Source organism: Erythrolamprus reginae, chromosome 6 (genome assembly GCF_031021105.1).
Source record: "Erythrolamprus reginae isolate rEryReg1 chromosome 6, rEryReg1.hap1, whole genome shotgun sequence".
Taxonomy (NCBI): Eukaryota; Metazoa; Chordata; class Lepidosauria; order Squamata; family Dipsadidae; genus Erythrolamprus; species Erythrolamprus reginae.
The window spans coordinates 51,731,211-51,875,389 of NC_091955.1; the positions used below are offsets into that span (position 1 = coordinate 51,731,211).

A 144,179-nucleotide genomic window follows, 5' to 3' on the forward strand; every position below is an offset into this window, starting at 1 on the left:
GAATACTTCTCTTCTGCATGGATGTGTCTTTGAAATTGCATCACGAAGCACACGCTGACCGGGATCAACCCTCGCCCGAAATTTGGACGGGTTGATTGGCGTGCGGGATTTTTGTTCTTTTTTTGTGTGTGGAAATACCCTGTTAGTGACTCCTGATTTTTATTAGATGAATCCCTGCTTGAATAGGAAAACCCCCCCCGAAAAATCAATGTTCAAAAAACCCTTTGCGGTGGCTCAGAAGACAAAAAGGAGGGTCCCAGCCAGGGTTTCTTCCGACCCCTTTCCTCATTTCCCTGGCCCGAATATTATTCATTTTCATTAAATTCCTAGGAAAAGCAAAATACAGGAAACAGAATATAAAGGTCTGTGACCGGCCGGGGGGGGGGGGGCAAATGGGGATGGCAGTCTAATGTGCGCGGAAACGGTCCTCGGAGTGAAAAAGAGGCCCTGAGTAAGCATTACTACTAGGAGTAAAGGGTTATTCTGCAAAAGGGTTTCAAAAGTGCCAGGAGTCGTATATCTACCTCAAGGCCTGTCCATTCACCGGGGTAGGGATTCTTTGTTGGTTATTGGTTGGAAGTAGTGTAGGGTCTCCTGCCCAAGCAGGGGGTTGGAAGACCTCCAATAATAATAGTAATAATAATATAATAATAACAACAACAACAACAACAATTTATTACATTTGTATGCCGCTGCTCTCCAAGGACTCAGAGTGGCTCACAACAAGCAATACATCTACAAATCCAATATTAAAAAAACAATTTAAAAAACCCCTTATAAAAACAATCATACAATCCGGACAAACCATACAGAAATCATAGCAGCTAAGGGTATGTCAGTTTCCCCATGCCTGGCGACATAGGTGTGTTTTCAGGACTTTGCGAAAGGCAAGGAGGGTGGGAGCAGTCCTACTCTCCAGGGGGAGTTGATTCCATATTCTCTACTTTATCATTGGATTATAGAGAGAAAAATTAAGTCTCTAAAATCCTGTTTTGAGGGATTTTGACTCATAGGTTTTAGCTTGGTTGCTGATTGAACTACTTTTTTTACTTTTTAATTTATTTAATTTTATTTAATTTATTGTAAATATTAGATTGCTTTTATTTACCCACTTTGAAATAAATATTGTTTACCCTCTTTAAAATAAATATTCTAAAACATTTAATCTACTGATGTCTCATTTAATGTAATTTTATTGGTTTCCATTTTTATAAGTTACCAGTAACCACTGCATTTTCTAACCTCGGCTTATACTCGGGTCAATAAGTTTTCCCAGTTTTTGTGCCAAAAAATTGTGCCTCGGCTTATACTCGGGTCGGCTTATACTCGAGTATATACGGTATTTTAAAAAGTAGTTTTTAAAGTAGATTTTATTCATTCTTTCTTTTTACAGGACTGGCTTCACAATTCAATTAGAAGTTTGACTCATTTTAAAATCTGATACTGAACCATACTATGGACAAGACAGTGTGCTTTTTAATTGTTACCCAGTATGTATTTCAGGTAAGAATAGATATCTTATGGGGTTTGGTATTCTTTTTAGGAACATACACACAAAGCATATAGCATGACTCGATAAAATCTTTTATTGCCACTTTGTCACTTAAATGTTTATTTGGACAAGTTGAAATTAGGGGTAAGAATATACTTGCTTGATCTTCATATATTTAACTGAACTCTAGATATACGCTTCTTTTCGCTTAATTCACATCTTTTTCTAGTAGTGGCAGGGCTGGTTTAGGATTGGGGATTTATGTAATCTCCATTTGCACCAGAGGCGGAATAAGAACACGGACACCAAGAGCTGGATTTAAAATGGGTCACTTTATTAAAGTTAAATGAACGTTAAATGATTATGATTAGGACCTGCAGGGGTCATAAAATATTTTGGGTGGGGCGGAAATAATTCATGAATAACCTTCTTGGGCAACTTATGGGCATAGCTCCTTGCTGAACAAGGTGAAGGTACCACGCCTTCACCTGGATCCTGGCCACGCCCATGCATGTGGGAGGGCTCACCGTCCCCTCCCCTTCCGGTTATTGGGATAGGTGAGTCCCAAGGGCAGCCCCTCTCCAATCGCCCAGTCCGGTCGACACCATGAGCTCCTGGCGAGGGGCTGTCCATCATCTTAAAAGATGCCCAAAGGAGAACACGCAGTTGCTAGCCCCGCCCAATTTCCGCCCCTAACCTGCCAACCCCAGTGACCAAAGGGAAGCCAATTATCAAATTAGGACTAAATGTGCTACACCCCCTAACCAGGCCAATCCTCACTCCCCAGTGTGGAATAGGCGAAAAAATGGTCGCAGCTAAAACGCCGAGACCGCAAAAAAATTCCTATTCGGCCCCTGTGGGCGACCCCTTCAAGGCACACTGTAAGATAGGGAGGGCGAGTGGGTGTCCGCTTCTTCATGAGCCGGGGGCGAAGGAAGAACGGCTGTGGCATAGCCCTATTTATAGGGCTCACCCAGCACGCCCCCGGCAACAACGGGCAGAGCCAGCGCGCACAGCCTAGCAATAGCGATCTCGCAGTCCCCTGTGAGATCACGCCCTATCTCTGGGCTCGCCAAGCACGCCACCCAGCAACAAGGGGCAGAGCAAGCGCAGGCAGCCCGGCAACAGCGATCTCGCAGTCCCCTGCGAGATCGCAAACGCCAATCAGGTGTTTACATTGCCGTGTTCCTCCTGGCCCCGGGGCAATTTTCGCCAGATGCTAAATGCAGCCAACTAGCATTTCTCATAAATGCTTTGAGTACTAAAACACCATCTCACATTTCTTGATCCTTCAATCAAGGATGATATCATGAGATGCTGGAAAGCAATGTTCTCAAGATATTCTGCCATCTGTAATGAATATTAATATCTAGAAATTCAGGTTTTTAAAATCCAAACCAGACAATAAAGACTACAATTTAATGATCTCCTCCATGATATGAACTAAGTCATATTCTGAGCCAAATAAAATGTTAAATTTGATGTTATTGCTAAATGATATGTAGAATTATACATAGTAACAATATCGGAATGGTTTAATATTCATTTTCTGAAATATTTCCACCTGACATTTATTTTACTAAAGATAACCAGCAACCTGAAGTGTGATAAGGTGAAGAACCCTTCTAAAGCTGTTTCTTTGGAGTGGTCAAAATTTCCAGAATATCAATATCCAGATTTTTATATAATAACATATCACATTCCAGATGACTTTGATCAAAAAGTAAATCAAACTCTTTATTGTTGCACATTTTTAGTGGTGCTGTTGTTTTCTTTGATAGAAAATTTGTTAAAATATTGTGCAGAATGCTTACAATTTATAAATATTGTACATTTATTACCATTTAAAAATATCGATAGTATCAACATTAATAATACTGTATTGATAAGTAATATGGGCAATAGGCATCAAATCATCAAACAGTTTGGTTAATAGTAAACAATGGCACATATAAACAGGTGTTTTTTCATGATTACATTTCATGAACTATGAAAAAGCTAATGCTTTGTTGTTTTGTTGTTATTTCTCTGTTAGTTATTTCTTGATATATTTTTTTTAAGCAATCACAATTGCAAAGTAAAGCAATTGAAATATCTTTGTAGAGTGGACTCTGCCTGGCTCATTATGACTATGGATTGTTATTGTAGATATTATATATGTAGTTAGAAATCTTGATAAAAATACAGAGGCCCTAATTTATCCAAAAAAAGAGAGCTATAAGTACTGAAAAGCAAATCATATTTTGTTCAAAAAATTGCTGTTTTCAGCGTTACGTATAATAATACTGTATTAAAATCTGTTTAAATTATAGAATATGAAAAGTGTTTCTGCAATTCAAGTAAGAGTACAGAAAGTTACAGTTCTGCTTGAAGAAGGGAAGAAATATGATGTGATGATCCAATCAGTAAAAAGTGAAAAAGTTCTATATTCAAAATCATTTAAAATATGTAAGTAGGACAACAGATACAAGTAGTCAACATGCAATAGTTCATTTAGTAACCATTCAAAGTTACAAAAGCACTGAATTTTTTTTTTGTTATGACAGGGTTTCACACTTATGACCATTGTGGCATCCCTATGATCCCATGATTGAAATTCTGATGCTTGACAACTGCTTCATATTTATGACAGTTGCAGTGTCCTGTTATTGTTATTGTTATTAATATTATTATGTCAATACAACACAGCAAATGAGATCACTATGCTGGATTTAATATTTCATCATCAGTCGGGCGCTTCCCAAGCACCTAGGACTGCGTGATGTAGCGGCGAATTATGTGTGCCGATCCCAGTAAAGCGGCCTTTTGCAATTGACAGATGGTAATTTTGTCAATTCCGATGGTTTTCAAATGTCCACTGAGATCCTTTGGCACTGCACCCAGCATATCAAGTACCACTGGGATCACTTTCACTGGCTTATGCCAGAGTCGTTGCAGCTCGATTTTTGGACCTTCGTATTTCACTAATTTCTCTAGCTGCTTCTCCTCAATTCTTCTGTCTCCTGGGATTGCAATGTCGATGGCCCATACTTTCTTTTTCTCCACAATCAGGATGTCTGATGTGTTATATTTCAAAATTTGGTCAGTCTGAAGTCGAAAGTCCCATAGTAGTTTTGCTTGCTCATTTTCGACTTTTTTGGGCTTATGATCCCACCAGTTCTTTGCCACTGGTAGATGGTAGTTCCGGCACAAGTTCCAGTGGATCATCTATGCCACAGCATTGTGTCTATGCTTGTAGTCAGTCTGTGTGATCTTTTTGCAGCAGTTGAGTATATGATCGATTGTTTCATCTGTTTCTTTACAGAGTTCAACCTTCTGTCTTCTTTCTGAGTGTTCCACTTGTAAGCCATGACCAGGTCTTTTCTTTATCCACTTTGCCTCCAATCTTCTCCAAGAACTGGCCATGCACTGCTTTTTTCCGCCAACTGTCCATACGACATTGAGTTACAGTTTTTCTGTACTGGTCCTTAGTTTTCTTCACCTTGAGAAGCTTCCTATTGTTGATCTCCATCAACGCTGACTCTTTGCTCTCCTTCACACAGTCAGCTAATACATGCTTCTCTTCTTCCACTGTCTGCTTCACTTGCAAAAGTCCTCTGCCGCCTATTTTCCTGGGTAAATACAGCCTGTCAACGTCACTGTGGGGGTGTAGTGCCTGATGGATCGTCATAAAATTTTCTGGTTTTCCTGTCCAAGTTGTCCAGTTCACTATGCCAGCTGTGTATCTAATGACAGGTATGGCACAAGTATTTATAGCCTTGATAGTGTTGCCACCATTCAATTTGCTCTTCAAAATTTTTCTGGTCCTCTGGATGTGCTCTTTGCTGATCACAGTTTTCACATGACCATGCTTGATATTATCCAGTTGCAAGATGCCCAAGTATCTATAGGCTTCTGGCTGGTGCCACTTGATGGTTTGACCATTTGGCATTTCAATGCCCTCACTTTCAGAGATTTCCCCCTTTTTCAGTGCCACTGTGGCACATTTATCCAGGCCAAATTCCATGCTGATATCCTTGCTGATTATTCGCGCAATGTTGATTAGTGACTGTATCTCAGTTTCTGATTTTCCATACAACTTCAGGTCATCTATATACAGCAGGTGTGAAATTTTTGGTGAATTCCTAGCATTTGAGTAGCCTAATCACTGTTGTATTGTCTGCAAACATCAATAGTTTAACAGATGGATTGTTTGAGATGCACTCATTGGTATATAGGCAGAAAAGTGGTGAAAATACCCAGCCTTATGGGGCCCCTGTGCTAATTGTACAGATATCTGATGTGATTTTGCCTAGCTTCACCTGCTGCTTATTGTCTGTTAGGAAACTGGTGATCCACTTACAAGTGTGTTCAGATACCACTAGCTGATTTAGTTTAGTTAAAAGAATGTCTGGTATGATAGTATTGAATGCTACAAAGAAGACCCTAGCGTAGGTTTTTGGAGATTCAAGACGTTGTAGGATCTAGTGCAGAGCTATATTAACAGCATCATCTATAGATCTATTTGTTTGGTATGAAAATGCTTTTCAAGTGGGACATCACTAGCCTTTCAAAGGTTTTCATAACTACAGATGTTATAATGTCATATTCTGAACTGGACCAATCTAAATTAGATTGGAGCTGATCTGTATATAATTGATATACACTATCCTCCTTTGTACATTTTATTTTTCAGAATTGATCATTGTCATAATGTTCAATAAAATACAGTAATCCCCTTTAGCTGTATAAAAGTGTTTTGCATACATTGTTATTTGGAGCAAAGAATTAAACATGCTTGCATTTTTGAAAATGAGCTTTTCACTTTCTCAACTTTAGTAGATTGTTTTACATACTGTATAAAATACAAACACACACATAAATACAGTTGTGCTGAACTGAAACAATTTTCAGTTTATTTATTTACCTCCTTTTTATTTTGTCAATGTCCATAGTGTCCATTTAAGAGTTTGATTAAAAATAATTTATCTTAATGTAAATAATCTAATATATAATTTGATTTTCTCTATTCTTATTATAGATGCAATTCCAGAAAGTAGTATCAAAATTCGTGTGACAAGTACAAGTGTGTTGTTTAATTGGAATACATTGGATCATGATTTTTCCATAGGAATTTTTCATAAAAATATTTCTTATATATTTAAAAATGAACGATTTTATGAATGGACTGATTTGAGACCTGCAACATTGCACATATTTTCTTTTCAAATTAGGCAAAGTAACTTAGAATTTATTAATATATATCAGACATTGGAATTTGAAATTGAAACAGGTCAGTATTATAATTAATGCTTTATTGTCACTTCTCTATGAATATCAATATAGTTCTGCATTTAACTATGACCATTGTCTAGTTCAAAACATGTAAGGTTTATTTTTGTTTTTTTAAAAAGTTATTTTAAAGAAATATAGAGAATAAATATAACTAGTGAATATAATAGTGAAAAGTTCCCAATTCATTGCATAATTAAAACCCTTTGCTAAATGTGCATTTCCAGATGTAAATTTGTATTGAAATAGGAGGCAGGTTTTGTGCTATTTAGTGAGAACAACAATATATAACGTTACCGAATTATGAATTATAATAAAAATATACTACTTATTTCAGTTTGCTTCAATTAAAGAAGTTATACATAAATAGTATTTAAATTTTCCTGAAATTATTTTTGGAACAATGGTGATATATGCATTATCTTTCTGAAATCTGAACTCTGATAGCTTATTTACTGAAAGATTTGATTGTTTCAAAAATGACAGAATTACACTTTAAAACGTTTAAAAATATATGAAAAAAACCATATACAGACACAATTTTTACATTAATTATTTATATATATAGCATCATCTGTGGACTAAATATAGGAAATAACATGTGAATTCAGCATTGGTTATTACCTAGCAAGCAATGCAGTCATTTTGTACAAACCTGTAGGAAATAATACAAATATCTGGTGTTCATGTTGCTTTTATGAATTTAATGGATGAAAAAAAATTATTTCATTCCTATTTTTATCTTATTTGAAATATGAAAGGGTTTTGTTATCATTCATACAAACTTACTGGAAAAATCATGGAATTAAATATTCCTTATTAGGCTTCTGTTCAGATGGTTGGACAGCTTTCAAACAGAGTTGCTATAAAGTTAATACAGACAGCAAACCTTGGAATATGGCACAACATCAGTGTGGATTGTTTTCCCCTGGGGCGCATCTTGTTGATATTAGAAGCAAAGAAGAATATGCCTTTATAACTTCTTATCTTCAGTCATTCAACCAGCTAAACCTGGTATGGACAGGACTTAATGATATCAAGGTCAGTATATTAATTCTTATTAAACTGTAGATCTGACTTGATTCTTTGTCTTCCTGCTACAGATTTTGAATAATAATACACACACATACATACACATCTTAATTTTCAGTAATACTGTATGATTATAAAATATATAATTTAGACAGATGTGGATAATTTTAACAAAATAATGATTAATTTAAATTAAATTTTACTTAAATGTATGAAGAAAATAATTTAGTAATTTCAGAAAACAGTCATCTTGTTTCTTTTAGGAAGAAGGACATCTCGCATGGCCTGATGACTCCCCATATCTTGGAGAATCTGAATTTTCTTCTCTGTCACTGATACCAGAAAATGAAACGGATTGTTATGCTTTTCAGAGAAATCCATTTATTCCAGATTATCTCTTCATAGGATTTTTCTGCTATATCTCTTTGCCATATATTTGTAAATATGAATGTAATTATTTTTTCAAGTTTAGAGTTTTTAATTAAAAAAAATATTCTTTAAAGTAAAACAAAATTGCTTATTGAGGATTGGCATTTTTAATTTAAAATTTGGTCTTTTTTGCAGTATCTTCAGTTCCTGAAAACTTCACATTTAAAATACAAGATGTCAGTACAAATGAAGCAACCTTTTTGTGGAACAATTTGAATGGTTGGCTGGATTCAAATTTTCAGCTTAACATTAAGTACTATTCTGAACACTCAGAACAGTATTCCAAATTTTTTACTCTAAATTTAACAAACACAAAAATTTTCAATCTGGACCCAGGTTACTCTTACAAATTTTTATTGTCAGCCCAGAGCCCTGAAGGAGCACAAATTAGTTTGCATCCTGTTATGATAGTAGAGACAAGTAAGTTACAAATTGTGTTGTGTGTCGTTGTTCAATATATATGCTCCTTTAAAACAAAAACTTGCTTTGTGTTTAATATCCTCTGAATAGACAATCAGATTCAAATTCTGATATGGCTCAGAATATATAGAATTAATTTTAATCTCTGATGCACTATAACAATATTTATTTATTTATTTATTTATTTATTTATTTAATTTTTATGCCGCCCTTCTCCTTAGACTCAGGGCGGCTTACAACATGTTAGCAATAGCACTTTTTTAACAGAGCTAGGCTATTGCCCCCACAATCCGGGTCCTCATTTTACCCACCCCGGAAGGATGGAAGGCTGAGTCAACCTTGAGCCGGTGATGAGATTTGAACCGCTGACCTTCAGATCTACAAGTCAGCTTCAGTGGCCTGCAGTACAGCACTCTACCTGCTGTGCCACCCCGGCTCATTATATATATATATATATATATAGTAAGTATTGTCATAAAAATGGCAATATAGTGGAGAAAATTATTTTTTGATTTGGTGAAATAGTGTTTTCAAATCATATATTTAATGAAGCATTTACTATGTACAGTAGCAGCTGTACTAAAGATACTTAGCTTACCATCTCAAAGCATAAGATTTGAACCCAATTCCTCCAGCTTCATCTCACGAATTTGGTCAACCAACCTGGTTCTTTTACATTTTTGTTGTAAAGTTAATGTTAAACTATAGCTTGCTCAATCAAAACTGAATTGTCTATAGATGATTCTCCTCCTTACTTAAGTCTCCTACGAAGTCTACTTCATCTTAAGTCTCCTACAAATAAGCTAACTTTTCAGAAATGAAAACTCTTTTTTTTTAATCTATCTATCTATCTATCTATCTATCTATCTATCTATCTATCTATCTATCTATCTATCTATCTATCTATCTATCTATTGGATTTGTATGCCGCCCCTCTCCGGAGACTCGGGGCGGCTAACAGCAACAATAAAGCAGTGTACAATAGTAGTCTGATGTTAGAAACAATTTAAAAATCCTTTAATATAAAAAACCAAACATACATACATACATACATACCATGCATAGAATTGTAAAGGCCTAGGGGGAAGAGGGTCTCAATTCCCCCATGCCTGACGGCAGAGGTGGGTTTTAAGCAGCTTACAAAAGGCAAGGAGGGTGGGGGCAATTCTAATCTTTGGGGGGAGTTGGTTCCAGAGGGCCGGGGCCGCCACAGAGAAGGCTCTTCCCCTGGGTCCCGCCAAGCGACATTCTTTAGTTGACGGGACCCGGAGAAGATCCACTCTGTGGGACCTAACTGGTCGCTGGGATTCGTGCAGCAGAAGGCGGTCCCTGAGATAGTCTGGTCCGGTGCCATGAAGGGCTTTATAGGTCATAACCAACACTTTGAATTGTGATCGGAAACTGATCGGCAACCAATGCAGACTGCGGAGTGTTGGTGTAACATGGGCATATTTGGGAAAGCCCATGATTGCTCTCGCAGCTGCATTCTGCACGATCTGAAGTTTCCGAACATTTTTCAAAGGTTTATTGCTATTCTGAGACTGATATTTTGTGGGGGGAAATGTTGGGAAAGTAAATGAATGAAATGCCTGGAAGCTGTAGAAGTGTTATTTCAGGATCTTATCACCTAGGAATATGTTTTGTTATTTTTGCTCCATCTATCCACCAGAAGATTTGATGTCATTCCAATAGTGAAGCTAATGCAATAATGTCAATGTTTCATGAGATCAGTACACCCTAAAATCAATCTTCTTTTTGACTGATGTTTTATTATTTTTATTTGTTTATTAATCATATATATTTTTAATATATAGTCTCTCATCTTCCCAAAAGTGACTCTGGGTAAAATGCAACCAATATATGGCAGATAAAAAATGACTGAACTGGCAATGAGTGTAGGTATTTTTGAGTGTACATATCTTTGAGTGTATATAATGCACCAATATCCAGGCAGGTTTGGCATTCCCATATAAAAGAAAGAGGCTATGAAAGCCAGTTTGGTTTCCTTCACAGACAATAGCAATCAAAAATGTCAGTCAGGGTCCAGAGACTGGATGGGAAAAGGTTATCCTGCAGCAGACCTATGCTAAACAGATCAGAACCCATCATCCCCACTCTGTAACTGAGGAACTTAGATTTATTTTAATTTAAGATTTGAGTCAGAATACTATTGCTGTTTCTTCTTCAAAATACTCTTTTCTACTTTCTAAAATGAATCATTTTATTTATTTATTCTTATTTGTTTGTTTTTTCAAGTACGTATTGGTGGTATACACAGATATTATAATATTTATATACATATACTAGTAAAAGAGAACCATTAGGTCAGGGGACGGAAGGCACTCTGGTTCACTTATGCACACCCCTTACTGACCTCTTAGGAATCAGGAGAGGTCAACAGTGGATAGTCTAAGGGTAAAGCCTTGGGGGTTAGATGATGATACTACAGAGTCTGGTAGTGAATTCCATGCATCAACTACTTGGTTACTAAAGTCGTATTTCCTGCAGTCGAGTTTAGAGCAGTTTAGTTTAAGTTTATATCTGTTGTGTGCTCATGTGTTGTTGTGGTTGAAGCTCAAGTAGTCATTGACAGGAAGGAGGTTGTTTCAGATGATTTTATGGGTTATGCTTAAGTCGTGTTTAAGGTAACGTAGTTCTAAGCTTTCTAAACCTAGGATTGTAAGTCTAGTTGCATAGGGTATTCTGTTGTGAGTGGAGGAGTGAAAGACTCTTCTAGTAAAGTATCTCTGGACATTTTCTAGAGTGGTTATGTCCAAAATGCGGTGTGGGTTCCAGACAGATGAGCTATATTCAAGATTTGGTCTGGCAAAAGTTTTTTTATGCTCTGGTTAGTAGTGTGAAATTACTGGAGCAGAAGCTACATAGGATTAGGTTAACAACTCTTGAAGCCTTCTTGGTGATGTTGTTGCAATGGGCTTTGGCACTTTGGTCATCGCCATTATTACAGCCAGAGAATAGAGTTTGCCAGTCAAGAATTGAGAGATCGGCTTCTATGAGTTCATAGTTGGGTTTTTAAAAATTGTACTTGGGTGTTGCATTTTTAGGGTGAATATTGGAGAGGCGTAGGTTGAGGCTGAAATTAATCATGCTGTGGTCACTGTTGGAAAGTGGTTCTTTTATTTGTAGTCCATAAATTGCGTATTTGCTGTTGCAGAATATGAGGTCTAGGCAGCTGTTGAGTCTAGTATTTTTTGTTACTAGTTGGTCGAGTCCCAGATTGGTAACAGCATTTTATAGGGTAGTGTGGATGGGTTCCGTAGTGCATTCGTTTAGGGTCCAGTTAATGTGGGGTAGGTTGAGGGACTTTCAGAAATAGAGGAAGGCTTCAAATACAAAACCAACTCCAAATTAGTTGAAAGCAGTTTATATAAACAAATATCTGCTTGTACAATTCACTTCTACTTAATTTTCTGCCTCTGCTTTTTATTATTGCATCTTTTTATTATTTGCTTATTTGTCCCATTGATTTTACTCTCACCTTAGAATTGTTTTTTCAATTTCCAATCATTAGGGCCATTACATCTGCACAATGTAAAGGCAACAAGAGTGACATCATCAGAGATATTTTTACAGTGGGATTCTCCAGCAAGTTCATTTAATGCAAGTTTCCATCATTACCTAGTGAACATTTTTGATAGTAAGACAATGAAGTGGAAAACTTTTTCATTTGGAAAAACTAACACTTCTGCTGTAATCAGAAATGTCAAATCATATAATCAATATTGGACATACATTCAAAGTGTTGCTGAAAAGGGAACTCCCAGCTGCTATGAGGATCCTATAGAAATAATAACAGGTAAAGTTAATTATTGGTACCCCTGATAATAATGCCTTGAATGCTAAGTGCTGCCTGGTAGATATAAAATGTCCATATCTCCTTTCATATAAGCTATTATTATCAAATTGTATTCTTGTTTTAATTTTCAAATAAGCACAGGAGCTTTTGTGTAGCAGAGCAGTGTTCTTATCAAGAAACCAAACTTCTGAGTAAATTTAGAAAACATTATTTCTTTTTTAGAAGACTAAATATACTTTTCGATCGGATTAAAACTTGATTTGCTAAAAACACCCTCAAGTGTATTTTATAAAATGTAACAATAACAATTTTCTTTTTAAATCTTAAAAACAAGGAATCTGTTTCAAAATACTTTGTGCATGATTAAACCACTATGTGTCCTCTTCATGGCTGTATCATTCACAACTGAGAAACCAATTTTTTAAAATAGTGTTATGACAAAAAAATAAATTTTAATGTCCCAGATACAAAGGGAAATATTTTTGTTGCTTAGGTATGATGTCACCTACTGATCTGTTAATCCATCCAGAGGATGTAGGCGAGGACCATGTGATTATATCTTGGAAACTCCCAGAAGAGGGCCAGGAATCCTATATTCAAGTAAAACCAACTGCATTCAAGGATAAAAGCATGATGTTTTTAGTAAACAACACAGAGAAATTTAAAATTGAACCATTAATTCCTGGACTGACTTATGATATAGGAATGGCTACAGTAATATCTGGAAATAAGAGTGATTTGACTACCATTCAGTGTACTCTTAGTAAGATGTTTTATGGCTGATTAATATACATTTTAAACTTATTGTTCAGATTTAAACACAATATTGCTCAGGTTATTATTAAGAACTAAAACTATAGCATCTGTTATAAAATAAACACATGAAACAAAAAAATCTTATAATTTTAAAGAATATTGTCAAGAGTGATAAAGATTGTAATATTTAGAGATCTAAATTTATATTTAGATAATGGAATCAGAATTAATATTAAAGGGAACCAGGATTTAATAAGCTTTTTAATGTATTGCTTTGTCACTAGAATACAATAAAATTTTGTAGAGTAGAATATAAATGTAATTTTCTGTCAATCCTATTTTAATTTTCTATGTCATATGTAACATGAAAGACAGTATCCTTTATTAGAAAAAAACCCTGTGTGCTATTTATTATTATAATTGGCAGTTATTTGTAAATAATACTTGATTATGTTTCTGTTTATTGCCATTCTAGAACCCAAACCAGTACAGATGGTTATTCCCTATGAAATCCATAGTACTTTCGTGATTTTATTTATTAAAATACCAGCTGTGGGGATAATTGATGGCATTCACATCATAAGTAAAGAAGGGCCAAATGCAACATTTACTCTATTGAATGATGGGAAAGTAACTATAAAAAACCTGACTCCAGGAACAGAATATGATTTTTTGGTTTTTACATCTAGCAGACATATGTTAAGTTCTGTACATCACATGCAAGCTATAAGAACATGTAAGTTATTTTAATTTAGAGATGATTAAATTTAATATACTTAGATAACAGTAGATGTATATTTTGTGCAACCTCATATAATCATATAATTTTTGCAAAAAGTAAATAAAATATGTACATATTTTATAAGTGCATAAGTCATAAGGGGCGTGCATAAGTGCACCGCATATCTAATGTCCCTGTCCTAATGTTTCTCTATTATTAGTACCAATATCATATATATTAACATTGTTATATCTTTGTATACTATCAATATGTACTTGAATAATCAATCAGTCAATCAATCAATCAATCAATCAATCAATCAATCAATAGGTATCATGTTTACATCTGTTTTTGTGAGTTGCTGAACAACAAAATTTACTTCTTCAAGATCAGAAGATTAAAATCCAAATCAAGTACCATACAGATATAGGCAAATCTATTTTTCTTTCCTCAAATTGTTTATTTATTCAGTTCTGCCTTCTTCTGAGAATTTTTTCTTATTTTCTTATTTTTTCCAAAACATTTGCCCCCAAATCTTTAAATATATTCATTTATATATAATTTTCCCCAACATGCACATTTTTGCAAGCATTCTATATTGTATTTGCATACATTATTTTCACTAGCATGCATTAGTGCACATTTCATTCAAAACAATAAAATATATTCATTTCAATTCTAAAGTTTTTATTTATTTGTTTGTTTGTTTGTTTATTCAATTTTTATGCCGCCCTTCTTTTTAGACTCAGGACGGCTTACAACATGTTAGCAATAGCACTTTTTAACAGAGCCAACATATTGCCCCCACAATCCGGGTCCTCATTTTACCCACCTCGGGAGGATGGAAGGCTGAGTCAAAGTTATCACCAAATTAGGAAACTGTATATTTCAAAGTATCTTAAGTTTAACTTTAGGTATTGATTTCTCTGCAAAACATAACGTAATGGGGAATTATTGGATCCTACCATTCATTCAAGACACTTTTTGGTGTATTTGATGAGTATTTTTCATATTGCTTCTTATAGGTCTTGCAGTTCCACTAAATATATATGAAGGCAAAATCACTAATACTTCAATACAGATTATTTGGGATCAGGCAGAAGGAAACTTTCAGCAATATGAAGTCACATGTACAAACTGTGCAGATACTTATAGGGTATGTTGCCAAATAAATTCTTAAAAAAGTAATATTTGAATATTTTACTCTTATATTGCTTTTCTTGTTCATGTTTAGTCCAAGTGACAATATATGGAAGCATCTATATGGTAAAGCAAAGACAAGTCAAGCTTCATGAATCCTGTAGGAATGCACACAGAACTTCATAGGTAGCTGTTAACTATGTTGTACTTTTATATATAAACTACCAAGTGATTACTATATGGAAAATCCTGAAAAAAGGGTGCATGATCCTAGCCACTAATCACAAAAATGCCAATATCAGGAGAGTGAGACAGGCAGCAAATACATTTAATAAATACAATCAATAATGCATGTTTATTTATTTTGAGCTACAGGTCCAAAAGGTGACACAAGAAGTGGCAGAATTTTCCAACTTGATTCCTGGTTTGTCATATAACTTTATGGTTAAAACAGAAAAAGAAGGATACAAGGATAGCCCTCCTGTGAACATACAAGTAGAAACAGGTATAACAATATAACTTTTCTGTTAGTTGTAACTTTTATGATTGTTTCAAGCATAACAAAGATCATATACAGAAACTGTTCTTCTCTATCACATTGTAGAATGCTTACTCTTGAGAAAATAATACCTGCTGTATCAGTTCTAAGCCTAGCTATATAGTGGTCTATCTCATACACCAGATGCATCTAGGAAGTTCACTAACAAAGCAATTTTCCCAGGGGTGAAGTCTACTTACCTTCCCTACTGGTTTTATGCTTTGTGTCATATTCACTCTTTCACCATCTGCGCATGCACAAAATGCTTTATACATGTGCAGACATTAAAATAAGGAAAATGGTGATGTCCAGGTGGATGGGCGGAGCCTTTCATGGTTACTACGTACTACCAGTTCTCCAAACCATCAGTGGCCGCCACTACTGGTACTTCCAAACTGGGCTGAACTGGTAGCATTTTCCCCTGAACCTTCCTCTTCTACCATTGTGGCTTTCAGATAGTTAGAAAATCTTTAGTTATAAGCTTCTATTTTAACATATATATTTTAACACTTTCTCATTATACATCACTTACTTGTATACTAAGGTATAAATCCAACGACCTTTTTCTGCCTTTTCATCTTGTGAATTTTTATATTTATAATAAATTACTCTTAATTACAAGGAGCAACATGTATTATTATAAACTTCAAAGGAAGTGTATTGATTACAATAATTTCAATGCATATCTACTGTAAATCCTATTGAATTCAATAGGGAATATTTCTAGATAGGTATTTATTGGATTACTAATCTAAGGTTTTCATTCAACCTTACATTATTGGTTTCTAGCATTTCCCATGTCGGGAGAGTATCCCCAATTTCAAACAATTCCAGAGGGATGTTTAAGCTTCTAAAGCATATTTGTCAGATGTCAGGGAAAGTCCACAATCCAGAAGGAAAAATTTCTGGAGGTAAAAGTCCAGTGTGCTGGTAATGCCTATTTTACCGATGGACAAATTGTTGAAAAAATCCCAATTTATTTTTCTCAGAATAGGAAAAAAGAATATGGTCTTTCTTAACTAACTTAGTGCATAAAAATATGTACCGTATTTTCTGGCGTATAAGATGACTTTTTAACCCCTGAAAATCTTTTCCAAAGTGGGGGGTCGTCTTATACGCCGGATACTGATTCCACAGTATACGCCGGATACTGATCACAGTATACGCCGGATACTGATCACACAGGCTGTAGAATGTGTGATCAGTATCCCATTACTACTGGCGTGGATAAGAAGGACTCCTCGGCCGGCGGAAGAAGCGCGGCGGCGGCGGCAGGCTCCGGAGGGAGCTCGGGCGGTGGCGAGAAGACGGGATTCCGGGTGCCGAGCACCACCTGCCCGCCGTTCCAGTGCCTCGGCCTGCTCGCCCGGCCTCTTGCCCGGCGGGGAGAGCAAAGGCGGCGGCGGGAGTAGCGGAGGCGAGGCGGAGAAGAAAGAAGCGGCGGATAGCTGGCGAGGCACCGGCTAGAGGGCTGGACCCCGCCGCTTTGCCGCCACTCCCGCCGCCAGCTTTGCTGGGGTTGAGCGCCACGCCCGGCGGCAGGAACTGCGGGGGGTAGCTGGCGTAACGAGCCCTTGCCGCAGCTATCCGCCGCTTCTTTCTTCTCCGCCTCGCCTCCGCTACTCCCGCCGCCGCCTTTGCCTCTTGCCCGGCAGGGAGAGCAAAGGTGGCGGCGGGAGTAGCGGAGGCGAGACGGAGAAGAAAAAAGCGGCGGATAGCTGCGGCAAGGGCTCGTTAGCCGGAGCGTACGCCGGCTACCCCCCGCAGTTCCTGCCGCCGGACGTGGCACTCGACCCCAGCAAAGCCGGCGGCGGGAGTGGCGGCAAAGCGGTGGGGTCCAGCCCTCTAGCCGGTGCCTCACCAGCTATCTGCCGCTTCTTTCTTCTCCGCCTCGCCTCCGCTACTCCCGCCGCCGCCTTTGCTCTCCCCGCCGGGCAAGAGGCCGGGCGAGCAGGCCGAGGCGCTGGAACGGCGGGCAGAAGAGGGGTAGTCTTATACGACGAGTATATCTCAAATTCTATATTTTAACTGGAAAAGTTAGGGGGTCATCTTATACACCCAGTCGTCTTATACGCCGGAAAATACGGTAAGTATTTTCTTAAATTTAGTACATGAATTAATATGCTGATAGAAACAGGGCCTTTTTATTTCAGGTAGAAAGGAACCCATACTGGTTACTGTGTCAATACTATACAAGCAATTTCTAATTCATCTCCATGCAATACATGAAATTTCTCTCAGTGTGGATATCAATGTTTTGGGAAGCTTCCACATGACTGATAGTGAGAGGCACTATAAAGATTGAGTCACTTAGATAGTGAGATGGGCATTGCCTACATTTGATAAACAAATATGGAAGAATTATCTCTCAAAACCTGTACTATAGATAGAGTACATTAAACTATGAAAAAACATACCACAGTTCAGAAGAATTAGTTTGAACTTTAGCAATTATTCATCTATCAAAGAGTCATTTCAATAACTAATATAGAAATAACCAAGAAATAAATACAGTTAAACTCACAAAAATTGACAACTGGGTTATACCATAAAAAGAACTATAGAAATATTAGATAGGCTGAGCTAACACCACAATTAATATAGACACTATCTAAGGCATTAATAACATTTGTGTTTCTTAAATGGAAATTTGTTCATTTAAATACATTTATATAGCCGGTCATCTTATATTGAACTCGATTTTAATCACATTTTAAAAAATGATTTATAAGTTTATATGAGCTGATCATTTTCACTCTTACATTTCATTAATAGAGCCCAGCTCAGTTAAATATATGAATTTGAGTAAAGATTCTGGATCAATAACTGTTACCTGGCCACCAGCATTTGGTATAGTTGATGGATATATTACTACTTTGGTTGGCAAAAACTGTAGCAAGGAAGAAAGATTATTATCAGATAAAAGGTACCTTTTGAAGACAATATAACTGTGGCTGAGCCAATACACTTTACTACTGTTTATCCTCTTCTTTTTCTTTCTACCTTTTCCAACATTTGAAAATGTTGTACTATATTGGAATTGGGTATAGGTGCACTCTATTGACAGATATGTAAATGTGCATATTTTCTAAGTACCATCTAAGAATTTTTTTTGTATGGCCCTCAGTGTATGCATAATCACTGGAACTACAGCTGGTTTATGCCATAATCATTCAATTTTGATTTTCATAATCTGATACTTTGGGATCTTCTCCAATTCTTTATCTTCTATTCTACTATCACCTGGTATTGCCACCTTGATTATTTCACTTTCATCAGTTTAAATCTGAGGTCTTATGGGCCAAGACTTTATCAGTGTGTATTCAGAAATTCCACAATATTTTAATCCAATTTTTTAGTACTGGTACAGGTAAATTCAAGTAAATTCTATCGACAGCATTCCTCTGGTCCACTAATGTTGTCACTGTCAAAAAATGCAATAAGATTAGTCTGGCATGATCTGGTTTTGACAAACCCATTTTGGCTTTTGGTTATTACTTTGTTTGCTTCTAGGTGTTCATTGATTCGTTGCTTGATCATCTTTTCCTGAATTTTCCCTGGTATTGAGGTCAGGCTGATAGGTCTGTAATTTCCTGGATTGATTTTTTTCCCTTTTTTGAAGATGGGAATTACATCAGCTCTTTTCCAGTCCTCTGGCAGTTCCCCGGTCCTCCAGGATCTTTGTAAGATATAGTTCAATGGTTCTGAGACCTTGTCTGCCAGTTCCTTCGGAACTTTGGAGTGTAATCCATGTAGTCCTGGCGATTTGAACTCATCTAGGGTAGACAGGTGTTTCTACCCCATTTTAACTTGTGTTCCTGATATGTTTTTTGTGATGTCATTTTTGATACGTTGGACTGTTTTTTTCCCCTTTGAGTAAAGAAAAATGCAAAAGAGTTAAGTAGCTCTGCTTTCTCCTTGTTGCTTGTCACCTTCTTGCCACTTTCTCCCTGCAATGGACCAATTGTTTCCCTCACTTTTTTCTTTGATTGCTTTAGTTTGAGTAACTTGCTTTGAGAAGTTAAAATCAAACTTTCAGTTACTTTTTCTAATGTTCCATTTGTCAGGTTTTATCTTTATCCACTTTCCCATCTATCTTTTGTAGAAATTAACCATCTTATACTTTTCCTTGCCAGAATTATTTTCAGGCTTTTATTACATTATTTCAAGTTTTCAAGTTTTGTTTCCTTCACATTCAGTAAGTTTCAATTTTTAAGTATATCAATGCTTGTTCTTGGCTGCCTTTTATGTAATATAAAGCATGCTCCTCTTCTTCGATAGTCTGTTTGATTTATAGTAAACTTCTGGCTACATTTCTGCAAGGCAGAAATAATCTATCAATATCAATATCATTACAGTGATATTAATTTTTTTGTATGGCCCTCAGTGTATGCATAATCACTGGAACTACAGCTGGTTTATGCCATAATCATTCAATTTTGATTTTCATGGTGAATAGCCATTAGCTTTTTTGTTTTTTTGACTCAAATTGTGCAGTTCAGGTTTTGTTCCATTAATTATTTCAGCTGTGTATTGTATTTTTAATTTGTCCCTGTTTGATGTCATCCAACTTTAAAATGCTTCATCCTTATATTAATAATAATTTTATTTTCCTTAATTGTAGAAAGCTCAGATTTGATGGCCTTTCCTCAGGAACAGAATATTTTGTTCAAATTGTGACCACTAATAAGTTGAAGAACAGTTTTCCTACTTTTATGAGAGTTACAACTGGTAAGTTAATTACATGCCTTATAAATACAAATCTTAGACTATGTTTTACAGAGCTGCTTGAGTGCATAGTCACATTGTAAAATCCATATACAGTATGAATCTCAACCCCAGATACTCCTTGCTTATACAAATAATCTAGTCACAACTATTTTATTTTGTTCCACTCATTATTTTGTCAAAAATAATATAGTGATTCTAATCAAGGTATCTATTTAACCAAAACAAAAGTTACTCTTATTTCAGAGCAGAGTTAGTGACTGCAAAGCAATTACTGTATAAATGAAGAGGCATGTAGCTTTCCATTCATGCTAATCATTAATTTGCACTGCTTGAACAATTGATTATGGGCTATCAACATATTTAATAATGTTTTGATCTTATATTATTACTTTAAAAAATTTGAGCCAGTCTGGTATTTCTTAGTACACTGTATCCCCAAACAGAATTCCAGTGCTCTTTATGTTTGATATTAAGGATTGAATAGACAACATTTTTATATTGTTGCCTTTTTGATGTTCTCTGATATTGTTTCTTTTCTGGCAGATGTTTAACTACCAAGCTAGGTAAGATCATCAGTGCATAGAAGAATGGAGTTTGCTAGCTGTTTATATGTGGTAGCTTTTCTTACTAGCTTTGATTGGAGGATTGTTTTGTTTTATTGTATTTCATTTTGAGTGGATTGTTTCTTCCTTGGTTGTTCTTTTTTGTCTGATTTTTGTTCCTTCTTGTCTGGGTATTGATTAACAGATGTGTGATGAAATTGAATTATATCTTGATCTAAGATGTCTCCAGCTAGCCAACTGATTATGCGACTGAATCAGTATGTTGTGAAATTTAGGGATTTTCTTCATGCTTTCTGCCTGCGAGATGATGTTTATGGATGTGTTCTCTTAATATTCTCTTGGTTGTATTTTGTTCTTTTTTAGTTCTTGTGATACACACTATAAATGACTCCTGTGTCTTTGGTTTGTGTAAGATTCTTTGGATAGTTTTGTTATCATGATGCCTAGGAGTTATAGTAATCTGTTGCTAAGTTCAAAGATATTTTTGAGATATAATAATAATAATAGTAATAATAATAATAATAATAATTTATTAGATTTGTATGCCACCTCTTTCTGGAGACTGGTATAGTTACTGTTTTCATGGATATCAATCTCATTTGGAGTATTTTTATTTCGTTGATATCTATTTAATTTTATTTCAGACCCAGATCCACCTTTAGCTTTACATGCTTTGGGAATAGAAGAGAATACAGTTCACTTATTTTGGGAACTGCCTAATGGAGGTTTTGATCATTTTGAGGTAAAAAAAAATAGAATGGAAAGAAATTATGATTGATTTATCATTACAGATTTGCTTTTTCAGTAATACATGCTGAAAGCAACACCATGTATTGCACAGTTCAGTAAAATAGAATATAGACAGTTGTTCCTAAGTGGGACATAGGAAAAATTGTGAATGGAGAATATTTTAAAAAGCCTTTATTAAAGAAACATTTCTTCAAATTTAATGATTTTATTTATAAAACCACACAACTATATTTAAAAGGATTGTAGGATTTTTAATGGTTTTGTTCAATTGACTTAGCTAAACTTGAAAAATACTCATTATAAATTTATTTTGTTGTTCATCTTAGAATAATTCAGAAACAAATATGTGTAATGTATCTGCATATGTATGTATTTTTTGCCAATGTAATGTTTTTAAATGGTATTCTGAAAGGATGTTTTAATAGTTTATTGAAAGAAACCACCATTTAATATTAATCCTAGTGATGTCATATTATTGCATGACATACCGCAGAGCAAGAAACCATGCAAGAGAGTGCTTCTTCTGAATAAATTAGATTAAATATAAAATATTAATGAACAAAGCTTTGAAATTGTGGTTGCTTAGCAAAGTTCAGGTGTACAAATAGGATCGTGTAGCCAATCATTTAAAATTAATCATTTCCACTCATCCAATTTTCATTACAAGCTCAGACACAGATTGTGTAAAGATATTTTTTTTGGCTCATCTAGTTTGTTTTTAATAATTTTGGATTTAGGTAATGCTAACCAAATGTAAATAACATGAATACTACATTGTATTTATAACAGATTCTTATACCACAACAACATAGATTTCTGTAGCAATCTCTAGATTTTGGGGTTGGGTTTTTTTCATTTTGGTCAATCTTTGTTTCTGAGACAATCATTCTGGAGTATACTTTACAGTCCCCTGTCTCATATAACATCTTCTTTGTAAAATTAGTTCTGCTACACATGGACTTTTCCTCTTTTTACCTGTCGAGTTAAAACCAGTGATGGATTGAAAATTTCATCTCAGTAATCAATGCCTCCTTAAAAGGAAAGATACTAAAGTTGGTCTGTCCACTTCAGAGGACTACTGTCCTTTTTCTAATTTTGTTTTGAAGAAGGGTATTGAAAAAGTGGTAAATGACAATTACTAAAGCTCCATAGAACATTCAACTAGATCTGTGGAAACTGGATTCAGACCTAGACATAGGACAGAAATTGCACTGGTTGTTCTCATGAATGAGAAAATTTCAATGGATAAAAAAAATTTCATTGCTAGGCAATAGCCATGCATCAGTAAAGTGTTCCTAGATTTCTACTACAGGTATCATGTTTAATATCTTTATGAAACAAATGGAAAAGTTATTTCATTGCTTTGGGGTGCTGGAAACATACAGATAATACTCCCATTATGCAGCTTTACTCAGGTCCAGTGGAAGACGTGGTTGAAAACATGGATAAAGTTATGATCAGGTGTTTCATCAGTGTCAAATTCTGGATGGAAATAAACAAACTAAGATTCTATTCATTCCATACAGAGTGAATAGGGGATTCAGGAAATAACTGATTCCAAAGCAATTTCATTTTTTATTTACTTTATTTTATTACATTTATATGCCACCCATTTGTTCGCACACTCAGGGCAACAATAAAATAAGATACAAAAGTTAAAATACCATAATAAAAAAAAATCATCCATCAATCATTCAACAGTCATTCAACAGTTAGGCAAGAAGCAAGGAGTTGGTGCTCAACGGTCCTCCCAGGCAAAGCCATATTTTGAGGCCTTTTGGAAGGCCAGGAGGGTGAGGCGGTGTGAATTTCCAGGGGAAGCTGGTTCCAGAGTGTCAGAGCCACCACAGAGAAGGTCGTCCCCCATGGTCTTGCCAGCCAGCATTGCTTGGATGATGGGACCCAGATGAGACTGACTCTGCGATCTGATCGATCTTTGGGATGTGTGAGGCGGAAGATGGTCGCATAAGTAATCTGGTCATAAGCCATGTAGGATTTTATAGGTAATGACCAACACCTTGAATTGTGCTCGGAGATCAACAGGAAGCCAATGCAGCTTGCAGAGTGTTGGAGTTGCATAGGCGTATCTAGGAACACACAGGACAGCTTGCGTGGCTGTGTTCTGGACCAACTGAAATCTCTGAACCCTCTTCAAGGGTAGCCCCATGTAGAGCTTATTGTAGTAATCAATCCTCAAGGTGATGAGGGCATGGGTGTATGTGAGTAAAGACATTCTGTCCAAATAGAGCAGCAGCTGGCACACAAGAGGGACTTGAGCAAAAGCCCCCCTAGCCACAGCTGAGAGATATTGCTCTAGCTTCAGCTGTGGATCTAGGAAGACTCCCAAGTTGCGGGCCTGCTGTGAGGGAAAAAGACTTTCCCCTCCCAGAATAATGGACAGACAGGTGGAACAGTCCTTTGGAGTAGAACCCATAGCCACTCAGTCTTGTCAGGATTGAGCTTGAGTCTGTTGACACCCATCCAGACCCTCACAGCCTCCCGAGACTGGCACATCACTTCCACTGCTTCACTGAATTGACACGGGGTGGAGATGTACAGCTGAGTATTATCAGCATACTGTGTGAAACTCACCTAGTGCCATTTGTTTGATCTTACCCATGTAGATGTTTCATGTAGATGTTAAACAGTAGGGGGGAGAGAACTGACTCCACAAAGGAAGGGTCTAGGAGTTGACTTCTGTCCTCCCACCAACACCAACTGCGACCAACCAGAGAGGTAGGAGGCGAACCATCATAACATGGTGCCTCCAACCACTGTGGAGGAGGCATCAGTTATCAGGAAATAACTGATTTTAAAGCAATTTCATCATTTGTTTGTTTGTTTGTTTACATTTATATGCTGTCCATCTTCTCGCGGACTCAGGGTGTGTGAATAGGTGATTCAGGAAATAACTGATTCCAAACAGTAGTCAGTTCCAGTATGGATAATTGTGCTCAACTCCGCGACTGGCATTTGCGCATGTGTCTGAGCAAGAGTTTGCTTTTGCACATGTACAAGAAGCAAAATCTCATGGGGGACGCATGTGCATGCGCAGAAGCAAAAAAAAAATCACCAAAATCTTGCACACATGCAAGATTCACGAGATTTTGCTTTCTGCACATGCTCAAAAGCAAACTCTTGCTCTGACATGCGCATGCCAGAAATGCGGAGCTGTGTGCAATTATCTGTACCGGTAGGAACCCACTACTGATTCCACAGCATTTTTTATAGTTACAGAGAGAATGCAAAATGTATTTACGAGGCAGATAGTTTGCATAACTAAAAACAATTGTATAGACCTTAAAAATCCAAATATTCCAAATATAGAATAGATCAAAACAACAACAAAAATGAACACCAGAACAAAAGTTAATTTTAAAAAGAAAAAAAAATTAAAATGTATGTCTTACTATGAGCCACAGAGGATTTATTATTACAGACTGTTATTTTCCCACACTATAAGCTGTACATACATTGAAAGTTGGAATAATGTTTGTATAGTCTATATGAAAACGCTCATGAAACATTGAAATAGAGAAAATAATTCTTGCATTTTGATGTTTGATAATCTTAGCTTTTACACAAGGTACTAAATTCAGGTTAATAAACATACTATTGTATAACTAAATTTACAGTTTCATTGACTTAATGTACAATCTATCAAATAAGTGTCAAACTTATTTTTTTTGCCCTTGCGGGGCCAAGGTGAGCATAAACTGCTTGGGCTGGATTTGGCCTGCGGGCCGCGTGTTTGACATGCATGATCTAGCAGCATAGTTTTAAACTGCCTAGTGTAGCCCCACAGTGAATAGGGAGCAAATTCATGTAGCAAATAAGACAGAACCTACTTGTTTCCATAATACATCTTGTAGGAATGGGCTTTGGAATAGAAGTCTATGCTCCTAAAATAGCATTGGAACTTAGACTTATATACCACTTCATAGTGCTTTACTAAGTGGTTTGTAGAGTCAGCATATTGTCCCCAACTATCCAGCTTCTCATTTTACCAACCTTGGAAGGATGGAAGACTGAGTCAACCTTGAGCAGGAGAGGATCGAACTTCTCGCAGTGCAGTGTTAGCCTGCAGCTCGGCATTCTAACCACTGTGCCACCACAGTTCTCTATACTGCTAGAAAAGACAGAAATATAAGATTGGATACACTTATGATAAGTAATGTATCATTGATTCCTACTGCATAGGTATAAAATAGATTTTATTTTTTAAGAAAATAAGAAAGCACAATGCAGATATACTTAGGCCTTGGTTACTTTTACCATCTTGAGATTAAAAAGCCATAGGAAAGTGAATTTATCTAAATAATTTATCTCTGTAAATTTTTAAAATAAAAAACAAAAATATTGCATATTTTACTGGGATATATAATGGGAAAAGTTGATCATCAGTTGATAAGTAGTGAGGCCAGCATATAAAGCAAAAGCAAGATTGCAGAATCATTGTTTTGTAGTAATTGCCCACTGCTTAATGGATTGAGTAATGCCAGTATAGATATATTTTCTAATTCATCTTGTTTGGCAAGAAAATTACTATAGAATTTATTCTTTGTAGTAATTTCTGAACTTTTACATGAATATTAGCTTACGTACATTCAAAGTTTTGGTTCCATAGTACATTTTCTATGCTGTGCTATCTTGATGACTTTAAAATTGCATTTAAATATTATTAGAATATGATGTGAAAGCGTGTTTTTTCCCCTAGCTTTCCTATTGTTTGATAACTGGCAACAAAACTCTTCAAACAGCAATAATGCCTGATAACAGGGCTGTAGTGAAAAATCTCATGCCTGGAGCTGAATACATTTTTCAAGTAAAGACAATAAGAGGACAAGCTGTCAGCATCCCTGCAAAGATAAAAATTATTACAAGTAATTGTTTTATACATTATTTTAATTTTATGTTAACAAATTATTTCTGTTTTACATTAACTGTTATTAGTTTTATGCTGGTCTGTGACTGACCACACACACACACACACACACACACACAAAATACACTGGGGTCCCCAAACTTGGCAACTTTAAGACTTGCAGACTTCAATTGCCAGAACTGTCTGGCTAGCTATGCCAAGTTTGAAGACCTCTGCTATACACACCCACACCCAAAATAAATAAATAAATAAAAATAAACACAGAGACATAATTTTATAGATATATATGACTGCATTTCATATATAATACTTCAATTATAGACGGGCATAAAATACATACCACTACTGGTAGTAATTCCAAAACAGAAATACAATGATTTTACTAGAATTTACTTTAATTTATAATTTTACCAGAATTAAAATAGTTTAGCTAAAAAGGGGCTACATTCCTGAACCATATTATTTTACAGACTTGACCAAATTATGATTAAGCCCACTATACTATGTGTATGTATGTACAAATTCCACTTACCATGTTAGAAACTGCAATCCCAAACCATATGAATTTTAGGCATTTTGTTATGTTGGACTTGTGGGGACTGCAAAGTATCTTCTTAGGACTGCATATAACATGGTTGGACTTGCTGCTTCAAATTACTTGAAGAATGGCATAATTCCCAAAAATAAGGGCTGGAAAGAGGTCAACATAGTGTGCCTTTGTCTGTACTGGCTAATGTAACCACACAACATCCAGAAATAATGCAAACATAAAATACATAATTTTGATCATACATACTAAATCAAGATCACACATACTAAACCAAAGGTAAGGTAAGTTTTTTTCCCCCTCTACACACAACACACACACACACACACACACACACACACACACACACACATGGTAGTACCTGGAGTGCAAAAACTATATTTTGCTAAATTGCTAAATCTTATTTGCAGATAGGAAATTAAGAGTGACTTCAAATAGTGACCAATCATTTTGTCCAATGAGATTTTTAAACAGGAATTTTTAAACAGATATTTTAAAACAGAAATAGGAATTTTATCAGCCTTCTATATTCATTGCATTGGAATTGTCATCTGTCAATAATTAACTATTATCAGATTGAATATGAAAGAGTTAATTCTTGTAGCAACATTAAACTTTTGTAAGAAAGTTTCTATATGTTTTACTCAAGAGAAATGTATTCAATATTCAGTTGCTTTTCCACATATATTGTCTCTCTTTTTTCAAATTTTGTTCAGAACCCATGAAGATATGTGGTCTCACCTTAACACTGAGAAATACAACTTCTGCTAAATTAACATGGAATCCAAGTGGGACTGACTTCAGCCATTACAAAGCATCTATATCAAACAAGACATTCACAAAGGAATATGCTATTTTATGTTCCGAGACTCATCACACCATTGCAAATCTGACTCCTGGTAGCATTTATAACTTCACTTTGCAGAGAGTAAAAGGCAGTGTTGAAAGTGCAATTTCCTTTATACAATTTGTGACAGGTTTGTGAATTTGTATGTTGTGAATTGTTGACAAATATGTTACTAGAATCAGTTTCAAAACATCTTACACTAGGGTTTTGTGAAAAAGTATAAATTGTTTTATCATTTGATGGAATAAGAAAATAGACAACTATCTTGGAAATGGTGCAAATCAGGGATGGGTTCCTCCTTTGGGCTGGATCGCCTGAACTGGTTCAGCAACTAGTTGGTTATTATTATTATTATTATTATTATTATTATTATTATTAATAATTAGATTTGTATGCCGCCCCTCTCTGGAGACTCGGAGCGGCTCACAACAACAGAACAGTACAAATCCAATGGTTAAAACAATTTTAAACCCTTAATATAAAAAACAATCATGCATCTCATACAAACCATAACGTCCAGGGGAATCAATTTCCCCATGCCTGGTGGCAGAGGTGGGTTTTAAGGAGTTTGTGAAAGGCAAGGAGGGTGGGGGCAATCCTAATCTCCAGGGGGAGTTGATTCCAAAGGGTCAGGGCCGCCACAGAGAAGGCTCTTCCCCTGGGTCCCGCCAGACAACATTGTTTTGTCGATGGGACCCGGAGAAGGCCAACTCTGTGGGACCTAACCGGTCGCTGGTATTCGTGTGATGTTACGATGGCATCACAGATCTTGTTCGGTTGTGCTGGTCTGTGGATGCCACCATCTTTTCTCTTTTTTTTAAATTTTTTTTCTGAATTTTTTCCTGTTTGGAAGTTTTTTCCTCTGTTGCTGCTTGAAAAGGACCCTCCCGCACATCCCTGGGTTTATACTTACCTTTATTCCTTCACCCGAAGCACAGCTGATCAGGTCCTCAGCTGTGTTTCAAGCTGATTATAGTTACTGAGCATGCATAGAATTAGAATTGCATGAAGGGATGCGTGCACACAAGCAGAGTGAGCGGATGTGTGTGAAATGTTGCAATGCAAATCAGTGGCAAAGGTAAGTGGAACCCACTTACAAATGCTAAAAAAGATTGTTTGGCAAATAATGTAATGCTGTATTTTCTTGCAAAAAATAGCAATAACATTTAGACTTACATACCACTTTACAGTGCTTATTCAGCCCTCTCTAGGTGGTTTACAAGAGTCAGCATATTGCCCCCAACAATTTGGGTCTTCATATTACCCACCTTGGAAGGATGGAAGGATGAGTCAACCTTGAGTCCGTGAAATTTGAACTGCCAACTGCAGCTAGCAATCAGCTGAAGTAGTCTGCAATACTGCACTCTAACCACTGCATCACCACAGCTCATAATACAATTGAAAAATTGTAATTAGACAAACTAAAAGTGAAGCACATTTTAAGAATAAGATTATACAAGTACAAGAAGAGATAACTGAAATTCAAAATCATCCATGATTTGTTTTCCATTGACCAGGTTCTAATCTTGATTTAAGAATGAGTACGGTGAATATTTTCTACTGTAACAGTTATTCTAATGCAAAATGATACATTTTGATAATAAAAACAGGGATTAAATTATTTATAATATTTATTTAATATATTACATTTATGAATAGATAATGGAAATTTAAGAGAATTGGTTTGGCATAGTGGTTAAGCATCAGACTAGTGGAAGATCGTGAGTTCTAATCTGGTTATGGTAAAAGTATGATACGTGTGTCACAGGTTAATCTGCGATGTCATTTTTGATTGCATACTAGTAGTCATGTTTTTGCTCAATTTTCTGAGGCTGCAGAGGTTGCATGGGAATGTGGTGTGCTCTTATACAGGTTAACCTGGAGTTTTTGTAAGTGACATGAGGAGGCCGAGCTTTTACTCTGCCTCTAGAGCAGGGGGTCAAACTCACGTCATCATGTAATGTATCGTTACTTTTCCCCCCTTCACTAAACTGGGGATGGGCATGGTTAGTGCATAATGCATCTGGCCTGCGGGCCGCAAGTTTGACAGCCCTGCTCTAGAGTATCTGCCACATTGCAAAAGTCTGGAACCTAATCTTGCACAATTTTCAGAGGGGCCACAGGCCATGCAAAAGTATTTCTCTCTTACACAACTTTCAGAAGGTCTGTGGTTGGGTCATACAAGAGCATTCATATTCTTATGCACTTCATGAAGGGAGAGATAATATGCCAGGAGAGTCAGGTTAGACATCCAAAAGATTTGCTCTAATACCACCTTGGGCACAATGTAGTTGGATGATTTCTTCTTGATGACCACTCCCTGTAACTTCAGTGAATTGTCTAAACAATTGCCTAGAGTCAAGACTAACGTAAAGGCAAATTAAAAAAAAGTTGGGATTTAAACATCTTAATAGCATATAAGTTATGCACACATAGTTGATGCATGCGAAGATCTATGTACTAGAGCTAATTTATTTAGAACTTAATGTTTTGGTAATAATCTTTCTTAATGCAAAGATCAATGTATAATTTTTTTTAAGAGCCTGAAAAGCCACAGAAACTGACAGTTTTCAATGTGTCCTCACATTCCTTTTCTTTGCACTGGAGGCTGCCAAATGGATATGTAGAACAGTTTCATGTGCAGCTTGCACCTCCTCATGGCTTTGTTTCTCTCCAAGATATGGGAAATGGAGAGTATCAGGTATGTTTATAGTATTGTACTTTAAATTTGTTTATAAACTGCGCAATCAGCAAAATTGGAATAGCATGACATTCTATCTTGTGGCTTTTAAGCTGGGTTGGGAATGTGAAAGTACATGTACCAAAATTATGAGAGCAGATTTCAACATCTATTCTTTGTTGCCTTAACAACAGTGATGATACTTTTACAAAGTCTACCTCAGACCTGTAGCTAGTCATTTAAGTGTTCATGAATATTTTAACAAAGGCAAGGCTGAGCTATTGAGTAATACAAGTTCATTAATTGTGTGCTTGCCAGGGAGATCTAGACTTAAATCATTAATGCAGGCAACATTTTTCTCATAAGCCATCAGAAAGTTTTAAGAGCACCGTTTGATTGCAGTATTTGAATATCTGTTTATAAATGCATATATACATACAAACCATGATTTTTCAAGTTTTATTGCTTCTGTTTTTTATTGGAGCTACAAAGGCACAGGTATTTCATATGAATATTGTGTTGATTGATGTAGATTATATTTCAGTGGATAGTATATTTCCTTAGGTCATCTCAGGATACATCAGTTGATATGAACAGTTTAATTAATTTTGTTACTTAAAACTGCAGAATCCTAAAATAAACAGGGTCATTGAAATGAAATATTAACTGAAGGATCCTACTGCTTTTAAGACATTTTTGAATAGATAGCTTATACCTAATGTTAGGAATTCTAGTGATGTGAATATATCATTGATTTTTTCAATACTTTATTTGCTTTTGTTTATAATGAGAGATGCAATTCTAAATCCTATTTTCACATTCTAGGCTGAAATTTCTAATACCACTCCTGGGACAATATATAATGTGACTGTTTCTTCGGTTTCCTCTTCAGTGTATAGTTTGCCTGTCAGCAGAGCAGTGACAACTAATGTAACTAGTGAGTTTACAGCAAAATTGCATTTGAATGTTTTATCAAAATGACTCAAAAATATGTATCTAATTTTCTGTTTTGCAAATTGAAATTGTTCACAGTACTTGTTCCAAAGTAATTGGAAAAAGATTTATTTTAAAGAAGTAATTCTAGAGTTGCATAGTTGAAGAGAAAATTACCCTTTGAAAAAATATCATGATTTAAAACACACTTGCCAAAATATGAGTATTCAAAAATGTCTTGGCAAACTCTTCCATACAATTTTAGGTAGAGCACCTTACTGCATACAGATGCTTTAATGATGAGCTTATAAAAGAAAACTGGCATCAGAAGCTATTTGTCTGTGAATATTATAGCATTCCATTAAAATTCTTGCAGAAAGAATGTACTTGATGTTCCAAAAGGCGATTCATTATCTATCATGAAGTTTAAAAAGCCAACTTCATATTTGTTGCTCTTTCATGCTTAAAAACTGACAAACTCTATTCTTCTTCTCCAGTAGCTAAAAAATATCTAGGTTTAATGTAAAAATGTGTAATTTATACAGATCCAGGACCTCCTGTTTTCCTTGCTGGGGAAAAGGTTGGATCTGCGGGCATTCTCCTTTCATGGAATACTCCACATTTCCCAAATGGGAGAATTATATCCTACATAGTTAAATATAAAGAGGTTTGTCCGTGGTTGCAAAATATTTACACCCAAGTTACAACAAAACCAGATAGTTTGGAAGTTCTACTAACCAACCTTAACCCTGGAACAACTTATGAAATTCAGGTAAATTTATATTTTACTATTTATAAAATATAATTTAAAATGAAGTATTTTACTTTTTGAAATTTCCAAGTATCAAAGTGTGTGCGCGCGTGCACGTGTGTGTGTGTGTGTGTATGCCACATATTTGAATTATAATTAATGTAAATCTGCAGACACATAATTTCACCTTTGTTTCACTTCAGTTGTGCTCTCTAGTGGAAGGCTTTGCCTTTAATCATTTAATACAGTGAGAAAGTATGTTAATTTCCAGAACTGGTAGAGTTCTTATGTATTTTAATAAGCTCTCCCTTCCCTTCCCTATTTTTGTCCCAGTGCATTTTATTTGATAATAATAATAAATTTCTTATATTTTTGAGGAAAATCACACTTATTCATTTTTTATATAATGTAAAAGTTTAAAAGGACAAGAATACAAGCTTTTCTGAACGTTTCAGGTACAAGTAGCCAGCTCGTAAAAGTTCAATAAGTTGTTCAAGACAAAGATAAAGATTAGTTTGAGAAGAATCTCATTATAAAGACAATTTCAGGATAGTTCTGGTGATATTTCAATATATTCATATTGCAATTCTGCATCAAACATTTCTATGTATAAAATATACTAAATCAGTTGTATTTAAGTGTAATTTGTTGAATACATCATAACTATTGAATATATAATAACTGTTCAAGCAATATCTCAAACTGAGCAATTCCCAAAAATGGCAATGTTTGGATCCAGTGGTACCTTTACCCCACACATTTTAATTTCATTGAGGAAAAAAAGGAATCATTTATACCAGGCATATCATTTAATGAAGATCATGTGGAAAACATTCAAATGACTTCCTTCTTCTGTTTTTATTGGGTACTTTTTCCTCACAGGAACACAAATTTAGTAGTTTGCATTAATATTGTTTCACTTAAAATGCAATCTTAGTTCTCACCGATTTGTCTTTTTGCAGGTTGCTGCTGAAAATAGTGCTGGCATTGGAATATTTAGTGAGCCATTTCTCTTTCAAACTGCAGAAAGTGGTAACTTGGTTTATAACATCTCTTAATCATCTTGTCAGGCTACATAATATGCTTGGATCTGAAGGGCCAAACTGTGCTGAATCACATATTATTATGAGAACATTATTTTTGTTTTAAAATTAAATGTTAAAATTTAAATGTGTATTACATATATAATATATGGCTAGAAACCTGTGTTACATAAATTCAGTCAAATACACTTAAAAGTCAAATACATTTAAGGTCAATTCTTTTCATTTATACACTACATTATTTATATAAATAATAATATTTTAATAATACAATGCTAAATTTATCTTCAGATTCTTATTTTGTAAAGTTAGATTTGTTGACATTTCAATACGACAGATTCACAGAAAGAAATTTCCTGAAGAAATTGCATAAAATTTGGACAATTTAACAGCTGATTTTGAAACCTCCCACAAATATTTTATTCATATTTAAGCAAATATATCCAAATGTATTCCATTGCTTAAATTCAAATAGTTATATATAGTCAATACTTTCCTTTGATATCTTTTTAATTCTAATTCTGAAATATATAATTATTACATATTACATAGTTTTTTATAGGTAAACCTTTTGCAGAACTTGAAAATCTTGTTCTGTCCAGGGACTAAGGAAATCTGTCATTTATATTTGGCATATTTGGTGTATGAGCTCACTTTGCTCTGTGATGTTTTTCTGTGATACAGCAGTAGTAACAGAATACTATTTTTAATAGTGTCTATTTAAAATGAGTAAAATACATTCTTTCTTTCTGTCTTTTTTATTTTGCTGCTCCTTTCCAAGCACCTGGTAAAGTGGTAAATCTCACAGTTGAAGCTTTCAACCACTCAGCTGTAAATCTGATTTGGTTCTTGCCACAACAGCCAAATGGGAAAATAACTAGTTTCAAAATTAGTGTAAAGCATGCAAGAAGTGGAATAATAGTGAAAGATGTCTCTGTTAAAGTAGAAGACCTTTTGTCTGGCAGGTTACCAGAATGCAATGTGAGTATGTAGTTATAAATAAAAATAAAAGTTGTTTCTTCAGGACTGTCCATATTTCAGTTCAAAATTCATAGTAAAAAAATCAGAGCAATAGTTGCATAAGGGCAAAATGTGAGAGATCTAAGAGCAAAACTGATAGGAAATCTCTAAAGCTTGAATTGAAGAATAAAAGAACTTGCTTGAATTTTGATTCTTTTCTTGTAAGTCAGTTCAAAGATACAAATAAATGAAAATATGGTCATCATAGTTATCAATTAATATTGATTGCATTTGCTAGAGTTAATAAAATTATAGCATTAAGCTATAAAGTCTGATTGAGATTCCAGATTATCCGGAATGCAGCATTTCTTTAAATTTGAATTTTCCTCGTAATAAAAGTGTACAATTTCCCTGAATTTTTATACATCAATAGCAAAATCTTATGCTCATCAAATTTAGGTGGTCAAATATGAAAACAAAGGCATTTTAATTTGTCACATATGAATACCACTCTTGAAGGTGCATGTCTTGTTCTGCTTAATTTAAAAAAAAATTAATTTTCCATTTTTCCAATTTACCTAACAATAAACATTTTTAACAGTATTGTGTCATATGTCTCTTGCAGTTATTTACATTTATTTCTATACATTTTTGTTTCTCTGTTCTAACCAATTCACAGCACATTCTAATATCTTATGCATAATCATATCATTGGCTGGTACATTTTCAGGTTTTCAGCACTGAGCATAAATAATTTGTGCTTCTGTTATTATGTGTAAAATGATATATATAAAATGAATATACTGTTCTGTTTAACTTTAAAGCATTCTATAGAAAAATGTAGTCCCTAAATAATAATAATAATAATAATAATAATAATAATAATAATAACGAAGTCTTCTACATACTGACATACTGTATTTTGGTTCTCATAAGCATGTGCAATTTCAAATAGTAAATTAATATATAGATGAAGTACTTTGATAGACATTTAGATAAAACATATTTTTAAACTAATCAGATAAAAATGGTGTGCATTGACCAATTGTTTAGCATTATCAAGTTAAGTTTTTCCTGAAGTTTTTGTATTCTAAAATTTTGAAACAATTAAAAGTTCAAAACAATAAAAGCACCCACAACAATAATTGTTTTTATTTCAATGTTTGTCTTTACAGGATAACAGCGAATCATTTTTATGGAGTACTACCACTCCTTCAACTACATCTAGTAAAACCACTATGTTTACCTCAAGTACAATTGCTCCCAAGGCAATGAGTTCAGTCTGGAATGAACCTGTCAGTTTTGTCGTGACTAATCTTAGGCCATACACAACTTACCTTTTTGAAGTTTCAGCAGTAACCACTGAAGCAGGTTATATTGACAGTGCAATTGTCAGGACACCAGAATCAGGTATATATTCTTCAGGTAACAAAATTAAGAAAGGAGATCAATATGGACAGCATTTGCAATTGGCAAAACGTAAATAAATATCTTTCAGAATATATTGTAGGACAATGTATCTTTCACAAATATATTTTTGGGTATGGTGCTTTCTGTCCTTATATAAGGAATGGATCAAGTTTTGTTCTTCTGTTATCCCTGGGATTTAAGAGAATAAAGGGCATGTCCTACAGAGAAATGCTACAAGGAAAATTGTGGTTGGTTGAGTGTAGGTATTTGCATTTTATTTAATCATATAAGGCACATATAGTGAGTCATCTGAAACACATTGAAATACAAAACCTTTTTTGCAATATAAATTTAATTATATCGAAGTTTTTTAATCTGCATGATATACATATAGACCAGTGATGGTGAACCTTTTTTCCCTTGGGTGACGAAAATGTGTGTGCACACACTATCATGCCTATGCAAGTGCCCACACCCATAATTCAATGCCTGGGAAGGGCGAAAATTGCCTCCCCTGGCCCACCCCGGAGGCCTTCTGGAAGCTAGAAACAGACTGTTTCCCTACTTCTGGTGGGCCCAGTAGGCCTCTCTATTATAATAATAATAATAATAATAATAATAATAATAATAATAATAGATTTGTATGCCGGCCCTCTCCAAGGACTCGGAGTGGCTCGCAACAACAATACACCATGTACAAATCTAATGTTAAAAAACAATTTAAAACCTTTATTATAAACCTAACAGACCAGACATAAAATCATAGTAGCTATGGGTATATCAGTTTCCCCATGCCTGGCGACATAGGTGGGTCTTCAGGAGCTTTTGAAAGGCAAGGAGGGTGGGCGCAGTCCTAATCTCTGGGGAGAGTTGATTCCAGAGGGCCTGGGCTGCCACAAAGAAGGCTCTTCCCCTGGGTCGCGCCAGATGGCATTGTTTAGACGATGGGACCTGGAGAAGGCCAACTCTGTGGGACCTAATCGGTCACTGGAATTCGTGCGGCAGAAGGCGGTCTCGAAGATATTATGGTCTGATGCCATGTAGGGCTTTATAGGTCATAACTTTGAATTGTGACCGGAAACTGATCGGCAGCCAGTGCAAGCCAGGAGTGTTGATGAGACATGGGCATGTAGGGCCGCAACTGGTGCACCAGGCAAACCTGAGCAAACACCCTTCTCGCTACAGCTGAAAGATGGTGCTCTAATGTTAGCTGTGGATCGAGGAGGATGCCCAAGTTGCGGACCCTCTTTGAGGGGGTCAGTAAACCCCCCAGGGTAATGGATGGACAGATGGAGTTGTCATTGGGAGGCAAAACCCACAGCCACTCTGTCTTGTCAGGGTTGAGTTTGAGCCTGTTGACACCCATCCAGACTCCAACAGCCTCCAGGCACTGGCACATCACTTCCATTGCTTCACTGACTGGACATGGGGTGGAGATGTAAAGCTGGGTATCATCAGCATACTGATGATACCTCACCCCATGCCCTTGGATGATCTCACCCAGCGGCTTCATGTAGATATTAAATAGCAGGGAGGAGAGGACCGACCCCTGAGGCACCCCACAAGGGAGAGACCTAGAGGTCGACCTCTGACCCCCCACTAACACCGACCGACCGGCGGAGGAGAACCACTGAAGGACAGTGCCTCCCATTCCCAACCCCTCTAGCTGGCACAGAAGGATACCATGGTCGATGGTATTGAAAGCCGCTGAGTGGTCAAGAAGCACCAGGACAGAGGATAAACCCCTGTCCCGGGCCCGCCAGAGATTATCCATCAGTGCAACCAAAGCAGTTTCTGTGCTGTAGCCAGGCCTGAACCCTGACTGTTGAGGGCCTAGATAATCGGCTTCTTCCAAGGACTGCTGGAGCGACACCACCTTCTCAACAACCTTCCCCACAAAGGGAAGGTTGGAGACTGGATGATAGTTGTTGAGTACGGCTGGGTCCAGGGAAGGCTTTTTGAGGAGGGGGCACACGAGTGCCTCCTTGTAGGGAGCCGGGAAGGACACTCCCCCCCCCCTCAGAGAAGCGTTGACAATCTCCTGGACCCAGCTCCGTGTCACCTCTCTACTGGACGAAACCAGCCAAGAGGGACACGGATCCAGCAAACAGGTGGCGGAACTCACAGCTCTAATGGCCTTGTCTACTTCATCAGGTGTCACCAGGTCAAACTCCTCCCAGGCAGATGGACAAAGACTTCCCTCTGGATCCCTGCCCTCCCCCATCCCACAGGAGGCCCTCCAGAAGCCAAAAATGCCCTCTCAGAGCCTCCGTGTGAGCCAAAAATCAGCTGGCCAGTGTGCACATGCATGCTGGAGCTGAGCTAGGGCAACAACTCATGTGCCGGCAGATATGGTTCCGGGTGCCATCTATGACACCCGTGGCATAGGTTCGCCATCACTTGAGTAGATGTCTTATCTCCTTCTGAGTCTTTACAGGCAATTTCTCAAGCCCATACGTGCAAGGGAAGGGGACATGTGAAATACAGATTAGTATTTGAAATTATCAATGTCCCAAACAGTAAACTAATTAATCAAAGAGAGTTATAGCAGAATATTTTTCCATGCTGCTCATTATATTTTGATTTCAATGGATAAACAATGGAGAGAAAGGTAATCTGTAATGAGAAAAAGTAGTCTGTGTAAAAGAGTATTCTGCCTTAATTTCAGATCCAATTTCAAATCCAATCTGATTAAGATTTGAACTGAGGTACACTTCCCTAATCTCCACTGTATTTTCAGTTGATATTATCCATATTTTCAGAAAAATCCATTTCTTTAGAACAGATGGAAAGATATGTTTCTAAAAGACACATTTTCCTTTAGTTCAGGGGTGACAAACTGGCAGCCACGGGCCAGATACCTCTCGCACAGGCCAAGCCCACCCTGGTTCCGCAAAGGCAAAACCCCCCATCATGATACGTAACCTGACACGATTGAGTTTGACACCCGTGCTCTAGTTTAAGCTTAATATTGGCTTAGTTTCCATAATTGAAGAAAGAAATAATGAAATCCTTCCATCTATTCAAGTCAAAATGTTTAGTAACCCAATCACAAATAAAAATACAGCAACTATATGTTAAATAAGTGAGTGTTCCCCATTTTTATATCCAGCTACTTCACTAAAGATAGCATTGGACGTGCAAAATAGGTAAGATGTATTTCATGATAGAACTGCTGGACTTAATTCTCCATTCCAAGGATAACTGTTTATAACAATACAGTTTATAACAATATAGTTGATGCCACTTATATTTTGCAAGATTTATAAAGAATGATAAATAATCTTTAGAAAGCAGAGATCAGACTTTGCATGGACAAGATTTATTACTATCCATTAACAGCTGTTCGCATTTTGGCAGCTAGTAGAATACAAAATATTTGTCCTTTTTATGACCACCAGTGCCTTTGAATAATGTCATGTTTGACCTAATCTTCATTACAGTTCGAGCAGCTGAAGCATTTTGTCAGCTGTGTAGAAATAGCACTAGGTTAGGGATATCACTAACAAAGTTAAATGTTGAAGGAAATATTCAAGGCAGTTTAAATACATAACCAAGATTATTTTTAGAAAGTGATGTCTAAAGTTTGGCTTTCAGGGTTGGGTGTTTTTTTTTTGAGGCTTCTAATAATACATTTTATACTTAAACATATATTGGCCATTAAAAATAGGAGTATAGTATAATTTTGTCTGCCTTATTTCAACGGTGCCTAAAATCTGGCTTGAAGACTTAAAGCTCATCTATTTGAGAAAAAATGATACTATTATCAATGAAACATAGGCATGCATAAAAATTATGGACAACTCTACACAAGCTTTTTATTTAGAATGAAATAAAATTGTATAACCAAATATTAAACATATTTGATTGGTTTTTTAAAAAAATGTTTTTTTAAAAAAATCATGATGTGCTATCAAGTCATTTTTGACTCTTAGTGACCACATCAATAATTTTTTCTCTAAGAAAAATAATAATGTATCAATTTATATGCCATCCAACTCCCAGTGTCTCAGGTTTTAATAAAATAAAAAATACAGTGTAACAGTTAGAATGACATGAATCCAAGAATGGGCACCTTGGGCAAATGGAAGAAGATTGATCCAGCCCATTGTCTTTTACTGCCACAGTAAAGTGTTTTGCAAAATAATAAAAATTAAAAATAAACAGTCTCTTTTTCATACCCATAAAACCTCAGAAATTGCTTTCTTTATATCAACTCCTTAACTAGATAAATAAAAATCTGCCATTCTATATGTTGGCATATTAGGAATGCTCATTTTAGTTTGATTCCATGTGTATTATATCTCTTGATGTGGATTGGCCACTGCATTTGCTGGTAATTTTACTAATAAATTTGCCGGTAAGTTTTAAAAACAATTACAGTAGTGTAAAGAAACTTGGAGGGCACAATTCAGATTTTATGAAACAAACACTCAAATATGTGTGAGCTTTTTTTTTTTTTTAAATTTAGTTCCAGAAAATCCTCCGCAGAATCTTGTCACGGGAAATGTTACAGGAAAATCTTTCTCAATTTCATGGGAGCCTCCAAACATTGTTACTGGAAAGTTTACTTACAAAGTGGAACTATATGGGCAAACTGGTAAATCAGTTAATTTGATTTTGTATTATTGTGTTCACATGTTTCATAATCTACCCTGTTTAGTCATTAATTGATTCATAAAACTATTAGAACTATACAGTTGTAACATTTATTTATATGCTATCATACTATTTCCTTTTGGGATAACTGTTATCTAGAACTCTGACTAAGAAATAATGAGCAAAGATAGAAAAGCAAACATACCTACATTTACTTTATGTCTTCAGATCTTTCTAGCCTTTTATGTATTTATTTGTTTGTTTATTTATTTATTTGTCAAACATGTATAGGATAGTAATAGTATTATAAAGATTAAAGTTTTTGGGGTTTGGGAAAGAAACCATAGAGTCAGGTAGTGCATTCCAGACATTGATCACTCTATTCCTGAAGTCGTATTTTCTGCAATTGAGTTTGGAGAGGTTTACATTTAGTTTGAATCTATTATGTGCTTGTGTATTGCTGCAGTTGAAGGTGAAGCAGTCATTAACAAGAAGGATATTTTGGTTTATGATTTTACGAACTTACATTTAGATTAGATCGGAGGCGACGTAATTGTAAATTGTCTAATCCCAGTGTATTTCAAGTTTAGTGGAATAAGGTATTTTGTTGCAAGTGGAAGAGTGAAGGACTCTCCTTATGAAATATTTCTGGACTCTCTAAATTGTATTAATGTTTGACATGCAGTGCGGGTTCCAGACAGGTGAGCTGTATTCCAGAATTAGTCTAACCAATGTTTTGTAAGCTCTGGTTAGCAGTGTAATATTTCCAGTGAAGAAGCTATGGGACATTAGATTAACAACTCATAGTAGGTTCTAGCACTTAGGTCGTTGGATATGAGGACTCCAAGGTCTTTGACAGAGTGAGAGTCATCTATAAATTCATTTCCTCCAAATTTATATTTTGTATTCTGATTCTTTTTGCCAATGTGTAAGACAGAGCATTTGTTGGTTGAGATTTGAAGTTGCCGATTGTTTGACCGTTCTGTTACATGATTAGTTTTTACGTGGAGTATGATGAATTAGTTTATGATTGATTCCATTACTTTGCAGGTGACATTTTTATGTCCACCATATTGTTTGTTCTTTAAACTTATGTGGTTTTTCAGGATTTTATTAACTCCACCCAACCATTATTTTCTGCATTTTCATTTCTCCTTCCTTCCTTCCTTCCTTCCTTCCTTCCTTCCTTCCTTCCTTCCTTCCTTCCTTCCTTCCTCCCTCCCTCCCTCCCTCCGTCCCTCCCTCCCTCCCTTCCTTCTTAACTTCCTTGTTCATTTTTAACCAATAGTTTAAGGCAGAGCTGTCAAACTCCCAGCCCATTGGACAGATGCATCACATACTGGTCACACCCATGCCTAGTTTAGCAAAGGGGAGGGAGAAAAGTCTGGATATGTCCCATGAAGCCGCCATGATAATGTGAGTTTGACACCCCTGGTTTAAGTTAACAAAAATGGCTCCCTCAAAAATTTAACTTTTCTGGTTACATGTGATCCTCAAGCCTAGCCACATAACCAGGTCTGATGGGCCTTTTGGAATATCAAAAGTTAAAGAAGGCGAGAAAAGGCAATCCCTCAAACCGTCTGGTCCGATGGCATTGTGTTAACCTTACAGGCCATGTTAATCAACAGATGAGTCATAAGTATATGCTACCCATTATTATTTCGATCAATCAGTGTGCTTACCTAATTTTTTTAGTAAGGTAGAGAAACAGTAAATTTACCATGTAATGTATTTTATTTAATATATGCAACAATGAATAACTAAAAGCATAGTACTGATCTATTTTGCCAGTAAAGCAAAATTTCAGCTCAAACCCAGATTTACCCTAAACTTTCTTACTGTAGTCAGTGCTTGGTCAGATCTTTAATCTAATAATTAATCTGCAAGCCAACATAGTATTGTCAATCAAATTATAAGTAGAGGTACCATGTATGTTTGTGTGTATATATATAGAGAACTTAATTCATTCCATGACCAGGTTATTAAGTAGAAAAGTTTGTAAGAAGAAGCAATTTTCCCCATAGGAATCAATGTAAAACCAAATAATGTGTGTGATTGGGGAATCACAGGGAGAGTGGAGGCCCTGTTTCCTCCCAGGAGATTCCTAGAGAAGTCCCACAGAGGCTTCTGCCTGCCTTTCCAGTTACAGTTTCAGAGGCTCGGGTTTGTAAGTGGAAAATGGTTCTTGAGAAGAGGCAAAAAAATCTTGAACACCCGGTTTTTATCTAGAAAAGATGTAATAACATTTAATTGAATATTAAATACCTGGAAGTATAGACATTTTCTACAGCCTGGATTAAACTAATATGATACACCTGTTCTGTTATTGTCTTTTAATTTTTTACCAAGTGTCATAAAAATATTCATTAATATGAAATCGACATACCTGATCACTTTATAATACTTGCTTGTTTCAATTTTCTTTAACATAATCAGAAACAAAATTCTTTTAAAATAATTTCAAAGAGCTTAACTGTCTGGTGTTTTGTTTTAAATGATTATTTCAGTTCGTATTTTGGATAACAACACAAAAGATCTCAAATTTACATTTAATAATCTGATACCATTTACATTATATGATGTGTTTGTTGCTGCTGAAACAAGTGCTGGAGTGGGCCCAAAATCTAATATAACAGTTTTCACACCTGCAGGAGGTAAGCTGTATATATATAACATAAATAATTGTAATAAATTGTACAGTGGTCCCTCGACTTGCGCGTTCTCGATTAGCGCGAAACGCTGCAACGCGGTTTTTCAAAAAATATTATTTAAAAAAATAAAATATTAAAAAATTATTATTTTTTAATTCTGTTCCCTGAATGGAGACCGCCGGCCGCTCAATCGGGCCGGCAGGGAACAGAATGGAGCGTTCCGCGGCGGGGCTGGTAGGAGGGGAGCCGAGGATGGAACCGAGCCCAGCCCCGTGGCATTCGCCTTCCTCCCGCCTGCAGCCGAGTGATTGTGGGCTCCTTCGCAACCTCAGAGAGCTTCCTGGTTTTCGTGAGCTTTCATGCCCAGGAAGCTCTCCGAGGTTGCGAAGGAGCCCAGGATCACTCGGCTGCGGGTGGCAGGAAAGCGAATGTCACGGGGCTGGGCTCGGCTCCCCCAGCCCCGCCGCGGAAGGCTCCATTCTGTTCCCTGAATGGAGACCGCCGGCCGCTCAATCGGGCCGGCAGGGAACAGAATGGAGCCTTCCGCGGCGGGGCTGGGGGAGCCGAGCCCAGCCCCGTGACATTCGCTTTCCTGCCACCCGCAGCCGAGTGATCGTGGGCTCCTTCGCAACCTCAGAGAGCTTCCTGGTTTTCGTGAGCTTTCATGCCCAGGAAGCTCTCCGAGGTTGCGAAGGTTACATCTTCTGCTGCCAGCCAGGCCATGCTGGCGGCAGCGGAACAATCGCTGGCTGTCAACTTTTCTTTTTAAAACTGGGCAGGAGCTGACTTGCCTCCCCAGTGCTAAAAAGAAAAGTTGACAGCCAGCGCTGCGAAACCGCCGAAACCGGAAGGGGCGAGGTGGGGGAGAACGGGAGGCTCAGCATTCCGTCAGCCGCAGCGCTGGCTGTCAACTTTTCTTTTTAAAACTGGGCAGGAGCTGACTTGCCTCCCCAGTGCTAAAAAGAAAAGTTGACAGCCAGCGCTGCGACTGACGGAATGCTGAGCCTCCCGTTCTCCCCCACCTCGCCCCTTCCGGTTTCGGCGTTCGGCAACGGAGTCCGGCGCTGGGGCCATGCGGGGCCGCTCATCCAGGGGGGCGTGGACTGGCAAGCGGCAAGCGATCTGGCGGGAAGACCAAGGGAAGGTTCCTTCAGCCGCCCAACACCTGATCCGCTCCGCAGCGCGGCAGCAGCGAGGAGCCGAAGATGGGGTTTCCCCTTTGCCTTTACCCCATCTTCGGCTCCTCGCTGCTTCCGCCCTGCGGAGCAGATCAGCTGTTGGGCGGCTGAAGGAATCTTCCCTTGGTCTTCCCCGCCGCCCACACGCAAACTCCACCATCTGCGCATGTGCGGCCATGAAAAAAAATGGCGCACATGCGCAGATGGTGGTTTTACTTCCGCATCCAGTATAACGCGGAAATCGGTTAGCGCGGGAGGTCTTGGAACGTAACCCCCGCGCTAACCGAGAGATCACTGTATTCATATTTTAATATGATAGTGTTGATAGTGATAGACAGATAGTGTTGGAAAGTGAAACCATGGAAGATGTGGGTGAGTATTTGTGTGCAGCTCTATAAGTTGAGTAACACTGGATCAACTGTTTGCTTTCAGGAACAATGGAATAAATGATAACGGTATAAATAAGAATGAATCTTCCATTAATTTCATGGCATTCTTCAGCCATTGAAATAGTATGTAAAATTCAGCAGGTTCTCTGGCAATATTTTGAAGGGTTTATTATTGTTGCTATTATTGTTTTTGTTGTTGAAAGATAAATTAAACAATCTTAGTTTTATTCAGTCCCAGTTGTTACGACAACACAACTGTTTGGCCACAAGGTGGCAGTAAGTGATTACAAGAAAAGTTTGTTTAGTAAAGAAGTTGATTATGTTACTGATTCTTTTAACTGAAATCAGTTCAATTTTTACATGATGCATTAATGTGTACAATTTTTAAAAGCAAGATGTGTATTAATTGGTTTTAGGCTGTTCTTTTCATGCACTTTCCCAAAATCCATTTCTTTTACAATAAATGGAAAGTAGTCATGGAGATAGTCTTCTCTACACAACCCCCAGAAGATATATCTCAATTGAAAAATTGTACCTACATGTGCACAGCTAGCATGCTCTCAAGAGCAATTCTCACTAGGGAGAGGGCTATAAGGAGATGTGGCATCTCATTCAACATTCCTTGGGCAGAATGGGCTGTAATTTATTTTGTTTATTTATTTATTTTTTGTTTGTCAAACATTTACAAGATAACAAGTATAAGTATGAACATAAACATGAACAAAGGAAGTAAATACAGATAAATGGGGACAATAAGACAGGGACAGTAGGCACACTGGTTTGCTTATACAAGCTCCCTTTACAGATCTCTTAAGAATGTGGTGAGGTCATGGGAGATAATTTCAGATTGAAGCTATGTGGATTTGTGGCTGTAACAATGGAGTCAGGTAGAGTGTTCCAGGCATTGATCACTCTGTTGCTGAAGTTATACTTTCTGCAATCGGGTTTGAAGTGATTTACCTCAAGTTTGTATCGATTGTTTGCCCGTGTATTATTGTGGTTGAAGCTGAAGAAATCATTGAGAGTCAAGATGTTGTAGCAGACAATTTATTTATTTATGTACTATGCTTAGATCGGACTGCCACAGAGGTAGGTTTCAGCAGGTTCTGACCACTTCTGAAGAACCGGTATCAGAAATTTTGAATAGTTTGGAGAACCAGTAGCAGCAATTTTGAGTAGCTCAGAAAACCGGTAAATCCTACCTCTGACTGGCCCAGCTCCCATCTATTCTCTGCCTCCCGAGTCCCAGCTTATAGAAAGGAAATGGGGATTTTGCAGTAACTTTCCCCCAGAGTGGTGAGGGAATGGAGATTTTACATTATTCTTTTCTGTCATACCCATCAAGTCATGCAATGCTATGCCCACCAAGCCATGCCCACAGAGCCAGTAGTAAAAATTTTTGAATCCCACCACTGGATTGCAGGTGGTGCAGTTCCAGATTGTCCAAGGGCAAAATTTCAAGCCTGATAGCATAGGGAATTCTATTATGAGTAGAGGATTGGAGTACAGTACTCTTCTTGTGAAATATCTTTGAACCCACTCAATTTTGTTAATGTCTGATGTACAATGTGAGTTCCAGGTGGACAAGCTGTATTCAATAATTGGTCTGGCAAAGGTTTTATCTCCCTTAGTTTGCAAAACAATGTTACTAGAGAAAAAGCTTTGCAAAATGAGGTTAATAACTCCTAATGCCTTTTTGGCGAAGCTGTTACAATGAATTCTAGGGCTTAGAATGTTTGAGATGAGTACTCCTAGATCCTTGACAGAATTATGGGAGAATAAATGAGGTCAACAGATTGAAAGTTCATTAGTCCTAACTAGATTTAACCAAAAGAAGGATGGGAATATTAATCAGTAGATTGGTTAAACTTGGAAGCTAAATTTGAAGAATGTCATTACCGTAGGCTAGAAGAAGACAATAGCAACACTATAGACATTTGTGACATCCATCAGAATTATGTAACTTCAAATAAATGTTTTATAATGCTTGCTGTTCTGTTATTATACTTTATACATTACATTTCAGTTCCAGGACCTGTATTTGATTTGCATGTAGTAGAGGAAGCAGCAAGCTTTATAAGAATTGCTTGGAAAAAACCACAGCAACCAAATGGAGTCATCATTCAGTATCGAGTAAAAGTTTTTCACGAGGAAACAGAGGAGATCCTTGAAGATACAATTCTGACAGAAAAAATCATGGTACTTTAATTCATGCTTACCTACATTTAATATTTTCACATTATTCCTTTGTCTACATTTCAATAGCTAAGGTTAAAAAATGAAAAGCTATTTCTTCTCTTTCTATGTTAGCATTTTACTGAATCTGGGGATCCAGATATGATAGAAGAATATGCATTATCTTCCTCACTGAATAAAATAAAAACAGTGACCAGCTTATATGAAGGTTCAGCTGAAATGTTCCCAAGTGTACTTGAATTTTCTCCAGTAAAATATACTACTATTCCTGTTGATAATTTCCTAAGTTTAAATGATGATGCAGAACTATATTTAAATTCTGGTAAGTTGGAAAAGGCTATTTTCTATAGCTACTTCATTGCTCCGATCATGGCTGTTACATGAACTATCTTTAACAAAGAGTTCAGTTGTATTGTTAGTGGGCATTTGCTGATGTCACATTCAGCAAATGGGGAAATGCCACCCAAGCAGAGTTTAGTAGCCCCTTGTCACCCAGTTGACCTCTCTCCCAGAGAAAGAAGATGCCAGACCCATTGCACAAGCTGCATAGACAATCAGTTATTACAGTTGCCAAAGCAGGTGTGATTGGAAGAGATTAACATATCTCCATGTCCCTTGCAGACCTTTAATTTTTTCCCCAAACGGTTTTTGAGTAATAGGCTTCCAAATGTCACTGAAGGTAAATAGGTCAAAAAGTTACAGCTCAGCAACATGGGGCAACCAACAGGTGGAGATGACCTTTTGACATAGTGATGCCATTAGTATATTCACTTACACAGCATTATCAAAGGAGCATTTTTGTGACTAAACACAGATATTTATGACCCATTAAATAAAGTTTGGCTGACAGATACAGGTTTTAAAATGTCTTAAAATTTGAAAGGGAGTCATTAAATGTAAAAGAAGGATAAAGGTGCTATTTTCATTACTTTGAAAGTCAGTTGTAAATAAAATAGTTCTGAAAAGTTATTTTCACAATTCTTAGCTACCGTATTATTTTTGTCCTTTCAGTAACTGTCCAAAAACATATTTCCAATATGCCAAGATTACTTTTCTTTTTTGCACTGATGCAAACATGCTTCAGAAATAAAAGCAATCTATGCTTGTAAATCTAATATGCAAGTTTATTTTGGAATAGCATGCGTTGAATCCAGTAAAATTTCTTCTTCATTAAACATGCATAGAAACACCATTCCTGTTTTTTATTCTTTGCTGTGCAATGAATATCCTCACGATCAATTTGCAATTGTTTTGATAGTGACCATTTAACATAAACACACAAAAACTGCAATCTTATACCATTTTTGTAGAAATAATATCCTCTGGACTAGTCTTAAGTTAGAAATGCATATGACTGATTTTAGTTTTTTAAAAATATAAAACATTTGATACCATCAATCTTTCAGTTGAGCAGCTGTCATATCGTGTAAATGCACTCCAGCCTTTCACTAAATATGCAATTGCTGTGTCTGCTTTTACCATCATTGGAGAAGGACCACCAGCTATTCTCATTTCTAAGACAAGTGAACAAGGTAAAATTTTTATAACAGAAATATTATCATGTTGGCACTGTTTAGTTTCTTTTCTGAATTTAAATTTCAAAATGATTTTTTTTTTGTAGTTCCAAGTTCTGTGGAAAATATAAATTATAAAAATATTAGTTCATCTTCAATTTTGCTCTTTTGGGATAAACCATTAAATCCCAATGGAGAAATCACACATTACACAGTTTATGCAATGGAGGTGGATACAAGCAAAGCATTTCAACTGACTACATCAGAAAAACAGATACTGATTACAGGTGGGATGGTTTATATATATTTATATATATTTATATAAAGAAAGGCAGAGAGACAGAGTGAAGAAAGGAAGAATGGGGAGTGAGTGAGTGAGTGAGTGAGTAAATGTTGAGAAATATAAGTTTAAAATAGAATTCTGTAGAAATTACTTATGTTAAGTTGTGCCATGATTGTACTTTATCCTTAAAAACAAATTATTTTTTCTCTCTATTTGCATCTTTTTACACATTTATTCTTGTTTTTCAATTGTAATAGGTGGTTAAAAAGAATTTAATGAAATAAAATCATAGTGAATACATCTATTATTATCATTATATTATTATTGTTCTTAACTTTAAAAATTAGAGAAAAAAGCATGAATGCAATTCAAAGCATGAAACTTTTAAAAAGCTAATATGAATAGGGAGAAAGAAGAAAAAGAAAATGATGCAATGCTTTGTACAGACTACATTATTACAATAATTACATAATAAAAGAAGTGCCACTTCAAAAGCTGAGAGTTGACAATTTTGTTAAGCACACTTTGTCTCTGGTAGTTCAAATTTTGACAGACCAAATTTAGATAAATGGAGCCAAATATATAAATTTCAAACATATAAAATATCATTTAATAGCATATCAATGCTTCCTGTCAGCATTGATGGCAGGAGAAGCAAATAGCTGAAGGGCTCATTACTCTTTTCACTCTTTTAAAACATCTATATGAAACTGCTGGGTGTGACAGTTCAGTGGCAAGGAAGTCAGGTGCCATCAAGGTGTTGATTGGCCCTAATTTGGCCAATGTATGCTGTTGAAATTGTATCTTCAAATCTGGAGGCTCTAGGACCCTGGATAGAGAAGAACTGGCTTCTGTTCAACCAGAGCAAGAGAGAGTGGCTCTTGGATTTGGTGATTTTCTACCTTTACATGTTTCTGCATGTAACTACTGCCCCAACTATCCTCATGACTTTTGTTCCAAGAGGGCTTTTATCCAAATCTTTTGTTGGGTAGTAATTGAGCCCTTTCCTGGACTAGACATTTTTCAGTCATTTATGCTTTTTTTATTCTTTTGGGTTTTAAAATATATTTTATTTAGCTTGTTACCTTGGGGTTTTCTTTGCTATGTTATGGTTACTTTTATGAGATGGGTAGCTATATACATTTAATAAATATATTACACATTCAAAATAAAGATAATAACCAACCTTTTAAAAATTTATTCAGAAGTCCAGTCAATTAAAACAAAAATATTTGAAGTGTAAAATATTTTTTTAAAACAAATTTTGTACATATTTCAATATAATATTATTAACCAGTAAATATTTCATATATTTGTACCGGACTAAAGATAAACATTGTACCTTATGATTCTCGATGAATTTATCTTTTCTTTTATGTACACTGAGAGCATATGCACCAAGACAAATTCCTTGTGTGTCCAATCACACTTGGTCAATAAAATTCTGTTCTGTTCTGTTCTGTTCTATTCTATTTGGAATTATTTTTTACTTTGCAGTTCAGAAAAGGCTAATTATAGGTGCATAATAATAAAACAAATCTTCATAACTAGTGGCTCTATGTTGATATATTTTCTTGTATTACTGATGAAACTGAGTAAATACTTAACTTAGTAAAGGGCTTATTCTATTCTGTTCCGTTTTATTCTATTCTACTTACTGTGTACTGTATTTTTCAGATCAGATGCACCTTTTTACCCTCCCAAAAAGGGTGAACACTTGGGTGTGTCTTATATACTGAATGTAGCCCCCCCCCAATGTTCCCTCTATTTCCCCCCCCGAACAGTATAGTGTCTGAATGGGACAGTTTCATGCCTGAGGTTTTTTCACAGATGCCACCCAAGACAATGAAATCAGTGTTATTTAAAAGTCAAAGTTATGTTTATTCAATGTATCCCACTTAATTAAAAGTGTTATATATCAGTATCACATATAATACTGCAAGTCTGCAATATTAAAATACTTGTATGGTATTTAGGGTAATGTACACGGTTAATCGCTGAAAGTCTGTCTCATCTTACAGTTTCTTTGCTTGTCAGAATATCAATGATTGTACAGTACATCTATTTCTAATAAACAGTTAAGAAAGCAGACATAAATTTTAGACCAAGGCAAGTTAAGTAAACAGCCATTAAACACTGCTGTTCCATTTCAGTGGGATCTTCATAGGTTTGCCTATGACAGTGATTTTCAACCTTTTTTGAGCCGCGGCACATTTTTTACATTTACGAAACCCTGGGGCACATTGAGCGGGGGGGCACTAAAAAAGTTTGGACAAAAAAATTCTCTCTCTCTCTCTTCCTCCCCTTCATTCTATTTCTTTCTCCCTCCCTCTTTCTCTCCCTTCCTTCCTCTTTCTCTCTCTCTCTCTCTCCATCCCTCTTTCTCTTCCTTCCTTCCTCTCTTTTTTGCTCTCTTTCTCTCTCCCTCCCTCCCTCTATGTCTTTCTCTCTCTCTCCTTCCCTCTCTTTCTCTCTCTCTCTTGCTTTCTTTCTCCCTCTTTCTCTCTCTTTCTCTCTCTCCTCTTGTTTTCTCTCTCTCTTGCTTTCTTTCTTTCTCTCTCTCTCTTGCTTTCTTTCTCTCTGAGCTTCGCGGCACACCTGACCATGTCTCACGGCACACTGGTTGAAAAACACTGGCCTATGAAATGAAATAAAAAGTTCAAACAACATTTTTGGCCAATTTGCTACCAGAGTTATAAGTCCTTTAAAAGAGCAAATGTGAAGATTAGAATGTTCATTGATTTGAAACTAAAGAATTGATTTCAGTAAGATTCAACACTGTTGAATTGTGCTTTGATTTTATTGTCTCTGAAATTATACATAATATTATATTATACTACTATATATATGCTGCATAAATCCAGATGAACACCAGATTTTTGGAATTATTTTATAGACCATGTAGGCATGATCTTGTGGCACTGAGGCTTGGGCCAGATGTCTCCTGGAAGACACTTGATTCCAACCCACTTCTCTTCTTTGATCATATAGAGCAGCTACTTAGAAGAGACTCTTTCATTCAGCAAATGGAAATTATTTCTCTACTAACACCAACTCTTGATATAGCACTATAACATATTATAACAGTTAAAACTATTATATAATAGTTAATAATTTTTCTAAAGTCCTTATATTTAAAATGTGCTAGAATTGAAAGCAATCTATGAAAGTAGACAAGATATAGTGTCAGTAAAAGTGCCCAAAATGAATGCACAGTAAATTTCATTTACAGGTTTTGTTCATCTTTGTTTTAGGCTTAAAAAAATACACAGATTATAAAATGAGGTTAACAGCTTCCACAAATGTTGGAGAAAGTGCAGTTTCTGAAGACAATGATATTTTTATAAGAACACTTGAAGATGGTAAGTACATTGTTTCATATTGATTTTATCATTTCAATTTGATCAATTATGATTGATTTATCTACAATGCCCATTAATCAATAAATTTGCTTACATTTGCAATAAATAATAAAAACCATGTAAGCCATGTGTGTATGAGAGAGACAGAGAGAGTGGGAGAGAGACAAAGAAAGAGGAGAGGGGGAGAGAGAGAGAGAGAGAGAGAGAGAGATTTTTTTCTGGGCATATTCCACCCTCTTCTGATGTTTAGTATGATAATTGAGGCTTAATATGACAATTTTAAAAAGGTATTTTGCAAACCACATTGTAAGCAATTTCTATCTGCTCCCGGGAGAAATGTCGGCCAAAAGATAAGAGACAGCACTAATACTATTAATACTATATTTAATAACCACAATAAAATTTATTAACTAGCATAGGCTAGATGAGTTGGTTGCTGCCATTAACTTGCGAAATTTTAATTCTTAACTTTAATTTATAAATGTAGCTGCAGAGTAACCAAATAAATAGCACAGTTTTATCTGTACAAGAACAGGTAGAAAGTTACCACTGAAGGCAAATATGGTTTTAGAGGAGCTATCCGCATGAGCAGTGATATGAACCACTTTGTGATGATGTAGTAAGTAAAGGAAATTGACAATGAGAATGAGAATCACTGAGTTTCTGCTACTTTTAACAATTCTGACTTATGGCTTGCAACTTCGACTTATCAAAACAGTTCAGAATGTTTGCATTTTGCTGCCAGTAATGGCAAAAACTAGAATGTTTTGCATAAGACAAGCAGGAAAGAATGTGATATGATTATTGGACACAGTTATGTATTGTATAGGAGCATATGGGTGTACATGTAAGTATCTATGTATATTAGTGTTTTTGAGGAAAAATAAGTACAGTATGTGCATATGCTGAGATTGGATATACTTCCTCTTCTAGAAGAGAGCTTGTTTAAAGATTGTACATTTGCATGTCCAAAAATTATTTGCTCAAATATGCACTGGCAAATATATATTTGTTCCCAAAGGTCTCATCTGGTAACTAATAAGTCTTTAGTTCATAAAACGTTACCTAATCTTGGTCTATATATTATAAAATACAAAGAACACAATTTTACTGTAATTGATAAATTCTGTATTTTAAAATAGTTATGAATGAATGCACCTTAATACTCGAACACTTTTTTTTCTGTTTTCTGAATAAAAGAACCCAGTTCACCACCTCAGAATGTTGAGGCATTAGAAGTGACAGCCTCAGAAGTCAATTTACACTGGTTACCACCTGAAATGCCTAATGGGATCATAACTCACTATGAAATCATGTCTGATAATGGCAGTGTTTTAATAACTAAAAATGCTACAACAACACATCTTATTTTAAATGAGTTGAAACCATATACTTTATATAACATTTCTGTAAGAGCATTCACTCGCCTTGGTCATGGGAATCAGTCATCTGACCCATTATCTGTAAGAACAGCTGAAACTGGTAAGTGGAAATACTAGAATGTTCTTTTGTTTCTAGGGATTCTATTTTAAATATATGGTAAAGGATTTTTGAAAGAATTCAAAAAGAAGGAGATAGATACTACTTTCGTATGCAGAGTTTCTGCACCTTTGAAGTATAGCCATGTTGGTCACATGACCACGGAAAATGTCTTCAGACAATGCTGGCTCCCTTGGCCAAGAAACGGAAATGTGCATCGCACCCTAGAGTACGACTTGCAGGAAACCTTTATCTTTTTAAACATAATTATGTTACAAATTTCACATATCTATATTTGAATGAGACAAATGATGCCATGAAGCATTTCTCAAAATATCTGATGACCATAGCAAAGTATCTTGCTTGATGATCAGAGGTGAGTCTCTTTCAATTAATGTTTTGATTGCATCAGCATCAAACATCAGAATATCAAAAAAGTTCAATGCATGCTATTTTTTGTTCTTAGTTGTTTTACAATTTGGTATTATTAACAAGTTTTTCAATTATAACATACACATAATCCTATTTTATCATGTTTAGTTTTATAATTGGAATCATGAAACCAAGGGCCCAAATGAATAACAAGATAAATTAGAGAATAATGGTCACAACAGAGAAATGAAATTTCTAAATAAAAAGATTCCTGATGGTACATTAAAATAAATATGGACTTTACCATAAATTACCTGGGGGGGAAGTGGATAGGTAACTAGGGTAGGTACAAGCACTTGTACCTACCTTATAGTACAAGCATTTTGTTTTCCTTTTTTTGTAATTATGTTTGTGCTTTTTATACAGGCAATAGAATGTAAGTTAGCTGAATTTGAAATTAAAGGAAATATCTATCTCAGAACTGAGGAAAATTGTACCTCTTTTTAATTTACTAAAAACAAACCAAATCTTCAAAAGTTCATAGCTTGCTAATTCATTGTTGGATCAGAGGCTTCAGACTATGTATTGGTAATATATATTTGTTGTGGCTGGTCCGCATCCAGCTCAGCTGGGCACGGATTTTGATGCTCAAGAGTTGGATGTGTATTGGTGTCCCAGGCCAGTGTTCCTACCACCTGAGTCTGAGAATGAGAGTGAAGGGGAGTTAGAGACTGAGGAATCTCTAGAGGCTGTAGCACACTAGTTATGGTATTGAGTGAGTCAGAAGAGGACAAAGGGGAGCCCATGTTAGACACAAGAGTAAGGAGGACAATGGCAAGACGTGAGTGTTTGAGAAAGAAAAGGTCTTTGCATTATAGCTCTATGGAACACTTGGCCATGCCTGGTCCCTATATAAGCAACAGGCTTGGGGGAAGAGGGCGTGGTGAACAAGGTTTGTAATCATGGCTGGATGTGCCAGCTCCGGGGTTCAAGGAATATTTTGCTTGCACAGTTCTAACTCATGTAAACTCATCGTCAAGTAATGCCATTGTCTGTAAAAACCACTGAGAATTGTAAGTTTGTATTGAATGACAGAAACACTTCAAAGGAATTTTCTAATTGAATATGGCTTCCGGCCTGGGACTTACTCCTTATCTCAGAGACAGTTTAGCTGGGAACACTGCCAGTATGGATGAAAACTTAACCTGTTTTGTACTGGACGTTTTAAGTTTTATTTTGGATTCTCTGAGTGTGTGTGTATGCTTTTTATTCTGGCTGGTGACTGGCCCAGACAGAACAATATTATTGCTCTGTATTTAATTGGCTTCTGTAATATAATAGCATTTGATGAAAATTCAACATAGCATTTGTGTTTCAGTTATCATATCTTTAAACTTTTTTGTATATAGTACATCTGTAGTACACTATTATTTAAAATTTGGATGTAATGTTTTCCTCTGAATTCTTTCATTTCAGTACCTGATTTTCCACCCCAAAATATAACTTACAGGAACATGTCTTCTTCAGCAATAGAGTTATCATACTTTCCTCCATATGTCCCCAATGGCATTATAAAGACATACACTATATATCTCAGAGAGATTAATGGAAGTGAAGTAAGAGTCATCAACACAACACATCAGTCACTAATTATTACAGGTAATAATTATTTTGCCTTATTATTTTACATGGCAGTAATCTAGCTGTATTATGAGTTTGTATCAAATGCTGTATATCTATTTTTCATTATCAAATTAACAAATACAATAATATACCCTGCATTAAACATATAGAGGTGAATAATTCAAAATAATTATATATAGTTATATTTTTTCTGTAGAATTAAATAGAATTAAGAAATTAAGCAAATATGCCAAATTTTATGTGCCAAATTTAATTACTGTATTAAATAGAAGACTCTCAAACCAAATTGTGACATGAAATCTGAATTTCATGTCAATTTCTGATCATTTAAGAGAATTAGTCATAGCTGTTGCTTAAAAAAATAACATTGAGTAAGTGACACAGTAGTAAGTGGCTAAGGTGCTGTCCTTGTCAATCAGAAGATCAGCAGTTCAATGGTTCGAATCCCTAGCACCACGTAACGGAGTAAGCTCCTGTTACTTGTCCCAGCTTCTGCCAACCTAAAAGTTCAAAAATAATGTAAAAATGCAAGTTGAAAAATAGGGACCACTTGGGTGGGAAGGTAATACTGCTCCATGCAACTTTGGTGTTGAGTCATGCCAGCCATATGGCTACAGTGAGGTCTTTTGACAGACTGGCTCTTTGGCTTAAAAACAGAGATGAGCATCTTCCCTTGAGCCAGAAAACGAGTAGCGTACATGTGGGTGGGGGGGAAATCTTTACTTTACCTGTTAATAAAAATGAGAGTTGTTTATTTCATATATTAATATATTTGATATATAAAACATATACTGTATGTCAAATGCTTTAACTGTCCTTTGCTTTGTAGGAGTTTTATTTTGTTTATTAGTATACCTTAAAAATGATCTCTCTGAAAAGTGAAAGGATAAAAGTCAGGACAATATTATAAATATATGTTTCCATTTTTTGTAGTCAATTTATTCTGTAAAACACTTAATTTAATTTAATTTAAAATTTAAGATATTATAGAACTTTCATATATTTCTATGTATATATTTATATAAATATAAAATTAAATTGGGGGATAAAGATATAAACATTTGTACCCAATCTAAATATTAATATTATTAATATTTTAAATATTAAATTATTCTAAATTATTACTAATACCTAAATAGCATTTAGATAAACTTAGCATTTGTATAAATAATGTGATTTCCATGTCTGTAAATTAAAGTCTTTAAGTTTTTATAATTCAAGTCTTTTCTTTACATAGATTAATATGAAATTATCAAAATAGCATGAATAGCACCAAACAAAAGGCATCCAAGTGTCACTATATGCACATAACATGTATGTTTTTTTTATTTAGCCTTAAAGAAATATACAAAATATGTGGCTGAAGTATCTTCAAGCACTGTAAAAGGTGAAGGACCTCGGAGTGCCTCATTGGATATAATAACTGATGAAGATGGTAAGGTCTACCTTGCTGACTATTGTGTTCTTTTCATATCGGTTGGTTAAACTGGAGTGATGGAAGGAGCTATAAACTCCCAGCAATAAGCTTAAAGAAACTCAAAATTGTGTTAGTATTAGGAGTCAAAAACTTTTTTAACATGGGAGCTTCACTTAATGTTTCTTTGGAGCAGGGCAGTAGTGGGTTCTAAAACCCCTTGCTACTGGTTCGTGCTTGCGCTTGTGCATTACGCTTTTGCGCAAGCGTAGAAGTATCCCTGGTGGGTGAGCAGAGCCTCCCACCTCTGCCTACCAGTTTTTAGAATCAGGCTGAACTGGGAGCAACCCACTGCTGGAGCAGGGTGAGACTAATATAAGTTTTTCTGCTTCAAAATAATGGAAAATTGAAATACAACCACTGAACAGTCATCATTTTATTACAAGGAGACGTTTCATAAGATATAAGCCCTTCTAAATAACAAGACTTGTATTAAAAATGTAAGAGACAATACAATGCAAGCAAAAAAAAAAAAAGGGTTAGAATGTAATTTCTTGGAAGTACATACTGTTCTGACTGTTAGTCAAAATATTTTACAAATTCCTTCATAGCTGAGCACTTGTTTTCATTTCACGCATAACTAAAGTGATGATCTGCTTTAGGAATATGATGATAATTTATGTGATTTAAATAAAATTGTTTGGAATGATAAAAAGGCCTATATTTATCAAGAAAATATTAAAACATATGCAAATGGCTATATTTATTACTATTTATAACAATATACATAATGAATATTCTATGCATAATGAATAATATAAATCTTGATAACAGTTTTTTACTTATTCTATTAAATAAAATACTAATAAAATTAAAATATTCCATAGTTTATAACTCTAGTCAATTGAAACTAATGGGAAGGAGTGTTAAAATTTGGAATTGAAGCCCCATCAGGTATTTAAGAGAAGTGCACACTGATTTGTTATTAATACTTGTACTGCAGAGGTCTTCAAACTTGGCCAGTTTAAGACTTGTGGACTTCAACTCCCAGAATTCTCCAGCCAGCTATGCTGGCTGGAGAATTCTGGGAGTTGAAGTCCACAAGTCTTCAAGTGGCCAAGTTTGGGGACCCCTGTTGTACTGTATATTTCATATAATGAATATGTATTGTATCACAACAGGACACATAAAATGATGAATACAAGATTGCAAAATTAAATAAACATTTCTGAAAATGTCTTAGATTCTCCTTATTTTTTTAATGGAGCTCATTGCTTTTGGACCAATCCAGGTTCTCAGGTTAGACTTGATTGTGGGAATTTATAGTCTTAGGCTTTCTGTGGGCCTCAGCCTTTATGGATTTCTCTTTCAGGAAATCAAAGAAGGTAAAAAAGGTATAGCAGAAATATTGAATAACAGAATAAGAGATTTGGAAAGAACCTTGGAGGTCTTCTAGTCCAACTCCCTGCTGAAGCAGAAAACCCTCTACCATTTTGGACAAATAGTTACTAATCTCTTTAAAAAACCTCCAGTGAGATTGCTGAAAGCAAGCCATTCCACTGATTAATTGTTCTCGATATCAGGAAATTTATCCTTAGTTCACAGTTGGTTATCTCTTTGTGTAGTTTCCTTCCACTGCTTTTTGTTCTATCTTGAGCAAAATGAGCCATGGAGAGTGCACTACTGTAGGCTACTTCTGCTGCCTGCCAACTGCCTGCAATTTGGCAGTTTAATCGCTCAAGCCTTCCATCCTTCCGAGGCGGGTAAAATTAAGGTGTGAGGTACCCCTCTGGAGTACCCCATTGAGAAAAAAATATACAGTGGTCCCTCGATTTTTGCAGGTTTGAACTTCGCAAAACGGCTATACCACGGTTTTTCAAAAATATTAATTAAAAAATATTTTGCTGTTTTTTCCCCTTTACCACGGTTTTTCCCGTCCGATGATGTCATACATCATCGCCAAACTTTAGTCCGCCTTTAATAAATATTTTTTTAAATAAACTTTAATAAATAAACATGGTGAGTAATAATCTAAATGGTTGCTAAGGGAATGAGAAATTGCAGTTTAGGGGTTTAAAGTGTTAAGGGAAGGCTTGGGATACTGTTCATAGCCAAAAATAGTGTACTTTCGCGGGCGGTCTTGGAACGCATCCCCCGCAAAAATCGAGGGAACACTGTACTTCATTTGGCTGACTTTAATCAATATAAGAAAACGGGGAATTTTTTATTTAGACATAGTATGTAGGTTTGAATTCACTTTTTTCTGTATTATTCTTTCATTCAAAGAATCCATTAAATTACAATTACTTAAATTATAATTAATTTTACAATTAGATTATTTAAAAAGCATAAAATAACTAATTCTAATTTAAATAAAATATTATATTTTATTATAAGAAAATGTAATTGTGTATTCAATAATAGACAAGTCAATGTATTCAGATAATAAAACAAACTTTTTGCTAATTGTATTATTTTAATATCCCTCAATTTAGACCTTTCAAAAGGAGTTTTATGCTATATGTTATGTATATATATTATATGTTCTCTTTCCAAACTATCATATTAATGAGAGTTTTATAATGGAATTTCTTTGTGTAGATGTTTGCAGATTGTAATTATTTTTCAGAAACCCATAGGATTGGGTCAGGATCAACTGCTAAATTTTATTTCACTTAATGGATACTCTACACAGTCTATTATATAAGGTTAATGTGCTTGGAAGTTAATCTGGGTTTTAATGAATATAGACTATTTTTCTCTTACGGAATATTGATTATGTATTGCTGAGTTTTTTACTGCATAATAATGCTAATTTAAACTATAAACTGTCTTGCTGTGCTTGATTTTGATTGCTTGATGGGATACTAGTCCTCCCTTAGGCCTGGAAGACAATTGGGTGACTGTGTGCCAGTTGTTCTCTTTCAGTCCCAGAATGAAAAATTGAGAAATATCTACTAACTTGCCCTTGATCAGCATGGTACTTTACAGTCTATTACAGTGATGACTTTCTGGCACACCCATAATGCAATACATGTGCAACCCCCCACATGCACCTAGTCCCAACATGCATGCACGTGGAACCCCCATATCCGCCCCATTCCTCATCATGTGCACACAACCTCTGCCTGTGTGCTCCACTCTTCTGTGCATGCACATGCGACCCCATGCATACATGCACATTTTTCTAAGCATGCTCACACATCTCCCACATGTGCTCCCACACATATGTGGCAGAGACCCAAAAACCAGCTAGATGGTGGGAGCTGAACAGGGTAATGGATCCCATGCCCACAGAGAGGGCTCTGGGTGCCATCTGTGGATCATAGATCTATAATGTTTAATGGAGAAGCCTTCATTCCGTGATGCATTTTTTAAGCTGCGTATACTGGAATATATAAATGAAAATGATGCTTTTTTATCATCTTCCATTATAATGCTTATTAGTTCTCATCTTTCTCAGTGCCCTTTATTTCATTTATATTGATTTGTATAGATTAAATTCTAGGATTAAATTTTATTATTAGGAAACGAATTACAATAAGCTTGGACTGGAGGTAAATTACTATGATATTTCTGATGCTCTATTTTCTCATAAAATATTATTTCATCTCAGAATCAAAGAAACAGATGGTTTGCACTACCATGTAAAATTATTATTTCTTAAGTGCCGTTTAAAACAAACAGCTTGAAATATAATAACTGTAACTAGTGATACTGTAAACATTCAAATTTGCTGTAACAATAATTAATCAACAATATATTGTATATTTACTTTGCAGCTCCTAGTTCCCCTCCAAGATTGCTCACAGTAAAACAGTTATCTGATGCCATTGTGGTATTGTCATGGCAACCACCACTTGAGCCAAATGGAATTATCCTTTATTATACAGTTTATATTTGGTAAGATTTTTCTAAATATTGAATAAATGTTTTCCCTTAGCCTTGTAATTCATGTTTTATTCCACATACATGCATATTAGTGAATAATTAGAAACAATTTATTCTTAATTGAACTTAAAAATAGACAACTAACGTTTTTAGAAATTAATGTTTGCTAGATTCTTCAAACATTTTGAAATAATCATTTCAAAACCAAGATGCTGCTTCACCAAATAGAACTTTTAGTGGTTCTCTAGCAAACTCCCACGTACTGTTATTGATTGTCATTGAATGGAGTGGACCCCATCTTACGCTAGTAGCAAATGGCCAATTCACTTCCATTTAATAGTGGGAAAGTAACTGAACAAATTATAGCATTTGGGATCTGCAATTAGTTCACGTCCATATTATGTTTCTTCATTCATATACCATGATATATATACTAAACAGCTATGCATTGTTGAGCTGCTGAATTAGTAATGTAATATAAGAATATTTACCGGTCCTTTATGTAGCTTTCTAAGAAGAATTCCAATCGTAGAATTCAAATTAAATGTTATGCTGATTTTATGTATGATCACCAGTCCTTCTATCTTTCCAAGTCCTACTATGCTGTCTCATTGTGGTGGTGGTGGGGGATGTCCTCGGAATAGTTGTTGCTGCAAAAAAGCTCTTTCCCAATTTTTTTTACCCAGTATAATCAGGGTTCTAACTTACCTCGCTGCTGGTTTGGTTCCTCCCATGCCATGTAGCTGCTTGTGGGCGGACATGTGTTATGTGCACACACATGCAAAGTAGCAAAAAATACAAAAATATTCCCCCAAAAAACCCAAAACAAGTTGGCAATGCATGGACAGTGCCAGAAACCTGGCTTCTGTGCATGCACAGAAGAAGGGGGAAAAAAACCTAGAAAAATTTTAAAAAATCCCCCCTCAAATTTTTTTTTTAAAAAAAAGATGGCTGCTTCTACAGACTGGCACTGACTGATCCAGTTTCCATGACATCATCATGGGTTGCTAGCAGTCCAAACCGGAAGGAACTCATTTCTGGGTATGATACAAATATCTCTAAATGCCTTTAGTGCTGAAAAGACAATCAATTGTTACTGCAGGTGATATGAAAAACTAACAAAAAACACAATGGTGTTAAATTGGCGCAAAACTGTACTTTAGCATACATAGCAACATATAGAACTATTTAATTCTTGTTTTGTTAATCAACTGTTTAATTCTCTTTTATATGTTTGTTTAGGGATATTACATCAAGAAATATAAATACATCTGAACTATCACTAGAATTAACACATTTAGAATATAACAAGAAATACAGTGTTTATGTAACAGCAAGTACCAGATTTGGTGATGGAAATATAAAAAGTGACACAACAAGTTTCAGAACCTCTGAAGGAGGTATACTTAATAGAATAAGTAATATGATATACTATTGAGAATGTTCTTAGTAGTGGTTTAAAAGCAGGTTAAGTATTTATTATATATGTGTATATGTGTATATACTATATGTATGTGTATATAAATTATATTTTATATTATGCATAAAATAGGATGGGTTACCTTTTGGTAATCAGAGATTAAGCTTTATGTGTTTCTGGAAATCAAACTTTATGTGTCCTTTGTCCTTGGACTATTATGAGCATTAGTAACAAATGAGGAACCCTCTGTTTTGGCCCTTCTTTATTTCTGCTCTAAGGCTTTCCCTCCTGGTTGTTTTTTTAATAGAAAGAATAGAATGTTACTGTCTTTGGTTTGTTCTCCAGAATAAGGATATGAAGCTCACATCCTGCAAGATACGTTCCTTATGTTTATGTTTATGTTTATTTAGATTTGTATGCCGCAGACTCGGGGCGGCTCACAACAAAGTGAAAAAACAGTTTACAACAAATCTAAATTTCTACTAAAAACATTTAAAAACCCCATTTTCTAAACACACATACATACACACATACCATTCATAAATTGTATATGCCCGGGGGAGATGTCTCAGTTCCCCCATGCCTGACGATACAGGTGGGTCTTATCCTTTTTGAACGTTAAGCTGCTATCTTAAATATTTTTAAAAGTCCTGATTCTACTCACGTACTATACATAAATTCTGCTACATTTAGATCTCCAGTGATATACTAGATAATTCTGGTGTACTTTGTAAATATTTTCCTATATTTAATGAGGAGTTGGCAATTTCTTTTCTTAATAATATCTACTTTACACTAAACAGTACCGGTTTTGTGCTTCCTAATTCAAAATAATAGGAAACTACATGTTACTACTTATTAGTTATATGATCAGAGGAAGCTCTAGAGCAGGTGTGTCAAACTCAAAGATCCAGCCTGTGAGGGGTTAAAACAGACCCATGGGACTGGCCCGTAGTGACTCTGGCAGCCAAAACAGGGTACAGAGCTGGCCCACGTGTGGCCCCCATGCCCCTTTTTGGCTGGCAGTTTGTGGCAGGTTTTGTCCATCCCATTTCCCCTTCTCGGCCCACAGAGAAGTGTAATGCTAATCCAGCCCTTTAAGAAATCCAGTTTTATACCCTTGCCCTTTCATAAAAGGCAGATACTCTACATACTGAATGAACAATATTTTTATATTCTTTAAATCTTCCAACTGACTGTGTGTGTGTGTGTGTGCCATTTGCTGCTCTTATTTCATTCATATTTCGGGTTTATTTTGAAAAGTTGCTATTTATGAAGCTTAAAATGAATGGACTGGCATACAACATTATTGATGGTAGTCAGGCTCCTTTTGAAACTACAGAAAAGTTAAGCATTGCTGTCCCAAAAGTAGTATAACGAAATACCAAAATTCCAACTTTACTCACAACAACACTTTACTCACAACAACTTCCTTCCTACTTCCACATTTTCCTTTTCTGGAGAGCTCCTAAGACTCATTTCGGTTTCATTCATTTGTGTGTGCCTACTGTCCCTGTCCTAATGTACTTGTTGCTAATGTTTATGTTTATACCAATACCTACTACCTTGTATATGCTTGACAAATAAATAAATAAATAAATAAAATAAAATGAAGCTTTGAGACAATGCATTTCATTCTGGTATTTGGCTACTTCAATTCAAAGACAGTCTGAATGTCTTGCAAGCAGCTCGCGTCAATTTGATCTTGTGCTTTGTAATGCAAACAAAGAACTATGTAATTATTAATTGCATATGAATATATTTCTTTGTAAATGAACGATAAATTATTGAATGGTTTCTTTTCATTAATTTTTACCAGAATTAACTGTCAACATGAATTGTATATTCCTATCTCAATAATGCTGGTCTGTTCATTAATGATATATTATTGTGCTCCTTTTTATAACACAAAACAGAATAGAAAGCAAAGAGTATTGTGAAATGTATCATTATAATAGCAGTCTTTTGTATTTCCAAAGGCTAAGTTACATTAAGGATCAGCATAAAGAAAGGATTTTAGCCTTTCTTTAAATCCCTTCTTGAAACATTTGTAGAGCAGAAACAAAATAGTCTTTTTTTGGTAAATGTTTACATGTTAAATGTTTACATTTTTCAGCTCCAGGTGATCCACCTAAAAATTTGTGGTATAAAAATCTCACTTCATCATCAGTAAGAGTATTCTGGAATCCTCCTCAAAAGCCTAATGGTGTCATTCAGTTTTATTCAATTTATTACAAAAATGATTCTGACACTTATGTACAGGTATATCCACCTTTTAATTTTCTATGAAAGTGTTTGACAATGTTAAAATCTCTTTATATATTTACATTAGTATTAAGTGAAAAAAATAATTTTATGTGCTCAAACCAGAGGTGGATTCTAATTTACCTGACTGCCAGTTCGTTTCCTACTGCACCACATGGTTGTGCCTTGTGGGCGCATGCACGCCAAGCAAAATATTCCCAAAAAATTTTAAAAGCCAAAAACAAGATTGTAATGCATGCACAATGTCGGAAACTTGGCTCCTGCATATACTCAGAAGAAGAAAACAATCCAAAACAAAAGAAATTTTTAAAAAGATGGCAGCACCTATGGACTTGCACCAACCAAATCGATTCCATGACACCATCATTACGTCACCAGCAGGTTGCTTATCAGTTCAGGTGAACTGGTCCAAACTGGGAGGAACCCACCTCTGGCTCAACCACAGAAAGTTAGAATGATAGATGTTCTGAAGATAATTCATAAGATGTGACTAGAACTCTTGTGGTTATTTCTTATTGTGACCTGTTTTTTCTCACCTTTGCACAAGCATGAAAAAAAGGGGTTTTGTTGCATGTTGTTATTTGCCAAACTAATAAGGCTTTCCTAAACCCTATTAGTTTGTTTATTACTTGTACTTTTATTATATTTAATTGCAGAGGTGGATTCCTCCCAGTTTGCACCGGTTCTATAGATCCAATAGTAAACTGATGGTGACATCATGGAGCCAGTTCTGTCAGTGCTGGTCCATGGACGTTGCCATCTTTTTTTTGGATTAAAATTTTTTTTGTTTTGTTTTTAGCACTGTGCATGTGCTGCCATCTTGTTTTGGGCTTTTTTTTTTGCTATTTTTTGCTGGTTTTTCAAAACAAAGTGAAATAACTGAAGTGATATAAAATGAATATAATTATTTCTTCTTCACCAACATTCATGTGACTGGTTGCCTAATAATAATACTATTGCACCTAGAAGTTAATTTTGTCTTTGTGCTATTATGATTTCCTTTTTGTTTAGATATCCTAAATGTTTGCAATACATAATGCTCATTTAGGTATAAAAAAGAGGACTAAATTAGAGAGAATATTAATTTAATTCAATAAATTTTCTTAACCTTTTCTGTTTAGAATTTTACCACTTCCACAATTGACAGCAGTGCTGATAATTCTACTTTATCGATAGTATTGAACAATTTAGCCAAATGGAGACACTACACACTTTGGTTAACTGCAAACACAGCTCTTGGGAATGGAAACCAAATTAGTGAAATATTGCAATTATATACAGACCAAGACTGTATGTAAAAAAGTTTATATTTTTTGTAGAAATCATATATGTAATTCTTTACAGACTCATTTGTAAGGCTTTTATTTAAGGTTCATTATGATCTAAGCCATCTGATTATCAGTATAATTTTTTATGTTTTGCCATTAGGCATTTAATGTAAGAAATTAGATATACCATAATTTGTATAAATTGTGTTTTTTAAAAACTATGGCTTGAGATTCCAAACATGTTATTAAATCCAGGTGAGTGATTTTGGGCCAGTCACTGTCTCTCTGCCCAGCTTACCTCACAGGATTGTTATTCTGGAGAAAATAGGAGGAGAAAGAACTATTATCATGTTTACTATCTTCAATGACATACAAAGTAGTGAAAGCAAGATAAAAACCCTAAAAATTAAAACAAATAAAAATAAATTATGTGAAAGCCTCATAAACAACATGAACTTACTTTTATGCATAATGCTTCTCATCAACTGCATATATTGAAATCAGGGATAGAGATGTTGTACATACAAATAACATTTTTTAATTTTTTTCTTCAGTACCCGATGGACCTGTTAACCAGTTGGTCTATCAGAACATTTCTTCCACGGTAATCAACGTAAGCTGGATCCCACCAATGCAGCCCAATGGACTCATCTTATATAATATTTCCATAGCAATGAAGGATATTCAAACAAATCATGAGATTTTGTCCCTTCTTCTATATGATACAAAAATAATTTTTGATAAGTTGGAAAAATATACAAGCTATCTTCTAAACATTACTCCAGCAACAGAAAAAGGATTATCAGAAATGCATACTTTAAGTTTATACATCAGAACTGAAGAAGATGGTATATTTTCTATATTACTTTGTTGCTAAATACAAGCTTATAAGACATAAATTTGTATATGATTTATATAACTTAGACCAGAGATGGCGAACCTTTTTTTCCTCAGGTACTGAAAGCACGTGCACGCACACTATCATGTATACATGAGTGCCCACACCCATAATTCATTGGCTGGGGAGTTCAAAAATGACCTCCCCTGCCACCCTGCCACTCTGGAGGCTGGAAACAGCCCATTTCCCAACTTCTGGTGGGCCCGGTAGGCCCATTTTTCGCCCTCCCCAGACTCCAAAGGCTTTCTTGGAACCTGAGGCGGGTGAAAACACCCTCACCCACCCATCGGAAGCCCTCCAGAAGCTGAAAATTCCCTCCCAGAGCCAGAAATCAGCTGGTCTGCATATACATGCACGCTGGTGTTGAGCTAGGGCAATGGCTTGTGTGCCGGCAGATAAGGCTCTGTGTGCCACCCGTGGCACATGTGCCATAGGTTCACCATCACTGACTTAGACTGTATTTGTGTAGCTTATGGCATGTTCATTTCTTTTTCTAATACAGTATTTCCATGTGTATCGATATTTTTTTTAATTGGATTGAATTTATAGACAAACTTCCTTTTACTCTTCTTCACAATAACTGTACTTGATCAGAGATGGGTTCCAGTTCGGATGGCTTCTATAGAACTGATAGTGGGAATTTTGTCCCACTCACCGAGCCGTCAGTGATGGCTGGCTGGCCACAACGCCAAACTGGTTGCCACAGGTGCTGCCATCTTATATTTCGCTTCTACGCATGTGCAGAAGCTGTTTTTCTCTCTATCTTATATCTTTATTGCCTCAAGGTTAGATTACTGCAACATACTTATATAAAATAAGCATAAGAAAATAAAGCATTTACTGAGTTTAATGTGATGTTATTGGCAAACATTATTTGTAAAATAATTGTCCAAAAATATTAAAGTGTGTGTGTCTGGTTGTGTATAAATAGATAATTTGCTATAAATGTTACGCAACAGACACACCTGTACTGAGGCTTCCTGTATATTTCAGATTGATGTTTGTTTCTCTCCTTTTATGTCTCTTCCCTGATTAACTGGCAGTTCCAGACTCTGCGCCTATTTTGAAAACTTACAGAAACCTTTCATCTACCTCAGTGATGTTATCTTGGGATCCTCCATATCGACCAAATGGCATTATAAGAGGCTATGACTTAAAGTTACAAGGGCCAGAAAAAAATATTTCTTTCACTACCTCCAATAATTCAATTATTTTAGAAGACCTTTTGCCATTTACCCTATACAGCTTTTTTGCATCAGCTCAAACTGTAAAAGGGCCTGGTCCATATTCTGTTCTTATGTTCTCTACAGATGAATCAGGTGAGTGATTTGCAAGATACAAATTAATCCAATCCAATAAAGCCAGTGTTTACAAATCTTCAAGATAATACCTTGGTCATCTTTTAGTATCTTATTTGATATTAATTGAACTAGAGTTATATGGAATAATTAGAATCAAACTCATTTTCATTGTTATTTACAATTGTTCTCCTTGGCTCTGTAATTTTTAGTTTGTGAATAGCATAGGATGGAACCTTTGACCATGTTATGATTTCCTTATAACTGCTCATTTATTCATACAAAGCCACAGAACTTTTGAAAAACACAATTACAATGTATGTGAATTTGTAAGCTGTCATTCGCATCAGTTTCTCCGTATGAGCTGTTACTCATCTAGGGCAGAGGTCTTCAAACTCGACAATTTTAAGACGCACGGACCTCAACTCCCAGAATTCTAAGAGTTAAGGTCCACAAGTATTAGAGTTGACAAGTTTGAGAACCCCTGACCTAGGGACTTACATTGCTACCAAAGCATGTAAAGCTCATATGGCTTTATACAGACTAGCAAAGTAGATGTTAGATCTCTGAAAAATATGGCTTCATATATAATTTAAAATAAAAAATAAAATATTTATAAGAAGAACAATATGTCAATAATGTCAATAACAAAGTACTGGGGTTTTGCTGTGTTTAATCTGAATAATGTTTTTTTCACAGTCCCATTGGCACCTCCAGATAATCTGACAGTTATCAATTACACATACAACTCAGTATGGCTGAAATGGGATCCAAGTCCTAGGCCAAATGGTGTCATTAGAAGATATGTTTTTAATATTTCTGAAAACAATAGTCAAGCTATTTTTTACCAGGTACAATTAACACAATTAATATTACGTGTAAACCTTGAATTTATAAATATATATTTTTTAAAACCCTCAGTTCTGTGGAGGGTAATAATCAGAAGATAATTTGTTTGTCCAGGAAAAAAAATCAAAGAACATTTCTCTCATCCAGGATGAAGCAATTCTGAAAAAAAGTATATCAATTGAATCCCACTAAGATTTTTGAGAGATGAACTTAAACTACTTTTGGTGAAGAATATTTTTCCTACCATAAAATATGAATAATGGAAATATTATAAATAAAAAAATATACAAAAATATATACTTATGGATAAGCTAAGATTTTTAGGTGTCAAAATGCATCCCAAAAATTGTGATTGGCTTATTCATGGATGGGCTTATATTACTGCATATATACAGTAATATTTTTTAAAATACTCACGTAACTCATATATATTTATGAATTAACCTATCAATGGAATTTTTTAAAACCAAGATACCTTTAAAAACAGGGCACTCACAGATAAGCCAATTTTGAAAATTAAAACACAAAATTTCAAAGGTCAGCTTATCCATGGATAGTACATTTTTCGTGGCATTTTGATTACATATTTTTGTGGGTTGACTTATCTATGAGTTTATACATGTTTCCACCACAAGTACCTATGCCACCCAAACCTCAGGCCATGTCCTCCTAACTCAAAGAGCATTCTATTCCTGAATAGCACTCACTTTTGAATCTACAACTATTTCTTTTTTTATAAGTCTTTGAGCCATTACTTAAGAAAAACCTGTCACTTTATTATCCAATTATTTAATCAATGTAATCAAGTGATTTGGATAATCTATTGCCTTATTGCCTTATTTTTGGAAGTAAATCTGATATAATTCCTCACTCTGCAAATTGCAAACTGTTATTTTTATCCCTTTTTTCTGGTTGCTATTTGTAATATTATAATCCAAAACTGAAAGTGTCACAATTGCAAGGGAAAGTGTGAAAAACAAGCTGTCTCTTTCATCCCCCCTCCCTATTTTGTCTTCCTATCCCCTTAATACTTTTGTCTAAAATGTTCTTTGTACTGCAGTTACAATCACCATCACAGTCTGGCTCACATTACCTTTATCTTTAGTTTTGTAAAATCTATCAATTATCTGTACTTTTTAACAACAAACAAAAAACATTTCCACAAAAGTCCAGTTAGATCATCTATTGTCATTCCAATTTATTCAAAAGCACTTTCACCCAAAAATATTTTTTAAAACTATCCCCTTTATCTATGTAAACTATCTAATATTCTCTTTTTGTCTTTTTTCCCAAAGTTCTAAATCTTTAAAACCCATTTTCCCTTTAAAATCTAAAAAGAACGTTGATTCATCAGGTGGAATTGATCCTGATGAATCAATCAATTAATCCTGCTATGCAAAAATGGTTCTTTAGCTGTAAATTAATTCTATCCAGAAGTGTTTAAGAAAGTGAAGCTTTTCACTTGAATCATCAACTATTTTACTCATGAGTAAACTGCCAAAACCTCTGTTCTGGACAATTACTCACAAACAGCAGCTGTTCAGTATGCAAGTGTGTGATCTTGGGATCTTTCCTTTATCCATAAAGACAAGGCTAACCAGAATTTGCTCTGCGGCCACTGATCTCCAACACAATGCCTTTCCTACTCTTTTAAGGACATCTAATCTGCTATAGATACTCACCTGGAAGCTTCAGTAGACCTATATGCATGTATTTTTCCCTTCTAAATTTGTATGAACATGTTCTATGTGCTGAATGTAACATTGGAAATTGAGTTCAAAATCAGAATATTATATATTTCATAATCAATTTATTTCCCATTAATTGATTATTGTATAATTCTGAAGAATTTATTACAGCAATAAGATGTTATTATAATTAACTATTTTCTTAATCTAAGAACATTTCAGGCTCACACAATGAAGCTAATATAGTTGGACTAGAACCATTCTCCATGTATTCCATCAGTGTTTCTGCATTTACAAAAGTTGGAAATGGCAATCAATTTAGTAATCTTGTACAATTCACAACAATGGAATCAGGTTAGATTGTTTAAGATCAAGTATTTTGATATGTACTGATTTTGCAGAAGAAACATTTTAGCTCAGTGATGGGGAAATTATGGCATGGCTGCCAGAGGTGGCATGCGGAGCCGTATCCAAGGGCATTCGAGGCATTGCTCTATGTCAACTCCAGCGCACATGTGCATGCTGGCCAGCTGATTTTTGGCCTTCTTTTCTGCCATTTTTGCTCTTCCCAGGCTTCAAGAAAGCCTCCTGAAGCCTGGGGATGGCAAAAAATGGCCCAATGAGCCAAACCAGAAATTCACTTGTGTGCGTAACCCCAGGCTCCTTTTCACTGACAGATGTCTTCAAGAACTTCTTTGGCTTTGGACAGTTGCTGACAGGCCTCACACGCTTCAGGCTTTCCTGTTACTACTTTCCTGCAGTTAGTAACAGAGCTCCAAATATATTTGAAGCTATGTTACAGGCTGGAGAGGGCTTTAGGAAAAACTTCTGCAGCTGATAACAGAGCTCTGGATTGATTTGGAGCTCTGTTATCAGCTGCAGAAGTCTTCAGGAAAGTTTTGCTGGCTGCAGAAGAAATGGGCTAAGGTGTGCAAGGCCTGGTTGTAACTATCTGAAGGTAAGTAGTAGGACAGCTCCACTTCCGTTTTATTTCCAAACTTTCGATTGGCCTGTTGGGGCATTTTTAGCCATTCCCAGGCTTTAGAAGGCTTTCCTGAACACTAGGGAGAGCGAAAAACAGCCCAATGGGCCTCTGGACTTCTGTTAGGCCTGTACGCATGTAGAAGTATGTGTGGGAGAGTTGTGTGCATGCGTGAGGAGCACAGGGATTGTGTGCATGTGCGGGGGGAGAGCATTGCATTATAGGTGTGAGCACATGTGCGTACCCTTTTGGCATCCAAACCAAAATAAAGTTCACCATCACTGTTTTAGCTATTTCAAATGTAATCCAAATAAACCTATGAATTTCTCATCTAACTTAAAAACCAAAAGTTTATTCTAATTCCAGGATCTGGTTAATTAATATAAACCCAGTTGAACAATTATTAAGATTATTAATATTACATCAATGCTGATTTTCTTCTCCCAGTTCCATCCATCTTTCTATTGCCAATATGCTAGTTTACATAGTTCCAGAAGCATGATATATGTATCTCCTATATAGAGAAAATTATAAAAAAAATTAATAAAGTACAGGTAGATCAAGTACAGGTATATCATTCTATTGTATTTTTTACCACTGTGGGAAAAGCAACAATTTCCTTTGGTAGATCTATTATGATATAATAAGAAATGCTGTTTTGCATTTGAATTGTTTGTTATCATATTGAAGTTGCAATCGCCTTCAATTCAGTTGTATCTGAATATAATCTACACTTTTCTTTGAAGCACCAGATATTGTCCAGAATACCCAGTGTATTGCAACCAGTTGGCAGTCAATCCTGCTCCAATGGGATCCTCCTTTGAAAACAAATGGAATCATTACAAATTACATCATAATTTTTAGAGATAATTCAACCATCTCATTATTTCATAATGAAACTGTGTGTATTTTGAGAAACTTGCTATCCAATACAACTTACCAGTTTAAAATAAAAGCTGCAACAGCCGCTGGAGAAGGGAAAGAACAGTTATGCAATACCAGCACATTTCCAGAAACAGGTACCAATTCCCTGCATGTCAAGCTATAATTAATAATTTCATAAAATTCTTTCATAAGGTCTTTTCAACTAAGTTTTCAGAGCTGAATGGAATAGCATACTATTGACATGCATTGAAACCTACGCTGTGTAAAGATATTAGAAAAGGAGCAGTTCCAAGTAATTGTGATTAAGGATTTATGCAAGAAACTATAACAACAATAAAGTTTTTATTATTGGGTTAACATTCTCTTAGCTGTGTGTTCTCATGCATTTTTTTGTGTTGAGTAGCAGCCACTTGAAATTGGAGACTTGTAATTAGGAATGGAAACAGTTTTAAAGTTATTCTCAGCTTCTTATTTATGGTGGACAGAGTTAGTCACAGACACATAGCCAACTCAGAGTCACTGCCAAGGCATTTATTTCTGATGCTAAGTGAAATCAAATTAGGTTCACCATCTCATTCCAAAATCTCTGAACAAGAGCCTTCAAAGTATAACTTGATTGTTTATTGTTAGGTTTATTACATCTGGGTGTTACTATACATAATCATAAAAAGAATTACTTATAATAACCTATGATACAGTGACATTCTCAAGTGAATGTTACATCTTTTATTTGTAGGATAATTTGCTTCAATTTATACAAATTGTATAAATTTGTACAAAGTTAATAAATGTTACAGGTGTGTAGAAACTGAATGGAACCGTAACTCTTAGAACTGTAAATAAAAAGAACGTGATGGTTGAATTTTTTTAAAAAAAATTAATATTTAGATTCTGCTGTTTATAAGCAGTAATAAAACACAAGTAATCTGATCCAATTATCAAATTCTCAACAGTGTAAGACAGTCTAATTTTAATTTATGATTTGCATTTCAGGACCATGTATCTTCCTCAAAAAAGCCTACGGGTAGTTTTACAGTAGAATACCAAAATATAAAACATTATAGGAAAATTAAAATGTTGAAATTAAAATTTACATTTGAAAAGATTATAAATTTTTAGAAAATTTAAAAGAGACAAGAAAATATTCGAGGAGGCAATTTAACCCTGTTAAAAATGGTTTTTGAAGGCCAAAGGACAGCTCTTATGGTACCAACCAGCCCTATGACTGCATACTCCTTTCAAGGAAAAGTATTTTAAATAAATAAATAAATAAATAAATAGGTAATCAGGCTACATAAAGGGTTTAAGAGATGATTCTGAATTCTAGTGGGTCTATTATTTCCTACACACCAAATTCTGATCTTAATTTAAATTGCATAGATGAAACATTTATATGGTAGATTGATATGAATATTCCCAATGGCTTGAAACTATTTATAAATCTTCATAGGGACATGTTCTACATTATGATAGCATCAAGATGGGCTAGATAGTGCCATTTGAAAAATTCAAGGTATTAAATATGTAGAATTTCATTTACATTTAAAACTCTTTACCAATAGTTTTTCAAATGAATCATTCTCAGTTATGAATGCTCCATTATGGAGCATGGATTTGCATGGCTGCTGCTGCTGATTGGTTGATCAAGCAGTGAGAGAAATAAACTGTTTTCAGTGGCCAGCAAGCTTCAGGGAAGCCCTTAAAAGTGGCTTCTCTGGACCCTGCCTGCAGTTTGTATTACACTCAGCTAAGTCCTCTACTGCTGCTGTGTCTTTTGCCTGGTTGAAGAATTCCAGAAGCGCCTGTGGTTGTCCTGCATGGAGCTTGAAGGCAGCGCTTGTGGCTCCATTCTCCCCACCCCGATAGAAGAGCACCAGGTCCTAAATGGTGGGAAAAGCACTTTTGGAGCACAGGCTGAAACGCAGGGTGCGCGGGGTGGGGGGAAACCGGAGCTCCCAGAGAGAGCATCAATCATGCAGGAGGTTTGAAAGTGAAGTAGACATCGCTTGTATTCTCCCTGATGCTGAAGCGAAGGACAGAGGGAATTCCTCAGCCAGGGAGAGACGGCCCCTGCCTTGCCACAGCCACTTGCCCGAGCCACTTTTCGGCCTGCTGGGAGGGCTCCTTGGCCAAAACCTGCCGGTCTCACGTGGGGAGGGAAGCAAGGGAATCCCCCCCTGTCTCCCGTAGGGAGGGAAGCAAGGGAATCCCTCCCATCTCTTGTAGGAAGGGAAGCAAGGGAATCCCCCCCATCTCCCACGGGAGGGAAGCAAGGGAATTCCCCTCCCTTGGTCTCCCATGGGGAGGGAAGTAATGGAATTCCCTCCGTCTCCCACAGGGAGGGAAGTAAGGCTGTCCAGCAGCCAAGGGCAAGGGAATGGCCTCGGGAACAGCCGTCAAAGCACAGGAAGGCTGCCACTGCCGCTGCTGACCGCTATCCAAGTCCCCCCCCCCCCGCAGTATTCGATATATAAGACGCACCCAGTTTTTGATGCACTTTTTTGAAGTAAAAAGGTGCATCTTATACACCAAAAAATACGGTATTTTATATCAGGAAAAGAAATGGCTATCTGTTTCCTTCTGTTAATATAAGTTCAACCTTGGAATCTGTATTCTAATAATAAAATTTTTATATAAAGAAAACACTGAGAGGTGCTGGAAGCAGTCATTATTAGAGATTTAAAAAAGCAGAACAGTGCCAAATAGCCCACAGAATGGAATTTATTTAAGAATTTTACTCATTTAAGAACATATAATTTAGCTAAGAAATAATTTTCTGTTCTTTTCATCTTATATAATGTTATGTATTCTTTGACTTTTGTATTTAGAAATAAGTTAAATATTCAAACCTTTTTTAAAAAAAATGTATTGTCTCAGATGTAAATATAGATCTTTACTTTAGCAGATGCAGACAAAGAAAAGAATTCTAATACACAGAGGAATATAGGAGTAGATATGCTTTTTCATTGGAACTAATGAGAAAAGTTCTTAAATTACAAATAAATCTTCATGCACATTATAGTCCCTTCATCCATAATAAATCTTGCTGTGTGTGTATCTTTCTCTCTCTCACTCTCTCTCTCTGTGTGTAAGTGTTTGTGCCAAATTTCTCAATTTTAAAGAGGTACAAAAAGAATTCTATATAGCAACATCATTTGGCTACCTCAAAAGATGATGCAGCCAAAGTAACAATAACTGTCCTATTATTACTTCTTCAAGGTAAACCAGATTGTAATAACAATGAATATATGTTTCCAATGGTTTAACCTAAAACTCCAAAGATATACAATACATGTATAGAGTATGTATATATATATAAAGTATATATATATTTATATATATATATATAAAGTATACTTGTATTTTCACTTGTCTATATTTTCATAGTCACGTTATGATTATGACTATGGGAAATATACATTCTTTATCCTAGTGCATGGAATAATGAATTTTGGACTGAGAAAGAGTGCATGTATAAATGTATCTGGATAAACAACATGAAGTGTATATTATATTTAATAAACAATAATATAGTAATATTATAATTATAACTTTATTATTACTATTTTAGCTCCAAGCGCTCCAAGAGATATAATATTTTCAAAGGTACAGTCAACAAATGTGACCTTGAGATGGATAATGCCAGTTACTATTTTGGGCTACTTTCAAAACTACAAGATTACTACACAGTTACAATCCATCCATTGCAATAGTTGGGATTCTTCTGAATGTATTGAATATGAGAAGGAGCAATACTCATATCTTGCTGACAATGTTGTAGAAGAAACAGTATATGACCTGAAAAAATTTAGATGGTATCGATTTAGAGTTTCTGCTTGTACAAATGCTGGTTATGGCAATTCTACATCTTGGAGTGTCACACAAACTCTTCCTGGCTGTAAGTAAGACTATAATAATCCTTAATTTTATACAGAATTCAACTTTATAGATACAATTATAAAATTATTACAATGTGTTTCTCCAAGCATATTCACTTATAGTTTACAGCTCTCCTTGCCATCTTCTCGTATGTGTTAGTACTGAATGTATAACATATCTGGTCATGAAATTAGAGACCAACAATTAAATAGGTTTGCATTTAACCATTCATTTCCATAATAACTTTTATATTTTTATATTTTTATATTAATATTTTGCACAACATAAATATATACTAGAGAGACGCACTGAATGTGTGGATTATAAACATAACGTAGAGTGGATAATATTTTTTTTCATTCAGCAATAGCTCTATTTTAACTAAGATTTTTAAAGGCTGAACACTTAAAACAACAATTTTTAATAAAATTAAAACTTATTATTTGCTTAGAATACATTTGGTATTACTGGAAGATTTGTTCTTAAATAAATGTACCATTTCTAATGGTGCAAAGAAAGTGTAACAAAACATATTGATGGTTGCACTTTTTAGTTAGATTTTTTTTACTAGTAAAATTGAGCAGCTGTTAAACAGTTGTTAAATTTAATAACTTTTCAAATTATCAAAAATATTTAAAATATGGTAAAATATTTTCTCAGTTTCCCTCTAAAGCAGTGTTTTTCAACCAGTGTGCCGTGGCACAGTAGTGTGCCGCGAGACATGGTCAGGTGTGCCGCGAAGCTCAGAGAAAGAAAACAAGAGAGGGAAAGAGAGAGAGAGAAAGAGAGAAAGAAAGAGCAAGAGAGAGAGAAAGCAAGCAAGAGAGAGAGAAAGAAAACAAGAGAGAAAGCAAGAGAGAGAGAGAAAGAAAGCAAGAGAGAGAGAGAGAAAGCAAGAGAGAGAGAAAGAGAACAAGAGAGAAAGAAAGCAAGAGAGAGAGAAAGAGAGAAAGAAAGAAAGCAAGAGAGAGAGAGAGAAAGAGGGAGGGAAGGTGGGAGAGAGAAAGACATAGAGGGAGGGAGGGAGGGAGAGAGAAAGAGAGCAAAAAAGAGGAAAGAAGGAAGAGAGAAAGGAAGAGGGATGGAGAGAGAGAGAAAAAAGAGGAAGGGAGAGAAAGAGGGAGGGAGAGAGAAATAGAGCGAAAAGGAGGAAGAGAAAGAATTTTTTTGTCCAAACTTTTTTTAGCCGCCCCCCCCCTCAATGTGCCCCATGGTTTTATAAATGTAAAAAATGTGCCGCGGCTCAAAAAAGGTTGAAAATCACTGCTCTAAAGGACATCAATACTTAAGTTCAACCTTATCTTTGTCTTTTGAGTCAAGCATCAAGTCACCACTTTATAATAGTTTTGTTTGAATATTTTGTGTAAAGTACAGTGACATGAAATGATTAAGATACTGAAATTTGGTCATATCCCTAGATCAGGGGTCCCCAGACCTTTTACACAGGGGGCCAGTTCACGGTCCCTCGGACTGTTGGAGGGCCGGATTATTAAAAAAACTATAAACAAATCCCTATGCACACTACACATACCTTATTTTAAAGTAAAAAACAAAATGGGAGCGTACTATTTAGAGGAGGGGAGTCTGAAATTCACAAAAGTTTATGTTTTGTTTTTAATTTTCTTTTGTTAACATCTGATTGGCTTTGCAAAGTTTTCTTGGCTTATGAAAAATGTATAAAGAAAGAGGAAAGCACTTTGGCCTAATGGTTAATAAGTTAGAAATATAATTGGTGTTGCACTTTTTGAAGGAACATTAAGGAGGGAATTTAATTAAAAGAAAAGTATGTACCTGGATGACAAAATTAGAAAAAAAACCTTTTGGAACTTTTTTGATGATTGATATTAGTTACTAACAAAATACTGCATTTTATTCATGGAAAATTAGATGGTACACTGTATTGTTTGAATGTATGTTGAGAGAAAATTTAAAAAAAAATTACACCCTCCCAAAAAAGTCCTTCCTCCACCCCTCCCTTCATTTCATTCTTCCTAACTTCCTTCCTTCCTTTTTCCTCCATTTCTCATTCCTTCCTTCCCTCCCTCGTTCCTTCCTCTCCTTTTCTCTCTCTTTCTTTCTTTCTCTCACTCACTATCTTTCTCTCTCGCTCGCTTTTTCTTTCTCTCTCTCTGCTCTCTCTTGCTTTCTTTCTCTCTTTCTCACTATCTCTCTTTCTAGCTCTCTTCCTCCCTCCCTTTCTCTCTCCCTCTCTTTCTCCACCTTCCTTCCTTCCCTCTCTCCTTCCTTCCTCTCCACTTCTCTTTCCCTCCCTCTTTTTCCCTTCTCTTTCCCTTTTCTTTCTTTCTCCCCACTTCTCTCTCTGAAGTTCGCGGCGGAGTGCTCAGCCTCCCCACCCTCCAGGTGCATGGCAAGCTGGCAGTAGAACGAGGAGCTCGCGCGCATAGGCGTGTGCGAACCTTCACTGGTGCAAGACTTTCCCGCACTTTCTTTGTCGCTCCCCGCCCCAACTCTGATGCCCAGCTCCCCAGTGCGGCCTGCATGGGGGGTTGTTTTTGTGTGTGTGGCAGCACGCCTTACAGGGGACATTGCCATGGTCCCCGGGTACAGCCAGAGAAGCTGGGCGGGGCTCAGAACCCACAGGGGTTTCTACAGGCCGACAGACTCACCTGCGGGCCGGATAAATTGCCTCAGCGGGCCGCATCCGGCCCCCGGGCCGTAGTTTGGGGACCGCTGCCCTAGATTATTAGATTATGAAGAGAAAGTAAAAGTTCATGTCCTTCTATCAATTCACAGGATTGCTGAAAAGGAAAAATAATTGAATGATAAGTATATCACCAAATCTTATTGTGAGAGAATTTAGAGTGTAAATTTAACAAAGAAGTAAGTAAGTTAGTAAGTAAGTAAGTAAGTAAGTAAATAAATAAATAAATAAATAAATAAATAAATAGAGAAAGTATCATTGAGATACACAAATACTAGAATATTTTCTCTTTACACTCTCACACTAAATTTGTGGATATATGATATTTTAAAGAATAATTGATGGCATTTTATAACTTGCCAAATTATATTTTGAATTCATGATATAATAATGAAATAAAAACCAAGGAAGTTTAAATTTATTACATTTTAAGACTTTCATCAGCATTTTTACATATTGATAATTATAAGAATAAAAACCTTAACTTTGTATATTTGTGCTATTTCTTGTTCCATAATTTAGATAGAATACTCTGTCTTCTGTTTTAAAAATTATTCTCTTAGGAGATGTCTTTCTGTCTCATAAAATAGGCCAATGGGACTATTATTACACTGATGATAAATTATATAATTCGGCTTTACAATGAGATATTTTCTACAGTATCTGAATTAAACCATATGCTTCTGTCATAATAAAAGAATTAGAAACATAGAAACATAGAAACATAGAAGACTGACGGCAGAAAAAGACCTCATGGTCCATCTGGTCTGCCCTTATACTATTTCCTGTATTTTATCTTACAATGGATATATGTTTATCCCAGACATGTTTAAATTCAGTTACTGGGATAAACATATATCCATTGTAAGATAAAATACAGGAAATAGTATAAGGGCAGACTAGATGGACCATGAGGTCTTTTTCTGCCGTCAGTCTTCTATGTTTCTATGTTTCTAATTCTTTTATTATGACAGAAGCATATGGTTTAATTCAGATACTGTAGAAAATATCTCATTGTAAAGCCAAATTATATAATTTATCATCAGTGTAATAATAGACCCATTGACCTATTTTATGAGACAGAAAGACAGCTCCTAAGAGAATAATTTTTAAAATTATTGACAATTGTTTTTATAAAGCAGTAAAAAAGCTATATATCCAAATTTCCTCTTTCTGATGCATACGTAGCTGGTAAAAGACCAATCCTTTTTCTTCTCATAAAATTCCTATGTTGCTTGGATATTTGGCTAACATCAAGTGTCCGATCCTAGATGGATATTCAAAGTATTATGAAACAGGATAGAGTAAGAAAATAGAAATTCAGCAAGAAAACAATTTCCTGATCTGTAGTTTCAGTATGTGCAAAATTTTTGTTTTACTGAACAGTGGTACCTCTACTTAAGAACTTAATTCGTTCTGTGATCAGGTTCTTAAGTAGAAATGTTCTTAAGTAGAAGCAATTTTTCCCATAGGAATCAATGTAAAAGCAAATAATGCAGGCAAACCCATTAGGAAAAAAATAAAAGCTCGGAACTTGGGTGGAAGGAAGAGGAGGAAGAAGGGGAGTAGGACAGTCGCTACTGAAGGAAGAAGATGAGGTGAAGGGAATTTAAAAAAAATCTAAAACTTTAAGACTTAAAAAATAAAAGAGGGCTCTAATGCGGCGAGGAGGAGCATGCACCTCCAAATAAACCCAGCGCGAGGCTGCCTCCCATACATTGCCTCCCATACACTGGCTGTTGCTATTGCTACCTGCTGCCTCTTCCTTCCCATGCTGAAGGACTGTCCTCTCCTCTCGCTCACTCGTTTTGTAGCCGGCACCTTTCCTTCGCTGTGGTGACTCCTCGGCTGCCCAGAGCAAAGGGAGTGTTTCTTTTCTCTTGGCACTGGCAGAGGTTTATTCCCTGTCCAAGACCCAGAGAAAGGAAAATGCTTCGTTCACTCTAGTCTGCCAAAGCCTTCTTAAGCACCACCTAAAGGCACCTCTGGCAGCCCAGATGGCCGGGATTAAAGGGGGAATGGCAGGAAACTGGCCGGGCCTTCATGCCACTCTCAAATTTGCTGGGAAATTTTTCCGGGCTTGGGTTCTTAAGTAGAAAATGGTTCTTAAGTAGAGGCAAAAATATCTTGAATACCCAGTTCTTATCTAGAAAAGTTCTTAACTAGAGGTACCACTGTATTTTGGATCACTGAACTCTATCCAGTCCTTGAAAAGTTAATAACAGAAACAATGACAGTCTTTTGCAATTTCCATTGAACCTATACTAAACTTAATTTTAGATGGTTTCATTCCTCTTGCCAACATGAAAATTAGTAGTTTAATAGAATATAATGAATCCATCTTAAAAGATAAATTTAATTTGCTGTTTTTCTTTTCCTATCAATTTTCTGTGGGCTTCTAAATCTATACATTGTGTCTAGGCATGTTGAAATTGGTTCAGTTATGGGGATGTCAGAGTGCTGTTTCCATCTATTCCCGATGATAAGTAAATTTAATCACTTTGGTATATTTACTCATTTGATATAATAAATATACAGTAGCAATATAAGGATAATGATCAGAAAAACACAACAAAGAATTGCAGCAGAGTGACATGATCCAGATACCAATCTGATTCCTACTGTACTTGCTGTCTCCTCATCATGTGGTAATATATAAAATTGTCTTCCAGAATATTGAAAGACAGAGTAAGAACATTGGTATAATTCATAGAGCTCCAATAGACTTTTGCGCTAAAAAAAAATCTTGCTCAATTTACCTTTTTTTTAAAAAACCATCAGATTTCCAAGGAATCTAGAAGGAGCAATATGTGTTTTTTCTATACCCCTAATTCTTTACTGGTTGTGCAGTAATGAAAAAGAAATTAGCATTCCCTTGCATCACAATTGTTTCAGATAAAATTCAGACCAAAACACATTTAAATGTTTAAATTTCTTATCTAAGTATTCCATATAGTAAAAAATAAAAATCAGGTAGAAGTTGATAGTTAAAAGAATATTTCCTAAATGACTCCTTTAAAGTTACTTTGCTAATAAAGGGCTTGCTAAAAGAAATACAGCTTGAATCAAAATATTGTTTTGAGTATCAGAAGATCAGTTTGTAAAATGATAAGCTATCCAAATGTACCATCCAACTAGCAAACTTAACTGCTGCCTTTGCATCAGGACACAGATGGATGGGAAAAAATGACCCTGACCTCCGTAAGACCTACATTCCTGTGGAAGCATAGAAGCATGATAATCAGGAAATGATGGGTATTAGTTACAGAAAATGCATTATTGTGAAAACCAGGAGAAAAGTGCTCATGAGAGGAAGTGATTGGATTATATGGGAATGAGTGAATAAGACTGGGTCATACCTACTGAGTAAATTGCTGTGATTTATAAGAGAAAGGCTATGGTGATATCTTACCCATTTCTGGCTAGACTTGTTTCACAAACAGTCTTAAATCAATATGTGACAGTTGCCATTGACACAAAGTTTGTTTATGTAAGATGTTTGTTATAAAGGTTCTAGACTGAAGCTAATAGGTTTCCAATTTCCAGTCATATTTTAGGTATACCAATTTATCTGAAGTGTAATTTTCCTTTTGGGTGAAAATTCTTCAACTATGACAAAAGCCAATAAAGAGATATATTGGTGCTTTAGACAAAGAATTTGAAAGGCATTGACATCCTGATCCTAAATACATTTATATGGTAGTGTCTAAATGTTCATCCTTTTGAGTTTTTTGCAGCTGTGGTTTTCAGTCAGGATGTACTATTTCCTATATATGTTGCCATTCGTAGAGGTGACCACATATACAGTTCGTTGACTGCCACTTTCAGAATTATCAAATTCTTTGATACTTGTATCCTCAAAACTAAGAGGTTGATTCAGTGCAAGGCATAATTCTGTACTGAGGCCAGCTCAGCCTGTGCCCGCATAGCTAACAGCAGAACTAAATAAAAAGGCTGTCAGAGCTTAAATGTTCATGTGAACAATCTCTAATTTCATTGGTATCAGAGGAATTTGCTTTCAAATAAATGCTTGGGGGAGAAGCTGCATTACAGAAAGGGATTTACTTTCTGTAGAGCAAGCATCAAATTCAGACATAGCGACAATATCTTTGGCTGCAGACTTTTACATAATCATGTATATAAACCATCTTTCTGTTTTTGAAAATCTATTAAATTATAATTAAATAATTAAATTTATCCATTAAATAATTAAGATTTAATTTATCTCAACTAAATCAACTATTATTTTCATTTCCCTCTGTTTCTTACCCCAAGGAGTAGTACAATCATGCAAATTTTTCTTTTGATATCATCATTATAAAAAAGATACAAACCTTTCCCAGTACCTGAGTAACATATCAGTGCTTCACTGAGAAAGCTTTAACACCCCTTGTCTGCAAATCTTGTTGTCCACATATCTCAAAAGGAGATTTGCCTCTGTCCTTGTAGTGTTGGTCAAGTGGAGGACAGTGGAGGACATTATTCATTATGTCCCTCCTTGCCCCGTTTACAATAAGATCAGGGCCAAATTATTAATGGCAGATAAACTCAAGGAGTCCAATCTTGAAAATTTGAATGTTCATAACTGAGGATGACCATCTTGGTGCTAATGCAAAATTAGTAAAATTTAATCAATATCCCCCGATGTTTGCCCCCAACAGGTCCTTTTGTCATCAGAGAACTGGCATAGTACCCTTTAATAAAAACAATGACCAGTAAAGAAAGTTTTGGGAGGAAAATTGTATTTTAGCATTGCAAATTGGTATTTTCATGCCCTGTTATGATCTGCTCTTTTAGGCAGTTGGCATTTAATTGTATTAATTGATATTATTGCATAATAATAAAGACTTCAAGGCTCAGATTGACAGTTTTTGATATAAATATTTTTTTAATATAATCTTTTGATGTACTTTTCTCCCTGTAGCTCCAGACTCTCCTCCAGCAAATGTAACTGCAGTAGCTACATCGCCTTACAATATTAATATTAGTTGGAATGAACCTAACATAATCACTGGACCAACATTTTACCTCATTGATATTTTCTCAGTAAGTCATTTCAAGTCTTCCGTTGATTATTCATACAGTAAGTGAGAGTAAGAGCCATTAGTTTTCCCCAAAATGTAAAAAGCAGCCCTTGGCCAGTATTCTGAATATAAGAAACTGTTCACTGGACCAATGAAGCTGCAGCTGATATACTAACAAGAATAATCTAATCAGCTGTACCGGGATTGGGCTACCTTTTATCTTTTTAAAACTATTTTCTCTCAAGAATAACTGTTTGGAAGATTCCTAGTAGGTAAGGTTAAAAGCAAAGAGTGGATTGAGTTTCAGCTTTCCTTTTCTTTACAGACCTGTGAAAGTCAGAAATGTAAGAATTGGTTGCTAAACTACCAGTGATCACAATTACTTTTTTCACCACTGTCATTTACAATCATTCTCTGAGCCATAGCTAAAAGAGGACTACTTGTCAATTGTATGAAAAGTCTGAACAGATCTCCACAGACTGCATAATGGCCTTGAAATCATATGAAGGAAAACACAGAATGAGTGTGAAGACTCTGGGTTCTTAAGGTCTTAGATAATATCATCATTCTAAGAATGATATCTCTAAATATAATCACAGATAGTCTTTGACATATCACTATTCATTTAATAACAATTTAAAGTTACAATGGCCTCAGGAAAAAAAAAATTATGACCTGTATTTACACTTATAGGTAAGTATAGATAAGTAGAGGGCACCATTATGTGATGTATAAGGCATCATTATGTGATTGCAATTAGAGTACTTGGAAACCGGCACCTCCAATTACAGCATCTTCTGATTGATTTTCAGCAACAGATTCCCAATGATTTGCTTAATTACCACAATTGGTTAATTGTAGTAAAATCATGACAAACTTAGCTTATATGATGCCAATTAAGGGACGTGCATAAGCGCACCATTGTGCCTACCGTCCCTGACCTATTTTCTACTTTTTATCATTACTTATCTAATGTTTTATATGTACAAATTATCACTCTATAATTGTTCGACAAATAAATAAATAAACACACACACACACACAAATAAATAAATAAATAAATAAATAACAATTCCAATTGTAGTCCTAAGTGAAGGATTATCTGTTCTTACATTAACAATTTGGTTCAGAAGACTAATTATTGTATTTCTTTTTGTACTATAAGATACTATAACATGCACTGAGCTTTTAGGGAGGAAAATAAGAAAAAAAAGTCTGCCTCTGTCTCTGCCTCCCAGCAATTTGCCTATTGTAGAAAATACCAAACAGCCTGGTCAGTTGCAACACAGCTTGATTTAGTATGAGCAGCTGATTGGCAATTGGATCATCCTCCTAGAACACTACTAATCAGCTATTCCAGGATGCAGAGATCGCCACTGCCATCACTGCCCATTGCCGCCTCCCACACCACATTTTCGGCCTCTGCACATCCCTTTTCGGCCTCCATGTCTCCCATTTTTGGCCTGTACCAGGGCAGTGGTGCTGAAGCTGACCAGGCTGTTTGCTGCAAGGAGGCAAGTTGCTGGGAGTCAGAGGCTGAACGGTCGGGGCCGGCAGACATGTGGGGCTTTGGCAACATTCGCTCTATAAAATGCACAGATATTTCCACCCTCTTCTTTGAGGAGGAGTGCATCTTATAGTCTGAAAAATAAGGTACTTTCTTTGATGAAGTTTCCAATTACTTTCCTTCCATTTAAGCTTCTGAAAATGTGACTCAAATAGGATCAGGGCTCTAAGCACTATTTGGACAGCTGTCGCTATCATAAGTATTATATAAAAAAATAGATCTTATTTAATTATCTAATTTGTTAATGTTATTTGCTGCATATACTAATTTCTCCTTTAAAAAGACAATATTAAGAAATATTTCTTTTTAATGGAATTTGCAATGGCATGTATAAATTTTGTAAAGCAGAAGATATTTGATGGTTTCCGCTATTGTAATATTATTCTGAATTTCTAAAACCTTGAGAAATCTTCTAGCAATTAATTTGTTTATTGTTAGTTTTAACTGTTTCAGTTATATATTCCTTCCTTCCTTCCTTCCTTTCTCTTCTTTTCATTTTCTTATTTCTTTAAGGATCAAGTATTTCTTGTTTTTCAGTAATGACCAACCCTACATCATTTTTATTGCATTTTCAGCTTGCTTTAACACATAATTTATTTCAATCTTTTTTGAGGCTAGCCTTTGACCACCCAGTCTGGTACTTTACTAAGTAAGGATTTAAAACCAAGTCTTCCAAATGCTTTTTATTCACTGTATCGTATTGTCCCCAGTATTATTCTTAAGCTGAATATTCATGTGCACTGTGTGTAAACACAAACATGCTAGGAAAAAGTTAATGATAATGAAATAATCTGTGGACCATTCAAATAGACCACAAAGCTTAGCATTGTGAAAATCGAAGAAGTCTTGTTATGTTCCTATGTTGTTATAATGAGCAATGATATATGAAGAAATACTTTGTCCCTTGATAGTCATCCCAGGAAATCACTATCTGTTTAGTACATCAGAATCTTTATTTAAGGTTAACTCTCAGTGGGGACACTAAGCACATCTGTCAAATAAAATGTGTGCTTAAACTATCTTAGTCTCTTAGCAGCTGCATCTTCAGTAGATATGACCCTGTGGGACTGCTACTGTAGACATTTGTTTTCTTTTTCTTGTTTCATAATAAAAAAGAAAACTGGAATACGACAAACATGTGAAAATGTTTTTCTGTTCATTTCTATGAAATGTTTTGTTTTTTTCTAATTCCTTTATTGATTTATCCACTTGAAATGTGGATTCTTCTGAAACAGAATCCCACCTTATAAAAATAATCATGCCTCTGGTGAACAATTTGACTTTATGCATATACAACTGAATTCCAACATTAAGATAAGCAAAGCCTTTTTGTTCAAATGTCCAAAAAACAGGCTTGCTCAATATCTCAGATGCTGCATTGGAAATCTATTATGTGTACCAAGATCCTTTATTGACTCCATAGGTTTATCTGATTACATTTTATCATTTAGTCTTTAAATTATTATATTTCATCTCCTTATACTTTAGGAATCAGTCCTGCAATCAGTTTTTATCCTTGGACATTACATACACTACATATAAATAGAATATCTGCAGATGTACCGTATTTAAATATTCACTTGAGGCCTGATGATCTATAGGGTTGTGGTCCTTTAGAAGCAATCAAATATAGCAATTGTGTATAGTCTGTACTTATTCTATTTATTTTTTAAAGGAACAATGATGAAATAGAGTATTTTGTGATTTGAGGTCCTAAGATGTAAAAAGCGAGAGAGCAAAAAGCATGATGAATCTCCAATTGTATGCATTACAAAGTATACTCACGTAAAAATATCTGGAAAATTATGGCAATAATAATAATAATAATAATAATAATAATAATAATAATAATAATAATAAATTTATTGTCATTGTCAAAACAACGAATTGTCATTGGCAACAAAAGTCGTGTGACACCCAGAGACCAGTCCCACCATACATAAAATCAGAATGGTAAATTTAAAAAAAGAATAAAAAATAGAATAAAAATAGAATAAAATGTCCCACTCACTACAAATTCCCCACCATGAACCACTCAACCATCTACATGACAAATCGAGTAATATTGTCCAACAGTTCACTGATGGTGACCCTTTAGTTCATTGTTAAGTGCAAGTATAGCTCTAGGATAAAAGCTATTCAGGAAACGTGTGGTCCGAGTTCTAGTTGTTCTGTATGTTCTGCCAGAAGGCAACAGTTCAATGATTTCTGGATTAAAGGTTCCCCAAAGATTCCCCCTTATATAGCCATACACAAGACCTAAAGAAAATTTATTGCATTAGTACTGGGATAAAAAAGCATGACAAAGTCATTATGCATGCTGTTTCTGTTTGTGTTATTCCTTAAATTCGCCCACCCCACACATGCTCTGCAATTTTTTTTCTTGCACAGGTAGATGATCATTCCGTCCTGTTAATTCAGTTTTCCCTTGATGATATATCAATCCTAGTTTCATATGAATAATCTAATAAACATTATGCTTTTGTACCTGCTTGGTACAGGTGGATACAGATTACTATCAAGCTTCATTTGTCAAAGCAAATTATGAGGATAAAACCCTCAGTATTTCAGGATTGAGAGCATTCACAAGGTATTCCATAGTAGTCACTGCTTTTGTAGAAGATGTTCAGACTGCGTATACTGAAGGCAAGTCTAGTTCTTCCATTATTGTTTCCACTTTTGAAGCAGGTAAGTTGCTAATTTTGTTTATTCATTTTATTAACTACATAAAAGTGCATAAATATCACAAAGTAAATTATAATCAAAGCTGTAAAAATGTAAAGGCATAAATAATTTATAAATGCTTCTGTAAAACACTGCATCCCATGCAGTATTATATCACATAAGGAAAAAAAATATCTAAATACAACCCCCACAGGGCCATTAAAACTTTCAGCTTATCTGTTTTTGTTTGGAAAGGAAAGGTGACCCATGTAATTTTTATCTGATTTACCTGGAACTTAATATCACAGGGTATCTTAAATTATCAACTATTATCTTCGACTTTAAGCCTTGGTCAATCTGTTGAATATAAAAACCTAGTATATTTATATTTTTCTCAAATGCAACACAGTACAGGCAAATTACTATATTACTATAGATTTTGCTTCTTGAGGTCTTTTAAAAAAACCTATGCCATAATTTTTTTTCACTGAGAAATTAGGATACTACGTATTTAATTGCTTTTTCAAAGAAAAGAAAAAAGAAAAAGAAAGAAAAGAAAAAGAAAAATTTATAAGAAAAGAAAAATATTAAAAGTAGAAACCTAAGTAAAAGGTGTAAATGGCTTTTAATTCTTCACAGCATTTATATAAATATATTTTAACCTCTCTCTCTAAAGTTACATCATGATTCTCTTCTTTCTATAATCTATCCTGTCAAATTGCCAAAACCATAAGTCACAAATACATTTTTATCATTTTATGCAAAAAGTCCATAAGACCTAATCATTTTTAGACTCTAGGTGTGCTTAGTAATATTTTTAATTAACTGTTTCATCAGCTATTAATTTTTTTCAGTGCCCAGGGACCCACTTAACAATGTAACTTTTCAGAAGATACCAGATGAAGTAACAAAATTTCAAGTGATGTTTGTACCACCTTCTGAACTCAATGGGAATATTCAAGTATATCAAGCTCTGGTATATAAAGATGATGATCCAGACATATTTCAGGTTTATAATTTAAGCATTATAGACAGAACAAACAAATCAATCACTGCCATGATAGAGGGATTAAAAGGAGGACACACATATAATATCAGTGTAAGTTGAACTCTTTTCTCCACAATCAATAATAAGTTTAAATTAAATATTAAAAAACTGAATAGGTTTATATATTTATTCATTTTAATTTATATATTTAAATTTATTGGCTGTCCACTTCTAATTAATCCATATTGCTTAGAGATCTGTAACAGGAATGAATATAATTGGATTTCCTGTTTTAATTTTATTTCAATAATCCTGAAGTTGTGAAAATATATAATGAAAAATGATTAGCAAAAAGAAAAATTACTGTTCCATACATAAAAATAAGACCCACTAGTTTCAATGAAGTTATTGATATGTTCAGAATAAAATCTTATTTCCCCATGTACTTTTTATGTTATATATGTATCCCTATAGATATACATAGTGAAATATAATTAATTGATGCATTAATTAATGTTAGACTAAACATGCTAAAGACTGTTTTATTTGTTTAGGTGTATGCAATCAATAGTGCTGGTGCAGGACCAAAGATTCAGCTTAAAATAACAACAGATATTAAAGGTAAACTGTTATAAATAGTAAAGCCAGTGACTGCAGAAATATAACATCAGCTTGCTTTCATTACATATACTAGTTACTAGAATTTAATAAGCATCTTGTTTCATAATATCTTGTTTCATTCTCTGTCTGGTCATAGTAACCAATGATACTATTTTTATTGTATTATAATGCAAGTTATCAAAATAAAGTTAGATCTTACACAAGTAGCATAATACTGAATTGTATAATTTGTTAAAGTGTACAAAGACTGAAATCCTGAACAAGTTTATTAAAACATATGTTCCATTAATCCAGTATAAATTGAATTCAAATAATAATAGAGATTAAAATAACTTGAAACCTGTTTTGCCAAGAACACTATGCCTACCCCTATACATTTTGTACATAAATAGTGCTGTGAATGAGATTCACATTTTCCAGTTTCTTGTGAAATTTAATTCAGTTTTATTTGCACAATCTCTACCATAGTAATATTATTCAATAATATTTTCAGTTATTCATAGATAAATAAGCACAATTCCAATATCTTAAAAAAGATATGACTAGAAGTGCTTGGATAGCTAAACAGATATCTACTGATTTACATTTTGCGAATTATCTCTTTTGGTAGGATCATAAAATGGCTATGATTCTATTCAATGGTACTTATTTGTTTGCTTTTAAAAATTTACTTGCCAGACATCTCGCTATGGGGCTATCCTAGTCAATAAGAATGGAGAAATTTAAAGAATTGTAAACATAACAGTACTAAAGTTATGGAATAGAATAAACAATTAAAAAGAAAAAATGAGAATACAACATTGTGAGAATAAAAGATTGAAGGGGAAGCGAGGTGAAGAGATGGGGTTTGCTACAAAAGTAGGAACTTCCTCTAATGGGATAGTTATCTGAATAGTAACTTTAAAATATTTGTTGTGAGCACATTTAACTGTAAAGCATTGTAGCATTTATTTGTCTCAAAACAGAACCACCAAGACCTTATAAAAAGCCAGCACCAGTTTATGATACTAGTGGAACATTACTTGTCACAGCCACTACAATTACTATTCACATGCCAGTTTGCTATTATAATGATGATCATGGGCCTATTAAGAAAATACAAATTCTTGTTGCAGAAGCAGGAGGTATGGATTGCTTTCTTCTTAAAAGGAATTTATGAATCTTCTTTCTATTTCTACCTTTTCTGAACCTCTATTTGTCTTACTTGCTCATGGAGATTTCTGAATTTTGGAGTTCTTCATGAGCTACATTTGGATTATAAGTGAAAATGAATGGCAAAAAGAATGTGATTCATAGAAGATATTCTACTCAGAAGAATTGAGGGAAAAACTAGCAACAAAGAAAACAGAAATCTTCCTGCCATTGGTTTTACTCCATTTATTGAACTCAGTATATAAATTTTACAGCACTTTGTGATATCATGTTTAATCAAATAGTAGCCCTGTCCTCATTTATTAATAAATAATCTTCTTTTCAAATTAATTGTCTGAGTAGTTAAATTTAAATAAATTAAATGAGGACATGATAATTATATCAAGTTATTCAAACTTGGTGATAAGTGCTTTCAATATTTGTTTTTTCCCCACATCATAATTTTTGGTGTTATTTGGAGGCAGCTGTTACCCTTTTTATTTAGGAATAGAGATAAAAGTATTTAAAGATAGTTATACATACATAAAATTACAATTCTTTTTGATTCATTAACAGATTTCAAGCAGTTACACTCAAATCCACGCCCTCTATAATTTCATAAATACCAAATTCAAAGATTCGAAAACTATCACACCCCTAAAAGGGCCTAACAATGAACAACTGTAACAATGAAGCTGTTAAGGCCAAACTCTTTAATATGTTCAGTTCAGTCTTTGTCAACAGCAATGGCTGCTGCCCAACATTTCCTAATCATACCATAACTAATTGTAACAATTTACTACATATTGATTATTATAGATAACGCTGTAATGGCACTCCATAACCTAAAGCCATCTCTATCTATTGGCCATGATGGATTATGTGCCTGCTTCTTTAAAAAGCTTGCCATTGCCATAGCTGAACCTCTATGTACAATTTTTGAAGTATCTTTCAGAACCAGCTCCTTGCCCAACCTATGGTCATTAGCTATGGTCATACCTATCTTTAAAAAGTAGGCTAGTAGAAAATTACAGACCAATTTCATTATGTTGCATCACCTGAAAAGTCATGGAATCAATTATAAACCAATCAATCACTCTCCACTTAGAGACAAACAACTTGCTTTCCAACAAGCAGTTTGGTTTCAGGAAAAATGTGTTATATAATCTGCAGCTCCTACACTGCAGAAACATTTGGACCACACATCTTGACCAGGATAAAATAATAGACGCAATTTACATAGACTTCTGCAAAGATTTTGATTCAGTGGTGCATAATAAACTACTGTTAAAACTGAGTTCTTACGGCATTTCCTGATCCCTGCACAAATGTATAGCAACATTCATGTCAAACAGGCAACAAGTAGTCAAAATAGGGAGGGTCCTATCAAATCCTGCACCAGTTAACAGCAGTGTACCCCAAGACAACATTCTAGCATCCACATTCTTTCTGCTTTACATCAACAACCTATGCGATCATTTTAAAAGCAGCTGCATCCTCTTCGTTGATGATGTAAAAAATATTAAACACCACTAACAATGCTTCTGCCCTACAAAGCTTAACACTTGTGCCTACCATCCTTATCCTATTGTCCCCATTTATTTGTATTCATTTCCTTCATTTATGTTAATATTCATACTTCTATATGCTATCTTGTACATGTTTGACAAACAAATAAATTAATAAATTTTAAAATTGTATACCTTAAATCAGGGCTTTCAAATTCCTGGCCCTTAGGCCAGATTCATCATGCACTGGCCACGCCCATGCCTGTGTTAGCAAAGAGAGAAAAAGTCCAAATTCACCACATGATGATGCTGTGATGATATGAGTTTGACACCCCCCTATAGTTGTAACTGTATGCCTTTGTATTCTGCACTGTAATTTATTTGATGAATTATCTTTAAAAAAAATTACAAATAAAACTGATAAATAATAAAAGAAGAAAACAAATAGGAATTATTACCTATATATCACTACATCACTTCTCTTTTTTGGGAATTCAGTTCAGAATGATGACAATATCACCAAGTGGTATGATGCATACTTTAATAAAGCAAGACCATATTTGGTAAATGAAGGCTTTCCAAATCCTCCATGTATAAAAGTGAGTGAAGGAGTGAGCACCAAAGAAGATATTTATGTAATAGGGGCTGACAGCACTTGTATGATACCAGGAAGTGAAGAAAAAATTTGCAATGGACCATTGAAACCAAAAAAGCAATATGTGTAAGTATTACTTATTTTATATCATCCATCTCACCTCAGTGACTCTGGGCAATTTACAATAAATACAATATAATGATTTTTGGAAAAATTTGCAGAGGTGAGAAAATTGACTTTTTTAATTAAGGAAAAGACCACATCTATATTTATTAAGAATTGGAAATTCTTTAGAATGTTTTGCTGAAAATGTCAATATTTAATAATATTTAATAAAAATTAATTTGAAAATATGCAGGGTTTTGCAGCAGCTTTGAATATATGTGCAGGTATTCACACAGGAATGGTTGGTATCTTCTTAAAACAGGCATACATTTTCCTGGAATTTCATAGTTGCCCTTTACAATTGCAATGTAATTTGAGAAAAAGACACGGCTGAATTGCCAGCAATTGCCAGTATGGATGTACAATGCCCAATCATGCTCCAAAGGACCATTTTCCCCTGAATCTGAAGAGTAGCAAAGCATGTCACAAACTACAAAGAAGGTGTCTTTAATTCATACATAAAATTTATATGCCGTATACTTATAAAATAAACTTGTGTGTGTATACGTATACTGTATAATGTTATGTGTTTGCTGTTTATAGGTTTAAGTTCAGAGCAACAAATATCAGAGGTCAATATACAGATTCAGACTATTCAGAGCCCATCAAAACTTTAGGTAAGGAATATTGCATAGACAATATCATTTTTAAAACTTCCTAGTAAACCTGTATCCCTGTTGTTGTAAAGATAATTCCTTTGCATCAAAGGTACAGGGCTACATTGACCACTGACTTTCACATCTCCTGTTTCTCTTGGCAACTCTTCCTATATATGTAATCTCATTTGAGTTTCTCTAAGGCAATGATTCTCAACCTGTGGATCGGGAGCCCCTGGGGGGGTGTCGAACGACTATTTCACAGTAGTCACCACAACATAAGGAACTGTATTAAAGGGTCACGGCATTAGAAAGGTTGAGAACCACTGCTGTAGGGCAATTACCCCCAACTTTTTGGGCATCAGGGACTGATTCCAGGGAGAAAGGTTTTTCTGTGGACCGAAGGGAGCATGGTTTTCTGTGCTGCTTGCATTCAGTGGATGAGGTTTTGTTTGTTTGCATGGCCCAGTTGCTGGCCTGATGTGGTGCCAGTCAATAAACCAAGGGTTGGGGGGGCGGGTGCTCTAATGGTTACTTGCATTTTTTGGGAAATGTTCATGCCATTTAATAAGATACTTCATTTTTAGGCTGTAAATTTTTTTGGTAAGAAGTAGTTCTCCAAAAGGCTACCAAATTTATTAGTGCACTTGTTAGTACTGATCACTGTTATAACGACAATGTGCAGAAATGATCAGGAACCAATTGTAGTAACTAGTATATGATTTCAAATAATAGTTTGGAGTTTACATCCTAATATACTACTGACTTTACATTACAGGCGATGGGCTGTCTGAAAGAACTGTAGAAATAATACTTGCAGTTACTTTATGTATACTCTCTATTGTTCTCCTTGTGGCTGTAATATATGCATTTGCAAGGTAAGTACATATCTAGGTACACATAAATGATAAAAAATTAGAGCCACAAGGTGAATTTGTGAAATTTGGTAGATTACTAAAGAGAAGAAATCTAAATATATGAATATGCTGGTAGAAAGGCAGTGGGTTGTACTTTCTGGGGTCTGTTGATAGAAATGAATATTGCTGAAAAACATTAAATGTGATTCATAACAGCACATTTATATATCGTATTTTTCGGAGTATAAGACACACCTTAGTTTTTGGGAAGGAAAATAGGGGGGGAAATCTGCTAATAGATATTTATCTGGCTAGCGTCCTTAATCTGGTCAGATTCAGCACATTATTTTATTCCCTGGTTAGGGCTTTAAAAAAAATCCTTATTTGGAGAGAGTAACAATGAAAGAACTTGCAAGCTACTAAGAGCTGGGAACATTGTTAGTACCTGGTTAGGAGAAATCAGTATGAATATTGCCAAGTATTCATAGCTGATGTGACAGCAGAAAATGAGAGTAGAAGTTATTTCTTGTAGTAGCCTTGATTTTTTAAATTTCTTGCTATACTACTAAAATTGAAATATTAATGTTTATTATATACAGATAAATGAAAAACTGCTATCTATTTGAAGTGTAAATCTTTATAGTGATACCGCATCGCTAAAATTAAAAAAAAATAACAAGCAACAACATTTTATATTGATATTTTTCTTTTTATTGAATAGTTATAGCATAGTTTCCATATTTCAAGGACTTTGTAAACTGAAGTGTGATACTGTGCAAAATCACATGGAATGAGTTTATTAAAATCCATTTTTTATATAGTTATGCATTGGAGAACGTGTTTCAGAAAGGCTCCAGTGAGCTTGAATTTTATGAATAACATTAAATTTTGCATTTTATTCAATATCCTTTGTGTTGGTTTAGAATTCGTCAAAAGCAAAAAGAAGGGGGTACATATTCTCCACGGGATGCAGAAATTATTGACACTAAATTTAAACTGGACCAGTTGATCACAGTGGCAGACCTGGATATGAAGGATGAAAGATTTACACGGTAAGCAAACTCTTTAGGCAAAACAGTAGTTCTGGAGGTCTGAAGCCATGACCCTATTGTGACCTTTTACTTGTTTAGAAGTATCTGCGGTATTCTTATTTGCACAGGTCACAAAGATCCTTTTTCAAAGGGTGACCTCCAGACACTTCTCTCAGGAATTTAGATAATCATTTGGTCTTCTCCATGTTGGGATAAGAGAGAAGGGCGCCTTTATGTATCATGCCCTGCTATTGCACATTATATCCCTGGGCTGAAGTAGTTTTTGATGCAGAAATGTAAAGGCACTAATAATGCTCTGATATAGTATTGGTCCGAGAATAATTCAGTAACATATTACTCTCTGTTATCTGACAGTATCTCTGAAATCTTTCAGCAATCAAGTTCAAGCTATAGTTTGACACACAGATTCTGAATTTGTTTCAGGAGATCAGAATTCATGAATACTCATAATTTTCACCATATGGCTTATTTCAGCATTAACTTTCTTTACCAGATTGTTCTGAAATTTAAGTAAAAGTATGAAGAAAATTAAATGGCTAGCTTATAACAAAATATTTTACATTACTCTTCAAAAGTGTTTCTGCCCCATCTTTTATTGAAGATTTTTTTGCCACTAATTCTAATGAATTTACCTAGAAGGAAAATATATGTTAATGTATTTTTACTTAACTTAGTGAGACATTGCTGCTATCATTTGCAAGATTTGTGACAGAACACAAAAAAACTCATATAGAATAGAATAGAATAGAATAGAATTTTTATTGACCAAGTGTGATTGGACACACAAGTAATTTGTCTTGGTGCATATGCTCTCAACGTACATAAAAGAAAAAGATGCATTTGTCAAGAATCATGTGATATAACACTTAATGATTGTCATAGGGGTCAAATAAGCAATGAAGAAGCAATATTAATAAAAATCTTAGGATATACGCAACAATGATTAGGTTATCCTCCAAGATTTTGGTAACTTAAACTTTTTGAATCTACTCTTATATAATTTGGGAGAAAAGAGAAAGAAGAGTCAAGAAATTACGCCAGAATGATTACTGAAGCTACACTGCCATGCTTTGTGTAATGGCTCCCAAAACCTTTTCTGCTAGTATAGTTGTCTATGTAAAGAGATTGGGAACCATTACTTGCAAATTGCATTGTAGGTCTTGACCCAAAAAATATTTTGAATGTGTTTTTAATATGTTATATGTTGCAATATTAAAGAAGATTAATGTGGAAATTTCATTAAATGTTTTTCCCCAAAATTTTATTTTTTGATTTATTCACAAATTTACATGGCTGCCCAATCTGGGCAGAATGGTGATATCTGGTTTCCCTGAAAATAAGACCCAGTCTTATTTTCTTTTGGGCTCCAAAATAAGCACTAGGACTTTTCAGGGATGTCTTTTCTTTTCCTGTGTACCTTAAGAATACATGGGAGGTCCACTTCTTCTGTTTGCTTATGGCAGGGCAGGAGGTCATGTGGCAGGGCAGGAGGTCATGTGACATGTCAGTGCTCCTACCGTGAGGCAGGGGTAGAGCTGGCCCATGCGCCCCATACTGGCTTACTTCAGGCAGACCATCCAGACCCCGACACTTGCCTCTCCTCATGGCCATGGCACCAACATATTGCTTGGCTTCCTGCTCCCTTGAAGCTGTGTGAGCAAGTAGAAGAAATGGACTGGCAGCCTGTTATATGAGGTGAGGCAGGTGTCAGGGCATGGATGGGCTGGCTGCAGGGGTCCTGAAATGAGCCAGTGTGAGGCTTGTTGGGCATCTCCTCATGACCATGGGACCACAAGCACCCAGATGGAATGGGCAGCCAGGTGGCTGCACAGGCACTTAAGTAAAGCTTAGTTTGGTGGTAGGGCTTATATTAGGTACATGCACAAAAAACCATGGCAGAGCTTATTTTCGGGATAGATCTTATTTTTGAGTAAGCACAGTAACTCCTACCGGTATTAAAATGAAGGGATTTAAATTCACAACTCTAACTTGTAATTTATCAGTCTTCAAAAAATTTAACAGATGAATTTGCAGAAAAACTGGTGGTTTAGCGATCCTTCATCAATAAATGTCATTACTTCAAATAATAGAACAGATACCTCAGCTACTGAGCTGAACCTACTACTACTAACAGGTTATTTTAAGTGAAGGGACAACATTTTGGAATTTGAAAATTAAGAAATGTTGTTTTGGAATACATGAATGTGCCTCATTATGCATAAGTAATCACCAGAATGGTTGATATTTTAACCAATGCATTACAGTAATGACCAGGATCTTCCACCAGGCAGTAGGAACAGAAATTAAAGCAGCCCTGTTATGGATTTGTTGTTTGATCTGTATCATATCGTAATATCATATTTTTAAACATGGAACATTGTTTCATATGGTTTTATTCCTTTGTGCACTGCCCAATCACCCACTGTAAAATCAATAGATATAAACAAATAGATGGCTGATGACTGTTTATAAACAAATAGTCCTTTATGATAATTCCTATCTCAATGGTGCATATTATCATGAAAAACTGTTCATTTGAATAACAAAGCTGGTTTCTATCTGAGTACTTAATTACAAGTGGGTTTTGTTTCCAGATATTCCTCTTTTTTCTTTAGACGAAAGGAGATATTTATCATCCAGTAAGTTATTGCATGGCTAAAGATTCAATGCGTGGTTTCCAGTGTGATGTGTTCACTTGGGTGATCCTAGATTATGCTGATTTTTGTTTGAAATAATAATTTTCTTAGCACTTCAGATGAATTTTATATCAGTTCACTAGTGATGACATTGGTTTTTGTATCTTGCAGAGACAATGCAGGGTTTTTCCTGATGACATAAAAATCAATTTAATCATTATTAGTGCTATAATAGCACATGCATAATTTAGCATAATATCCTATATCTAGCCTGCCTCCCCGCCCTTCCCCCCAAATATGGTATTTGGTACCCTGCCTTGGATAAATCCATTTGGTGTTTTATAAATACAACTACAATTGAAATTGTATAATGCAACAAAAACAGCCTTCAAGAAATAATATATGTCAAAGGCTCACATTATGACCACAAATAAGTATGAGAGAAGGGGAAGCATTGTTTGTTTGTATGAGTTTTTGTTGTTGTTAAATCACTACAAACAAAATCACATTGTGGACACTTAGGCAAATCCTGAAACAATAATTAATTTGTTCTGATATGTGAAAATATAAAGGCCTTCTAAGTAGATCCCTTTATTTCTGCTGAAATTATAGAAAAGTTGGATTCAAACTTCATATACAGTGTATTTCAGGTTTAGCAAACTTGGATTGACCAGTGACCAAAGCATCTTTTAGTTAATTCTAATTTATTCCAATTCCAATTATTCTAGATGATATTTGGAATAAATCAAGATTCAGAATTTCACAATGCAATTTTCCTAATTTACAATTTCCTAATCACAGGAATATCCGGGATAATCCTGGCTAACCAGATAAACCTATTCTAGCAATCATCATGACCACAAATTCATAGGGTTGGAAAGCACATAGAGAGTTATGCTCAAATGTCATTTAGAATATGTTAGAAGGAAGGAGATGGCGACTGCCATTTTAATGTAGATGTGATTTCATACCTACTGGAGAAATTTGAAGGCATTTTTAGAAATCAGTTTTTTAAAAAATATATATAATAGCAGAACTATGAGTTTCAGTATAATACCTCAGAAACTAAGCTGGGAAAACTTCAAAACTATCATTTCAATGGCATTTTTGATCCCTGTTTATTTATATGTATTTTCTTCTTCTGTATAAGATACATAAGATAACAACTCTATTGATTTCCGTCTTGCAGACAAAACATTTATTTAATATAATGTATAATGTTACAGAGTTTCATTACTTGATTTCAAGACAGAGGCAGGCAATCCAGAGTGAAAGTTTAGACTAAATGCTTATATTTTTAGTTGTTTGCGTTGGTCTTTTCTTGTTTTGAATTTGTCAGCAGCTAGTGACTAATAAATTGAAGCTGAAAATTACAAACAAACAAATTCAGGGTTATTCTAATAGTATTACTTTACATTATTAGCACATGTGTTTTAAAAATTATTATTCTCAATTGTAAATAACTTACAAAGTGTCCATGGGATATATGGAATATATTTATTTAAGTAATTAGATTGCTATGAAATAATTTAAGCTCTAAACAGTGGGAATGAAAAAAAAATTATAAAGACTATGACTAAAGATTATGCTATATTGTTCTTAAAGAGACAGACCAATGAAGATCTTAATTAACTTGTTAATAACATTTCCATCACTATTCCTAGCCAGTACTCATATTGCTTATGAGTTAAGCCTTTAGTCTACATATTCATTTCTGTGGGGATTTTTGAACAAGATATAATTCCCAACAGTTTTTTAAGTGATTGACCCAGAGAGGAGTGCCGGTCACCATTGCCAACATAAATAAATGGCTTATGTTGATTCTATATCTAGACAAATAACTTGAATCGGGCAGGGAAGAAAGTCATACTAGATGTGAAACTGAGCCTAGGCTCTAAGGCTCCATCTATCTTTCAAAATGTGATTAATATAGCAAAGCTCTGATAAACTGTTGTTGTATATAGAATAGCCTTGATGATCCAAATGTTTTCCCAAAACATGATGGAAGATTTGTGGGCTAGAGTCATTTGATTTCCTGCACAAAGCTGAAACATCTTGCAGTTTTGTTGTTTGCAATTATGTTACAATATCAGCAATGGGTGAATTGGATGGTTGAAAATAAATCATCTACACAATATTTTCTTGATTCTGTAACTCAAGCTTTTCTAAGATAAAGTATACCAGATAAGTCTTAACCATTAAGGCCAGAAGAATCAGGTTGAACAAAGCTTCTGTAAATCTTATTACTGAGTGCTTAGCAAATTAGCATTTCTTTTACTCAGTGAGTCTGTAATCATTACATAATATATTTACTCAATATAACTTAATCCCATTCCAACCGCCTATAGAACCTGATAGTCTTAATCATATATCATTTCTTGATTTAAAAATTTAGTGTTTGGGTGCCAATCCAGCTCCATAATATTTTTCTGCTTAAGCAAAGCTTCCTCTTTTAGTAGTTGGCAAGGCCTGATTGTCTATTGAAAAGCAGAATGAGAAATCAGTGAACAGTGTTTTTGAAATAAATAGTAATTATGCAAAGGTTCATGCTCTTATCCTTGAGGAAACTTGATCCAGAAGTGAGATGGAAGCTTATTCCCATGTAAGTGGTTCATGGTTATATTAAATTACATTTGTCATAATTTGATATTTTATTATACCATGGTGAAATTTTACATAAATTCCCAAGGAATGAAACCCCACCTTAATATAGTGGCACACATTGTCCAGATCAGGTGGCCAGTAAAGCAGGATAATATAGGAATAATTCCAAGTTTCCTTCATAAGATTGTGTAATAAAAAGAAATGTTCTTTATATTTCAAAATTCTTAGTCTACAAATCTTTCAATAATTCATACTGTAATACTATACACACTTGACTGTGAATAAGCTTTACTTAATGCAGTTCCAAGTGAAACCCACATAAGCATTATCTTCCAAAAATCCTTCAGGACCAGCACACTCCCCAAACTATGGTCAAAAGCAGTAGTCATTCCCATCTTCAAAAAAGGAGACCCTTCTCTCGTTGACAACTACAAACCAATATCACTATGCTGCGTCTCATGTAAAATCATGGAATCAATTATATATCAATCTATCACCCTTTACTTAGAGTCTAATAACCTACTCTCTAACAAAAAATTTGGATTCAGGAAGAAATTATCCTGCAACCTACAACTACTCCACTGCAAAAACATATGGACTACCCAGCTAGATAAAGGAAAATCCATTGATGCAATTTATATTGACTTTTGCAAAGCCTTCGACTCAGTGGTCCACGACAAACTACTCCTAAAACTCAAATCCTATGGCAACTCAGGATTCCTCCACAGCTGGATTGCTGCATTCCTGTCAAACAGGCAACAAGTTGTCAAAATTGGAAGCGCCAATTCCACCCCCATCCCTGTCAAAAGTGGCATTCCCCAGGGCAGCGTGCTAGGTCCTACTCTCTTCATTCTCTACATCAACGACCTCTGCGATCACATCACAAGAAACTGTGGTTTTTTGCCGATGATGTAAAACTTTTCAATACCATGGACAACACATCTACTCTCCAAAAAGACCTCAACTTTGTCTCAGATTGGTCTAACACCTTGCATCTTCAAATATCAACAACAAATGCTCTATTCTCCACATTGGGAAAAAGAACCCGAACCTCATATATAAATTGAATAAACAAAATCTCACAGCCAAACCCCACTCAGTAAAAGGCCTTGGAATTTTAATATCAAATGACCAAAGTGCCAAAGCCCACTGCAACAATATCGCCAAAAAGGCTTCTAGAGTTGTTAACCTGATCCTATGCAGCTTCTGCTCTGGCAATCTCACACTACTCACCAGAGCCTACAAAACTTTTGCCAGACCCATCCTTGAATACAGCTTATCTGTCTGGATTCCATACCGCATCTCGGACATCAACACCCTTGAAAATGTCCAAAGATACTTCACCAGAAGAGCCCTTCACTTCTCCACTCGAAACAGAATACCCTACGAAAATAGACTAACAATACTGGGTCTAGAAAGCTTAGAACTACAACGCCTAAAACACGATATAAGTATTGCCCACAAGATCATATGCTGCAATGTCCTGCCTGTCAATGACTACTTCAGCTTCAACTGCAACAACACAAGAGCATGCAACAGATTCAAACTTAATGTTAACCACTCCAAACTTGACTGTAAAAATATGACTTTAACAATCAAGTTGTCGAAGCGTGGAACTCATTACCAGACTCAGTAGTATCAACCCCTAACCCCCAACATTTTCCCCTTAGACTATCCACAATTGATCTCTCCAGGTTCCTAAGAGGTCAGTAAGGGGCATACATAAGTGCACCAGTGTGCCTTTCATCCCCTGTCCAATTGTCTCTCTTTTATCTCATTAATATTTTCTTCTTTTCATATAACTTCGCATGTATTTTTATATCTTTTTTTGTTCTTTTCTTTATATATATTACTACATGTCTATTCTCTTCAATATATATTGTGTATTGGAGAGATAGATAGATAGATAGATAGATAGATAGATAGATAGATAGATAGATAGATAGATAGATAGATAGATAGATAAAGCAATTGTTGAAATATTTCATTTTCGTAACCCAGAATACCTATATTCATAATGCCTAAGCATTGTATTGCATCAAGCAAAAATAAAAGATCTAGATTTACATAAGATGCAACTGTGTATCTAATTTGTCAATAAGTGGCATGCTAACTCATACCCATACCAATTCCTGGTTGGATTACTACTCTACGCTGCATAGGGCAGTCCTTGAATACTATGCAGAAACAACATCCGATGCAGAATGTGGCAGCATGTGTAGTTGTGACCCTTTACACCACTACTGAACAACTTGCACTGGGCCTCCAGTTTATTTCTAGATGCAATTCAAGATACTCATTATCTCCTATCCCCTAAGTGACATAGAACTTGCAGGAATGACTATTCCTGAGGGTATTGGTGACTCATTATGCTCTGTTCTAAGTCCTACGCCATTCATCCTCTGATCACATGATCCAAAGTGAAATATATGCAGCTCACTTTAGAAAAACAGAAAAAATAATGTGCTTCATACACATCCATGCACGACACTTTAGTCATTCCATGTATACTTAGTAAAAAATACAGTCTCTCTTCTGAAATTCTTAAAATTATCTACTGAATCAGGTTATGTAATTAGGAAATTCTCAAACATTACAATGTGTGGATATAATTTTTAGCAAAATGGCCACTATTACATTGCTAATATGTTTCAATTTATATGCTGTTTTCAGTGGTACCTTGGTACTCATTGGTTCCCAGAGTGACAATGAGTGCCAAAAATAGTGAGTGCTAACCATATTTTTCCCATAATGAATAATGTAATGAGTCACAAGGCAGCCAACACCAGCAGTTTCTAGTATGTGCATTGAGTACCAAACAAACAATGAGTAATTATCATGTCAAAATGCATTGAGTACCAAATTTTGAGAGTTTCAAAGCACTTGAAAATGTTAACAAACATCAATGTAAGTGACCCCAAGCTAGTGCTCCCTAAATGAGTTGGAGTCAACCAAATCAAGAAAGGTCTACCAACATACTATCACATACCTAAATAGTACAATAAAGTATCATACCCTATTTTAAATCTAGCAGACATTGATTCTTTAAAAACTGAGACATCATACTGGAAATTCCTTTACTAAAGCATAGAGATTAAGGATGTATAGAAATTAGAAATTTTCTCTGAATGACATATAACTTGGTTAGAGAGGAGTAACTAAATTGTGAAAAATTTACCTCACTTGCAATAGGGATAATGTTCCTTTGGGGCTGATTGAGGCTAAATATCCTACATACCACAGTTAATTTTAATTGCCTTTTCCACCTTTAGTGGCCTTGCTATGTTTCTTAAGGCAGCCTATCCTTTTTAGCTTGCAAAAATAATTTAAAATAATTGATAAAAATGAAATTTTAAGTACTTTTAAAAAGTGAATCATTCAAAAATATTTAATGTCATTTGACTCCTTATTTTTGACTTTGGTGAGTCCCGAATCAATTTAGCCTACAAAAAGTTGCCTGACTCACAACTTACAGCTTCTTATCTAACACAATCTCTGTTACAGGTTACTTAGTTATAGAAAATCCATCAGGTAAGTTCAGTTTTATGCTGTGTCTAGTCTGATAAATTGAAATGTGTGATATATATTGGTATACTTGTTAGAAAAAGTTCCAAGCTGTGTATAAATCATAAAAGCATGACCAATTGCATGGTAACTGGAGAAATGCTTTTTCTCTCTCTGGGGTGAAGCCTGCATGTCTGTGTTTTAGCTTGGCAAGTAATATAGGGATATTTAACTCCTAGGGGTTTAAAAACCATGTCATTATAGGAATGAAGTCACTGCTATATTTTATGTATCTAAAGCCCTGCATTGTATAAAATGGTTTCTGTGTGACAAAAGATGTATTATCTGCTGGATTTGAACTGAAGGGTGATTTTACAAATGTGCATAAATATCAAAAGATTGCCTTTGGGAGTAATCACATTTGTAAAACAGTTTGTACACAACAGTTGCAGGCTGTCAAATAAATAGTATAAAATTTAAGATGGAATTCTATTATTTCAAAAATGTTCCAAATGTAAACTTAGTCTTTTCTTTTTAATTGTTTTATATGCATAAAAATGGTACATCAACTTTCCAATAGAAATGTGTTCATTTTAAACTCCAGATTATGAATTTTCCTCCTTTATTTCAAGGCCAATAGGCAAGAAATGTTTTCTGCAACATGTTGAAGATCTTTGCACAAATAACAACATCAAGTTTCAGGAAGAATTTTTGGTATGTTACCAACAATTGTCACAACATGCAAAATCTCCACTTGTTTCATGTGTACTTTAATCATTAGTATTCAATAAATTGTTTGCTCACATTTGATTTTTCACATGGAAATCAGTGTTATATACATATTACTTCTCATTCCATTTGATCAGAAGAGTTCATTCTCCTTATTCATTCAAGCTATTCATTCTATATTCTCTTTGGAAATACATTTTAGCTGACTTCAAACTTCTCTGAATACATTCACAGTACGCAACATAAATAATTAAATCTTTAGTATATCATACTCAGTGGTGGGCTACGAGCCGGAATGTTAAATTGCGCTCGCCACCGTGGCTCGTACGTTCTTGCAAGACCAGTGCGATTTTGCTGCTGCACCTGTGGAGGTAGCAAAATCGTGCACGGAGCCGCAAGTAAAACTTCGCCGAAACACAGGCGCAATTTTCCTACCTCCACACGTGCAGCAGCAAAATCGCGCTGGTCCCGCAAGAACTTACGACCCACGGCAGCGAGCGCAATTTAGTGTTCCGGCTCGTAGTCCATCGCTGATCATACTCTAACATAACCATAAATGAAGTCTTATGGATCAAAGTCTATTGTCCTTGAAGGCAGTGGGATTTCTTCTAAAGACCTGCTGGGAGATCTTGTAGCAATTGGTTGACCAATGCTAAGCTAGATTGGCAGGACATTGATTATAATGCAAGAAGTGCTGTGCTCCAAATCACATTATTCCCATTCAGTTTATTGGGAGGCTCCTTCCCTCCTTCCTTCCTTCCTTCCTTCCTTCCTTCCTTCCTTCCTTCCTTCCTTCCTTCCTTCCCTCCCTCCTTCCTTCCCTCCTTCCTTCCTCCCTCCCTCCCTTCCTTCCTTCTTTCCTAGGTTTTATGGTTCTTAACATATATTTTATGAGTCTGTTCTCTCACCCATACCACATTCATCCATAATTTTCCCTCAAGCAGCCTGCAGACTCCTTGACTCTGTGCTTCAATTAAATGTCAAAGGAACTGAAAATTAAAAATTGATTTATATCAAGGAATGTCTGCAGCTTGAAAACTGCAGAGGGAAATAAAAGAGACTACAACTACCTCCTCCACTATCATTCAATAAACAATTTGTTAATTCTAAGCCGACCTGAAAATGAGGTAAAAAGTCTGGGGCCTCTTGATACAAATGAAAACCATTGTGAAAAAGGGAAATATATTTTGGCATAGTATTAATTGGAAGTGTTCATGCTACTACCTGTGTACTTTTTTTTTGTGCTGAAAACGTAAGTAACCTAAAAGTCAAAGCAGTATATATATATTATTTTTTAGGAACTCCCCAAGTTTCTTCCAGATCTTGCATTAACTGATGCTGATCTTCCTTGGAACAAATCTAAAAATCGTTTTCCAAACATCAAACCATGTACGTAGTTGTTTTGCTAATTATATTTTTCTGAAATTAATTTTTAAATACTACCATGTCAAAATTGCTTGTATCTTTTTTGATTATACAATCTGTTGAATTAAGCCAGGGGTGGGCTACTGCCTGGATGGGGGGGGATGCATTGGGGTAGCAAAAATGGAGCTCCACCCCAGAGCACCCAATTTGCACTGAAAGATGTTGAAAGAAAATGCATAAGCCACGCCCACAGTGTGGTAGTAAAAATTTTGCTAGCCTTTCACTGGATAAAGCCATCTCTTTACTGATTTCCTAAAGAAAAATATTTATGTGGAAATTCCAGAATTTTATTTTTGTTATGAACTGGATGAGAGAGACATGTGTGTCTTCATCTCTGTAACAGTCTATTATATCTCAAGTAAAGGGAGGATATTATAAAGGAAGTCCTCCCTTGGGGCTTTCTCAGATTAGGCAGGCAGAGAGTGTGGAATAGTAGAGAGATCTGAAGCAGCAGATTGTACACTGCAGTGGCAGCACAGGAAATAATACAGCCTCATGATTTCTTAGCTTTGTAATATAATCCATCCTAATTATTCTTCTTGGTCTGTGTACTCTGGGGTAAAATAAAGTTATCTAAAAGTGCTGGATCCATCTCTGGGTATGCTCACTTTTTCTTTGGAACATGATGATGCTTTCTAAAGATACTTGTAAAAGTGGTATGTAGCTGATCCAGGAAAGATCAGAGTAAATAGATAGCAATTTAGAAATCCAGGATAGATTTTATCACAGGACTCAGGAGTCTGTCTCCCTCTGTAGTCAACACTGCTTCATTTTTCACTTATTAAGAAAAGAAATGCTACTATTATTTTAAGCATTAGCTGTGATGTGAGATGGGGACAATGCATTCTTTGGTTAATGTAGCCACATTCTGTGCTATTAAGTGTTGAGAACAGCTGCTCCTACTATCTGCTACTAGTACAGGAAATATTCTGTGCTCAGGTTGACCTGAGCTAATATGCCTAAAGCAGTAGCAGGATAGATACTTAGAGTTTATCTTTTGATTGTACATATACTCAATAAACCATTCTATTGCATATTTATTAACATATGCACTCAGCCAAGATTCAATTTGATTTTGCAATTTAGTTTAACTATTCAAAATCACTTTGAATTATTTTTGTTAAATGATTACATTAAGACCATGCTTTTGCGGATGTATGATTGTGAATGTGAACTATGTTTTAAAGATTTTGGGTTTTTAGATTAGTTAATTGATTTTAAATTTAGACTTAGGGTGTTTCTATTGTTTTTCTTACTTCCCGAGTCTTCGGAAAGGGGCAGCATAAAAGTTTGAATAATAAATAGATAAACAAACAAACAAATGTATCTGTATCCAATCAGAGTAGCCCAATGAAACATGAGTTAGATTCAGATACCTGCTTTAATCCAACAATTGAATAGATTGAATTGGTTATTTGATTGAAATGTTTTCTAATTGAAACTTTACATAATTCTATTATTTCTGCCATTACATAGTAATATTCGTTACTATTCAGGATATGTTCTGTTTGAAACATATAACATATTCAATTTTGAATGTGTTCAGGAGAACTACATAGGGACATAGAGACATACATATAGATTTAACTTGAGATAGAAAAATCAGCACAGAGGAGTTGAGGGGAGAGAGAGGGAGAGAGAGATAGAGAAAAAAAATCTTTTTCTTTCGGTATGTGAAGAGACATAAGTTTTAAATTAAAATGTTTATCCTAAGTCATTGTTAATGAGTATATTGCTTAATTATATTAAACTCAACAGTGGTTTTAATGGTTAAAAATAAAATTGAAATAATAAAAATAAAATTTAACAGATATTATATATGGATGCAAGTATGTAAAGAGATGGCAAGTTGTTTCAAGTATGATGTTAGCTTATCATTAAAAGTCATATTTCCTAAAATGGTCTATTTGTATATGCTTGTATACATATGTATAGTATATATGTATGTACATATGTACATAGATACACTGACTGTTATCTGCCTATCCATTTATTCATCCATTGAAACTTTGGAAAGATCCCTTGATTTAATTTCTTTTGCACAGATAATAATAATCGAGTGAAGTTAATGCCTGATGCTTGTATACCAGGATCTGATTATATTAATGCCAGCTATGTATCTGTAAGTTTTTAACCATTTTAAATTGTAACTGCCATTCTTCTGCATGCCACTTGGTGATTTAGAAAGACACATATTTTTATGGAAAAAATGCATGGATTTTCTTTTACTCTCTCCCTCTATTACAATACAATTACAGACTAATTTCAGTCATCATCAGATTTGTATTTTATTCATTTGGTTCATATGTAAAACAAAAATAGTACCTTGAATTATACTACTAAAATTTTATATTTCAGTTTTCAAGAAAATGTTTCATGATTGCCTGTTCCATCAGTTCATAGAATATTTTAGTTTCTTCGGCTTTTAAGCTGCAGTATGATTATCATATTTCAGCTAAACACCTAGACTAGTTGTCTGATATATTTTAAGCTCTTGGAAGCCAAATCCTTCACTTTAAGCTAGGGCAGACCACTCTGGATGCATGCAGTAGAAAAATAATAATAGTGGGATAGGCAGTGGTACATCTACTTAAGAACTTAATTCGTTATGTGATTAGGTTCTTAAGTAGAAAAGTTTGTAAGTAGCAGCAATTTTTCCCATAGGAATCAATGTAAAAGCAAATAACGCATGCAAATCCATTAGGAAAGAAATAAAAACTCGGAATTTGGGTGGGAGGAGGAGGAGGAAGAAGAAGAGGAGGAGGACAGTCGCTGCCGAAGGAAGAAGGTGAAGTGAGGGGAATCAAAAAAATCCAGAACTTTAAGGCTTTAAAGTTTAAAAAGAGGGACTCTGAGGCGGTGAGGAGGAGCACGCGCCTCCCATACACCTGGTGCGAGGCTGCCTCCCATACAGTGCGCCAGAGAGAGAAACTCAGGGGGAATGGCAGAAAACTGGGCGGGCCTTTGTGTCACTCTCAAATTTCCTGGGAAATTTTTCCGGGCTCAGGTTCTTAAGTCGAAAATGGTTCTTAAAAAGAGGCAAAAAAAATCTTGAACGCCTGGTTCTTATCTAGAAAAGTTCTTAAGTAGAGATACCACTGTATTGTGAAATTTGTTTTCTTTAAAAGATTTTATACTGCAAACATTGTGTGTAGAGAAATGCCTAATATTTATTTTAATTTTTCTTCTTGTTCCCCCCAAAAATATTGTTGATTTTGGGTTTATTTATTTATTTATTCAATCTTTATGCCACCCTTCTCCTTAGACTCAGGACGGCTTACAACATGTTAGCAATAGCACTTTTTAACAGAGCCAGCATATTGCCCCACAATCCGGGTCCTCATTTTACCCACCTCGGAAGGATGGAAGGCTGAGTGAAACTTGAGCCGGTGATTAGATTTGAAACATTGACTTACAAATCTACAGTCAGCTTCAGTGGCCTGCAGTACAGCACTCTACCTGCTGCGCCACCCCGGGTTGCAAGTCATTCAAAAGAACTGAATAAAATATTCCTAAATTTTAATTTCTAATGTTTGTTGTAATTTTAGCATATATTTTTCTACAACATAAGAGAACCTATGTGGTTGAGGGTTGAACCATGAAGTTTTTGGTGCCCCTTGAGCTTCATTGTTTGCTTGCAGATATTTATTACCCAACTAGGTACCATTGGTTTGGAACTGAAATCTACTGAATTGGGCCAGCTGTTATGCTGTGTCCTTAACCAATGCAATATTTTGAGAATTTGGGAGCTACATACTCAAGTAAAAATTTCTAGATACTTATAGGTCAAGAGACAGACATTTTGCAATATATTGCAGATTTCTTTGGGAGGATGATTGTGTTGGAAGCACTAACATGCTTCTGCAGAAAAGGGCTTGCTAGTGACATCATCCTTGCCTGTGGATGCCCAGGTATGGTCTCCTTTCATGTCCCTGTGAAGTTGCCCACTGAAGTTGCAGAGGGAACTGGAGCATGTGGGGTCTCACCTCACCCCACAGCAGCAGAAGGTTTTGAACATGAGTCTGCTGATTGGCAGTGCAGCATTCTTACCTTGTGAGCCATTGCGGTCCTTAGATTTTAGATGTTTAATGTCTAATCATCACAATTTTCTAAACTACATATACATAGAAATTCAAGGAATATAGACCATTTAATTAATACTATTAGAAATATGTATTGTATTCAGGGAGTATTCAGGAAAGGTAACTTTGAATGTCTACAGGCAAGAAGACATGTTAAACATTTTACTGAAAATGTAGCTGAATATGATCTTTCTTCCTTTTTTCTTTAGCAATATGTACTAAGTTTCATTTTTACCTTAGGGTTATTTATGTCCAAATGAATTTATTGCTACTCAAGGACCATTACCAGGCACAGTGGGAGATTTCTGGAGAATGGTATGGGAAACAAGAGCAAAAACTGTTGTTATGCTAACTCAGTGTTATGAAAAAGGACGGGTAAGTTACCAATATATGGGTTATGGATGTATTTGAAGACTAACTATTATTATACATTCATTAAAATAATGGTATGATTTTATAAGCCATCATATTGCACCCTGACTGCAGATAAGATGCCATCAATATTGGCCTGAAGATAACATTCCAGTTACTGTCTTTGGCGATATAGTAATTACTAAATTAGTGGAAGATACTCAAATAGACTGGACCATCAGAGATCTAAAAATTGAAAAGGTAAGAATAGATTTTATTTAAACTTCCATATATTATGTGAAAATTGTAATCTGTCTGCAGCTGTAGTGTCTGATAACATGTCTTATTCTTATGATCATTATTTAAATTTTTCGATTAATATATCTTGCCTTTTATGATTCCCAATATTGTGATGTCATCAAATTATTTTCTGTAAAGTTAGAAAAGAATATTTAGGCATTCTTTTGTCTTATCCTGCTGTTGTAGTATTATATAAAAACAATATATTATGGAAAAAAATATGAGTTTTATTTTCTGGGAAATTGAAATCCAAAGAACAAGTTATTCATCACTATAATATTTTAATTTGTTGGCATGAAAGAATTATAAATCAAAAACAGATAAAATGTTCACTAGCATTACCCAGGCACAGTGGGTCATAATGAAGGGGGGGGGATGTCCATTAAATTAAAATATAACTTAGTAATGTGATATCAAATTATGCTGAATTATATTGGCTTTTACAGATAATAATAATAATAATAATAATAATAATAATAATTTATTAGATTTGTATGCTGCCCCTCTCCGATGCTTTACAATGCCTGATATATCAGTTCAGTTGACAATAGATTATGAAAAATATTTAGAAATCTGATATTTAAGAATCAGTAAACTAAGTGATATTCCCTATTCTGTAATATTCCCAATGATTCTATGTTATTGATTCTTGAATTCTGTATCAAGAGTCAACTGTAGTTTGTTCTATTAACAAAATCAAAACAATGAGGTACAAAATTAATATTTCATTCCAAGTAATAATTACTGATTGAACTGCTTATCAGGCTATGTAAACAAACAATTTAGGCATTTAGGTGTACAATACATCTTAGATGCCTATCTTCTTAGGTAACAAATATCTTAATAGATTGTCACCAACAAAATCCCATTGTAGTTTATCCCAGTATGAATGGTCTCTCAAATAAATATTCCTCTAACACTAAAGAAAAAGTACTTTTCTTTGCATATCTTAACAGCATGGGGATTGTATGATGGTACGCCAGTGTAATTTTACTGGCTGGCCTGAACATGGAGTACCTGAAACAAGTGCATCATTGGTCCACTTTGCAAAGCTGGTCCGGGGCAGCCGATCACATGACAACACACCCATAATTGTTCACTGCAGGTAAGCAGATTTTTAACAGATCTCATTATGTTAAATAATGGGATTAATTAATAGAACAGAAGCAATGGATTGAATTCCAATATGGAGCACAGAATCTAGGTATAAATTAAGAACATTGAAATTTGTGGTGAAACCAGTGGTGGGCTACTGCATGGTTGCAAGGGTTCGAGCAAATCCTTAGCTCTGATCGCTGTTGGGCCTGCCTACCCGTCCTTGTTCTATGCTATCCATTTATATCTTACTTTCTGGCTTGTTGACTGGCCCAGCTGCATACTGCGCCACCTGAGCTGCCTGAACTGAGCCTGTTTGAAGCTCCATTTCTCTCCCAAAGAGGCAACCATACTCACAACCAGTGAATTCTTTGTTAAAGAAAGTGCAGCCCACCTCTGGTGAAACCTTTTTAATATAGAGCAACAGACATATTCAAGAGTTCAAGGTTTCAAGTGCATAAATCATAGATTGGTAATAGGTGCATAATGAATTAGGTATAATACTGTAGCTACAATTATAGTAAAAATCTTAATATAAAATATAACATTTACCATAAATCTAGAATTGTATCTAGGTTAAAACTAAGTCCCACCTGTTTTGACTATGTATTACAGATAATACAAAGAATTTACATGATGAAAAGTAATTTATCTACAATATTACGATTACCTAACAATAATTATTTTGCAGTAATATTTAATCAGTTCGTTGTAATCCAGTTCAGTGTAATCGTGATTTTTAATTAAAAGTTCCAGACATTTCCATGTGTGATTCACTCCTACTTCTTATAGTGCTGGAGTTGGAAGAACAGGAGTTTACATTGCCCTTGACCATTTAATACAGCACATAAATGACCATGATTTTGTGGATGTCTATGGACTTGTAGCTGAACTAAGAAGTGAAAGGATGTGCATGGTACAGAATCTGGTAAGGTGTTTTAAAATATATGAGGTGGCTCAGTTCTCAGATTGCAGGTGATTTCTCAGTATAAGTAACTTTTTTTCTCCTCCTTCTCCCTCCCTCCATCTGTCTCTTACTCCCTTGGCATGGGGGAGAAATATTATGAGATAAACATATATAAATATATCAATTTTATTTGGAATCCACAATGTCACTGAGGTATGAAATAGATATTTGTTTCTATTTTTGTCCATCTTTGAAAATCCTAATGTTTTTAATCCAGTAAAAAAAAGAAAACCAAAAAGGTCCATATTTCTGAAATAATGTTAACAACAACTGATGATAGTAATGGTGGTATTATCGTAGGGAAAGGAGCACAGTAACTCACATGGTTAGAACACTGGTTTGACAAGTAGCAAGCCCATGTTCAAGACCCAAATTCTGCTATGTGTGACGGAATGATCTTCCATTATTCTCTGCAGCCCCTCTCTACCTAGCAGTTCAAAAGGGTGCAAACACGAATAGATGAAATACATGCCACTTTGGTGGGCACATTAACAGGGACATGAAAGAATCCCCCAATTGGACATCCTCTTGGTAATGGGGATGTCATCAGTTAATCTTTGGAGAGGGATGGCATATAAACAAACAAACAAACAAATAAATAAATAATCCGGAAGTGCCTTCGGGACTTCCGACACAAATGTGTGTGATGGCAGGAGAACACTGAAAATAAAAGAAACCATTTATTGTTAAAGCCAACACTTAATATAGATGAAGGCATGAATGATTGAAATATATATAAACTTTCTTCCCAACTTGCTAATGTCCAAAACAACACTCAAAACAATCCTTTGCCAAAGTTATATGTTCATTATGTTCAGCATATCACAGAAGCAATACATATGTTGCTTGAGGATTGTTCCTCATGTAAAGTGCCTGATTACCTTTAGAGCAAACATACATTAACTAGAAACATGAGAAACTTTGCTTCAGCTCTAAAATAATAAGCATTGGATCTTCTGAACCTGTAGGCCAATCAGCAGCCACTACTATGACTTTTTCTCTCTCCTTATTTTAATCTTTCTGGTGGGGGGGGGGAAATAAGTAGGAAACTGATGATCTTTCTAGTCTGATTAATGTTCCAGTCAATAAAGATGCCTTGGTTTAACTGAAATTTTGTTCTTTGCTTGGTGATGCTTGTTTGGTGATTCCAGGAAAATCCTCTTTATGGAGTCATAGATCGCATTATGTCAAACTATGCCAAACCTATGTTGCAAGATATACTAAACTGTTTTAAAATATAGCACTGCTTCTTGGATCTCAGATCAGATCTGATCATTTTGCATCAGCTCTTTGAAGGGAAATGTCCGTTCTCTTTTAGATCAATTCTACTAGTGACAGGAAATCAGGATTTTGCCATGAGTACTTCCTTAAGATTTAATGGGTTTGGCACAGTTTTATTTTTATTCACCTGGAAATTCAAATTGGGAGGACACTGTTCTTATAGTATATCTAGAGCAGTGGTTGGTGGCTCCCGGTTTGGACTGGTTCTATAGAACCAGTAGTGGGAATTTCCCCATGCTTGCTGAACCAGGAGTAATTGCCGGTTGGCCACGCCCCTGAACTGGATCTAATGGCGGACCGATAGGCACTTTCATCTTGTTTTTGGTTTCTGTGCACACACAGAAGCTACTTTTTGCTTCTGTGCATGCGCAGGACTTTAGTTTTTTGTACTGCACATACGCACAGTGTACAATGTGCATGCACCTACACGGCACAGGAGGAAGCAAACCGGTGGCAAGGTAAGTTAGAACCCACCCCTGATCTAGAGGAATGGTCCTCAGAATTTCAAAACTCAAATAAAAATTTCTCCAATATTAGTTTCTGTGAGACTCTGAGACATTATCTTATTCACATGAGAACTTAACACTGTGATAAAGCATGGTCCCCTCATCCTGTCCCATCTTCATCCTGTGTCCTTCTTCATTATATATTTCTTTGGAGAAGCTGCAATAAGAAGTGTGATAGAATCCTATCTAACTAGAAGAGGGACTTCAGAAGAACCCCAAAATATAAACTAGTAAGAATGTTGCTTTTTCTAAAAGAAAAGTATCCTGAGTATTAAATTCAAAAACTACCTCAAAACAAGTTTAAGTTAGCGCCAAGATATCTTTGAATAAAGCTTAACCATTTTTAATTTTCATACTTTCTAGGCACAGTACATATTTTTACACCAGTGTGTTCTGGATTTACTGACAATCAAAAACAACCAGCCTATATGTTTTGTTAACTATTCAGTTTTGCAAAAGATGGATTCTTTGGATGCAATGGAAGGTATATAAATGTATTTTATCAAAATTATTTTTCAAAAAAAATGGTAGTGCATTTATTTGTGGCATACTTGAAAATTATGAGAATAATTATTTATATTACTTTATTTGATGTTTTTGTTTTTAACTTTTTGGATAAAATCCAAGGCACTATCTTTGCACAATTAAACTCATGAAATTCTATTGTTTTCTTTGTAACCTAATTGTTGATGTCAGCCAGAAGTACTTTCTTATTCAGAACTTTTTTTATCTTTTAGCCTAATCCTCTTTTTATTCAATAATAATGGTATTCCCTGGCTTTGTATTTTTATTCAGTCATATACTTTTGTTTTTGCTCTCTGTATCTTTTCTACAAGTCTATTACCTTATTGTATATTTTTTTTATTTCTTCACAAAACTGAGAGCAAAAGCTCTTCTAGTAAATTTCTTTAAGTGACAACTTTATGATCTGATATTTTTGGCCATAATGAGTTATCTCATCAGTATCCAGATTTCTACTAAGATAATAAATTATTTCATTGCACTATTCATGGAATTGTCCCCAGACATATCCTGTCAATTCCCAGATCCAATAAAAATACTTTGCTATTGGGATCCATGATTTTGCCCTTTTATCTATTGGATACAATTCTTGCCTTAGTTCTACCAACCTCATTTTTCAGATTATCACCCTATTTTTCCTCTTTGCTTCATTTCTTGTATTTTTACTCAAAATACAAAATGTTTCTTACATGCCCTTTGATATCTTTTTATCTCTACATACTTACACATACTTTTGTTTTAATATTCTAGAGGATATATTGTACATAGCCATGATGGCGAACCTATGGCATGAATATTGAGCCATATCTGAGGGCACGTGAGGTGTTGCCCTATGTCAGCTCCAGTACATTTGTTCGCACTGGCTAGCTGATTTTTGGCCTTCTGGAGGACCGGGGGAGCCATTTTTGCCTTCAAACTCCTGAAGCCTGGGGAAGGCAAAAAATAGCACAATGGGCCTCTCAAAAATTCAGAAATGAACTTCTGATAGGCCTGTTTTTCACCATCCATTGGCTCCAGAGGTTTCAGTGAGGTTTCCATGCAGGCATGGGGAGGAGCGCAAGGGGGGGGTTGTGCATGCATGCATAGAGGAGGGTATAGCGTTAGGAGGGTGGGCATGTGTGTGCACACTATCGCAGGCATACAGATCCTTTTGGCACCCAAGCAAAAAAAGGTTTGTCATCACTGATATATGGACTATAGAATGTGCATGTAACAATTAATAAATCTACCATGATGGTTGTTTTAAAAAACAATAAGTATCTTGTTCTTACATTGATAATGGAAGCATAAGAAATCAATGTAATATATTTTAAATACTTATGTAATTTAAGATTAATATGTAAAAGATTCAACCAGTGTTCTGTTTCTTTTTTAGGTGATGTGGAACTAGAGTGGGAAGAAACTACTATGTAAATACATGGATGAAAATACTTTCCATTTTAAGAAACATACGCTTGTGTTCATGTTGCTGTTGTTTCACAACAGGGGCCAAACTATATCCCCATCATACAAATGATTATAAACAAAAATATTTTTGTAGCAAAATAAAATTATAATAGTTGTTTTGTATTCCATGTGCCTTCACAAATTATATAAATTATTAAATTATAATTTTATACCGAGTAAAATCTCATTAGTATAATAAAAATGTACACAGTAGGGACAATCCAGCAATATACATTATAATAAAATACATATTACAAGACATTCTCAGTGGTTGTAGATTTCTGTTATTTTTCCACTTTTTTCTAACAATAACTAATATAATATTGTAATCCATGATAACCTGCCATCATAATTATATTTTTCAGTGCTAATGAGTAAAGATATTACACACATTTCAATAAAAAGGTACCAGTTATAGTTTCTAACAGAAAAACCATATCATATGGATCAACTCTGATTGGAAAAGAAAGTCTCTAAGTAAGTAGACACCAAGTCATAAAGCATTAAAAAAAATAAAACTAGCCACTTTAAGTTGCTTCTGAAAATATATTGGATAGGCAAGGCAGACGGGCATTAAAAAGTACAATATGCTTGTAGGAATAACTACCAGCGTTTGTTATGAGCCTGAGTGATCTTCGAAATCCTTATGTAGACCACCTTGCATTAATCCAAACCAGTAGCAATAACCGTAATAGAAAATGAAGAAGCTAAGGTGCTCTGGAACTTTAGAATTCAAACACACATGCACCTGCCACATAAAACCACAGACCTAACAATTGTTGATAAAACCAACATGGCAGAACCTGGCACCAAAAGAGAAGAAAAAGGAATGGAGAAAGTCATAAAAGACAAAGACCTGCAAATAGAAGTAGAATAACTGTGGTAAATGAAAGCAAAGAGTGCCAATACTGTCTGGGCAACTTGGATACAATCCCAAAACATCTGGAACATCCATTTGAAGACCATTGGCATTGACAAAATCACTATCAGTCAATTGCAAAAAGCAATTTTACTTGGAACAGCTCGCATCCTGCAGTGCTCATTTAATATTATTAAACAATATCTTCCTAGCCCAAGTCCTAAGAAAAAACTCAATAAGTGGGCAAAAATGCCAAATCCTGTCTAAACATCTGGATGACTGCCATAGCAATAATAATTCTACATGGTTTTGAAGTTATAGCCAGATTCCTCAAATTCCCATTTATTCACAGAAAATGTTATTCATTTCTGGAAAAGGAATAATTCAGTATGCTTTACTCCTCTGGAATAGCCTTCTTGAAGGGAAGATGGCCGCAATGCCTGCATGCCCATGTGGCATAGTAGGAAGCGAACCGGCGGCAAGGTAAGTTAGAACCCAACCCTGTCTATTCCTGTCAGTTTATAGTACCTCCCCATGGCATTCCTGGCCTTCATGGCACCTATGATCTGGGGTCATACATACCAACCTGTACCACTCCAGCCCTACTCTCCCTAATGCCTACCCAGGGTACTTGGTCACCCCTCCATGATGCCCCTATATGTCTTGATCTGCTTGCCTGTGACCCCCCACCCCCGCCCCACTAAAATAGTACTACTTCTTTTAAAAATATCTAATTTTATCTTCTGGGATCTCTACCAATTAATTTCAAAAAGAAAATCCATAAATTGACAGCTGGTAGCTTAATTTATCACGATAGTTATTCTTTCTCTTGCTTTTTAATTTTAAGCCATATTGCTTCCTCACCTTTCTTAATCTTTCTAGTTATCATTCATTTTTACGGAGAGGGGCGGCATATAAATCTAACTACTACTACTACTACTACTACTACTACTACTACTACTAATAATAATAATAATAATAATAATAATAATAATAATAATAATAATAATTCTTATCCCCCATTTTTTCATAATTAAATACCCCAGAAAGATCAATGCTCATTTGTATAACTTTTGTAAGGTCTTAAAAACTCACCTCTACCAGCAGGCTTGCGACCATTAAGCATTGGCATCCTGGTCCGGCCATATGTATGATTATGACAGAATAAATGGTGGGTGATTGTTTTTTTTAATAATTTGGAGTTTTTAGATTAGATTAGATAAATTTTAATGTTTGGTTTTCTTAGATGTTTTAATCTTTATTTTTTTCTTGTTTTGTAAGCCTCCCTGAATCTACAGAGAAGGGCAGCCTAGAAGTCCAAATAATGAATGAATGAATGAATGAATGAATGAATATAGAAAGAAAGAAAGAAAGAAGTCTTCATTATTTTATCTGTTATTCCAAGTCATTTAATTCTTCAAGTCTCAACATAATGAATTGTTCAAATACATCCAAACCAATCTCATATATAGAATAATAAGCTATCACAATATACCTTTCTGTTTGTTTATTTGGTCTATTTCCTCTCTTTCTTGTGTGTAAGTTTAACTGTGTTCAATAAATAATAAATAATTGTTGAAGAAAAAAATGTGGTGCATTGCTTTCTGGGCGACCCTCATACCTTACTGTGCTGAATTGGGAATGAAGACTATTATCTGTAGATACAACAAATACATTTTGGCACAAAAAATGTGAATCAGTGGAGTTGATGGTATCTAGGAAATTAACATTTCTTTAAATATTTGCTGTTTTTATATATATAAGAATTGAAATATTATCTCATAATCCTGAACATCTGAAAACTCATCCTCTGATGCAATGAATATTCTTCAGTTTTTATGCAGCACAGGAACAGTTGAGTTTTTGAACAATATATAGATTGTTGGCTTTGTTTTATGCTTTCAAATTCTTGTCATAACACAGTCTTTGATATTACTTTTTGAAAAATCAGAATACTACCTTAGGCAGGTTTGTAAACCATTAAGACATATTCACTATGAAATACGGTATATGACATTATCCAGAATAAATTCACCTTCTCTATGCTTATTTTTCAATCACTATTAATAAAAGCACCAGTGAAAGCAATATTCAGATATTCTTGAAAAATATGATGCTTAAAATTTTCCCCATATCTCCTGATGTGAAGGAGGAAACCCCAAATCTGTTGAAGGCAGCCTTGGTGAATGGGATCCTGCTTCTTCTCTGTCTGTGGCAATTGTTGATTTCCTCTGTCCCATGGATGCCCATCCATGGGACAGAGGAAATCAACAATTGCCACAGACAGAGAAGAAGCAGGATTCTGCTACTGCCCAGACCGGGGGGGACGGGAACGCAGTGGGGTAGTGAAAATGGAGCTCCACCCAGAGCACCCAATTTGCACTGAAAGATGTTGAAAGAAAATGCAGGGCATCATGCATAAGCCATGCCCACAGTGTGGTAGTAAAAATGTTGGTAGCCCTTCACTGCTTCGTCCCCTGGCCCATTTCATTCCCTCTTCCATCTCATTAATATAGGTAATACAGGTAATCCAAACGGTTGTTCAGTTCTTATTCAACTAATCTTAAGAAATAAATTATACTGCGATGTGTGTTAAAATTATTGCCATTACTAGCTGCAAGCTATGATTACATTTTAACATGTATTATAGGAAAGTGAGAAAATGAAACTTTTCTCAATATGAGAGATGATTACTCAGGTTTACTGTAATGTATGTTTTAGATTTTTTTTTAAAGGTAGCCTTCTCAAAGTACTGGTTTGAAAACCAGATTTCAAATGCCCCTATAAGATGTTTATTGCAGGACAAAGTTATGTACTGTTTAAGAAAAACATAATAGTATATTTGGCTTTCTGGTTATTAGTAGAAAAAAAGAGGATTTACTTAGTTATGCTTCAAATTAGAAATGCTGTCCATTATCACAGTATGAGAAAAACAGGAAGACCTCCTGGAGCAAAAATGTACGAAGAACTTTTTTATGGAGACTAACTCAATTTTAAATTCACCTGTCACTTTAACAGTATAAATTCTCTTTAATACAGAATATGAGGAAGAGGTGATGTTGGCAGCTGTTCATATCCTTGGTAAGTCAGTTTATGCAGCTCCTGTTTCATTGTGATCGAAAACACGTGTTCTTCATTTATTATGTATCTACATTCAAGAATCTGATAAATTTCTTAGGAAGATTTTTTTTCATGTGATATTTCACATTAATTGCAGTTAATACAGATTTTAAGAATCGAATATGGGACCTTGTGGTCCCAGAAAATGTATTTTACTTCAATAAGCCTTGTCAAGTTTCCTGATACTTGACCAATTTGATTTAGAACCATTGATTTTGTGTTTGCATATGAATGGATAGAAACATATAATTAAAAAGCGGTTAGCACATGTTTAAACATCTTCTTGGTCCTTTCAGAATCCAATGTTTAATAATGGGAGGCATTCTTAAACTTCTCTGGCTGGTAATCAAATGTTTGTGAATGTTCATATAGATACTATTGAAAATTCTGTGGTCTTCCCCTGCCCAATTCAGATTAATCTCTCAAATAGCAATTGAACTTTCTTGGGGGGTTTTTTCCCCCTTTAGCTTCTTATCCAAAAAGTGACCTGGATGTTTGAGAATCTCCATGGATATTTAGCTCACATTAACTTATTCTAGGCAGATAGCAGAAGACATACGTCTGATTTATTTTTTTGAAAACACACACACAATTTGATGTCTATTAGACAACAGCATTTAATCTTTGTCCTTGATAAATATTAAATGCTATTATTAAAAATAATTACAATAATTGTTTCAAATTCTTGTGAAAATGACTTAGTTCACTTTATATCATATCCAGGTCTTATACACAGGGATAATAACTGCCAGTAACAACTGACTGATGATGAGAACAATCAATCAATGAAATGGCTCGGCTTTGAAAATTATGGGTTCTCTATCACTGATGGTTTTCAAGAACTGACTGAGCAGCCATTCAGAATAATATAGGGTCTTGTCAGGCCCAAAGTCATTATGTAAAGTCAAAGGTTGGCCTGACACAGTTTGGTAGTGATAGAGGAACGGGGGTGGATGGGGGAGGATTGGACTGGAAGACCTCCAAGGACCTCTATGTTCTATAACAGTGATGGCGAACCTATGGTAAACATGCCACAGGTGGCAGGCGGAGCCATATCTGAGGGCACACAAGGCATTGCCCTATGTCAACTCCAGGGCACACCTGGTTTTCGGCCTTCTTTTTGGCTGTTTTCACTCTCTTCAGGCTTCAGGAAAGCCTCCTGAAGCCTGGGGACATTGAAAAATGGGCCAACCAGAGATTTGGAAATGAACTTCCAGTTGGGCTGTTGGGCTGTTTTTTGCCATCCTCAGGCTTCAGGAGGATTACCTGAACCCCGGGGAGAGCGAAAAACAGCCCAACAGGCCTACTGGACGTCTGGAGGCTTCGGTGAGGACTGTGCGTATGTGCTGGGGGGATTGTGCACATGCACATGCATGAGGGAGGGCATTGCATTATGGGCATGGGCATACACTTGCACACCTGAGCCAAAAAAAGGTTCACCATCACTGTTCTATACCTTCAAGTGCTTGTATTCTCATTATATGCCCCACTGGTTATAACTTTATATAGAAGATATTCAATTATTTTGTTTTTGTTTTATACATTTATTAAGAGTTTTTCCACACAATAAAAACAAAATAAAAAGAAATAAAGAAAAGCAAAAAGTTAAATAAATAAAAACAGAAAAGAATTAAAGCTAAGAAATGTAATGACTTCTGAATTTCTTTGAAAACGTATAGTTACAATGTTATAATCACTCCTCTCTTAGATATAATACAATAAGTCAATCAGCCCATCAATTAATCAAGTTATCTTAATCTTCTGAATGATAAATCATTTCACTTATTTCTCTTTCAAAAATGGGGGGGGGATTACTTTCTGACCAAACAAGTGAATCTTGGAATTTCTGCATATTCTAATAGTTTCACAATCCATCCCAGTGGATTTCATTGTTCTTCCATCATTGCGCATACAATTTCCTGACTTTGATTTCAAGTCCTATATTTGGATTTATTTTATTTTATCTAAAAAAAGTTTTCTTGTAAAGTAAATACTGAACTCTGACAACTATTTTATTTAGCATCCTTCTTCCTATTCCACAGAACATTGATATAACATTGAATTTGTTTTTTTTCTGCTGGACTAAAAATATCTTATAAAAAAGCATTTTCTTGCAAGACATGTCACAAATATCTATGAATTAGGCCCTGTTAAATTTTCTAGGAAAAAAAATGTTTTTGAGCAAGATTTTATGAACAAAAGGATTTTTTACAAATAGTAAAGTCACAAACAGTGACTTCCCTCCTGCCACCTCTCATCCCCATATAAGATGGGTTTTCTCCTTCAAGATACCGTAATCATCCTATTCACATAGCACACTGTTTAAAAAGGATAACATGAATATCTATGTTACCATGCTACCTTCCATGTGGCTCTCTAATTACAGTAGTGGTTTTCAAAGGCTGAGCATATTGCTTGAACCTGGAATAATTTCCCATTTAGCAGTGACAAACCTGTAAAATAATATGTATAGTGTATATTGTTTTGATATGTTGTGAGCTGCCCCAAGTCCTTGGAGAGGGGCGGCATACAAATCCAATTAATTTAAAAAAAAAACTAAACACTTTTTAATGTTTTAAAGTTTTTGTCCTAATATTTTAATGTTTAAAGTTTTAAACTAAAAACCAACACACATGCTTTTAACCTAAAATATTTGCCCCATGTTTTATTAAAAACTGCGTGATTACAGTACTTTGTCATTGTATTGTGAGTTAAGAGTCTATTGGGGGGGGGGGAGATAAATGCATTTTAAATGTTCTTCAGATGTTTTTGTCCAGTCTTTTTACCTTTCATAATATTTTATAAGTTATTATTATAGATACCTCCCTATTAGGTTACGGTACGTGTTGTATGGTCATGCTCAATTATTAGAGAAAGGCTGCAGTCATATTTCACTGGGACAAATTTCATATCAAAGTCACACATAACAGGAAGCTTGTCCTTACTAGTTACATGCCGGCATGCAAAGATGGTATAGATTTGGCAGACATTCAAATGTTTCCAAATAATCTGAAGGGAGAAGCACCTTCCTACAATTTGCTATAGAAAGCTTTTTTTTACAAAAATAAACATGAAACTTATGGCCCTTTTTAGGCATTTTGTGGATGAAAAAGTATCTATGTGTGTATGAAAATATACCTGCTCAAAGAAAATGGTATACATGTTAACTAGAAAAATAGGCAAATTCATTTAATAATAACCAAAATAATTATTTCTAATAACATTGTTAGGAGCATTTAACAAAATTCTGTGAAGGAATGAAGGTGGGTTTGTTGCCCCCACTTGGGAAAAGCAGCTGCAACCAAGTGAAAATGCTTCCCACCTATTCACCCATCCATTCCCCAAGGCTCATGCTTTTTCTCAAAAAGCTATAAAAGTTTACAGCCCTAGAAACTAGTGAGAAGATGAATTTGTGGATTAATGAGTTTGTTTGTTTGTTCGTTCATTCCCCACACACTGGATTACAAGTTATAGTCAAGCTTTAAACTTTCCAAGAATTCATACAAAAGTAAGGCAATGGAGAAAATAGCAGGAACAATGCAAACGATGGCTTTCATATGATGGCTAGGAAAAAATAAATTTGAATAATTCATTTGATTTGAAAAAATAATCCAATATAATTCAGATGTTCTAATCAAAATGGAAGAGGTCAGTTCAGTTCATTATTTCTGAATTTCTTTGGAAAAATTTGTCTCATACCAAATGCAGCAGCAGCCAAATCAATTCAGAGTTATTTGATTCAATCTGATAGTAATTTTGACCTTCAAGTTAAATCAGTAATTACTTTATTGAATTGCCTTTAAATAAAAATTCCAACTTTTTTCCACAACCTTAGTGATTTGCACAACTTTAGTGTGTAAATATGGGCTTTGGGACTAAACATATAAGTCACCAACAGGCACTGTAAATATATTACACCTGGGATCGGAAGACTGATAATACAACACCACCACTATAACATCAGTTGGGGAAAAAAAGAAAATCCAAAAAAACAACCAGATTGGGTTTTTTGTCTGTTTTAAAGAAAGTTATTGTATATAGAATCTGATTGTGAGGAACAAAAATGAAGTGAAATTTCCACTGAATTGGCCTTGCAAATCCCATAGGATTCTTGATTTGTAGTAAGGTTGGCTGTGAAATTACTGACCTCTTTAACTCATCGTGTTAGACACTTCCTTGTGAAATTTAATTTTTAGAATCTGTGCCAGGATAGGTCAACTTACTGAAAAGTAATCTACTAGTTCATACTGGAGATGTCATCACTCGGTAGTGATGAAAATATAAGCTGATCAAATAGCTCTCAGATTTCTCCTATCAGACAACAACTCTATAGTATTTCCCCCCCAAAAGCATCTCTTAATGGCATATGGATGGGATATGTGTACATACACAAAACAGCCTCAGGTATTATTGATCCCTCCTTGAACAAGTGATTTGGCCTCTTCTGTGTTAAGAGCTGAGATACAGTTAGCAGTTGAATAATTGTATACAAGTAATAAAATAATGCTCCTATTTAGCCTTTCCCAAACTCTTCTCCAGATTTACTGGATTTTAACATCAATAATTCCATGTTAGCAGAAATATTTGCCTGGTTGAATCAATAGTTCAGCATATCTGGAAGGAAGAAGATTGCACTCAAGGTAGAACTTGATGCCAATGTCTCAAGTGTATGTTTGCATTAGTTGTTCTTCTAAATAAATACTGGTGTCAATTTGACATTGATTGATGTGCTCCATCTGCTTAGTAAGGACAGTCTTCATGACTATCATTCTGAAGGATAATTTTTTCTTCCACCTCTGAACTTTTGCTTTCCACGCTGAATTAAATGTTATGTTAGTACATAATAATGTGTTGAGGAAATCAGGCCTAAAACCTGTGGGGACCCCAGGGGCAGGAACTGCAACACTGTGTATTTCAGGGGATGGGGTGAGTAAGTAAGGCTTACTCACCCCATCCATTTCCCTCAAAGACTGACTCTGGGCAATGCATAATAAAATATTACTATTGGTTTTGAAAATTTTCATATGGCTTATGTACTCAGATGGACTTGATTTAAGGGTTTGATGTTGATTGAAAAGATCCATGAGAGAAACATTGCTCTGTTTAAATTCTGAATTGATAAAAAGACTTTAAGATTAGGCATTAGAGGGCACCAGATGCCTACTTTAAAAGAAACTTATGACATAGTGACAGGAAGTTTTTGAATTATTTTAACATTTTACTAGTATCTGCTGGTATAACTACAGAACAGAGGTGGGTTTTAGCAGGTTGTGAACAGTTCTAGAGAACCGGTGGCAGAAATTTTGAGTAGTTCAGAGAACCGGTAAATATCACCTCCGATTGGCCCCGCCCTCATCTATTCTCTGCCTCTCAAGTCCCAGCTTTTTGGGAACCACTGAGCCAGTTGCATACCCCTCTCTACAGTTCAAGCCTGCATTCTTTTACAATAGCAGAAGTCTGTGTGAGGGAGATGTGATAAATTGGATTTTCGGAGGAGGACTGAAGAATTTGGGGGAATGGATATGTTATATTTAATCAGAAACCACTTTCACCTGGATTTTGTTGGGAAGATAGACCAATTATAGAGACTGAATTTGATATTTAATTGGACAACAATTTATAAGAGATGTTATTAAGAAACAAACATGGATATTTGTTCCAGAATGAATTACTCTTAACTTTTGAGATATTTTGAGATAGATAAGATGCTGTGATAAATTTTCTACAAGTTGATCACGATAACACTAATAATAATAATAATAATAATAATAATTATTATTATTATTATTATTATTATTATTATTATTATTTAGATTTGTATGCTGCCCCTCTCCGAAGAACATTGTTAACAGAGGGTTTTGAAACTTTAGCCTTGTCTTGTTATTGTTTTTCTTCTTGTTGTTAACTATTTTATAATTAATATAGTATATGAATGGCAGTTCAATAATTTGTAAATAGATTTAGTAGTTTAAAAATATTTCTGTTTCACAAGGGGCGGGAAGCCAATTTTGTAATAATGTATTAATCAGGATTCAGCTACGGAAGATAATGTGTATATACAGTGGTACTTCTACCTAAGAACTTATGAGCTTTTCTAGATAAGAACCAGGTGTTCAAGATTTTTTTGCTGCTTCTCTTAGGTTTGCATTAGGTGAGAGAGCTATCTGGAGTTCAAGTGGACAATCTCATGATCTTTCCTTATTCTGGAGAGTCTTTGCCATCCAGCATTAGTTTCTGGTCATCAATCTCCATTGCAATGCTATCCCCATTCCTTCAGGGATATTTAGTCCATCATGGAACCTCACTAAATGTCTCCAACATAATATTTTTCAAGCATTTTTTTTTGCTAAAAAAGAAGGCTGGATCATTTTAAATAGCTTTGATTTTTTAAATCATTCAGGTAGGAAAAATATCTTCGTATCATATTGAGTTAATTTCCCTATGTATACACATTTGAAAATAAATTATTTGTAAGATTAATGTGTTTATTACATTAATACCAAACTACAGATATATTTCATTTGAATGTGATTAGTACCTCTATGTTGCAAAACAAATTTTCTTTGGTCTGAATTGGAGTCCAACTGTATTGTTAAAAAATACATATACAAACAATTAATTACTACTGGCTTTAAACCAGAGTTCTGATTGAAAATCAGGCAATCTGGCATATATGGCACACATATATCTACTGAATGCACATTCACTGTATGCCAACAGAGTTTTATGAATTAGCCGATGGATGGATGGGTGGGTGGGTGGGTGGATGGGTGGATGGGTGGGTGGATGGATGGATGGATAGATAGATGATAGAGAAGTGTGGCCACCGAAATCTATTACTGAGATTATGGGCACTTTACAACAAATCATAGAAACAATTCCACATAAGCACAGAGAATGCTTCATAGACAATCAGGGCTCCAGGTGTGGAGTAGGTCATCATGATCCCAATGCCAGAGGAAATAACAAGGCTTTTCTGAAGATCAACAGTATATTGTTCCTGGGGGCAGGGTGGATCATAGTTGCTAAACAAAGTCTTGTGATAAAGGGCTCAGAGTATTGCTCCTTTTCGATTGTCAGATTTGCGTGGGAATGAAGGAGCAAGACACAGGAACAGTTCAGCACCTTTGTTTCTCCGAAGCTGAGTGCAATATGAATTGCCGGCAGGCTGCAAGGAAACCACTTTAAAGGGCTTCCCTGTAGCCTGCTGGCCACTGACAGCAGTTCATTTCTCCTACCGCTAGATTAGCCAATCAGCGGCAGCCACGCGAATCAGTACACCATACAGCAGTACCTAACCACCAACTCTTAGTACATGTAAAGTCCAATCAGGAGACAATGTAGGTCATGTAGTCACATAAGCAAACAGGGCACCATACAGTCCTACTGGGCCTGTGTGATTCAGTTCCTTGGGATCTTTGACAGGAGCTGACATGCCTCCTGCTGCTCCTTCACTTGCTTGGAGAATAATCTGGAACTGGCCACTAGGTGTGGTGACTGAAGTCTCAGCATCTTCATCCTCTGGTCTTGGGTGACTTCGTTGGACTCCAGCATCTACAGGTAGGGACTTGCACTATTTCTCTGAGTTTGAGAATAGGTCCCTCTGGTTTCTTGTAGATAGGGCCTGGCTCTTGTCGTGGTCATCTTGGTTGATTGTATTGTATGGCCTTCGGGGTAGAGACTCATATTGTTCTGGCCTGTGCACTGGGGTTCCTTGTGGCCTCCAGTTGGCAAAGCCAGGAATCTCTCAGTCTATTCCTGACTGGTTGATGTGTCTCCGTCACATTCAGCTGTCATCAAGTTTCACTTGGTAGGACTTAGGCCTGGTGATGGCTATTACAGTGGCCTTCACCCATTTGAGATCCCCTACAAAGTTCTGTGCAAACACTACCTCACCTATGGCTAATGTTTGTTGTGGTTAGCTCTGGCCCAGCTCCTGCCCCAAGGAATGTGCAGGTGGATGTGGGGGAAACATCCACATGCCACAGGCCTGTTTTGCTCCCGATGGAATCTGCCGATGAAGCCTCCTCTGACCAAGGAAGTGTGAGTGACAGGGAAGAGGGGAGTTTGGCAGACAGCCCAGGAGGAGATCAATCATCTGTATCATCCTTGGATTCTGAACAAGAACTAATGACACATCCACGCATGCGTAGAGTGATGCATAGGAGACAACAACTGAAGGATTATTACAAGAGAAAATGAGGCCACCTGTGGTTGGGTGGGACTGCTGTAATTAGTGCTACAGATAAAAGTGCAACCTGGTGTTTTAGCCTCATGGCAGTTTATCTGATTCATTGTTTCGTCAAGATCGTGGGTTTTGTGCTGTTCAAGATTGTGTGTGGACTCTCTGGACTTTAGAACTGGACTCAATTTCCCAGTTATTGGGTGAGCAATTGGATTGCATTTAACCTGTGCCTTGTGTGTACCAGAAAATCCCTTTGACATTTAAAAAGGGAGCTGTTTCTGTTTTTCTGTTTATAAAAACTTTTGGATTTTCCTTTTATCGTGTGATGTGTGTCTTCCTGGACTAATTACCCTGTAATTACGGGCGGTTGAAATACGCCGGCAGAACAATGTTCAGGTTGGCTTGCTGGACTCCAGTGGTATCTCAGGGTGATAATTGGGGTTCAGTCTGTCCAGCTGGGACCTCCATTTTCATCCCATCAGCATTTTGGCAGGGCTCCGGTTAGCGACCATGCATGGTGTGATGTGTTGGGCCAACAGGAAAACTGGGTTTTTTTTACAGTTTTTTTTATTGAACACACATAAAAATACAACACTCGACAAAGACAACACTAAACAAACAGTTGGGGCTTTTCTATTTAGCCCTTATCTAAAATAAGCTTTCATTAGATACAATCAGAAGTTTGTTTTTTTCCATCAGACAGTATATTATACTGTTCATATTATATCACCATATTCTTTACATATATAATTTTTACATATATACAATGCTTTGGTTATTTCTGAAAGTAAATTATTTAAACAGTATTTTCTCATGCTATTTGAGGTTAGCAGTTACACAACTTGTTTTGTTTATTTCTTCTCGCTTTCAGCCAATCATAATTTTTTTTCCATATTTTATAGTATTCTGTTTCCTGCCATCCTCAAATTTGGGCAGAGCAGGTCAGTGCTTATTTCTAAGATGGCCGCAGATGCCACAAGGTGCCTCTGTCCTGTTGTCCTTCTTCAACCACCTTCATCACCAGTATTAGATTTGCACAGGAATGAAGGAGTGAGACACAGAAACAGTTCAGCGCCCTTATTTCTCCAAAGCTGAGCACAATACTAACTGCCAGCAGGCTGCAGGCAAGCCACTTTTAAGGGCTTCCCTGTAACCTGCTGGCCACTGACAGTTCATTTCTTCCGCCACTAGATTAGCCAATCTGCAATGGCCATGCAAATCAATACTCTGTACAGCAGTGTGTAACACGGATATCCTTGGCAGCATTAGCACAGTGTTCTTTTCCCTTTATAGTCTTGGACCACACCTAGTTGATTAGGGTTATAGGAATGGTATGCTGAAAGAAAAAGGCAACAATAAGGCTCAGCCCAACAAAGTACTGATTTGCCCCTTTGCAGGTGTAATCTTCAGGCCTACTTTGGGGATCTATCCTTAAGCCTGGGCCCACAAGGATTCGTACCTGTTTTGGGTTGAAATTGATTACAGGTAGTCCTTGATCTGCAACAGTTCATTTGACATTATAAGGACACTGAAAAAAAGGGAGATGACCATTTTTCACACTTATGACCATTGCGACATCCCCGTGGGTCACTTGATCAAAATTCAGGTTCTTGATGGTCACGTGATCACTTTTACAATCTTTCTGACAAACAGCCAATAGGGAAGCCTGATTCACTTAACCACTCATGTTGCCAACTTATCAACTTTAGTGATTTACTTAATAAATGTGCAAAATGATCCAACATTCATTTAACCAACGTCTGGCTTAGCAACAGAAATTTGGGGCTCAACCAAAATTCAATTTCAAAAAAGCGAACTACGAACTCATTGAAGCCCACCTCTCAACATTAAACTGGAAAACTCTATTCTCTGAATGCTACACCACTGATGACCTCTACAACACATTCCTACTCGAAATGAAAATTATTATCAGACTTCATGTACCTCTAACATGTACCACAAACAAAAAAAAATAACCTCCCCATCTCAATAAGAAAATTACAAACAAGAAAAAAATCTCTCTGGAGGAAAAACAAAAAAGGACAAGTTTCCAACTTCAAAAGCCAATATAAAAGCATTTGCAATAAAATAAAAGCCGAATGCCTTAACTAGTACAGCACACAAGAGGAAAACATCCTACACACCAAATCTAATAGTGCTTTCTACAACTTTGTCAACAATAAACTCAAAGACTCTAGACCTATCCCACCTCTCAAAGGACCCAACAACAAAGAATACCATGATGATTCATTCCAAGCCAACCTCAACTCTTTCTTTGGCTCTGTATTTGTTAACAGCAATGGCTCATCCCCAATTTCATCAATCGCACCTCAAACTCCCTCAACAACCTAACCGAAATAGACTTCACTGAAGTTGAAAAATCATTACGTGACCTTACACCTTCTCTATCAGTCGGACCAGATGGTCTATGTGCTTCCTAAAAAAGCTCTCTTCTGCCATAGCTGAACCACTAAGCATAATTTTTGAAAAATCCTTCAGAACCAGCACACTTCCTAAGCTATGATCGAAAGCAATGGTCATCCCCATCTTCAAAAAAGGAGATAACTACAGACCAACATCATTATGCTGCGTCCCATGCAAAGTCATGGAATCAATTATAAACAAATCAAATCCTCTCCATCTAGAAACTAATAATTTCCTCTCTAACAAACAATTTGGATTCAGAAAAAAACTATCCTGCAACCTGCAGCTCCTCCACTGCAAAAATATATTGACAACTCATCTAGATCAAGGGAAAACTATAGATGCAATTTATATCGACTTCTGCAAAGCCTTTGATTCAGTGGTCCACGACAAACTACTCCTAAAACTTAAATCCTATGGCATCTCAGGATCCCTCCACAGCTGGATTACAGCATTCCTGTCAAACATACAACAAGTGGTCAAAATAGGAAGCACCATATCTACCCCCGTCCCAATTAAAAACGGTGTTCCCCAAGGTAGTGTACTGGGACCAACACTCTTCATTCTCTACATCAATGACCTTTGCGATTACATCACAAGCAATTGTGTCCTCTTCGCTGACAATGTAAAATTCTTCAACACCACTGATAACACAACTACTCTCCAAAAAGACCTGAACTTCCTTTCTGTGGTCTAACACATGGCAACTCCAAATCTCAATTAGCAAATGCCCTGTCCTACACATTGGGAAAAAGAATTTGAACTCCAAATACAAACTGAATAATCAAATTATCACAGATAACCCCCCACTCGGTTAAAGACCTTGGTGTACTAATAACAAAAGATTTAAGTGCCAAAGCCCACTGCAACAACATAGCTAAGAAGGCTTCAAGAGTTGTAAACCTAATCCTACGTAGCTTCTGCTCTGGCAATCTCATACTACTTACCAGAGCTTACAAAACTTTCACCAGACCTATCCTCGAATACAGCTCATCTGTTTGGAACCCATATCGCATCTCAGACATTAACACCCTTGAAAATGTCCAAAGATACTTCACTAGAAGAGCCCTTCACTCCTCCACTCGAAACACAATACCCTATGAGACTAGATCCTGGGCCTAGAAAGCCTAGAACTAAGACGCCTTAAACAAGATCTAAATATTGCCCACAATATCATATGCTGCAACATCCTGCCTGTCGGTGACTACTTCAGCTTCAACCACAACAACACAAAAGCACACAACAGATTTAAACTTAATATTAACCGCTCCAAACTTGACTGTAAAAAATATGACTTCAGTAACCGAATTGTCGAAGCGTGGAACTCATTACCGGACTCCATAGTGTCATCCCCAAACCCTCAACACTTTACCCTTAGATTATCCACGGTTGACCTATCCAGATTCCTAAGAGGTCAGTAAGGGGCGAGTACAAGTGCACTAGAGTGCCTTCTGTCCCCTGTCCTATTGTTTTCCTATATCTCCTATACCTTTCTTCTATTCCTATATCTCTTCTTCTATTCTTTCATTGATATGTTCTATTCCTATAACTTCTCTTCTTTCTTAGATATATTTTACTATGAGTATATCCTCTATAACCTTCATCATGTATTTTACTATGTGTATACCCACTAAAACCCTAATTGTGTATTGGACAAAATCAATCAATCAATCAATCAATCAATCAATCAATCAATAAACTATAGCCATAAGTCAAGGATTACCTGTACTCATTTTTTCTCCTTCACATCCTACACTCTTACTTAACTTTGTCATTCATTCTCTACTCCCACTGGGTTGTGTGTGTGTTTTTTAAAATGGCTCTTGACTTTATAATTTGGGGGGGGGGGGGGAAGAGATGTGTCCTTTCTGCCCCTCCTTTACTCTTGTCCCATAACAATCTGAGGCTGGCACCTCCGAGCCGGCTTTCTGCTCGGCTCCTAGGAGGGTGATGTGTGGCGACAGCTAAAAGTTGGATAGGGTTTCAGGGGCTACTATATATAAAGCAGCTCAGGGCTCTTATGTCACCGCGCTAATTAAATTCCGTCGGGGCCGCTTCTCCGGCGCGCGCGCTCTCTCTCCGGGCTGCCTTTGGCCAGCCCAGCCGCCGCCCCCCCCCCCCGTCCCCGTCCCGGTGAGGCCCAAAGGCGACCCTCGAGCCCATCATGATGGACCTTTTCGAATCCGGCTCCTACTTCTTCTACCTGGACGGCGAGAATGGAGCCCTGCAGAGCTTGGACATGGCCGAAGGGTCGCCTCTCTACCCGGGCAGCGACAGCACTCTCTCGCCCTCGTCGTGCCAGGACCAGCTGGCCCCGGAGCCCTGCGGCGGAGGCGGCGGAGGAGGCGGAGGAGGCGACAGCAGCGGCGAGGAGCAGCACGTGTTGGCGCCGCCGGGCTTCCAGCCGCTGCACTGCCCGGGCCAGTGCCTGATCTGGGCCTGCAAGACGTGCAAGAAGAAAGCGGCGCCCACCGACCGGCGCAAAGCGGCCACGCTGCGCGAGCGGAGGCGCCTCAAGAAGATCAACGAGGCCTTCGAGGCGCTCAAGAGGCGGACGGTGGCCAACCCCAACCAGCGGCTGCCCAAGGTGGAGATCCTGCGCAGCGCCATCGGCTACATCGAGCGGCTGCAGGAGCTCCTCCGGCGCCTCGACCAGCAGGACAAAGGCCGGGAGCTGCTCCTGCCCGCGGCCGACGGGGGCTCCGGGGACAACGGCCCTTTCGGCTTCGGCGGTCCCAAGCGCGGAAATGTAAGCGCGGCTCGGCCGCTGCCGCTGCCCGGACGGCCTTCTCATCGCTTGGCCTTGGCCGGCCGGGAAAAAGGGCTGGGCGCGGCAGTGGGGCGGGGCGGGGTGCTTGGAAGTGGCTGGTGATCGCCTTCCCCTCTCCCCTTCCTTCCTTCCTTCTTTCATCCCTCCCTCCCTCTCTCCTTTCTTTCTCTCTCTTTCTTATTTTTCCTTCCTTCCTTTCTCTCCCCCTCTCTCCTTTCTCTCTTTCTTATTTTTCCTTCCTTCCTCTTCCTTCCTTCCTCTTCCTTCCTTCCTCTTCCTTCCTTCATTACTTCCTTTCTCTCTCTCTCTCTCTCCCCTTTTCTCTCTTTCTTATTTTTCCTTCCTTCCTTCCTCTTCCTTCCTCTTCCTTCCTTCCTTCCTTCCTTCCTTCCTTCCCTCCCTCTTTCTTTCTCTCTCTCTCTCTCTTATTCTTCCTTCTTTCTTTCTTTCCTTCCTTCCTCTTTCTCTCCCCCTCTCTCTCCTTCTTTCTTTCTCCCTCTCTTTCTTATTTTTCCCTCCCTCCCTTTCTCCTTTTCAGATGGCCACCCCCGACTACTTGAGCACCTGCAGCTCTGCCTGGCCGAGTGGCTCTGACCATTCCCGGACGCTGCCGATCAGCGCCAAGGAAGGTAAAGCGCACTTCATGCTGGGCTGGCGGGTTGTAAGAGCGCATTTCTCTGCCTTTGAATTGGCTGGGAAAGCAGGGCCCCGGCCAGACTTCTGTCCTTCGCGAATTTGGCCCGAATTGGCCACCGGGACAGCCCCAATACTTATAAATCCTCCACAATTAATAAAATCGAGTGGCTGTTAGATGACGGAAAGAGCCTCAGCCAAACGGGATTCTCTGTCTCAGAGTTGCAAGGAGCCATCAGGGAGCAAGTGCTGATCTCAACACGACAACTACCTAGAGTCCTAGCCTAAAATTGTGCCCGGGGGTTTTGTATCTAGAAGAAATCTACTCACCGAGCGTTGCGTCTATTTTCCGTGTAGCTCAGGTCCAGAATGAAAACAAGCATTTTGTACACCCGAATCTTCTTTAAAAAAAGAAAGAAAAGAAAAAACAACATGTTAAAAACTGGCTTCGAAGTTTAGAACTCTAAAGTAAAATGCCTGTAGGAGCCTGGCAGCCTACGAAACAGCTGAGCTCTAAGATCCGATTGTATAGCTGGCGCTTTACAGACGACCCGGAGATCACAGACCCCACTGAATGAAATGGGGAAACTTGGTTTCAAAGCATAAGTTTAAGCAGCCTATTTGGCCCTAAATTTGATTTGATTAAAATAACCTCTCAGTGTCTCAGACAATTTACTATGACACGTTTTCCTAGTCTCCGGGGTTTGTTTTTTCTCTCTGTGTGTGTAATTCAACGCTGCGAGTTGCATTGCTAGCTGCACGTAGGTCACATTGTCATATGTGCATGTGTGGTCAACATTGCGCGCTTACACTGTTCCTTGAAAGAAGGCAAAAAACCCGTTCAGAGTTATTAAGGTCAAATTACCCTGGAATCCAACTTGACCATCAACCCACCCCCCTCCCCGAGGATTTCATAAGGACCTTGAGAACGCATGGAGGTCAGAGAAAGAGCCACCATTCCTCCCCCCCCCCTTTGGCATTTGAGAGAATTTTATTTGAGTGGTTCTTACAAAGATTGTTGCCATATGAAAGTTGTTTGTTGATAGAAATATTAAGCTGTTTTGTCAAACACACTGAAGTAACCCAAAAATATATTTCAGAGCTCACAGAGCTTTAAAAAGAGCAGAGATTATATGCAACCAGACAAAATATAGTATTCCTGAATTTCCCAGTTCGACTTTTAATTAAATACATTCTCTGCAATCGTTGGAACTTTAATCTGGAAATGCAGAGATAGCTTTGTTTGGGATTCTACACACGCCTTACACCTTAAAAAACGTTTACAAGAGACAATAAAAAGTTACCATCCAGAAATAAAATCTTCTAATCCTCCCAGCAATCTTTTTTTTTTCCTTTTCTTTTTTGCCACCGGCCATTAAGTTCTTGTAGCGTACCCGAATGGAGGTGCAGATGGGGGTGAGATTTTGAGATTCCCGAAAGCCGTCATAAAAGCCTGGAAGGTGGAATGAGGGCGATTAAAATATACTCCTAAAAAATAATAATAATAAACGGAACACTCAAATAACACATCCTAAATCTGAATGAATGAAATGTTCTCATTGAATATTCCATTTGCGCAACAGCATGTGAAATTGATGGTCAATCAGTGTTGCTTCCTAAGGGGACAGTTTGATTTCAAAGAAGTCTGATTTATTTGAAGTTATATTCTGTTTTTTAAGCGTCCCCTTTATATTTTTTTGAGAAGTGTACTAAGCGGGGTAGGGAGGATAGCTCTTGAGTGATGCGTTACGGGAGAAAGTTGGCTTTCTTACTGGATGCTGGATCTGAACGTTTTCCCCCTTCTTTCCAAACCAGGAGGGACTCTCTCTGCGGATTCTTCAGCCTCGAGCAGCCTCCGCTGCCTTTCCTCCATCGTCAACAGTATCTCGTCCGAAGATCGCACGGTACCCAACGGAGAAGACGTGGTGGAAAAATAGTCTACCCGGCAGTATTTTGTGAAAACGGGCAGTGGGAAGGAACTGCTGGAGTTCGCACTTGGAAGCCAAGCCTCGAATTTAATTTAATCTTCTGGAAATTCTAGAGCGGAGAGAAAGGAGGGCGGCGCAGCTGAATAAATAAACGCGCCCCTTCTTCGGAGGAAACTTTGCCCATTCGATAAAGGGCACCGGCCCTCCCTGCTTTATAAAGTCTATTTTTTATTTATCTCTCGACTGTTTTATAATTAATATATTATTTTCGTGTTTGGAGAAGCATCTTCGTTGCAACGCCCGCTTCTGTTTTGAAGGACCCCAATGAGCCGGAGATCTTGGTTTTGGGGGGTATGTGGGTTTGAGTGTGTACACGTGTGTGCGCGTTTGTCTATCAAATCACAAGTGTCTAATTTTAGTACTCTCCCCCCTTTTTAACAGAATATCTATTTAAAATGTGGGATGTGGTCTTGTATATAAGAAAATGTAGGTAACATTCCCAAGGCTGTAAAATAAATCTCTTTGTGTACAAAATTCCCTCAACCGCATTTCCATCTTTCTGTGGGGATTCAGTTAAAAACTGGAAGAAAAAGAATACTAAAGAAATGAATGACAATCTGGAAAATCCTCTCCCTTCCGCCAAGATCGACGTCTATTTTTTCCCCTTCAAGTGTTTCCATTACTAGTAAATGGATAAAGGGAGCCGGAATCCTTAGCGGTGCTTGTCCCTCAACTCAAAGGAGCCTCTTGAGTTTATGAGGCGGTTAGGAGATAAATTGGGCATCCGGGAATTTCAGGATCTGTCTGCTGCAGAGATCTCTCAGGCGCCGAAAACGCCTCAACTGGTCTCAATGTTTTGAGTAGTTAATCCAAAATAACTTTTGAAAGTTCTCAAGCACGCGGGGGAAGCAGAAGACAGCCAATCAACCTCCCTTCTTCTCTTGGTAAGCATCCGGTTAATGTTGGATCAGTTGAAATAAATGATCCAGGAACGGAGATCACATGGGCGTTAACTGGCTGGTTTGATTGCCTTTGGGATCCCCAAACTTGGCAACTTTAAGACTTGTGGACTTCATTTCCCAGATAGCTGGCTGGAGAATTCTGGGAGTTGAAGTCCAACAAGTCTTAAAGTTGCCAAGTTTGAGCAGGCCTCTGCATGTCTTGACAGTCGAGCTCCCATTTTCCCTCCCCTCCCTCCCAAGACCTCACCTCGTTTTGTCATTTGTCATGAATGGCTGGATGAGAGGAACGCCCTACCGCGTTCCTCAAGACCTTTAGGCAGTGAAAGACCAGAGAATATTTTTACAACCACACTGTGGGCGTGACTTATTTTGTGCGTGTGCCTCAATAATCATGTGACCTGGTAGGAGTGGTGTGACAACCATGTGATTGTAGGGGTGGCTTAAAGGTCATGTGATTGGCTTAAAGATGGCCAACTTGGCGTCACTCACTCACCTCAAGGTTTGGGTTAGGGTGCCTGGCCTTTCCTCGCCTCAAAGAGTTACAGGATATTTACTGTTACTGAACATATATACTATTTATTCCTATATGTATATATGCCATATGTGTACATGCATATTATGCACAGGGACTCAAAAATATACACTGCTCAAAAAAATAAAGGGAACACTTGAACAACAAAATATAACTCCAAGTAAATCAAACTTCTGTGAAATCAAACTGTCCACTTAGGAAGCAACACTGATTGACAATCAATTTCACCTGCTGTTGTGCATATTCAACTTTGTACAGAACTAAGTATTCAATGAGAATATTTCATTCATTCAGATCTAGGATGTGTTATTTGAGTGTTTCTTGAGCAGTATACTTACTATATGTAAACTACATTTTTGCTAACCCCCCTGCGCCCCCCCCCCTGTGGGCAGTAGCCCACAACTACCCTTAGGGTTAATTTCCTGGAGTCGTTATCAATGCTTATGTGCCAATATTGAATCGCAGCTTTCACCTTGTCAAAATGTTTACCTGCGAACCCCCCCCCCCTCACTTTATTTTTAAGGGGGGGGACTTTGGGACCGTGACGTCACCAGCAAAACTTTCTGGCAGGGAGGGGGGAATTCCAGAGTGCGACAAAAGTTGGCCACCTCCCTGGTGATAGGGCACCCCTCCCCAGCAAAGGTTAAGGGGCAGCGGGGAGATGAGGGGGGGGGGGAGAAACCTGGACAAACAAGTCTCCCTTCCCCAATTAAAGTTCGTATAGAAAAGGCAGCAACTTCTGAGCAGAGGTGGGCTGCTAAGGTGGAACGGTGAGGTGTGCTTGCCCCCCCTCCCGTGGCTATGAGTCAGTGATGGCGAACCTTTTTTCCCTTAGATGCCAAAAGAGCATGCATGTGTGCTATCATGCATGCCTGAGTGCCCACACCCATAACTAAATGCATAGGGAGGACGAAAACAGCTCCCCCCCCAGGCCCTTGGAGACTGGAATCGGCCTATTTCTAAACTTCTGGTGGGCCCAGTAGACTCTTGTTTCCCCGTCCCCAGGCTCCAAAGGTTTCCATGGAACCGGGGAGAGTAAAAATGCCCTTCCCTATCCCCCTGGAGCCTCTCTGGAAGCCAAAAACACCCTTCTAGAGCCTCTGTGCTAGCCAAAAATCAGCTGCCCGGCACACATATGCACTTTGGGGCTGAGCTAGGGCAACAACTCGTGTGCCAGCAGATATGGCTCCGTGCCACCTGTGGCCCCCATGCCATAGGTTCGCTATTACTGCTCTGAGTTCTAGCAGAGTCCAGTGCAATTCTGCTACTGCATCTGGGTAGGTAACAAAAACGATGAAGTATATCATAGGGCTGCACTTATACACTTCTTAGGTGGGTAGAAAGTTCAGTGAATACTTCGGATCTTGCTTCCTAGGAAGCGTGTCTCGAACTTCAATGTTCGAGTCCCGAAAGGTTTGCAAAAGTGTCCTGGTCTTTATCTAATATGGTCTCTATTGGGCGTCCACTTGAGTTGGCCACTTCTCCTCGTAAGAACACGCGGTTCAAAACAAAGAGTTGCGATTTTATTTTATTTTTTATTTTGCCCGCCATTCACACAGACTTCTTGGCGATAGTTATTTTGAGGGCGATGCAAAAGGCTTGGAAAATTTGCAGTCTTCGACATAGGCGCACCCGAATACTGAAGCCACGGTCCAGCCGCTTTTGTGGCATATCCGTGCCTTGCTCTGCAGTCTCTTACATACATACACTTTGCTCCTAAGTCTTTGAGTTGGATACGGTATTTTGCCCCGTTAGTAACCGTGACGATAAATGCGTATAAAAGTCTGGTTCATATCCATTAGCGTTGCCGTTTACAATCCCAAATGTAAAATAAATAAATAAATAAAAAATCGAACTATTTTGCAGTTGTGCCTTAGAATACTTGACTCCCAGAGATGGCGATCGAATGTCCGTATTCTTATGGTGTATTATTTGTTTAAGACTAGTTTTAGGTGATCAAGATTTTTTTCAATGATAAAATATGTATTCAGGAGAAGAAAGATCTGCTATATTCAATGGCTCTTCTTACAGGTGAGGTACAGCAGCTTTTTCTCCCCCACCCCATCTCCTCCCTCTCTCCCTGTGTGTGATGTTTTAGCCGTGCCAAAACTGTTTGGTTCCCCAGTCTCGCCCTCGTTAGCAAAGCAGGGTAACGGGAGAAAATGCTTGGAATAAGGAAGACTTCAAGGTTTTCCATTAAGGAGGAACAACCATTTTTGTTCATTTGTCTTCCCGTCTTCTATTCCCCCCCCCCCCCGATTGTTGGAGGCAATATGCTGACCACAAATCACTCAGAGTCCTCGGAGAGGGGTGGCATGCAAATCTAATAATTTATCATCATCATCATCATCATCATCATCATCATCATCATCATTGTTATTATTAGCTGTAAAGCACCATAAAGCTGTATGTATGTATGTATGTATGTATGTATGTATGTATGTATGTATGTATGTTTAATTTGATTTATATGCTGCCCAATCCCATAGGACCCAGGGCAGCTTACAATAAAACTAACACAGTATAAAGTCAAATTAAAACATTAATAACAGTAAAAACCCTTAATTTAAACAATACAGTCATACTATCACACATACCAATCCAAACATGTTTCGGCCAAGATTAAAAATGTTAATTCTCACGGTCCCAAAGGCCTGCCAGCTGAGCAAGGTTTTCAAGGCTTTTCAGAAGGCCAGTAGGGTGGGCAGTACAGACTTGAGGGGGGGGGGGTAGTTGGTTCCAAAGAGCTGGGGTCACCACAGAGAAGGTCCTTCCCCACTGGCCCACCAACTGGCACTGCTTAGTCAATAGGACCCAGAAAAGGCCGATCTTGTGAGATCTAATCGGTCTCTGGGAGGTATGTGGCAGGAGACAGTCCTGTAAATAGTCAAGCCTTAACCCATGTAGGGCTCTATAGGAGACAACCAACGCCTTGAATTGTGACCGGAGACCAATTAGTAGCCAGTGCAGCATGTGGAGTGTAGGTGTTATGTGTGTGTACAGCCACAACAGCTCACGCAGCTGCATTCTAGACTAACTGCAGCCTCCGAACACTTTTCAAGGGTAGCCCCATGTAGAGCGCATTGCAATAATCAAGACGTGAGTCTTAAGTGCTATTGCTACACCATCATCACCCACCCAACCCCATGACCAACAAACACGCACACGCACACGCACACGCACACGCACACACACACACACACACACACACACACTGCAGCCGAAGAACCTGGATTGGGTTTGGAATGAGCGTGTTTGCATTCCATGACAATTTTTATTCGAGTCTATAAAGCCAAACACCACACTACAGTGGTGGTGGTGGTGGTGGAAGCATAACACGTAGAGGCTGGGGCTGGAGGGAGATAAGTCCGACTTTCACTCAGGAGTCCCCCCCCCCCCAACCCGCATTTCCTTCAGGAAGAGAACCGCTGCGGAAGCTTTGCAAAGGGATCTGTTGCATTTTGCTCGAAGTGCTCCTGAATCTTCTTTTGGGCAATGGGAGATGAGAGAACAACTAAAGCAGAAGAGGAGCGCGGATCCTCAAACTTGTCAACTTTAAGACTTGTGGACTTCAATTCCCAGAATTCTATTAAATTACAATACACAAGTTTTCACAAGTGCTATTACTAGTATGAGAGCAGGGAAGGGCGACGGGCAAGCTCGGAAGGGGCTAACTGGGGCGGAGGGAGATCCGAAACAGAAGCCCGGGGGTTTCGTTGCAGATTCACCTGCTCCTGTTCGTTCTTTTTTGAAATACATTAATTATAATGGTTTTCCCTACCACCCCGTTCCCGGGGGACCTGCCAGCCTCCACCATCCCCCTCCGCAGCCCAAGTGGTTGGACTCACACGACATATGAAGCTGGACAGGGATGGATGGATGGATGGGTGGATGGATAGGTAGGTAGCAGAGGTGGGCTGCTAAAGTGGAAGGGTGACGTGTGCTACTGGGCAGGTACAGCACCTGGGCAGGTAACAAAATTGTGCATGGACACGCAGGTGCGCCATGGGCCATAGGGACATGGGCACACCTGCGTGTCCGTGCGCCATTTTATTACCTGCCCAGGTGCAGTAGCAAAATTGTGCTGGACTCTGATAGTACTCAGAGCCATGTCACCCTTCCACCTTAGCAGCCCACCTCTGCTACCTACCTACCTACCTACCCATCCAACCCACCTACCCATCCATGCTTTGACGCTTGCCGGTTCCGTCCTGAGCGGCGTCTCAGCCCTTAAACAGCAAGAGAAGGAACTCAAGGTCGGCTCTGTCCGGCTTTCCCACAAACGGGATTTTGGATGCAAAGCGGTGTTTCTCCCTCCCACCCTTGGAGGACTAAAGCCCCGCGCCGCCTGACCTCTTCCAGCCCACCGCTTTTGATCTCGCCCAGCCGGAGCTCTAAGGTGATGGCTTCTGCAGCTGGTGGCCCGCCCCGACCCCGCCCATCCCTGCAGCAGGTAGGGCTGTGTTGACTTAGGTGCACAAGTTTGGGGAAGGGAGGACCCGGGCGCGGGTGGAGGGGGATGCCAAGAGGGTGGCGTCCCAGAGGAGTAGGAAAGGCAGCTGGAGGTTTCCTTGTCTGCTGGGGAGACACCAACCCACCTCTCCTTTTCCTAAACAAGCAGATAACTTGTTGTTTATATCCTTAAGATTTTTATTAATACCGATTGTTTCCTGATTGCTTATTTGAACCCTATGGCAATCATTAAGTGTAGTACCTCATGATTCTTGAGAAATATGTATTTTCTGTTATGTACACTGAGAGCATATACACCAAAGACAAATTCCTTGTGTGTCCAATCGCACTTGCCCAATAAAGAATTCTATTCTATTCTATTCTATTCTATCCTATGCCATGCCATGCCATGCCATGCAATCTAAATCTAAATCTAAATCTAAATCTAAATCTAAATCTAAATCTAAATCTAAATCTAAATCTAAATCTAAATCTAAATCTAAATCTAAATCTAAATCTAAATCTAAATCTAAATCTAAATCTAAATCTAAATCTAAATCTAAATCTAAATCTAAATCTAAATCTAAATCTAAATCTAAATCTAAATCTAAATCTAAATCTAAATCTAAATCTAAATCTAAATCTAAATCTAAATCTAAATCTAAATCTAGCCTCCTCCAGTTTTTCAAACTACAAGGTCCACCATCCCAAAGGACTGAGTGACGGAACCTGAGGGTTCCAATCATAGTTCCACACAGGTACACATTATGCATTTGGTCTACACCTGAATTTCACTTCTTAATTTGACTTTAAAAAAACCACACCACCCTTTTTACTTGCAACCAGCAACTGACAGTCTTAAAGAGACGCATGTGAAGTTGAACTCGGCTGCTGGCTTCGATTCTGCAAGCTGCTCCAGCAGAACCAGCTGCGGAATCCTGACGTCTCAAGTCATGGCTTTTTTTTTTGTCCTTTTCGTCTGAACCGCATTTAGAAATAGGCCGAGTTCATTGCAACTCACTTAACTTTAGACTTAAATGAACCCTTTCTTCGGTCCCGTGCATTGTTTATTATTATTATTATTATTATTATTATTATTATTATTATTATTATTATTATTTTATTTTATTTTATTTTATTTTATTTTATTTTATTTTATTTTATTTTATTTTATTTTATTTTATTTTATTTTATTTTATTTTATTTTATTTTATTTTAATTTAATTTATTTGTTTTAGCAAGTATGAATTGGTAGTACTGTATACATAGATATAACGCTGTTTATATACATGAGATGGGTACTAATAAGAGGGAAA

The 144,179-nt window shown here is 36.4% G+C and overlaps 2 protein-coding genes across 2 annotated transcripts; both read left to right on the top strand.

The window, feature by feature from the left end:
- The first annotated feature begins 1,442 nt into the window (after positions 1 to 1,442).
- Positions 1,443 to 117,259, top strand: PTPRQ (protein tyrosine phosphatase receptor type Q). The gene is made up of 61 exons (XM_070754648.1): positions 1,443 to 1,503; positions 3,805 to 3,940; positions 6,513 to 6,764; positions 7,587 to 7,804; positions 8,059 to 8,245; positions 8,360 to 8,644; positions 12,177 to 12,461; positions 12,955 to 13,224; positions 13,693 to 13,953; positions 14,964 to 15,094; positions 15,454 to 15,583; positions 18,392 to 18,542; positions 20,241 to 20,347; positions 21,555 to 21,652; positions 26,378 to 26,543; positions 27,809 to 28,069; positions 30,480 to 30,640; positions 31,445 to 31,556; positions 32,098 to 32,324; positions 33,266 to 33,335; positions 34,128 to 34,327; positions 35,482 to 35,716; positions 40,188 to 40,316; positions 42,823 to 42,969; positions 46,560 to 46,732; positions 46,844 to 47,051; positions 48,136 to 48,261; positions 48,351 to 48,530; positions 51,781 to 51,888; positions 53,089 to 53,370; positions 55,216 to 55,398; positions 56,717 to 56,818; positions 60,580 to 60,700; positions 61,931 to 62,088; positions 64,225 to 64,370; positions 65,495 to 65,663; positions 66,196 to 66,489; positions 67,583 to 67,858; positions 68,537 to 68,688; positions 70,587 to 70,728; positions 72,103 to 72,375; positions 75,813 to 76,139; positions 83,707 to 83,828; positions 87,875 to 88,061; positions 88,892 to 89,136; positions 89,580 to 89,646; positions 90,612 to 90,770; positions 92,784 to 93,006; positions 93,589 to 93,662; positions 94,420 to 94,519; positions 95,422 to 95,550; positions 104,295 to 104,321; positions 104,927 to 105,008; positions 106,322 to 106,412; positions 108,494 to 108,570; positions 110,771 to 110,905; positions 111,017 to 111,142; positions 112,138 to 112,286; positions 113,069 to 113,204; positions 115,394 to 115,514; positions 116,928 to 117,259. Exons 1-61 carry the CDS (start codon positions 1,456 to 1,458, stop codon positions 116,963 to 116,965), a joined length of 9,975 nt encoding a protein of 3,324 aa, XP_070610749.1. The 5' UTR covers positions 1,443 to 1,455; the 3' UTR covers positions 116,966 to 117,259.
- Positions 117,260 to 133,750: 16,491 nt separating this feature from the next.
- On the top strand, positions 133,751 to 136,998 carry MYF6 (myogenic factor 6). The gene is made up of 3 exons (XM_070754768.1): positions 133,751 to 134,335; positions 134,895 to 134,985; positions 136,808 to 136,998. The coding sequence occupies exons 1-3, from the start codon at positions 133,751 to 133,753 to the stop codon at positions 136,924 to 136,926; spliced, it is 795 nt and encodes a 264-aa protein (XP_070610869.1). The 3' UTR covers positions 136,927 to 136,998.
- The last annotated feature ends 7,181 nt before the right edge of the window (positions 136,999 to 144,179 follow it).

Excerpts from the sequence above, each read along its gene's own strand:
- PTPRQ (XM_070754648.1), top strand. The coding sequence starts at position 1,456 with ATGGACAAGACAGTGTGCTTTTTAATTGTTACCCAGTATGTATTTCAG. Across the intron at positions 56,819-60,579 it reads TATAATAACTGATGAAGATG|CTCCTAGTTCCCCTCCAAGA; the intron begins GTAAGGTCTACC and ends TTTACTTTGCAG. Across the intron at positions 65,664-66,195 it reads ATTATATACAGACCAAGACT|TACCCGATGGACCTGTTAAC; the intron begins GTATGTAAAAAA and ends TTTTTTCTTCAG.
- MYF6 (XM_070754768.1), top strand. The coding sequence starts at position 133,751 with ATGATGGACCTTTTCGAATCCGGCTCCTACTTCTTCTACCTGGACGGC. Across the intron at positions 134,336-134,894 it reads GCGGTCCCAAGCGCGGAAAT|ATGGCCACCCCCGACTACTT; the intron begins GTAAGCGCGGCT and ends TCTCCTTTTCAG. Across the intron at positions 134,986-136,807 it reads GCCGATCAGCGCCAAGGAAG|GGACTCTCTCTGCGGATTCT; the intron begins GTAAAGCGCACT and ends CCAAACCAGGAG.